The sequence below is a fragment of the Syzygium oleosum genome, unplaced genomic scaffold, assembly GCF_021117445.2.
Source record: "Syzygium oleosum isolate NSW1041296 unplaced genomic scaffold, Sole_v2.1 Sole_v2.05, whole genome shotgun sequence".
Taxonomy (NCBI): domain Eukaryota; kingdom Viridiplantae; phylum Streptophyta; class Magnoliopsida; order Myrtales; family Myrtaceae; genus Syzygium; species Syzygium oleosum.
Window position 1 is genome coordinate 7,463,195 of NW_026607489.1, and position 121,895 is coordinate 7,585,089.

The window sequence follows — 121,895 nt, forward strand, 5'->3', positions numbered from 1 at the left end:
AAAAACCAGACGCAAGATGATGAAATTGGGATTACTTTTCAAGGAAACTTTTTTGTCTGCTTTCATTCTAATAGCCTAATTACCATAGCTTTCTTTGGTAAGACGAGAGTATTGAAGAGGAAGCTAAGAGTTTGTTGAGGCCATGATCACAAACCGTATGCTCTGATACCAATTAGATGGGAAAATTTGAAGGTGAAACACTCACGACTTACACAAATCAAGAAAGTAAAGGAGATGAATAGGCTTTTTATTTATTTCGCCTTATTTCACCCTATCAGAAACTATCACAAATCTTGCCTTTAAATAAGCTTGTTACATGACTCTTTAATGACTCATAAATATATCTATCATTCTAAGGAGATAGAATCTTGGGAATTTACAAAACATTAATTAGACATAGAAACATGAATAGTCACATAGAAATACAATAGACTCTCTAAAACAATACTACAATAAAAAAAACTCTTTTCAATGCGTGCACCAATCTTGAGGGCCGAACATACATCAATATCAAACTTGTAAATCGACAATCAAGTAGCCGATTGACAACCATTACAATCAACAACTTGTTTAGAGTATCGATAACATCTACGCATAATCAGCAACTTCCTCCAAAATGAATTTGATTTAATTACTAATAGAATATAAAACAGTTGGACCACAAGATAACATTATAACTAAGAATAAGATTCTTCTATTTTTGTCCAAAATACATGTGTTTACAGAATGTGTTAGGTAGATCTAGCTCGACAATTTATGCCATTGCATTGCTAGCTTCAGGACAAAGCTCCACAATCACAGGAACCTATGCAGGCCAATACATCATGCAGGTTGGTAGTTAAGAAATTTCAAGTAATTTGCTGTTTAAAGTGAATAGGTTCCTGTGATTGTGGAGCTTTGTCCTGAAGCTAGCAATGTAATGGCATAAATCGTCGAGCTAGGTCTACCCAACACATTCTGTAAACACATGTATTTAGGACTAATACAAGAATCTTATTCTTAGTTATAATGCTATCTTGTGGTCCAACTGTTTTATATTCAATGTTAGAAATTGAAACTTTAAGGAGGAACGAAGAAGAATTGAGAGTTAAGTCGTTGCATCGATTTGCACTCTCTCTCGAAATATGGTCGCTTGAGCATATAGTGCCAGACACGGACACAATGACAACGTTGATCAAGAATGCCATGAATAATGCGAAACCACTTTCTATGAGGAAAGATTGGCGGCCGTCCTGCATAGATCGATGAGATAAAATAAAAGTGCACATTTTTTTTTGGATAAGTGAAAAAAAAGTGCATGTTTTAAAGCTTTGACAAGAAATGTTTTCCTAAAAACATGAATGTATCACGTAAAGGAGGGATATTTTCATGTTGCTTAATTAACAAAAAGCATGTCTGGAGAAATTCAACGCGTGAAATTGCTATATTGTATGTTTTACCGAACATAATTAGTGAAAACACAAATTACGATAATCCAATGCACATTCTGCCGTCTAAACAATGGCCTTGCTTTTTCAACAAGCTTTTTGAACGTGGAATAAGATTTTCACCAAAGAAAACTTCAGACAGACAAAGAAAATCGAAGACGAAGTTAGGATTTTCGTACGTTGATGCCTCGGACCGATCTGGGAACTTTCCTGGACAAGACCAAAGCAGAATGGAGGAACTGGTGGAGCCTGTTGACAAGCAATATGACTCTTTAATCTAAAAATGGCACAAGTGATTTCATGTATATCTAATGAAATAGACAGGTCAGATTTCGTATAAAGTGATATCATACGACTTCACGAGTGCGCCGAACAAGGCGATGGCGTCGCCGGTGGCGCCATTCTCAGAGAGCATGGGGATGAACATCCCCTTCAGGACCTCTAAAGCAGAAGGCTTCACATAGCTCAGTATGAGGTCGCAGCCTCAAACTGGAGGTCCCAAACTTTAGACGACCTCCAATCTAATAACGCTTGGCGTTGTGTCTACACTCTGCCTCTACATTGAGAGAGAGAGAGAGAGAGAGAGAGAGAGAGAGAGAGAGAGAGAGAGAGAGAGAGAGAGAGAGAGAGAGAGAGAGAGAGAGAGAGAGAGAGAGAGAGAGAGAGAGAGAGGGGACAAACGCGAGGAAGGTGGTGATAGGGACTCATTGATGGATCGATTGTGCGAGGAAGCGATGCATAGTGCCTAGGTGCGGCAAAGAGGCGAGGGACTGTAAATGCATAGAGAGAGTAGACAAATGTTTGGAGAATAGGTTTTGTGTGTGATCTTCATCAATGTGGAGTATTTTGGTAAATTTGGGGGGGTGAAAGGTTGACCGGAGAGGATCCTAATCATCTATGTATTTTCGGGGTCTTGGATCTATACACAAGGCATGCATGGGGACATGCAGGAATAATTTACGAGTAAATCAGAAATGAAAAAGTTTGATATGTCTTTGCCATCACAGGTTTTGTGTTGTATCTACTCGACAAGACATCCTTTGTCACCATTTTTTTTTAAATCTCCGTTTGGTGTTTCATTTACTTAATCCATTCAAATAAGGGTAGTTGTGAAATGACTAAATGAGACAGTGTAGGTAGAGGGTCATTGTCCCTTACCCATATTCTGTTGATGTGTTTTGTTTTGTAAAAGCCAGTCTAAATGGATTTGGGGAGTGATTGTGCTTATTAGATTTGTGTAACGTGACGCCTATGTTTTTCCATTTTTTTTATTGAATTACACACAAGACGAACGTTTAACAGAATTTCATAACACCAAGTGCTTTATTTATTTATTTCACCTATTAAAGCAAACAGTTTTGCTTTAATAGTTTCAACTTTCATTTCCTATCTTAACCCTATCCTCGATATTAGTAGAAAGAGGAGCATAAAGAGTGCGAACTCAATATGTTTAGATGAAAAAGACGAGCGAATGATCACCTACAAGAAAATGCAAGAAACGAGAAGAAGAGAGAGTGTTCATGAACAAAAAAAAGTGGGTCATAATTCCTCCCTAATTTCTCTAACGAAATGACTATCGATGCTCACTTTGAGATCACCAGCTAGTTATTGGATGCTGAGAGAAAATATCAAGCCGATGAGTATGACCCACGGACGTTGACTATATGATCTAATAAATTATAAAGAATTAGCATAAGATTTAATTATACATTATTTATTTGTATAAGTACGAACGTATATATGATGGGTATTGTTTTTCTCGTATACATGATTCGCTATGGCTTGCAGATCAATTTCTATTGCAACATTGATTGTAGAACTATGAATTCAACATGAACTCATTCAAACGCTCCATGCATGCATGTACGCGAACCCACATACTCAAAGCGGGAAATTTTATGATTGCCGGGGGTCAAGATATGTGAGAGAAAGGAGGAAACCTGGTCCAAAAAATGATATGGACTCTCTCCATCCATGTTTTTGAATAACCACAAGGACAAATGCAATCACATCAAAAATTCACATTGCAATTAGATCAAATGATTTTCTCAAATAGATATGCAAAATGTTTAGATTAGGAAACCTCCACTTAGAAACAAGCTAGTCCCGTAAGATTGTGATTGGTTTGGCCCATTAAAAATTGGAGATCGAGGGACTTATCGAAGGTTATATTCCACAAATGCAAGAAAAAAAGAAGAGAGAGAACCTGATCGTGTGAGTCATGTTAATCAGTTTCCCCGAAGGGTGGGGGGTGTCCTCCACATTAATGTCCATTATCGTTGGGGCTCCTTCACACTTGCCATCCATACTCTCCTGCATACTCTCTCTCTCTCCCGATACACCCTTTGCTTTTTAAGAAGCACCTAGTATGCTTGATTTATACCTGCTTCGCTTCGTGTTGCCCTCCAAAACGTCCTTTTTGCTTTCTATTCAAATATCCGCACCTGACTTCAAGGGGGCGGCCAGCTCCATTTCGACCCTTGCTTTCCCCAAAATGAGGGACCCATTTCCTGTCGCATCCAGTCTAACTTCCTGCACTGTTCCAACTGCACCGGTGCTCACTTTGAGTATGACTGTTCGCCCTCTTTGTTTTATTTCGAGAAGCCTTAGATATGTTAAGACAGGTCTTTAAATTAAATAATTTAATTCTCGTGACGTGCCTTGTAGATTCGTGAGGAGCCATATTTAACACCCAAATTAATGCCAGTCTGTCGTGTCATTATGTATGCCAAGCTTTGTAAATCAGATCTTAATTTGCTGTAATTAGCTCTAATTTGAATGATTTGCTCACTTCATGCCCATTTGGCATTAACTATTGGACTCCGATCGATAACTTGAAATTATCTTCTAGTCGCTTAATCACAAGACTCTTCATTCGTCTTATCTCTACTTAATTTCCCCAAATTTAATTGCAACTTATCGAATTCTAATTGCCAGTTGATTTCAATTAAAAGGAGCCTTCGGATGTTGAAAGAAGTAAGAATTGAGTATAAATCCTCGGAGATAGATATGCAACCCATATTATATGATTTCATAGCTTATGTCATACTCCTACACTTTTGTGACTACCTTAGAGGTGGGTCTTGCACATATATGTCTTATTCGTATGTTTTTACCATTAAGGTAACTTTGCATGATATTAATGGAATCAACCTAAGCCCCCAACTTATCTCCAGAGATATTTTGGAAGCCATTCCGTTCTCTATATTTGATCGATCACGTAATGGATCGTCCATGTCTCTTATCAGAATATATAGCAGTCCATTCTAACAACCTTACATGCAAGTGACGATTCCATTCCATGCTTTACTAATATAAGCCTGGCTAATTATTTTGGTGACCGACTAAACTTTGTTTGTCGACTATAGACTATAGTCTATTTCTCATCTTCACCAATCCACATGGATCGTCATCAACCAAAGATAATGAAGTAGATGCACTTAATTAGGCCATCATTAGTTGTTTTTCAAGTATGGAATGACGGATAAATGTGTGTGATTAGATTGAACGATTCAACGGAGTTGGCATTGCTATTAGTAGTCCTCTTGGAATAACATCTTGTAGGTAAAAGCCAGATGCAAGACGATGAAATTGGGATTACTTTTCACAATACAGCTGTGAAAGCATATAATTGAAGCCTATGTCTGCCTGGTTTTGTGAACATTCAAAGCCAAAGTGAAATGCACATTGGATTGTCTCACCATATGGGGAACCACGACTAGTCATGCTCCAACACCCTTCTCTTTATCTGCTCCATCGAACCAAAGCAGAGCTTCAATGGAATATGTCCTTTCGCTTTCTATCTTGATATCTGCACCAAAATTCTGGGAGATGCATCTAACGTTCGCCCTCTTTGTTTTCTTTCGAGGAACGTTAGATCTGTTAAGACGGGTCTCTAAATTTCACAATCCAATTCTTGCAACAGGCTGTAACATGCCTTGTAGATAAGTAAAAAGCCATATTTAGCACCCAATTAATGACGGTCTATTATTTCATTAAGCATGCCAAGCTTCGTAAATTGACACATGGTATACTAAAGCAAACCTACGTTCTGTATAGCAATTGATTGCATTTAGCAACAACTATCAATCCACCTACTGAGTTTCCTCATTATATAGTCCTCTTGTGAGATTTTTATTCTTGTATTTGGAAAAAAGTTAGTGTCCCGGCAATATGAATCGAACGCGGGAGATAAGGGCATGGTTAGAAATTAGAATGACAGTGAAAGTGGCAATAATCACTGAGCTTAGATTTAAGATAGAGATGACCATTAAGTGAATTTTATAGAAGTAAGGTGATGCGGAATCTATTAGTGGTGCGTTTCTGGATCGATTGGACAGGTAGAAGTCCAAACGGAAGGCGAAACAGTGATGTGACTAGAACCGGTGGACCCGATTGACGACATCGGATATTTTTTATGAGTTAATTTAAAAAGGCAGTTTTCTAATTTTGATGTTTTACGCTTTCCAATTTAGATTAGGTAACTTTCCTATTATGATTAGGTTTCCAATTCAGATTAGGTAACTTTCCTATTATGATTAGGTTTCCTATTGTAATTAGGTTTAACCCCTATAAAAGGGTGTTTAGGGTTATTTTGAAGATAGAACATTCTTATCATCAATATTGAATTTCGAGATTTTTCTCTCTAAGCAAGGTTTTGCTTGAATTATTTGCGGAACGCTGCGTCAGGTGGTATCAGAGCCTATGGCGACTGGCGGCGGTCTTCGTGACGATGCTCAGGAGACTAGAGCCCCAACCCTTGGGGACGACGCGCTGCAACGTTTGGAGCAGCGTTTAATGGAACGCTTGGATCAACGATTCGATCAAAGTCTTCGTCGTTTCGAAGAACGATTTGACGAGTTAACAGAACGATTCGAAGGTCTCGACGTTGATGTGAACCGGAATCGGCGGAACGACAGAAGGCCGGATGCAGATCTTGCTCGCGGTGATCCTGTTGATAGGCCTGTTCCTGTCCGTAGGCAGAATAACTCTCTGTTTTCAGAGAGTTCGGAAGAAGAAGAAACTGAAAATTTTGATGAGGAACGTGCTGATTATGGCGGCAGACGTCGTCATGGAGGATTTCAAAGAGGATATGATTGGAGAGATGGAAGACGACGCTATGACGATCGTGAAGGTAACGACTTTAAATTGAAAGTCGATATCCCTTATTTTAATGGTAGTCTGGGCATAGAAGAATTTCTGGATTGGCTTGCTGATATAGATAGATTTTTCGACTATATGGAGACCCCTGGTGAGAAAAGGGTGCGGTTAGTAGCCTGTAGATTAAAGGGCGGTGCATCTGCATGGTGGGAGAGATTACAGAATAGGAGATAACAAGAAGGGAAAGAGAGAGTTCGAACTTGGACTAGGATGATGAGGCTGCTGAAGCAAGAATTCCTTCCACCCAACTATGAGCAGATTATGTTCCAGCAATACCAACGTTGCCAGCAGGGCAATCGGACTGTGCATGAGTATACGGCCGATGAGATTGGCGGAGCGGAATAATTTATCAGAGACGAAGGGACAGCAGGTGGCCAGTTATCTTGATGGTTTGAAACCCTTCATTCGAGATAAAATTAGAGTGCAGTTTCTGCGAAATTTAACTGAAGCCAAGAATATGGCGATGAAGGCAGAATTGATGCAGCAAGATAAGGGAAGAAGAGGCTACGAAAATTATCGAGGTAGCAGTTCGAGCAATTCGGTAGAAAAGAGCAGTTTCAATAATATCTTTAACGCAGGGCGAAATCAGGAAGATAAGGCGGTAGAAAAACGCCTTATGAACGAGTCGAGGGATAAGGGAACGCAAGCACAGAAAACTGCGAACCCTAACCCTTATACTAAACCAGCCGCGATAAAGTGTTACAGGTGTAATCAGCCTGGGCACCGTTCTAATGAATGCCCTCAGAGAAAGACCGTAAACGTAGCAGCGAGAGAAGAGGAGGAAGATGGATATTGCTGTGCCCCGGATGGTGAGGACGATGATTTTGAAGATGAAGAAGAGGAGCAAGTAAACTGTGTAGTGTGTAGAATGATGTTGGCCCCAAAATAAGAAGATGATTCGCAGCGCCATCAGTTATTCTGAACCAGGTGCACCATTCTGGAAAAGATCTTTGCTGTGGTTATTGATAGTGGAAGTATGAAGAATATCATTGGGAAGGAGGCAGTGAAGAAGCTGGGGATACCCGTGGAGAAGCATCCTAATCCCTATACGTTAAGATGGATTAAATCTGGAGCGGAAAGCATTTAGGTAACTGAGCGATGTAAAATTCCATTCTCCATCGGTAAATATCATGATGAGCTGTATTGTGATGTAGTAGACATGGATGTATGTCATGTATTATTTGGGAGACCGTGGCAATTTGATGTAGATGCTCAGCATTCAGGAAGAAGCAATCAGTATAACCTCGTGAATGATGGAGTGAAGTATACGTTGCTGCCACTAAAGAACAAAGGAAAACAAGCTGCTGAAAATAATTTCCTTACCCTTACGAGGAAATTTGAAGCTAAGGTTAAGGAGACCCGACCGATTCACGTGCTGGTCGTGAAACAAGCAATTGAGACTGAGGCTGAATTACAAGTGCAGGAGCAGCCCGAATCAGTTAAACCTTTATTGAAGGAATTTAGCGAACTGATGCCTGAAGAGATTCCAGATGGGTTGCCGCTTATGCGCGATATTCAGCACCATATAGACTTAATTCCTAGTGCTAGTCTGCCTAATTTACCGCACTATAGGATGAGTCCAAAAGAGAGCGAGATTCTAAAAGAGAAGGTGGAGGAGTTGTTGCGAAAGGGACACATTCAGAATAGCATGAGCCCATGTGCTGTTCCGGCCTTATTGACTCCTAAGAAAGATGGGAGTTGGCGGATGTGTGTAGATAGCAGGGCTATTAATAAAATAACCGTGGGTTACAAGTTTCCAATTCCAAGATTGGATGACATGCTGGATAGGTTGCACGGTGCTAAGTGGTTTTCGAAGCTGGATTTGAAGAATGGATACCATCGATTCGGACTCGCCCGGAGATGAGTGGAAGACAACTTTCAAAACAAAGGAGGGGTTGTACGAATGGTTGGTGATGCCTTTCGGACTTTCCAATGCTCCAAGCACTTTCATGAGGCTTATGAATCAGGTTCTGAAATCTTTTATTGGCAAATTTGTTGTAGTTTATTTTGATGATATCCTGATTTATAGTAAGACCGAGGAGGATCATCTCGATGCATTTAAGGGAGGTGTTGATGCGGCCTTACGTATTAATAAGTTTGTATATTAATCTTAAGAAGTGCAGCTTTTTAACTAATAAGCTATTATTCTTGGGGTTTATTATTACTGCTGAAGGAATAGAGGTAGATGAGGCAAATGTAAGAGCAATCAGAGAGTGGCCGACTCCTAAAACAGTTTCTGACGTTAGGAGTTTTCATAGGTTAGCTACTTTCTATCGGCGATTTATTAAGAATTTCAGTACTATCGCAGCCCCAATTACTGAATGTATGAAGAAAGGCAAATTTCTATGGGGAGAGGAAGCTGAGAATAGTTTTGCTATTTTGAAGGAGAAGTTATGTACTGCACCTGTTCTCGCTTTACTTGATTTTGATAACTGTTTGAAGTGGACTGTGATGCTAGTGGAGTGGGTATAGGAGCTGTTTTATCTCAAGAGCGCAGACCAGTTTGCTATTTTAGTGAGAAGCTTAGTGACGCAAGGCAGAAGTGGAGCACTTATGATAAAGAATTCTATTCTGTCGTAAGGGCTTTGAAGACCTGGGAGCATTATCTGATTGGGAAAGAATTCGTCCTTTATTCTGATCATGAAGCTTTGAAGTATTTGAATAGTCAGAAGAGGATTAGCAAAGATATGCATGCGCGATGGTGTCAATTCTTGCAAAAATTTCCTTTCAGACATAAAGACAAGTCGGGTGTGCATAATGTCGTTAGCAGATGCATTGAGTAGGAGAGCTGGCTTGTTGATTACATTAAGCCAAGACATCTTGGAGTTTGAGCAGTTGAAAGACTGTTATGCAGATGATGATGACTTTGGAAAAATTTGGGAGTCATGTGCTGCTGGTCAACCTGTACAAGAATTTTATGTGCAGGATGGCTATTTGATGCGTAGCAACCAGCTTTGCCTTCCTCGAACATCATTACGAGAGAAGGTAATTCGCGATTTACATGATGGTGGATTAGCTGCACATCTAGGTCGTGATAAAACTATTGCTGCAGTCCGGGAGCGATTTTACTGGCCCCAGTTGCGTAGAGATGTCAGTAGGTACGTACAAAAGTGTTATGTTTGCCAGACTGCTAAAGGTCAATCTAAGAATACAGGTTTGTATAAGCCTTTACCTGTTCCTAACAATATATGAGAAGATCTGTCCATGGATTTTGTGCTTGGTTTACCACGGACACAAAGAGGCGTGGATTCTGTTTTCGTTGTGGTTGATAGATTTTCCAAGATGGCGCACTTCATTCTTTGTAGGAAAACTTCTGATGCAGTAAGTGTGGCCAGATTATTCTTTAAGGAAGTGGTTCGTTTGCATGGTGTGCCCAAATCTATTACCTCAGATAGGGATAATAAATTTCTAGGGCATTTTTGGCGGACTTTATGGAAGCTGTTTGATTCATCTTTGAATTTCAGTAGCACAGCTCACCCGCAAACTGATGGGCAAATAGAGGTGGTTAATAGAACTCTGGGATACTTGATTCGAAGCATTTGTGGAGATAAGCCGAAGCAATGGGATGTTGCTTTATCACAAGCAGAGTTTGCTTATAATAATGCAGTTCATAGTTCTATTGGCAGGTCGCCTTTTTCTGTTGTTTATACAAAGGCGCCTCAGCATACTCTGGATTTGGTACAGTTGCCTAAGCAAGCGGATAAAAGTGTAACAGCGGATCATATGGCTAAACAGATTGTGGAGGTGCATCGTGAAGTCAAACAGAAGCTGGAGGAAGCTAATCAGAAGTATAAAGCTGCAGCAGATAAGCACCGGCGGAAGCAGGTGTTTGCGGTAGGTGATCAAGTCATGGTTTTTCTTCGTAAAGAGCGATTACCAGCTGGATCTTACAGTAAATTACAGCCAAAGAAGTATGGACCTTACGCTGTCAGCAAGAAAATCAACGATAATGCTTATGTTATAGACCTTTCACATAGCATGGGCATATCCAACACTTTTAACGTTGCTGATTTGTCACCGTTTCATGAGTCCACAGAGCCGTTATATCCAGATCCTGATTTTAACTCGAGAACGAGTTCTTTTCAAGTGGAGGAGAATGATGCGGAATCTATTAGTGGTGCGTTTCTGGACCGATTGGACAGGCAGAAGTCCAAACGGAAGGCGAAACAGTGATGTGACTAGAACTGGTGGACCCGATCGACGATATCGGATATTTTTTATGAGTTAATTTAAAAAGGCAGTTTTCTAATTTTGATGTTTTACGCTTTCCAATTTAGATTAGGTAAATTTCCTATTATGATTATGTTTCCAATTCAGATTAGGTAACTTTCCTATTATGATTAGGTTTCCAATTTAGATTAGGTAACTTTCCTATTATGATTAGGTTTCCTATTGTAATTAGGTTTAACCCCTATAAAAGGGTGTTTAGGGTTGTTTTGAAGACAAAACATTCTTATCATCAATATTGAATTTCGAGATTTTTCTCTCTAAGCAAGGTTTTGCTTGAATTATTCGCAGAACGCTGCGTCATAAGGCATGCATCAGCTAAATCTTTCATCAACTAAACAATGAAGTGCCCAAAGGTCATGTTGGGGAGTTGAGCGTAGGTGGGGCTCCTGCTATTTTATGTTGAATTTAAATTTAAAAAAAAGAGAGAGAAACTAAGAAGTTGAATAATGATTATAATTAATTTGTTTAGCAAGGCTTATTCTCATGCGGGATCCCATGTTTTAGGAGTTTAAATGGGGATAATCAATGCCACAAACTAGTCTGATTTAGAGATAACAAGGGACGAGAAAGAAGTACAAGCCAAGTATCTGAAATCCTCAGAAGCTCAGAGAAGATCATGCGGACATCTTTAATTTGATGAGGAGTATCAAGAGAAGCTCTCCATTCTGCAATGTCTATATAACCAATGTTCATTCTTTCCATCTCATCCTTTCATTTGGCTGGTGTGAGCGTGATTGGGGAAGTCAATGCAACTGCAGATCCATTATTTTATCAACAATGCTTTTGAAAATAAACAAATATCTACAATACCACATGCCAATGTCATCTGATCATGTAACTGCATCACTTTTTTCTCTCCCCCATTTCCCATAACACTTCCCAGCATAGTTAGAGGAAGAACTACAGCCATTTGCATACTCTCGTTTAAACTCCCGGTCCTCGTAACTATAGAGACGCGAAACCGTTAAACTAATTAAGATCCAAATGGACACCCAAGCAGAATAGATATTCGAAGAAGAATGGTAACTTTATCTGGGTCATCCAAGTGAGGTTACAATCCAGCTGTGAAAGCATATAATTGAAGCCTATGTCTACCTGGTTTTGTGAACATTCAAAGCCAAAGTGAAAGGCATATTGGATTGTCTCACCATATGGGGAAACCACGACTAGTGACTCTCCAATACCCTTATCTTTATCTGCTCCATCGAACCAAAGCAGAGCTTCAAGGGAATATGTCCTTTTGCTTGCTATCTTGATATCCGCACCAAAATTATGGGAGATGTATCCGACGTTCGCCCTCTTTGTTCTCTTTCGAGGAAAGTTAGATATATTAAGACGGGTCTCTAAATTTGACAATCCAATTCTCGCGATGGGTGGCTGGTCTACCATGACATTAAGCATGACAGGCTTTGTAAATCAATCTAGATATTTACCCGATTTCATTCCTTTTCTAGTGGTTGACTTAATCCATACCTAAGGCAAAAAAAAAAAAAGTCTTAATCCAAACCTAACCACTGTGCCAAATTTTCCAGATATGACCAAGAAAAAACGAGCCCGATTTCAGGGCTCGACGCCTCATTGATTGCGATTAGTTTTGCCCCTTTCTTTTGTCAAACAACTACCATCATGACTTTGTTTATTTCTTTGCTGGAGTTTGTCTCTTAATCTATTCTGCTATCCATGTGTGCTTCTATCAGAATTCAGCGGGTGAAGAACACTAGACGTGCCAAAACTTGTGTACGGCGCTCACTTAGTGCCAAAAGTTTGTTTCGGATCACTTAAGTGCCATTTTTTTGAAAAAACGATCACTTAAGTGCCAACTCCGATTTGGGTCGCCGGAAATCTGACGTGGCCATATTTTATTAATTTCTCAGTCCTACGTGGCACGTCGGCGCTGACGAGGACAATATTTAATAATATTTTAAAATTTTAAAATTTTTTTCTAATTTTTTTTTTTCTGTTTTTTCCTTTTTTCTTTTTTTCTTTTCTTTCTTCTTCTTCTTCGTTTGGCCGGTGACCGGACATGGCCGGCCGCCTGGACGAGGCCGCCGTCGCCCACCGCTGGCGCGGCGAGGCCGGCCCTCGCCCGAGCCACGGCGTCCTCGGCCGGGCGTCGCCCAGGGGAAGGCGACCCCGGCGAGGCCGTCGTGGCTCGGGCGAGGGCCGGCCCGCTTGGATCTCGGCGAGGGCCGGCCTCGCCTTGCCCGGGCAAGGGCGTGCCTAGGCGAGGCGAGGCGAGGCCGGCCCTTACCCAGGCCACGGCGGCCTCGGCCGGGCGTCGCCGGGAAGGCGACCTGGCGAGGCCGCCGTGGCCCGGGCGAGGGCCGGCCTCGCCTCGCCTAGGCAAGGGCGTGCTCGGGAGAGGCGAGGCCGGCCTCGCCAGATCCAGCAAGGCCAGCCCTCGCCCAGCCACGGCGGCCTCGTCCGGGGTCACTTTCCCCCGAGCGACGCCCCGGCGAGGCCGCCGTGGCTCCGGGCGAGGGTCGGCCTTGCTGGATCTCGGCGAGGGCCGACCTCGCCTCCCCCGGGGCTTGCCCTTGCCCAGTCGAGCCGAGGCCGGCCCTCGCCCAGGCCACGGTGGCCTCGCCGGGGGTCGCCTTTCGCCTAGGCGAAGGTTGGCCAGGCCTCACCCGTGGCGGGTGACGCGCCCTCGTCAAGGCGAGCGGGGCATGGCCGCATGGCCGGTGTCCGGTCACCGGCCAAACGAAGAAGAAGAAAAAAAAAAAGAAAAAAGAAAAGAAGGAAAAAACAGAAAAAAATCAAAAAATAATTAAAAATTGGAAATATACACGTGGAAATGCCACGTAGGACGAGAAATTCGAAATATACACGTGGAAATTCCACGTAGATTAAAATTTTAATTAAAAAAGCCACGTATTAATTTGGCCGAATTTCTTGCGTTGGCACTTCGGTGATCGTTTTCTCCGATTTTGGCACTTAAGTGATCCGAAACAAATTTTTGGCACTTAAGTGATCCGAAACAAACTTTTGGCACTAAAGTGAGCGCCGTACACAAGTTTTGGTACTTCTAGTATTCTTCACCCGAATTCAGCCGGCTCTGTATGACGGTTTACTCGGAGCAAAACCTTGCACTATGAGTCCAAACACTCGAAATCGAAATGAAGGTGTTCTTTTTTCTTTTTGCAAATAAACAATCCAAAATATCTATAATTTGAGGGGGGGGGTTGAACCTTATAAGCTATAATTAGCTCTAATTCGAACATTTTCTCACTTCATGAGCATTTGGGATTGAACTATTGGACTCCGATCGATAACTTGGAATTATATTTCTAGTCGCTTAATCATAAGACTCTCCATCCATCTTATCTCTACTTATTTTTCCCTAATCTAATTGCAACTTGCCGAATTGTATTGCCAGTTGACTTCAATTAAAAGGAGCGTACGGATGCTGAAAGAAGTAAGAATTCACTATAAATCCTCAGAGATAGATATACAACCCATGTTATATGATTTCATAGCACACGTCATACTCATACACTGTCGCGACTCTAATAATTAAACCTTAGAGGTGGGTCTTGCACATATATGTCTTATCCATCTGTTTTTATCTTTAAGTTTACATTGCATGATATTAATGAATCAACCTAATACCCTAACTTTTCTCCAGAGATAGTTTCGAAGCCATTTGGTTCTTCATATTTGGTCGATCACGTAATGGACCGTTCATGTCTCTTATCAAAATATATAGCACTCTATGCTAACAATAACAACCTTAGCTACATGCAAGTGACGATTCCGTACCATGATTTTCCTAATATAAGCCTGGCTAATTATTTTGGCGACCAACTAAACTTTGTCCGTCGACTATAGTTTACTTCTCATCTTCACCAATCCACATGAATCGTCATCAACAAAAGATAATGAGGTAGATGCACTTAATTAGGCCATCATTAGTTGTTTTTCAAGTATGGAGTGACGGACGGACGTCTGTGATTAGATTGCATGATTCAATGGTGTCGGCATTGCTATTACTTAGGTTATCTTTTACTTTTCCTTTGAAATCGTGAGTTATCTTTCATTGTTATTATGTTTACCTTGTCATCTAATCAAGAAGAAGAAATTAATTTAAGAAGCATTTTACTTGATTGAGTCTTCGTGTCTAGAACATCAGCCAAACGTACGTAAACACCGTAGCTTCTGCTATACATTGAGATTTTCTTAGCCAGACGTACAGCAATTTATGCTGAATTTGATCAAAACTGTCTTTGACGTGACATAAGCTTGTTCCCTCATATCCTCTTAAGAAATATAAAGTCATATGCTCCTATGAAAACGACAGAATTGCGAGGATGGTAACAAGTGTGTACCGACTCAGCATTTCACATTATTCTAGTACAGAGTTTATTATACCCTTTCGGTGACGGAGTGTATATCAATTATGCGCCCTCGAATGTTAGTATATCCTAGGTATCCCATTTTTTCGGACTACTTATGTTCGCATCATCATGTCGACTTTCCTCGAGGTCAACTCATAATCTATTTTTGCGAACTGCTATTGGACATCGCATATGTTGACATTCCTCGAGTTCAACTCATTGTCTAATTATTTCCAGCTAGTATTCAATCAATACATGTTATACGAAAGCAAAAGTATTTTCTGCATTGCAATTGATTGCATTTAGCGACTTTTATTACATAGCCTCTCACGAGTTTTTTTATCGGATAATTCTTTTTTGGTTTTATGATACTGCCCTAAACAGGGCTAATTCTCATGCTAGATTCCATGTTTTAAGGGTTAAAATGGGGATGATCATCGGCACAAACTAGTCTGGGATAGAGACAACAAGGCATAGGAGAGAAGTAAAAGCCAAGTATCTGAACATCCTCAGAAGCTCAGAAAAGATCATCCTGACATCTTTAATTTGAGGAGAAGTATCTAAGAGAAGCTCTGCATTCTGCAATGTCTATAGAACAAGTTCTCATTCTTTCCCTTTAATCCTTTCATTTGGGTGGTGTGAGCGTGATTGGGGAAGTCAATGAAATGCCATTACTTTATCTACAATGCTTTTGAAAATAAACAAACGTCTACAATACCAAATGTCAATGCCATATGATCATGTAGCTGCGTGACTTTTTTCTCTTCCGCATTACTCATAAAACTTCACAGCATACTTAAAGGAAGAACTACAACCATATGGATACACTCGTTTAAATTCCTGCGCCTCATAAACGCATGACCTTTAAACTAATTAAGATCCGGATGGAAATCAAAGCGCAATAGATATTCGAAGAAGAATCATAATCTCAACGGGGTCGATCAAGTGAGTTTACAATACAGCTACTAAAGCATATGATTTTTTTTTTAGGACGTAAACTAAAGCATATGATTGAAGCCTCCTATGTCTGCCTGGTTTTGAGAACATTCAAAGCCAAAGTGAAAAGCATATTGGATTGTCTCACCTTTGGGTGAAACCAGGACTAGTCATGCTTTAATCCCCTTCTCTTGATCTGCTCCAACGAACCGAACCAGAGCTTCGAGGGGACATTGTGTACCTGAGGACCCCCTGGATCTTCTGCCAAGAATTGGCTTAAGGCTTGTCACTTCACATCTTTCTTTGTTTGTTGCCTCTGCCTAATCTTAGAGTTCATGTCCTATTTCATGTTGTAACCGTTACGTGTTAATGGCTCAACATTAGTGCAAGTGTAACCGTTATGTGTTGATGGTTCAACATTAGTGCACGTGTAACCGTTATTTTCCTTCATCTATAAATCGACGTGTTTTATGAGTTCAAAGCAAACATAGAGAAAGAATTCCTCGAAGTACTTCTAGAGCGTCTCTTGAGTTTTCTCATCAATAATATTCCTCAAGTGTGCCGGTTTCAAGAAGTATTCGATAGAGTCTTGTTCATATAGTGCTGATACAAACAGGTTTGAAGTGTTGTATCATGGGAGGCATAGTTCGTGAAGTTGCTTAGCACCATTAGCAAAAGCTAATCGCCTTAAAGAGATTTGGCTAGCCGTACCTCACCTCCTGTTTTACTTTTATTATCACTTTCTCAAATTTATTCTGGTTACAACAAGCAGTGTTACGTAATTTGGTCTTCTATTTTTTCCAACATTTCATAGGTTACTTGTACTGTCATGCAGTGGCGGTGTAAATAAAGCACTGATCCGAAGTAGGCTTATATGCATTGAAGATAAAATTTGAAAGGAGTCGATTAACAATTTGAAGTTACAAAGGTGTTAAATATGTCTTGAATTTTATGTTTTTGGTCCGGTTCAACACTCGACCCGACATATTTTTGTGCAACCAGAAAATTGAGATTTAGTTCGCTACGCGGAGAGTTGGGCCGATAGGCCCAACTCGTAGCAAGGGAACAAATCTCTATGGTGGTCCGCCTGAGCTGGAGCAAGCGAACCAATGTCTTGGGGGGTTCGGGGGTTACGCCCCCGAGGAAAAATTTCGGGAGCACTATTTATACTGCGGCTAGGTTTTCTCATTGATGTAGAGAGAGAGAATTTTATTTTCAGAGAGTTTTGTAAGCCGTGAGCTTTTGTCGTTGTTTCGACTTCTGAAAACTGTACTCTCTTTGATTATAGTGGAATCCTGTCTTGCCTCGCCCGTGGACGTAGATCACGTTGTGATCGAACCACGTAAATCCTCGTGTTCTGTGTTTGCTTTTCCGCGTTTGCTACAACAAAAGGCATATTTACTAAATGATTTGACCAGTAGCTCTGATAAAAATAGCAGCAGCAAGAGATTTCCTTCCACTGATCTTGACTCTAGCTATGATTTTACTGATAGTTTATTTGATCACAACTCTAGTAAATAGTTCAACTTTATCATCTCTCTCTGTATGCATTTGGGGATACCTTCTTGAGGGTTAAGCGGTGTGATGCAAACTATTCCGGAAGACGAATGTCCGCCAGGTCCTCTCGATAAGGAAGTCGGTCCGGCGACTTGCCAGAATTGCCATAGCCATGTTCGACAGCCGTTGATGTTGCGTGCTTAACGGGGTCATCGGTAAACGTCACGACAGTGTCTTTTCGGAAAGTTAAGTAGATCACTGCAATGATGTAGGCGGCCATGATTGGGAACACTAGGATTCCGATGAAAACGTTGCCAACTTTGGGAAGACTGTTGTGGATTAGCCAGTCGACAAAGCCCGTGCTGAGGTAGTAGATGTTGATACCGATGAGTCCCACTCCTAGTGACCACGAGATCACAGTAATCTGCATCGACAGTCGCAAAAGATGCCGAAATAAAGTATTGTCATCTAGCTCATAATTCACTTGTTTTTCTGCATTACTTTCAGTTCTTCCATCTTTTTTAACAATTTACATATCACTTTAGGACTTCTGAAATAAAGAACCGAGTTTAAAGTTCCATTGGGTAAAGATCAGAAGACAAACTTACGTAGATTGAGTTTATGTGGGGTCCCATCTTTGTTGCACTGCTACTGAACTTAAGGAGTGGAATAAGAGCAAACGGAAGCTCAAATGATAGAATCATCTGAGAAACAGCATCAATTACATCATATAACAAATGGAATCAGAATAAAATGCACGCATATGGTCACCAGGAGACAGAGGAATCTGCATACCGAGGCGATGATGATGAGCCTTCCGGCTCCTGAAGATCCGCCGATGATAGAGACAATAAGACTCGGTGTAATGGCAATGCATCGAGTGACTAGGTTCCGTTTCCATTGCTTCATTTTGAGTTCCAAGAATCCCTAAGCAATTAATCAACACAAGCAAAAAAAAAATCACAGTTGTTCTAGTGTTCACTTTAACAGCTAATTACATGAAATTTCTTAATTGCCAACCTGCATGATGTATTGGCCTGCATATGTTCCAGTGATTGTGGAGCTTTGTCCTGAAGCTAGCAATGCAATGGCATAAACCGTCGAGCTAGATCTACCCAGCACATTCTGTAAAAGCGTGCATTTAAGACGATAATAAGAGTCTCATACTTAGTTGTAATGTAATATTGTGGTCCAAGTGGTTCATAGTCCATATTAGGAATTAGAACCTTAAGGAGAAATGCAGCGGAATTGAGAGTTAAATCGCCACATCGACTAGCATTCTCGCTCGAAAGATTGTCGCTCGAGCAGACAGTGCCAGACACAGACACAACGGCGACATTGATCAAGAATGCCACGAATAATGCAAACCCACTTTCTATGAGGAAGTACCGACAGGCGTCCTGCAAAGATTGATGAGACAAAATCAGAAGTGCGTGTTTTCTTTAGATAATTGCAAAAATACAGCGCATGTTTGAAAGCGTTGACCAGAAATTTTTCCTAGAAACATGAATTTATAACGAAAGAAAGGGAATTTTTTCATGTTTCTGTATTAACAGAAAGCCTGTCCGCAAAAATTGAATGTATGAAATTGCTATATTGTATGTTTTACCACACATAATTAGCGAAAACACAACTGATGATAATCGAACGCACATCACGCTGTCTAAAGATTGGCCTTGCTTTTTGAACAAGGAATAAGATCTTCATTTAAGAAAACTTCAGACAGTAAAAGAAAATTGAAGACGAAGTTAGGAATTTCGTACGTTAATGCCTCGGACCGATCTCGGAACTTTCCTGGACAAGACCAAAGCAGAATGGAGGAACAGGTTGTGCCTGTTGACACGCAATAGAACTCTCGAATCCAAAAATGGCACAAGCAATTTCATGTATATCTAATGAAGTAGACGGTGTGAGATTTAGTGTAAAGTGATATCATACGGCATCACGAGTGCGCCAAACAAGGCGATGGCGTCGCCAATGGCGCCCTTCCCAGAGAGCTTGGGGATGAGCATCCCTGTCAGGACCTTCGAAGCAGGAGGCTTCACGTAGCTCAGTTCACCGAAAAAACACGCCGCCATTACGAATACCAATGTAGCTATCAGCATTTCCAGCTTTCGAACCTAACAAATGAACATGGAAAATGACTTTTTTTAGTGGATCGAAACTATCGGTACCAGTGAACAACATTGAATTAAATGATGGCGAAACAAATTCGGTCGTCGTCAAGTTAGTGTGACTATACTATAACTTGCATAGGTAATTGAAAGGAAGTTAATATACATGTTCTCATTCTATTACTGGGATTTCAAGTAAGTATACCCCAAATCTCTGCAGGCCAAGAAGCAATAGCGTGCTACAACCAGTGAACAAAACTCCAGCCCACACTGGGATGTGGAACAGTATGTTAAGTGCGAAGGCTGTCCCAATCACTGCAAGCATTAATTTGGTTGGTTAATAGATCTAATTAACATAAGCTCACTGGACAAATGCGATGGTACGTAACTACGTATGACTATCATACAACACATCCGATGAATTACTGAAGAGAGAGATTTAGAACCATGTGAATGCGAAATCATTGGTAACTACGTATAACTATCATAATTCTTATGCTCAATGCGTGCCATCACTGCTGCCCACTAGGACTGCGGTCATTAGTCGACCACCACCATTGCCACCTCCATATTCATCATTGAATCTCTACCGTAATCACGATATGAGGTCGCGTCCTCCATTTGGAGGCCCCGAACTTTAGACGAACTCCAATCTACTAAAGCCTAGAATCGTGACTACAATCTACTAAAGCCTTTTCATTGTGAGAGAGACCGGGAGATGTGGCCGATGGTGCGAGGTATGCTTAGTGCCTAGGCGCTGCAGAGAGGTTAGTGACTGTAAAATCACGGAAAGAGGAGCAAATGATCAACCGTTGAGATTTGTTAAGACTTCGAAATGAGATATTTTCTAGGTAGAGGATCGTTGTCCGAAAAAACCCATTTTCTGTTTGTCATGCGTTTTGCCTTGTAAACGTCGGTCGATATGGATTTGGGGAGTGATTGTAATTAACAGATTTGTGTAATGTGACACCTATGTTTTTTTTTTCTTTTTTTTTCATTGAAGCACAAAAAAGACGAACATTTAACGAAATTGCAAGACACAAAATTCTTTATTTTTCTACTTATTAAAGTTAAACCATTTATTTTAGGGATAGCTGCACTCAAAGTCCTAAAATTTGTCATGCAAGTGCAATTAAGTACTAAAAATTTCAGATAGTGCAATCAAATCCCTCTATTAATTACGCTCAATTTGATTAATGGAAAATACTAGCATGACTTTCTTTTTATTACTTGCAGTGCCCACCAAGCGCTTCATCAGAAAAAAAAAACTTGAAAATTTCAAATGAAAAAAGATAAAAAGGACAAAACATTTTTTTTTAAAAAGAAAATTGAATAAAAGAAAAAGGGATAAGAATTAAAACATAAAAAGCTAAAAAATATTTTAAAAAATAATACCGTCTAGTTGTTCTGCTTCACCGACAAGGACCATCAAGCTTCACCTAGCGACTGGTGATCGTGGGTGAGGCGAGGACTTGGTAGCACTTCGCACGTCGCGCAGTGGCAGCGATGGTGCACTTGGTATTGATTATGAATTTACTTATTTTCATAGTGGGGATTTGGTGATTGATGCTGTCGCGCGGGTCTCTCATTTATTTATTTATTTTTTTTTGGGTCTATCGTATCTTTAACAGTCTCTCATCTTGGCTCGCAGCTTGACAAAGAGGGGCACAGATTTTGGCCAACAAGGACCGCTTTAAGCATATCAATTTCAGAAAATTCCATTGACACTTGCGAGATGCGGATCCAAACTGCAACTACTCCATCCTTAAAACTCTCCTCATCATCCAAACTTTACAAACGAACCCCAAAGAAGAAAGGTCATGGTAAACACATCTAAACTTACCCATCTCAAAATATATTCATCTCCCACCATTTCAGGACTTTTGTTGCACTTATCTCTTTATTAAAATAAGTTCTTGATAGATATTACATATATATGGGCCGCCCATGTTGGGCTAACCCGGCCCATGTTGGGAGTTCAAATAGAAGATAAGATGGAAATTATCTTTTAAGAACGTGATTATGAAAAGACTTAGTACTCTTCTTCTTCACGTTATGGCTCTAGAGAACGATGCTTTACAGAAAAACTCCCAAAATTGGAACACTCTCTCAAGGCGGCAAATTGGTAGACATTTAATATGTGGCAAAGAGGTATGTTCGTTTACGTGATATCCCTTGCTCGATCGGTGATTCAAATATACAATGGACACGTTTTTCCGCGTTTTGTGAATTATTTTTGAGAATGTGTTTCCGACAGTTCCGAATATCATATGATATCTTAACCCTATCCTAAGATGTGGTCAAGCAAAACCCTATCCTAAGATTAGTAGAAAGAGAAAAGCATAAAGAGTGCGAACTCAATATGTGTAGATGAAAAAGTTGATGGAGATCCATGACAACTAAAGAATGGTTGAGAAAGGAAATGTAAGATATTGAACACGAATTCTACAACCCGGTATAATATAGGGCATGACCATTGGTTCCATAAAGAATGGCACTAAGGGTGTGTTTGTTTGAGTAAAACAATTTTTCGCGAATTAGTTTTCTAAACTTTCACGCATTTGATTTGCTGAAATGATCAGTACAGTTAAAGAAAATATGCATGCTTAAAGTTAAAAAAATGAATTCCTTAACCCTAAAAGAAGAAAAAAATTTCCTAAAAAATGATTTCCCAGAAATATGCATCAAGGATATGTTTGTTTCGTGAAATATTACATGATAAAAAAAAAATACTTTTCGGGGAATTCATAAATGATTAATGTTTATTTGTTTGGTGGTGTGCTGAAAATGATTTCCCCTACTCAAAACAAGGAATTCATTTTTCTAATTTTTAGTATGGGTCTTTTCGTTAACTTAAAATGTTTTTTTGTTGATTGGCCATTTTCAACTAACCAAACACATAAAAGTTTAGAAAACTAATTCGTGGAGAACTCAATGAAACAAACACTATGAAATCAATCAAGATGAGAGAGAGAGAGAGAGAGAGAGAGAGAGAGAGAGAGAGAGAGAGAGAGATATGCCTTCCGGTATATCGGCAGCTATGACGGCTGCTTCAGCCAGAAGCCATAAACAGTACTTCACCAATGGTGGGTACTCGACTTTACATAGCTCAGACAAGTGTTTCCCTATAATTCCACAATATTTAAAAAAGACAAGTCAATGATCACATTCAAGAAAATGCAAGATTGTTCATGAGTAGGAAAAATAGAGTATTAATTCCTTCTTCATCTCTTTAACCAAATAATTACCGGTGCTCACTCCGAGATTAGCAGCCAGTGACTGGATGATGAGAGCAAATACCAACCCGATGAGTATTATCCACAAAAGCTGACCGTGTGATCCAATAAATTGTAAAAAGTTAGCATAAAGATTAATGGATACATTATACACTTGTACAAGTGTGAACATATATATTGTTTATCATTGCTCGCTTGTGTTACCTCATATCCATGATTTGCACCAGCTTGCAGATCAGTTTCCACTGCAATATTGATTGTAGAACCATGAAGTCAACATGAACTCATTCAAACACCACGCACAAGCATGCACACGAACTCAGACATTCAGTGAGAGAGAGAGATTTTACGGTTTCCAGGGTCAAGATATGCGAGGGAAACGAGGAAACCAGGGCCCACAAATGATAATAAGTTTCTCCATCCAGTTTTCTGAATAACCAAAAGGGCAAATGCAATCAGATCAGAAACTTATATTGCAAGGTCAGTGGTCTTGCATATACTCTTAACTTTTTACACGCACTTCCTGCAAGAACAGTGATTTATTTGTCACTAGGGACATGGGACACTGAGAAAGGTGACCTGGCATGAAGTCCCGTAGCAAGTGATTCAATACATAGTGTCTTACTTCCTTCCTCTCTTTCTCTCTTATCTTTTTCGTAACAGACAACATCAGAGACCAGCAAACAAGCTAGTCCCGTCAAATTGTGGTTGGTTTTGGCTATTTAAGGTTGGAGATTGAGGGACTTATATGATAGTTATATTCCATGGATTTCTGAAAAAAGAAGAGAGAGAGAGAGAACCTGAATCTGTGAGTCTTCTTGATCAGATTGATCATGCGTGGAATTAGGGAGATCAGAGGGAGGGGCCATGCCTTTCACATTAATGGCCATCATCCTGTTGCTTTCTCCCATTGCTGTTGGGGCTACTACACTTGCCATCTCATGCTCCTCCTGCATACTCTCTCTCTCTCTCTCTCTCTCTCTACGCTCTGGCTTTTTTGGGAAGCAACTGATGAGCTTTGCGTTCCAAACACAGCTCATGACTTATGGCGATAGGCGATAACTGCTTAAATAATCTTATTTTGCAGCCAATTGGCAATATTCTTTTAAACACATTTCACCATCTTTGGACTCTCAATAAACGTTTAAAAAAGACTACAATAAAAAAAGAAGTCGGACGACTGTAGAGTAGAGAAGGATACCACGAAGGGCATGCAGACAAGATGCCCCCGTAAAGATGCCCTTTTGCTTTCTATTTTGATATGTGGACCAAACATTCTATGAGATCCACGCCTCACGTTGGCCCTCTTTGTTTTCTTTCAAGCAACGTTAGATATATTAAGACTGATCTTTGAATTCAATATTTTAATTATTATGAATAACAGTGCTTTTTTTAGATGAGTGAGGAGACATACATAACACTCAATTAACGAAAATCAGTCATGTCATTCAGTATGCCAATTTTGTAAACTAATCTTGATATATATCAAATTTTTTTCTCTTTTCTTTAGGATGACTTAATATATACCTAATCACTCATTATGCGCAAAATTTTCTAGATATATGACCAAGAAAGAATTTAGCCCCATCAGGGGCTCGTTTTCTCGAGTCAAATTGCTCCGATCATGACTTATTTCATTTGTTTGATAGTGCTTATTTCCGCTTTCTGGAATAAAAATGTAGACCATGACATGTGTGCTCTCGTCAGAATAGGCGGCTGGCTCTGTATGGTAGCTTTCTGGAAGTGCAATGATGCGCTACGAGTCCAAACATCTGAAAACGAAACAAAGGAAAAAAAAACAGGAGAAATGATTCTGATTCTGTGCATAGACGCTGGAGAAAAATTTCACTCACGGGTTCATGTACGAAAATTTATCTCGCGTCTCTTATCAGAAAAGTGCTTTTCCAGAATATATATATGGCAGTCTTTGCTAACAAACTTAGCTGCATGCAAGTGGCGATTCCAATGCATACATTAACTAAAGTAATGATATCAAATGTACGAATTATGTCCAATCGTTTTGCTAATCTAAGCCAGGCTAATTTTGTTGGCAACCGAATGAATTATCTCCGCCTACTATAATCTAAAATATAGCTTCACCAATACACTAGGACCGTTATCAACCAAAGACAAAGTACATGCGCTTCAATAGGTTGTCATTGTTTCTTCTTTGGTTTTGGAATGATGGACGAACGTGTTGGATTAAATCGCATGATTACATGGTGTCAGCGTTGCTATGAAGAGTCCTCTTGAACAACATCTTGTAAGTAAAAACTAGATGCAAGATGATGAAATTGCGTTTACTTATTGGGTAATTGTTTTGTCTTCATGTTGGAAAGAATGTGGTGGAAAAGCACATGAAGGGCGAGAGGGAATGGAACAAAGACAAGTACATTGGGAGATATTAACCATTATTCTCCATTATTAGTTAAAACAATTCATAATAAGAACACCGAAAATATTGACCATTATTCTCAATTATTAGGTTAACATCCTTGAATTCAAGTGGGCAGTGATTGGGTAGGGAAGTCATTTGTAAGCTGAGCAAAAGAGCGAAATTGAGTCATAAACATATTATTGTTGCTACAATGGTTTCACAACAATGGTATGAGGGTGGTGGAGGTGGTGGTGGTGGTGATCAGTTGGAGTTAATGGTAACCGTCTTACGACAGATGACAACGGTCGATGGTGGGACTGAGGCTGGTCACCACCTCAAACAACACCTTGATCCCTGATGAGACTCCGGTTGTAAAAATGGCATTTCCAAAAAAAAATGATTCACTCCTCACATATTCAGCACAGTTTAACTATTGTGAAAGCATAATGGCAGAGATGGAACAATATGAGGCTGTTTGCACCCTAAAAAAGCCAACTTTGGTGTCAAAAAGTCGAAGTTAATAAGAATTGCTGTCACCGGTTGTCGATCAATCGTGGCTTTGAATATGATATCAACTCAGGCCAATGTCGATGAGGAAGCGCTAAGACTATTCAGACCAAGAGGAATCTCTTAAGTGGGGACCTAGGAGAACTTGTGGAAAGTTTATAAGGGCGGACGCACGCACGCGATCTTGTGGAAAGATAACACGCGTCTTCGCCGGGACTGAGTCAATGATAGGTAACGGGCTTAATTATTTTTATTTTTTTGTGGGTGGTCGAAAAGTAACGGACCTAATTGAAAACGTAGATATTCCTTTGTCGGACACTGAAGGCATAGATGTTACCAAGTTGAAACTAGGTTACTTTGTCGGGACATGGGAAGGGTCGGCATTAGGGGACCAATTTTTTATTTTTTGGTCAAATTAGGGGACCAATTAACCCCGCGCTATTTCAAAACCCCAACGCAAGAGACGACCGTAAGAGCAGTGGGTCTCGCCATTTATTTCTGATTGTGAAATGACAGCAAAAGACGAGAACGACGTTACTGGCGGAGGAAAGAACGTCTTTACGTCGCTAAAGGACTTGCCTTACCCAATTCTCTACCTCATAGAGCATCGAGGATTACCTTCTCGAATCATATCACGTTATGGTAAAGGCTCATTCTTATTCCTAAAGGGCTTCAAGTATAAGCACAGACTTTCCAACTCTAAATCAGGATGAGATAATCAGATGCGTAAATCTGTATGAAAGATTATAACTGAGACTGGCTAACTTGAACAAAAGTTTCGTTTTCTGCACTCTGAGCAAAATACATGACATAGCCTAGATGGATGCGAAACGGAGTAATCATACTTCAGCTTTGTCCCCTATGTTTAGTATGTTCAATCCCTACAAGTAAAGGTTCACCTGTCAATTCCAATTACACTCCCTCTAGGTAGTAATTCAAAACGATTCGATTTATATCTTGTAATAAAAATATAGCGCATTCATTTAGAGTGACACTTTGCTAGTGTGCCTTTATTTATGATTCTAGCATTCCAATTAGCTTTTTTCGACTTTCCACCAATAAAGATGTGTTATAAGTTACTTACCAAAAAAAAAAATGTGTTATAAGTTGATTGAACAGAAAAGTACCGACATGTCGTAAATTATCATTCCAGGTGATATAATTTCCATGTAGCATCATTATTCGGAAGAATAAGTATAAGTAGTTTCTTTCCCGTTTGACCGAAGATATGTTGAACTAGTTGAGCAGGTTTAGTTAGCCCTGGATATGTCCTGAATTTTGTTAAAACTATCATTGACGTGACATAAGCTTGTTCGCAATTATTCTCTTGAGAAGTGTAAAATCATATGCTTCAAGGAAAATGACAGGACTGCGAGGATGATAACAAGCGTGTTATGGAAATTGCAAATACAGTCCCTTTCAGGGCCTTCTTAAGTTGACTCTACAATTCATATATTATGATGGATTCATTGTTCGAAGTTTATATCGAGCATGCATCGTTGAATGTTAATATATCCTTGGTATCCCATTTCATTGAACTACTTATGTTCGCGTCATCGTGTCGACACTCCTTGGGTTCAACTAATAATCTATTATTCCAATGGCTACTAGATCATTGCTTATGTCGACATTCCTCGAGTTCAACTCGTGATCTATTTTTTTCCAACATTCCTCGACTTCAACTTCTAATCTAATTATGTCCAACTAGTATTAAATAGTCACATAACGTACAAAGTTAAACGTACTTACTTTAGTACAAAGGTTCATTTTGGCAACTATCAATCCACCTAAAAAATTCTTTTGATTAATAGTCCTCTCGAGAGATTTTTATTGTTCTTTGTTTAAAAATCAGTGAATCGAGTGCAAGGTTAAGGGCAAGAATCATTGAGTTTAGATTTCAGATATAGTTTACCATTACATGAAGTTTTTCAGAAGTCAACCATCCATCAGCTACACCATTCATAAGATAAACGAAAATATCAAATGGACAACCTCTCACATGTTGTTTATATGATACAGCACGAAACAGGGCTAATTCTCATGCTAGATCCTATGTTTTTAATAATTAAAATGGAGATAATCATCAGCACATACAAGTCTGATATAGAGAAAATAAGGCATAGGAGAGAAATGAAAACCAAGTACATGAACATCCACAGAAGCTCAGAAAAGATCATCATGACATCTTTAATTTGATGAGTAAGTATCACAGTGAAGCTCTGCATTCTGCAATGTCTGTATAAAAATTCTCATCTTTTCCCTCTCATACTTTCATTCGGGCGGTGTGGCTGTGATTGGGGAAGTCAATGGAACTACAAATCCAATTCTTAATCTACAATACTTTTGCAGATAAACGAATATCCACAATACCGCATGTCAATGACATCTGATGATGTAGCTGCATTGACTCTTTTCTTTCTCCCATTTCTCATACAACTTAATAAACTTCACAACATAGTTAAAGGAGAACTGCAATCATATACGTACACTCTTATGAACTCCTGCTCCATGTACATATAGAGACACAATAACGCTATAATTGAAACCCCAATGGAAATTCAACTACAACAAATTCTCCAAGACGATTCGTAATCTCGTTGGAGTCAATCAAGTGAGTTTCCGATTCAGCTCTCAAAGCAAATAACTGAAGCCTTCCTATGTCTGCCTGGTTTTAGGAACATTCAAAGCCAAAGTGAAATGCATATTGGGTTGTCTCACTTTTTGGCAAAACCAGGACTAGTCATGCTCCAATCCCCTTTATCTGCTCTATGAACCGAACCAGAGCATTAAGGGGACATAATGTACTTGAGGACCCCTGGTTCTTCTACCAAGAATTGGCTTGAGGCTTGTCACTTCACATCTTTCTCTGTATGTTGCCTCTGCCTCATCTTAAAGTACATGTCCTATTTCATAAGTTACTTGTACTGTTACGCAGTGACGATGTAGATAAAGCAATGATCCTGAGTAGGCTTATATTAATGAAGATAAAATTTAAAGGAGTTGATTAAAAATTTTAAGTTACAAAGGCATTTTTACTCGGTGTTCTGCACCGTAGCTCTGATAAAAATAGCAGCAGCAAGAGATTACAAGTGATCTTGACTCTAGCTAAGATTCTACTTATAGTGTTTTTTTACCAAAACTCTACTTGATAGTCCAACTTTAGCATTTCTCTCTATGTTGTTGAGGAAAATCCCTAATTAATTTTGAAAAAAAGGCAAAACAATCCTTTTCTGACCTCAATTACACTTAAGTTATTTGATGCAGGTAAATACTGAGTCATCAGACTTAGTTGATGAAATGACTTTGTTACCAGACTCAAAATTCCTCGTCAGATTCAATAAGTGTTATTTTTTGCAAGTTTATGCAGGACAATCAAATTAATATCCTAATTGGCAATCACAAGATTGTTCCTTAAACACGAAGAATTACACTTATGGAAACCTCGATTTGATTGTATGGGCGATCAAATCACCTGGAGATAATGGTTCTTCTTCTAACGGCTATGCATATTCTTTTGGGAAGATTCTCCAACGGGTTGATTTGGATATCAATCCTCTAAAGATTGTCTAACGGATAGATTGGAAATAGAGCAGTATAAAAGGAATGCAAACGTCGTACAAGAAGAATAACCAGAATCGAGAATTCCAAAGTCTGAATAGAGCTTCGATCTTACACACTTGTGATTACTATATTCCACGTTGTTACTTTAGAAAAAAAATTACTTGAGTGAAGAATATATGTGATAGTGCAATCTATCATCTAAGAAGCACTGCTATTGTAATCTCTTGGTGATTCAATAGTGAAACACAGCCAACAGGCCGCCAGCATAGAGAGTAGACGTAGGCTTGATAAAGCCGAACCACTATAAAGATCTGTGTGTAGTATTCTCTTTCCCTAAACTTTCATTTATTATTGTTGATATTATACTGCATACATATCTGTCAGACGAGTTCGTTAAATTATCATCATAGTCATCAGACGCAATCATTTGATGACAACTTATATACAAGTTTGTCATACGCATCCATATGATATTGATCATATGAGTTGTTGACCTCGACTACATTCATTCTGCACGTTTAAATCATTCAAATTGGTAAAATCACATATTCACCCCCCTCTAGGTGATAGCACTAGCCGTAACAATTGGTATCAGAGCCTAGTGCTCATTTTTTTTTTGAAGTATTATTTTACTTCTGAGCTAACGATTCTTGATAGCTAGTGATGCTGAGTCAGGTCACAACAACAGACCGCCTTATTTCAATGGAACTGAGTACAGTGTCTGGGAAAACAAGATGAAGACATTCATCTTGGGAATAGATCAGGATATATGGGACATCATTGAACATGGAATCATTACAAACATCTCAATCGAAATAAAATCTCCAAAAACTTCAAAAGGGCAAAATGAGACACCTTCTGACGAAGGAATTAGAGGGCAAATCATATCTCAAGCTTTACCTCTCTCGGCCAAGGAAATTTCCAAAAGGATCCATCTGGATGCAAAGATCAGAACGACCATATACAATGGTCTTGCAAGTGTTGAATATAAACGAATTGCAAATCTCAAAACTGCAAAGAAATTTGGGATCGTCTCAAGCTTGTTCATGAAGGAACAGAGAGAGTCAAGGAGACAAATCTCAACATTCTCCTTGGGCAGTACGAGTCCTTCACTCAGAAACCAAATGAAATAATTTCTAAGATGCAAAGCAGATTCACTGAGACCATAAATGGGATTGAATTCCAAAACAATCGCATTTCAAAACCTATAAAGATGAACAAGTTGCTGAAAGCTCTCTCAAAAGAGTGGAACAACATCAAAGTTTCTATTCGAGAAACTCAGGGGATCAGACTACTCACAGTGGACAAACTTATCGGAACTCTTCAATCCTATGAAACTGAAAAGTTCTTAGAAACTGAAAAACCCAAAGGTAAAAAATCCATAGCTTTAAAAACTAACATTGATTCTGATGACACAGATTCAGATGAAGATGAGGATGAAGATGAAGAGTTGGCTCTAATGGTCAAGAAACTGAGAAAGATGGCAAAGAAGGTGAAGATGAATAAGTCAAAGAAGCAATTCAAGGATTCTAAGCCATCAAAAGCCAATAAGCTAAACCTTAAGAAATTATCGAGTGCCGAAGATGAAGAAAACAAGGACGTGATATGTTTCCACTGCAAAAAGAACGGACACATAAAGCCTAAATGTCATCTTCTCAAAAAGAACAAACGAAAGTATGAACGATATAAAAAGGCTTTCAAAGCTGAAACATGAAGTGACTCAGATGATGATGAAAGCGAACAAGAGTATGCTAATATCTGCTTGATGGAAAATTCAGACTCAGAATTAAGTTCAAATGAAAAAGACGAAGTAAGTAATTCCAAAATTCCTGAAGCAGTTGCAAATTATATTGATGAGTTAGTTTCTGTAAATAAAACTCCTTTCAAAAAGATTTCTGTATTGAAGAAGGAGATTTTGACCTTAAAAAGTGCGACTCAAAATAAGGAAATTGATGAGTCAATTGCATATAAAAATGAATGTTTAAAAAGGGAAAACAATCTTTTAAAATAGCAAGATATTTCGCAAAAGGATAATATTGACTTTTTGCAAAAAGAATTTAATCTTATCAAGGAGAATAAAGATTTTCTTGAAAAGAAAAATGATTTATTGAAAAAGGAAATTTCTGATCTGAAAAATATTTCTAAGGAAAGTTTTGATCGCATCTCTAAAGAAAAAGAACTTCTGAAAAATGAAATTTCAAATATAATCAAGAAATTCTCAATGGGTTCAAAAAATCTTCAACATATTTTGTCAATTCAAGTTCCTTATTATAATAAATCAGGTTTGGGTTTTGAGAAAAATACTGAATTGAAAAATGCTTTTCCCAATGTCAAAGAAAGACTAAAGAAAAGACCCCCCAGAATTGTGTATCAAAATCACTTTCAAAAGCAGTTTATGAAATTCAATGGTCAAACTCCCCTTAAGTGCTCAAATTGCGTTGATTTAAATCACTTTAAGAGTGACTGTCCTAAAGTTCGGAAACCTGTTTAGAGAGACATTCTGAGAATGATTGATCCTAACCAAAATGGATCCAAGAAAATATGGGTACCAAAGAAAAAGTGAGTTACTTATCTCTTGCAGGTACCAAAGAAAAGAAAGAACAAGTGGTACCTTGAGAGTGGTTGCTCAAGACACATGACCGGAGATCCTCTGAAATTCATCCAATTAGAAAGAATTAAAGGAGGAAGCGTATCCTTTGGAGGCAACAACAAAAGAAAAATAATTGGCAAGAAAACTGTCAGAATCGAAAATCTTTTCATCAACAATGTCTCACTAGTTGAAGATTTGAACTTCAACCTAATTAGTAGTAGTCAATTATGTGGTATTGGTTACAGAATTACTTTCCAAGCAAACAAATGTTCCGGAATAAGTAAAGACAACAAGCAATCATTTACAGATCGAAGACATGAGAACATTTACCTACTAGACACGAAGTCTAACGACTTGCAATGTCTCGTTTCCATAAAAGAAGAATCTGATCAATGGCACAAGAAGCTCGGACACATAAGTGTCAAGTTGATTTCCAAAGTAACTTCAAAGAAACTCGTCAAAGGACTGCCAGAACGAAAATTCAAGAGCACTGAATTATGTTCAGCTTGCTCTAAAGGTAAACAGGTAAGAAGTTCATTTAAATCAATAAACTATGTGAGCACTAACCGAGTGTTGCGCAGTTGCTTCATATGGATATTTTCGGACCTACTCAAACTCTAAGTCTTTGAGGTAAGAAATACTGTTTAGTTATTGTAGACGATTATTCAAGATTCACTTTGGTATTCTTTTTGGCTCATAAAGGTGAAACTTTTGATTATTTTTCAAAATTTGCCAAAAAGGTACAAAATGAAAAGGGTTATACTATTTCGAGTATTAAATATGATCATGGTAGAGAATTTGAAAATCAAAATTTTTTTAGTTTCTGTGATGAAAATGGTATTCAACATACTTTTTCCTCACCCATACTCCTGAACAAAATGGAATAGTTGAAAGAAAGAATAGAACTTTGCAAGAAATGGCTAGAACTCTTCTATTTGAAAACAAAACTCCAACACATTTTTGGGCTGAAGCTGTTTCAACAGCCTATTATATTTCAAATAGAATTTTTCTAAAACAAATTCTTGAAAAGACCCCTTATGAATTGTTTAAAGGTAAAATTCCTAATATCTCTTACTTCTTGATATTTGGATGTAAATGTTTTATTTTCAAAAATTCTAATGATCGTATTGGTAAGTTTGATGAAAAGTCAGATGAAGGAATTTTCCTTGGATATTCAACTACAAGCAAAGCTTACAGAATATACAACAAAAATACTCAAACAGTGGAAGAATCATTGAATGTCAAGTTTGAAAATTCAATTCAGACTCAACAAGATGACTCTGACACTGAAAATCCAGTATTCGAAGAATCTGACAAAGCATCTGATGAATTGACGGCAAGTGAAAGTGATTAAAATCAAAGATCTGTGAAGCTCAGGAATCTTCAAACCAACAGGATAATGAAGAATCATCAAATTCCAATGATGAAAACGATGAAAGATTCAACAAAAATCAGAAGCATAAATCCAGTCATCCCAAAGACCTCATCAGTGGAAATTTAGATGAAGGAATCAAAACCAGAGTAAAGGCAAAAGAAGTCATAAATACGTTAGCTCTCATAGCTGAAGTCGAATCAAAGAATGTTGAAGAAGACTTGAAAGATGAAAGCTGGATTGAAGCCATGCAAGAGGAACTATTACAATTTAAGATCAATCAAGTATGGGAACTCGTTCCTAGACTCAAGAATCACTCGGTTATTGGAGCAAAATGGGTATTTCAAAATAAACTGGATGATCAAGGAAAAATCGTCAGGAATAAAGCGAGACTTGTGGCCAAAGGATATTCACAAGAGGAAAGAATAGATTACGATGAAACATATGCTCCGGTGGCCAGGTTAGAAGCAATAAGAATTTTACTAACTTATGCTTGCTTCTGTGATTTTAAACAGTTTCAGATGGACTTCAAAAGCGCATTCTTGAATGGTTACATCAAAGAGGAAGTATATGTAGAACAACCTCCAGGTTTTGAGATCCTCACAAGCCTGATCAGATATATACTCTCAAGAAAGTATTATACGGTCTCAAACAAGCACCATGTGCTTGGTACGAAAGACTGAGCAGCTTTCTGGAACAAAATGAATTCACAAAAAGTAACGTAGATATTACCCTATTCATCAAAAGAAAAGGTTAAACAAATCGAAAATGGCACCTTTCTTTGTTAAGAAAAGTATGCCAGGGAAATTGCGAAAAAGTTTGGTATGACGGAAACTCCAATGTCATATTCCATTAAACTAGATAGGGATGAAAAAGGAAAATCAGTAGACAAAAAATTATATGGAAGCATGATTGACTCACTTTTATATTTAACTACTTCAAGACCAAATATTCTGTTCAGTGTTTGTTTGTGTGCAAGATTTTAGTCAGAACCAAAGGAATCTCACCTTACTGCAGTCAAACGAATTATCAAATATGTGGTATTCAAAAGGATCAAATTTTACTCTCATTGGATATTCTGATACTGATTATACTAGTTGTAAGATAAACAAGAAAAGTACTTTTGGAACGTGTCAATTGATAGGACACATGCTTGTTTCATGGTATTCAAAGAAGTAGCAAACCGTAGCTCTTTCTACAGCAGAAGTAGAATACGTCTCATTTGGAAGTTGTTGTGCTCAAATCCTTTGGATGAAGCAACAATTGAGAGACTTCAACGTCAAAGACTCAACTGTGGAGATCAAGTGTGACAATACCAGCGCCATTAATCTGACAAAGAATCCTATTTTGCATTCAAGAGCTAAGCATATCGATATTAAGCATCATTTTATCCGAGATCATGTTCTAAAAGGAGATATTAATGTTCAATTCATAGACACTAAATAGCAATTAGCTGACATTTTTACTAAACCCCTAGAAAAGAAAAGTTTCGAGTTTATTAGAGATAAACTAAACATTATTAACCCGCTTTATTGAGCTAACTCATATTGCATCTGATCACGTATTTGATCAAGCACATATTTGAAGCGTCTGATTTTGGCGCACAACTCATCTTATAAAAGATACGTATCTCTCATATATTTTGAATGATATGATTGTTTGAAATAAGTTGTCTGGAATGATACCATTTGGGAATTAAAATTCCAAAATTTTCAGAATACAATTTCCGAAATTTCCATTAACTGTCAATTGACAGTTTCCAAAAATGGTTTTATAAGAACCGAAATGTTGTATTTCTCGGTTTAAACCCTTCTTCTTCTCTCTCGTTTTCACTTTCTCACAAACACAATTTCCTCACTGAAATCCTAAAAATCCCATCTTTCTCTTCCGAAACTTCAAATATCTTCAATGGCGCCTAAGTCGACCTCTAAATTGTAGAAAGGAACCAAGGGCTCTAGAAGATCAAATCGTCTCGCTAGAATGTTCACTACGGCAAAACACGATGGAGAACCAGAGAAGATTGACATCTCCGACACGGGTTCTAACAATGAGTCGTCTGAAGGTAAGAAATCTCCGAGAATCCCTGTCTATGAGCGTGATCGTTTTGGTAGAGTAAGGCAACTGATAAAGGCCATCAAAATACTTCGAGAAAATTGAAGTGATCATAGCACTGTCAATGTGGTATATAAGACACTAGGTTTTTTGTCTGAATGAGAGGTTGTGGAAGAATATGAAAAATGTCTAAGGTTTAGAAAAACACCTGTTGCTGAAAAGGGCATTATACTTAAAGAGATATCTAGTGTTAAGGAAACCCCTACAATAGGAAAAAAAGGGATCTCTAGAAAAGGAAAAGAAAAAATAAGGTAATAGTCGAATGTTGGTGCAGATGAATTTGTTGGTGAGGAGGACCTTTAGACTGAAGAGAAAAGCAAGAACATTGACTCCAGAAAGGAGGACAATGACGAGAAATTATATACTGAATTTGTGCCTATATCTGGCATTCCCCCTGATGATAAGAAAAGAGATAGCTTGTTCAGAAACAAGACACATCAGATTACTTATAACTCTCTCTTAGCCAGAGGAGTCATGAATAATAGGGTAGTAGACTTCAATTTCTTCGAAAACTTCAATATCAAGATTCAGAAGCTGATTGAGAATTTTAATTTTTAGAGAATGTGTTCTCTCTCCCACAAGGTTTACTCTGAACTTACTGCTTACTTCTATTCCAATTTATCCTTCAATTCTCTACTGAGATCGAATTCTCTGTTTTTCTGCCATCCTAGGAGTAACGCATACTGAATTTTCTTTCATTCCTACTAATTCTGATTCGGCATACCGATCTTTGTCTGGTAACTCATCTTTTATCAGAGGTTTAACATCTCACGTATGTCATATTCTTTTTCCTCTCAACTCCATTGTATTGCACAAAATAATCATAAACTGTCTCAGATCCAAAGGATCCTCTAAAACTGATGTATCTAGATATGAGGCAAAGCTGATATGAGCAATTTAGAACACCTTTCCTATTTCTTTGTCCCATTTGATCCTTCTACAAATGTACAGATCTATCAAGAAGAGTAAAGGTCAACTTCCTTATGGAGCTCTGATTACTGCTATTTTTGAGTACTTAAAAATTTCTATTCCTACAAAACTCAAAGGCAAACTTCTTCAAAGCATGACTGTAGGGGAACTTATGATAACCAAAATAGGATATATATTTGATGGAGAAAGTTGGAAGAATAAAAAGGGTGAAATTGTTCCAGTGAAGCCGATGAGTGAACGAGAACCTCTAGTGAGAAAGAGGAAAGTGACGAAGATCGCCTCAAGATCAAACAGACTAGCAAAAAGGAGACAAGTTGTGGCCAGTGATTCTGATGAAATGGAGATATCGGATGAAAAATCTGATGTGCAATCTCAGGCTGATGCTCGAAGCCTTGAGGAAATAAGGTTTGTACAATGGCTACTTAATGAAGAAGCCAAACATAAAGCTCATGCAGACAGACATGCTGCAACTCAGCTAGAAATTCAAAGGCTGAGAGATGAGGATGAAAGCTTGATGCAATCATTAAGTGACCCTATCAACAAAATTGTGATGGAGAATCAGCAAGAGCAAATGATCAATGCACAAAAAGAAACTGAAAATATTCAGTTTTTTGAAGAAGGAACCTCTAGGAGACAGGGGGAGCTTGAGCATTAAACTATTATAGAGGCTGAAATGCAGGATGAGTATGAGCAAGATAATGCTCAAAATGTTGAGGAAACTAACTTTGAACTGGCTGACATTCAGGAGGAGCAAATTCAGAATGAGCAAGAGGCAGACCCTTCAGAAGCAACATCTGAAGATTTCCCTTTTGAAGGAGTTGAACATGAAAATGTTCCATCTGAATCTCAATAGAAAAGAAAAGAGAAGCAAGTAGAATTTGCTGACATTCAGACTACCAACACTCCCTCTGGATATGATATCTCATCATCTATGTCAGATCATGCAGCCATTACAGATCTGAGGTGGAGGCAAGCAACTGTTCAGAATGAAGTCAGGGAACTCAGAAATGAACTTAAAGAAGGAATCCAGGAGTTGAAGGACTTGATGGAAGCAAGAATAAACAATCTGAAGATACAAGTCAAAACTGACGTACAAATTGCAGCAATCCACACTGCAAACATTGAAGGAAAGTTAATCAACTCTCATCAAGTATTGAGCAACAATTGAACCAATTTTCCTGCTTCAGTCTAGTACAAGTGCCTTTCCCACTTGCATCTTTTGGACCTTCATCATCTAAACCCTCTGGACCATCAGTCCATCCAGCAAATCAGCCAAACTGACCAAATACTTCCCCATCGACTAGTCTTTCTGAGCTATTTGTTTCCGCATTTGATATTTGTTTTTGATGTGCTGTGATTTGGATGTTGGCATTTGGATGTTGAACTATTATCCGAAACTGGTTATTGAACTCTTATATTGAACTCTTATTGATTATGCTATTATCTGATACTAATCCTTTCTACTTATGTCATTAAGGGGAAGAAGTATTATACAGATTATGAATGCAAATGTTGGTGTGAGCGGCAGAATGAATTGTTATACTTTAATATTATGCTGGTTTTAGAAATTAACACTGCTCAACAGAGTACTTTGTTCACATAAATATTTTTGTTGAGCATATGGATAGTTTTGTCATCATAAAAAAGGAGGAGAATGTTGAGGAAAATCTCTAATTAATTTTGAAGAAAGACAAATAATCCTTTTCTGACCTCAATTACACTTAAGTTATTTGATGCAGGTAAATACTGAGTCATCAGACTTAGTCGATGAAAGGACTTTATTATCAGACTCAAAATTTCTCGTCAGATTCAATAAGTGTTATTTTTTGCAAGTTTATGCAGGACAATCAAATTGATATCTCAAGATATCCTAATTGGCAATCACAAGATCATTCCTTAAACACGAAGAACTACACTTATGAAAATCTTGATTTGATTGTATGGACAATCAAATCACCTGGAGATAATGGTTCTTCTTCTAATAGTTATGTATCTTCTTTTGGGAAGATTCTCCAACGGGTTGATTTGGAGATCAATCCTCTATAGACTGTCCAATGGATAGATTAGAAATAGAGGAGTATAAAAGGAGTGCAAACGTCGTACAAGAAGAATAACCAGAATTGAGAATTCCAAAATCTGAATAGAGCTTCGATCTTACACACTTGTGATTACTGTCTTCCACGTTGTTACTTTAGAAATAAAATTACTTGAGTGAAGAGTGTACGTGATAATGCAATCTATCATCTGAGAAGCACTGCTCTTGTAATCTCTTGATGATTCAATAGTGAAACATAGCCAATAGGCTGCCAGCGTGGAGAGTGAACGTAGGCTTGATAAAGTCGAACCACTATAAAGATCTGTGTGCAGTATTCTCTTTCCCTAAACTTTCATTTATTACTGTTGACATTATACTGCATACATATCTGTCAGACGAGTTCGTTAAATCATCATCATAGTCATTAGACACAATTATCTGACGACAACTTATATACAAGTTTGTCATACATATCCATCTAATATTGATCATATAAGTTGTTGACCTCGACTACATTCATTATGCACGTTTAAATCATTCAAATTGGTAAAATCACATATTCACCCTCCTCTAGGTGATAGCACTAGCCGTAACATATGTACATTGGGGGATACCTTCTTGAGGGTTAAGCGGTCTGATGCAAACTATTCTGGAAGAGGAATATTTGCTAGGTCCTCCCGATAAGGAAGTTGGTCCTGCGACTTGCCAGAATCGCCACATCCATGTTCGATAGCCATTGATGTCGCGTGCTTAACAGGGTCATCAATAAACGTCACGATAGAGTCCTTTCGGAAAGTTAAGTAGATCACTGCAATGATGTAGATGGCCATGAGTGGGAACACTAGGATTCCGACGAAAACATTGGCAACTTTGGGAAGACTGTTGTGGATTAGCCAGTCAACAAAGCCCGTACTGAGGTAGTAGATGTTGATACCGATGAGTCCCACTCCTAGGAACCACGAGATCACAATAATCTGCATCGACAGTCGCAAAAGATGCGGAAATAAAGGATTGTCATTTAGCTCATAATTCACATGTTCTTCTGCATTGCTCCGAGTTCTTCCATCTTTTTTAACTATTGGTATCTCTTTAGGACTTCTGAAATAAAGAATCGAGATCAAATCGTGTAAAGATCAGAAGACAAACTTACGTAGATTGAGTTTTTGTGGGGTCCCATCTTTGTTGCACTGCTACTGAACTTAAGGAGTGGGATAAGAGCAAACGGAAGCTCAAATGATAGTATCATCTGAGAAACAGCATTAATTGCATCATATAACATATGGAATCAGAATAAATTGCACACATATGGTCACCAAATGATGACAGAGAGAATTCAAATGTAGAAGTGGCAGGAGACTTTGGAATTTGCATACCGACGCGATGATGATGAGCCTACCGGCACCCGAAGATCCGCCGATGATAGAGACAATGAGACTCGGTGTAATGGCTATGCATCGAGTCAGTAGGTTTCTTTTCCATTGCTTCATTTTGAGTTCCAAGAATCCCTAAGCAATTATACAACACACAAACAAATTAGACTTGTTCGAGTGTTCACTTTAAACAGCTAATTGCATGAAATTTCTTAATTAACAACCTGCATGATGTATTGGCCTGCATAGGTTCCTGTGATTGTGGAGCTTTGTCCTGAAGCTAGCAATGCAATGGCATAAACCGTCGAGCTAGATCTACCCAACACATTCTGTAAAAACATGTATATAGGACAATAATAAGAGTCTTATTCTTAGCTATAAGGTTATGTTGTGGTCCAACTGGTTTATAGTCTCTGTTAGGAATTGGAACCTTGAGGAGGAATGCAGCGGAATTGAGAGTTAGATCGCCGCATCGACTTGCAATCTCGCTCGAAAGATTGTCGCTCGAGCAGATGGTGCCAGACACAGACACAACGGCGACGTTGATCAAGAATGCCATGAATAATGCGAACCCACTTTCTATGAGGAAAAACCGACAGGCATCCTGCAAAGATTGACGAGACAAAATCAAGAGTGCAGGTATTCTTTAGATAATTGCAAAAAAGGTGCATGTTAGAAAGCGTTGTCAAAAAAATTTCCCTAGAAACATGAATGTATAAAAAACGAATGGCAAAATTTTCATGTTGCTGTATTAACAAAAAGCCTGTCTGCAGAAATTGAGCGTACGCAATTGATAAATTGTATATTTTACTAACATAATTAGCAGAAACACAAGTTACAATAATCGAACGCACATCACACCGTCTAAAGAGTGGCCTTGCTTTTTTAACATGGAATAAGACCTTCACCTAAGAAAACTTTAAACAGTATTAAAGATGAAGTTAGGAATTTTGTACATTGATGCCTCGAACCGATCTCGGGACTTTCCTGGACAAAACCAAAGCAGAATGGAGGAACAAGTTGTGCCTGTTGACAAGCAATGGAAGTCTCAAATCTAAAAATGGCACAAGCAATTTCATGTATAAAATAGACAGTGTGAGATTTACTATAAAGTGATAGCATACGGCATCACGAGTGCGCCGAGCAAAGCGATGGCATCGCCGGTGGCGCTGTTCCCAGAGAGCTTGGGGATGAACATTCCCTCCAAGACCTTCGAAGCGGGAGGCTTCACGTAGCTCAGTTCGCCGAAGAAACAAGCCGCCATTAAGAATACTAATGTAGTTATCAGCAATTCCAGCTTCCGAATCTACCAACCGAACATTGAGAACGACTTTCTTAGTGGATCGAAACAATCATGGTACCGAAATTGAGAGCAACATCGAATTACATGACGGCAAAACAAATTCGGCCGTCGTCAAATTAGCGTGACTATAATATAATTGGCATTGGTAAGTCAAAGAAAATTAATACACACGTTCTTGATTAATTATATGGAATTCCAAGTAAAGTATACCCCATATCTCTGCAGGCCCAGAAGCACGAGCGTGCTGCAACCAGTAACCAAAACTCCAGCCCACACTGGGATGTGAAACAATATGTTAAGTGCAAAGGCTGTCCCAATCACTGCGTACATTAAATTGGTTGGTTAGTAAATTTAGTTATACTGGCAAATGCGATGGTAAGTAACTACGCACGACTATCATACGACGCATTCGATGAATCATCGAACAGAGAGGTTTAGAACTAGGGGACTGCGACGCGATTTTTTGATCCAGTGTTTCAAGATGTATTTGTGATATGCATGAATCAAAACTCTACTATGTCAGCTTGCGGATGCAGCTGTCTTTGAGTAAGGTTGAATAATTTAGAGATGAAAAGGTTGGATATGTTCTTGCAATCACATGTTTTGTGTTGATCTGCTCGAGATGACATTTTTCTATCTCCATCTTTGTCTCTATCTAGTGTTTGGTGAATGTAATCTATCTAAATAAGGGTAGCTGTGAAATTTCTCGCTAAATAATCAACAGTTGAGATATGTTAAGACATGAAAATGAGACATTGTGTATGTTCTGTTGTTACCCAAAAAAAAAAAAAAAGTCTGTCTACTTTTTTTTCTATTTTTGTGTAATAGAAAAAATAATCCAGTGATTGTACTGAACAGATTTGTGTAATATGGTACCTATGGTTTTTACTTTTTATTTTTGTATTGAAGCACACAAAAGATCAACATTTTGTTGAATTACATGACAACAAATGCTTTATTTTTCACTTATTAAAGTCATGTCGTTTATTTAGGGATAAATCTATTCTAAATCCTAACATTTATTGCGAAAGTGCAACCAAGTCCTAAAATTTTCAGATTGTGTAATCATGTCCTAAAATTGTCAAATTGATACAATCAAGTCTCTACTTTTGTTCAACTTGGTTAATGGACAATGCTAATATGCCTTTTTTCTATTACTTTCTTAAGAGATGTGCCACCCAAATGGGGCCCCCCAAGTGCTACGTCATAAAAAAAACTTAAAAAGAAAAAAAGAAAAAAAGGAAAATACATCCAAAAACCCTAAATTATGCCCATTGTAACACATTTACCCTAAATTTTTTTTGTTGTGACACCAAAAATCCTAACATATGCACATTGTGACACATTTACCGCAAACTTTTCTTGTGACATCAAAAATCCCAAACTATGCATATTATGACACATTTACCCTCGGTTAGGGTTATGTTAAAAATTTCCGTTAAAAACTTTGCCGTAGCGCGAGTTACTATTCATCGTCTCGAAGTTACTGTTCATCCTCTTCGACCTCGCGTTCGCTCGGCCAGAGCTCTTTTGAAGCTCGTCTGTCGCAGCCCACTGCCACCTGGACCTCTGAGAGCTTCGTCATAACTGCCGACCATGGCGGCCGTGAGCTTCGAGATCGGATTTGGCTTCGAAGCTCGCGGCCGCCATGGCCGCTCGAGCTCGAAGCTTGGCCATGGTGGCCGCTTGAGCTTGAAGCTTGGCCGAGAGCCTCTCTCCCTTTATTCAGATGATGACGAAGAAGAAGAAGATGATGACAAAGTTGAAGATGAAGATCCACTTCGGCCAAGCTTTGCCCTTAGGCCAAGCTTCGAGCTCGAGCGGACGCCATGGCCAAGCTTCGACCTCTCGCGGCCATGGCGGCTGCGAGCTTCGAAGCCAAATCCAATCTCGAAGCTCGCGGCCACCATGGTCGGCAGTTGTGACGAAGCTCCTGGAGGTCCAGACGGCGGTGGGCAACAACGAACGACCTCCAGAAGAGCTTTGGCCGAGCGAACCCGAGGTTGAAGACGATGAACAGTAACTCGCGATGAATAATAATTTTTTTGAATTTTTTTTGAAAAAATTTTCTAAGCGCCACGTTAGAGTTTTTAACGGAGATTTTTAACGTAACCCTAACGGAGGGTAAATGTGTCACAATGTGCATAGTTTGGGGTTTTTTGTTCCACAAAAAAAGTTCGGGATAAATGTGTCACAATGGACATAGTTTTGGGTTTTTGATGGTATTTAATAGGACAAAAAATTAAAAAGAAAAAAGAAAAAGAGGATAAAAAAGGATAAATATTAAAATATAAAAAGCTAAAAAAAATTTAAAGAATAAAGATAATACTGTCGATTATTTTACTTCGCCATGAGGCCGGCGGCCCTCGCATGGGTCAAGGCAAGGGCTTGCAAGCACTCCTCATGTCGCGCCGTGGCGGCAATGGTGTCGCCATGAAGTGGGAAATTTCACTAAATTGGAAATTGTTAAACTTCGTGCACTTGGTGTTGATTATAATTTTTTTATTTTCATTGTGGAGATTTGGTGATTGATGATATCATGTGGGGGCACAGATTTTGGCCAACAAGGCTACCGACTGTTTTAAGCATGTCAACGTCATAAAAGTCCATTGACACTTCGAGATGCAGATCCAAACTGCAACTGCTCCATTAATAAACCATGGACCAACCTTCAAACCTCTCTTCTGATCATCCTTACTACCCCAAAGAAGAAAGGCCCTTGTAAAGACATCTTAACTCACCCATCTCAGGAGTATGTTCATCTCCCTCCCTTGCAGGACTTTTGGTACACTTCCAATTATAAGTTAATATCTTAACCCTATCCTCAGATGTTGTAAAGAAACACCCCATCCTTAGGCCAGTAGAAGGAGAAAAGCATAAAGAGTGCGAACTCGATATGTGTGGATGGAAAAAGTTGATGCAGATATATGACAACTAAAGAATGGTTCATAAAAGGAAATATAAGATACCGAACACGAGTTTCATGACCTGATATGATAAAAGGCGGGATCATTCGTTCTATAAAGAGTGCACTAAATGTCTATTAAATCGAGAGAGAGAGAGATACCTTCAGGTATATCGGCGGCTATAACTGCCACTTCAGCCAAAAGCCATAAACAATACTTCACCATCAGTGGGTACTCGACCTTACATAGCTCAGCCAGGTGTTTGCCTGAAATTCCGAAATATTTAGAAAAGATAAGTCAATGATCTCAGTCAAGAAAATGCAAGAGTGTTCATGAGCAGGAAAAATAGTCATAAATTTTTCCTTATATTTCTTAAACAAATGATTACCTGTGGTCACTCCGAGATTAGCAGCTAGCGATTGGATGATGAGAGCAAATATCAATCCAATGAGTATAACCCACAGAAGCTGACCATATGATCCAACAAATTATAAAAAAAATTGGCACAAAAAATTTATGGATACATTATATAATTGTATAAGTATGAACATATATACTTTGTGTATTGGTGTTCTTTTGTGTTACCTCGTATTCATGATTCGCTCCAGCTTGTAGATCAGTTTCCACTGCAACATCGATTGTAGAACCATGAATTCAACACGAACTCATCCAAACGCCGCATGCATGCATGCACGCAAACACACACACACTCTGAGAGAGAGAGAGAGAGAGAGAGAGAGAGAGAGAGAGAGAGAGAGAGAGAGAGAGAGAGAGAGTTTACAGTTTCCTGGGTCAAGATATGCAAGGGAAACGAGAAAACCAGGACCAACAAATGATAAGAAGCGTCTCAGTCCAGGTTTCTGAATAACCACAAGGACAAATGCAATTAGATCAGAAACTTATATAGCAAAGTCAGTGGTCCTGCATGTATTTTTTAACTTTTTACACGCGCTCCCTGCTAAGAACTCCTGGGACATGGGACACAGTGAAAGGCGACCTGACATGATTCCCATAGCAAGTGATTCAACATATTAGTGTTTCTTGCTTTCTTCCTCTCTCTCTTTTTCTTTTTCGTAATGGACAACATTAGAGTCTAGCAAACAAGCTAGTCCCGTAGAATTGTAATTGTTTTGGCCCATTTAAGGTTGGAAATCTGGGGACTCGTTGCAGGTTATATTCCGTGAATTTCTGAGAAAGACGAGAGAGAGAACCTGATTTTGTGAGTCCTCTTGATGCGTGGAATTAGGGGGATCAAAGGGTGGGGTCGTGCCCTCCACGTTAATGTCCACTATACTTTTGCTCCCTTCCAATGTTGTTGGGGCTCCTGCACTTGCCACCTGATGCTCCTCCTGCATATTCTCTCTCCTATTTCTCTCTATCTCTCTCTCAATACACCCTCTGCTTTTCGTGAAGCAACTGATGAGCTTGATTTATACCTGCTTCATTTCAAGTTGCGTGTTGCGTTGCAAACACAGTGGCTTTTGACTTATATGGACAACTACTGTAATTATATTATCTTGCAGGCAACTGGCTATGTCCTTGATGGTTTTATAAACAAAAGTCACCATCTTTGGTCGCTCAGTAGACAAAAAAAAAAAAGTCAGACAACTATAGGGAAGGAATTAACTAAGAGCATGCAGACACGAATCCTGCTTAAAAATGTCAGTTTCGCTTTCTAATTTGATATTTGGACTGAAATTCCGTGAGATGCACCTCACATATTCCCTCTTTGTATTCTTTCAAGTTTTGTCGGATACATTAAGAAGGATCTCCAAAAATCCAATACTATTATTACAGTGACGGATTATAACCGTGCCTTTTGAATAAGTGCCGAGTCATAGTTAACACGCGATTAACTACAGTCGGCCACGTCATTTGGTATGCTAATTTTGTAAACCAATCTCGATACGTCCCCAACTTTACTCTTTTTCTTTAGGATGACTTAATACATACATATATACGTACCTAAACCCCTCATCATGCGCCACATATTCTACGTGTGACCATGGAAAAATTGAGCCCTTACGATATAATTTATTTGTTTGTTGGTGTTTGTCTCTCAATATATTCCCACTTTATAAAGAAAAATATAGACGATGACGTGTGTGCTTTGATCAGAATAGGCGGCTGCCTCTGTAGGGTAGCTTTCTGGAAGTTAGACCATGCACGATGAGTCCAAACTCTTGAAAACCGAAACGAAAGGAAGACCCACAGAAGATTCTAATTGTATGCACGGACAATGTAGAAACATCAACGGGTTCGAACGTTTTATAACTCGTATGTCCGGCCTGCCGCACAAGAGATGCCCCATGTCCGAATCAGCCCGACCCCATCAGAATATGAAAAGTAAATAATCTAAAGCATCAAAGTGAGCTATTCATCATTGTTTGACCCCAATACAGCAATGAAAAGATGTGAAATTGATGATTCCAACATCAAATCGGCAGGAAACGTTGTGTTAGGGATCAAAATCAAAGGATGGCCTGAAACTGATTCGCAGGAATTTGTCTCTGTTAAATTATATCTCGAGTTTGAGCTGTTTATGAATCCCGATCCGATTGAATAAATATTAAAGTTTGGCTGTATTTGTGTTACGATTAAAATATAAAAAAAATTCTTATGAACTAAAAGACAAAAGAAGGGCCTCCCATATATTAGCTTATGCGGTGGGTCCAAATCAAAAAAGGGCAAAGTTGTTGACTCCTGTAGAAGAAGAGTACGGGCATGGGTTCCAAAGCACAGTAAAGGTTTAAGTGGGTTCCTTCATGTGGCCCAATTCCCTAAAAAATCCCCAACTTTAGCCTTTATCTCAAATATATCCAAAACTTTTTTTTGTCTAATAAAAAACCTCAAACTTTTACTTTTGTCCCAAATCTACCCCGTTTACTATTTATCTAATTTTTTAATATTATTTTTTATTTTTTCGAATTTTTTTATTTTCTTTTTTTCTTTTTTTTTCACCTTCAACCTCCGGCCGGTCGCCGATCCGGCGACCGGCCAGAGGTGAGGGCCGGCGAGGTCGGCCCCCGCCGGCGCCGGCGAGGCCTCGGCCTCGCGCTTGGCGAGGCCGAGGCCGGCGGCCGGGGCCGAGCCTCGCCGATCGCCGGCCTCGAGTTGCGGGCGAGGCCGACCGAGGCCGAACCTCGCCGTTCCGGGCGAGGCCGACCTCGCCGGCGGCCGGCGGGGCCGATGGCGAGGTCGGCCTCGCCGTTGTCGGGCGAGGCCGAGCCTCGCCCAGCCGGCGGGGCCGAGCCTCGCCCGGTGCCGGCGGGCCGACCCTCGCCGGATCCGGCGAGGCTCGGCCCCGCCGGCCGCCGGCGAGGTCGGCCTCGCCCAAAGAACGGCGAGGTCGGCCTCGCAGACGCGAGGTCGGCTCGCACGCCGGCGGGCCGACCTCACCGGTCCTCGCCTCTTGCCGGTCGCCGGACCGGCGACCGGCCGGAGGTTGAAGGTAAAACAAAAAAATAAAAAATTCGAAAAAATAAAAAATAAAATTAAAAAATTGGATGAATAGTAAACGGGGTAGATTTGGGACAAAAGTAAAAGTTTAGGGTTTTTTATTAGACAAAAAAAGTTTGGGATATAATTGGGACAAAGGCTAAAGTTGGGGTTTTCTTAGGGAATTCGGCCCCTTCACGTAGACTTGGAGCCGCACAGCAGAAGTGCGGGATTGAAGGGCCGCACAATGACTTCCTAGTGAGCTGTCGCACGAAGAACAAAAAGAAAAATAAGAAAAATCAAAGAGTGCGGAGCTCTGCACTTGGCCGTGAGCGGAGCTGGAACACACCTGAATTTGTGTTGTGAGTTTTATATTCAAATTGAGCTTTTTATTTATTTGTAAACAATTTGGGTTCGGGTCTTAATTTAGGTGTGAGATTGTGACTATGATTCTCTGATTATAGTGGATTATTAGCTGATGGCTCTTCCCATAGATGTAGGTACCGACACTCGGACTGAACCACGTAAATCTTTTGTGTCATTTATCATTCCTCGTTTATTTCTTTGACTCTCTCACATTGATTTAATTACAAGATCCTAGTTAACTTCCGCGTTAAAATTACAACAGTCTTGGCAATGAAATATCTTTCATCGAAAGTCGTTTTTCGGTTTATTAAGAAAATATAGGTTCTATGGCGATTCCGGGCAGAATATATCACGAGAGCACAAGAAATCGATAGATATACTTTAACGGAATTGAATCAACATCAAAGTACAAAACACTTTGCCGAAATTTATTCGACGACAAAGTGAAATGATAGAGAGATACAATGACGAAAATTTAAAAGCTAAACCAAGATACATGTCAGAATTCAATCGATGACAAGATATCTTGAAACTACAGCTACGATACAAGAATTGAAAGTTAACAGGTTTTGTTTTTTTTTGTTCAAGGGAGGGATTTCAATGATGCACAAAAACTAGTATTTATAGTAGTTACAACGTAACTACCCATAAGATTCTTTAGCAGTTTCAACCATGCCTTTACATTTCCAAGACTTCCGGCTCCATATATCCATGTTGGCATGATATCTTATCTCCAGACAGTTAATCCTTCGAAGTCACATCTTCATATTCCACCTTGTTCGTCGTTGTCTTTGATCTAAGTTGTTAATCTTTCAAATTCGCCTTCTAATCATATGATCTGTTGTGCTTCATTGTCTTATTCACAAGCAGTTTCAATTTCAAAAGCCACTATGTCTGAACTTCGCGCCCCACTTTTACTCACAAAAAACAGTTAGTTTTCAAATGACTTCTTATTCAGTTGTGAATTGATATATTTTCCCTTACCAACATTTAGTCAATTTCACTATGACAATCGTCAACCAGCCACTATCACATACCGATAACTGATCCAGCTGGTCATTGAACCAGCCGCTATCATGTATCAACAACTTATCATGATTATCAACATGTATGATCATCGGCAATAACGTATATAATCAGTACGGCCATTGACAAAGATTCCTATACCGATAGCCACTTCACTTGACCTCAGGTCGTGTGCTTACTCACGTTGATATCATGCCGATTGTAATGGCTTGGCTAATTTTTTGTGTAAATAGGAACATGTCCAAAAAAACAAGCAGACTTTCAAGGCGGAAAACGATCTCAAACACCTCTAGAAGTTGGCACCGTGGCACCGGGCTTTACTGGTTGTATTTACGGGCTTCGTAACTCTACCAAGGTTGAAAATTATGCCCCGTTAAAGCCAAGGTGCGCGGATTTTTTTTCTTTATATTTGAGATTTGTAAATTGTTAAGTAATTCCATTTTCAATCATCTGACTGTATGTTAGAGTTTTTAGACCAAATTTTATTTCTGTTAAATTTAGGCCAGTTATTTTTCCCCCTATTTCCAGCAAGGTCGACCAACGGTCAAGCAATGTCTGTTCAAGCTGAGCCAATATGGCCAAAAAAGAAAAAGTATAGGCATTGTAAGCTTCAATGGACATCTTGCATTCCCTTGCACTCCAACAAAAGAAAACAGGGTTTGATCTTCTTAGTGGAAATAAAGGTTTTCATTTTTTGCAAATAAAGGCTTTTCTAATTGCCAGCTTATGGGGAAATTACACAATCAATCCTAAAACTATAGTACAAATATTAATTCAATCTTAAACTTTTCAATTTTGTCAATTTAGTCCTAAATCTTTGTGCGAAATGCCAATTTAGTCCTTTTGGTCAATTTTCCCCGGAAGTCACTAACGTAGTGCACCAGTTGTCGTCGACTGTCCCACGTGACACATTTCTATGTCAGTGATTTCTGGCAAAAGTTGGCCGGAATGACTACATTAAAATTTCGCACAAAGGATGAGGACTAAATTGGCAAAATTGAAAAGTTTAAGACGAAATTAATTTATTCACCAGTTTATTGGCCAGCAATTCTAATAGCCAAATGACTTCACTTAAAAATGATCATCCGATGTCGAAGAAGTAAGAATTAATTATGAATTCTTGGAAAAGAATAACTAATAAATATGCAATCCACATTATATGATTACATAGCTTATGTCATCCTCATAAACTAGAAGAAATTGCGACTCTAGTAACAAAACCTAGGATGTGGGTCTTGCATATTTATGTTTTATCCATCTGCTTTCACCTTTAAAGTAACTTTGCATGACATTAATTGAATCAAACTAATCCTAGAACTCTTCTCCAGCGATATTTCAGAAGCCATTTTTGGTCGATAACCAAATGGACCATTCAAATGGATGTACAAAAATATATGTCGTGGCTCTAATCAGAATCCCATTGCATATATTAACTCCACTGCTCCAACATATTAAAGATCTAAACTATGTAAAATGATTTTGCTAAGGTAAGCCTGGCTAATTTTGTTGGCGACCGACTAAACTTTCTCCACGTTTGATAATCTACTTTGTTTTTTCATCTTAACGAATCCACTTGGATGGTCATCCACAAAAGACAATAGAGTAGATGCGCTTAATTAGGCCATCAAGCATTTGTTCTTCAATTATAAGATGACGGACGGAGGTGTTGGATTAAATTGCATCATGAAATAGTGTCGGCATTGCTATTGGCAGTCCTCGTGGATAACTTCTTGTAGGCAAAAACTAGATGCAAGATGATGATGAAACGGGGTTTCCTTACTAAGTAAACGTCCTGTCTTCTCGTTGGAAAGAGTGTGGTGGAAAAGCACATGAAGGGCGAGATGGAATGGTGGAACAAAGAGACAAGTATACATTGAGAGATTTTTGTTTAATCTTTCTTCTCACGACACACTTTGCTCTTAGTTACGAGAATTCATAATAATACCTCTTAGGATGATGACCATTATTCTCCAATAACTAGGTAAACATAAACTAAAAGAGGTTAACGTCCTTGAACTAAAGGAGGCAGTGATTGGGTAGGGAAGCCATTTGTAAGTTGAGTAAGAGAACAAAATTGAGTCAATAAACACACTATTGTTGCTATAATGGCTTCTTAACAATGGTACAGGGGTGGTGGCGGTGGTGGTGGTGGTTAGTTGTAGGCAATGGTAACCGTCTTACAACCGACGACAACGGTCGATGGTGGGACGGAGTTTGTTCGGCACCTCAATAACACCTTGATCCACAAACATGTTGATCAGAACATGTGATCTGATATTGGCTGCGAATACAGCCGCCGGTAAAAGACCAACATTATCTAAATTCTCTTTACAGTTTCGACCAAAAAAAAAAATCTCTCTACAGATCTTGACTTTAAGCCGCGACTGTTCATTCATTTTAGCTCCACTGACGCACGTGGTCTTGTGAAAAGATAGTACATGTTTTCGCCCAGATTAAGTATATGATAGGTATCGAGCATAACTGAAACCGTAACTATTCCTTGGTCGGACAGTGAAAGCATAGATACTCCCAAGTTGCAATTAGGTTGTCTTGTAGGTACATGGGAAGGACCGGCATTAGGGGATCAATTAACCCTACGCAGCTTCAAAACCCTAAAAGTAAGAGACAGCAAAAGAGTAGCGGTCTTGCCATTTATATCTGATAATGAAATGACAGCAAAAGACGAGCCCGACGTCAATGGCGGAGAAAAGAGTGTCTTCACGTTGCCAAAGGATTCGCCTTCGCAATTTCTCTACGTATTTCCATCAACAGATCCTCAAAGAGCATCTAGGATAGCCTTTTGACTTTTGAGAACACCGCACGCACGCACCCACCCACGACAGTTCTAGAATCCTATCACGTTACGGCGAAGAAGGCTTATTCGTATCCCTGAAGGGGCTCAAGACTGTCCAAGTCAAATCTAGGATGAGGTAATCAGATGCGTAACTCCGTGTGAAAGATTATAACTGAGACAGGCTAACTTGAACGAAAGTTTCGTTTTTTGCCGGGTTTTCGGGTTAATGCGATTGGAGGACATGTTGTCACGAGTTGGCAAAAGGGTTTAACCTCTGACAAGAGAGGAAGGTAATCTGAGATTCAAATGCGTAATCCCTTTTCTCAAGTTGACAATCAATCGAGTAATTCACCAAAGTCCAAGGGTTAAATGCATTTCAAACGTGAGCAAAGTGACTCATTTATTCTGCTCTTGCCATAATTGCTCCAGTATCATCTATCTTAAGAAGTCATTGAAAATCTTGAGAGCGACTTATTCTATCCGAAAGTATATGACGTAACCTAGATGGATGCAAAGCCGGGTAATCATACATGAGCTTTGTCCATTGTGTTTAGCATGTTCGGTCCCTACGAGTAACAACATTAGGTTCACCGGTTGATTTTACGGAAATTTTACAGTCGCTCTGGTTAGTAATTCAAAATGATTCGATATACATATCTTGTCTTAAAAAGATAGAGCATTCATTTAGAATGATAATTTGCTAGTGTGCCTTTATTTATGATTCTGGTGTTCCAAGTTAGGTTTTGTTCGAATTTCCACAGATAAAAATGCGTTATAAATTGACTTAATAGAAAAATAATTACGTGTCGCATATTATAATCCGGGATGATAGCATCATTAGTCGGAATAATAATTCTGAATTTGAGTAAAACTATTTATTGACGTGACATTAGCTTGCTCACAATTATCATCCCAAGAAGTGTAAAATTATACGCTTTCGAGGAAAATGAAAGCATTGCGAGGAAGAAAATAGACGTGTATTCATGACGCCCATGATTTTGCAAATTGCAAATACGACTCCTTTCAAGGCCGCCTTAAGTTGACTCAACACAGATTTCGGGTACATAGTTTATTTTCAGCATCCAGCGTCGAATGTTAGCGTATCCTAGGTATCTCATTCTATTGGACTACTTATGTTCTCGTCATCATGTCGACTTTCCGTGAGTTCGACACATAATCTATCGTTTCAAACTGATATTAGCTCATCGCATACGTCGACATTACTCCAACTAGCATTGGATCAGGAAAAAGTATCAAAAAAGTTTTAAAACCTATTGCATTGATACCGATTCAGTCATAAACCTTTCAATTTGACGGATTTAGTCATAGATCTTTTCACGTTTTGTCAACTGAGTTCATCCGGCCAATTTAGGCTATAAATTGCTGAAGTGGATGTCAACTGTCCTACATAGCACAGCTGGTGCCGGCCAGCCAAAATTGATCGGATAGACTGAATTGGCACAAACGCAAAAGGTTTAGGACTGAATTGGCACAATTACAATAGATTTAAAACTATTTTGGCAATTTTCCCCATAGTTAAAGGAAGAACTACACCATACATATACCCTCTTTTAAACTCCTGCGCCCTGCACCTATAGAGATGCGAGACCGCTGAACTAATTAAAATCCCAATGGACATCGAAGCACAATAGACACTCGAAGAAGAACCATAATCTTATCGTAGTCAATCAAGCGAGTTTACGATCCAGTTCAAAGCATAATGAAAGCCTCCTACGTCTGCATGGTTTTGAGAACATTCAAAGCCAAAGTGAAATGCATATTGGATTGTCTCGCCCTTTGGTGAAGCAAGGACTAGTCATGCTCCAATCCCCAAGGGGACATAATGTACTTGAGGCGCCCTGGATCTTCTGCCAAGAACTGGCTTAAGATCTGTTACTTCACGTCTTTCTTTAGGACATATTTCAAACAGTATTCAATTAATGCAATCGGCCAAGACAGGCCTAGTGAGCAGAAGCATAACTAAATCAGCTTGATGGGGCAATCAAGCATCAGCATTGTGTACCAAACGAGTATAACAAAGATGAGAATGCTACATTGTGTGAATACTCGAGAAAAAAATTGTGATGAGAGAAGCTCATTCATACACATGCCATGGCGACCTTAGAATGTTCGAGTGAGAAATTGCAACTTTACAGTGGACGTGCAGATCAAAAGGAGTAAGGAAGATCTTAAAATGCATGGAATGAGAATAAAAGAAAAGATTTTAGCATTTAGATCTTTTGAGATAGAGCACAATGATGTAAGAGGGTTCATGTAGCCAACTCCACTTCATAGTATAAGCATTGGTGGGGATAGTTGTTTTGTTGTACATTTGAACAGGAATACTTGCTGGATTTATGGAGCGAAAAGGATATGCTTCTACTAATACAGCCAGTGGTATCATGGTAAAAGTGATTCAAGAGCAGACCTCACTACGGCGGGAAAAGGCATAGCCCAAAATGTGGATATATTATCAAGCAGAGTGAGACAATTGAATAGCCTCCAACACATCCTTTGGATTGCAGTGGTATGAAAACCAGTACACAATTCGGAAACTCAAGAGCCAACAAGATCTTTTTTTCCTTGATTCATAGTATGGACATAGCCCAGCATTCCCAATATTTAACGTTATCATGCTATTATTCAGAGAATCTAAAGTTGTCGCCATTCCAATGCGGACCACGACTGAGTCCCTTCAAGTGAATGGTTAAGACATGAATAGGGAAATGCGTCTGTTCAGAAAACAGCTCTTTCCTTTTTTTCCTCTCCATAGGATAGTGAAAACTCATAGCAACTGAGGAATGAGCAGAAACTTTGGCTTTTCTCTAAGCCACGGTGCAAAAATATAGATAGAGGAGTTCGTCCTTGAACTTGACACTCCTGCCAGCATTGACCTTGCAGTTACCATACAAAATATTTTTCCCTCCTTATGCTCCTTCATCTTGGGTAAAACTTGTGGCTGATAGATCCATAGAACCTAAAAAGCAAATCAGAAAACTCCACTACTCATATGAATGAGGTAGATGGAATGGGAAAGTAAAATGAATCAGAATCACAAATTTCATGTCATTAACAAATTTAATACAGACATGGACATGGAACAGAATCTTTTGCATGATTTGCCACTGAGTGAATTAATAGTAGCTATTTGCTCTAAGATCATAATACGAAAACACTTGAAGATTGATGAATATTCATCAACCATTCAAAATGGAAACACTTAAAGCATCTGCCAAATTACTCCTTTTTTTCTAGTTGGAAACGATGCTTTCCACGTAACTCACGGATTTATTAATTGAAAAGCGATTATAAGATGACAATCCTGGAAAACATTATAGAAGAAATAATTGGAAGAGGGAAAAACATATGGTGAGACGAACATCCTTGAATGATAATACAATGATTGCTTTGCTGGAATTTTGATTTCCATCAATAACTGTCTGCCCAGCAACAAAGCATAATCATGGAGACAGGTTTACTGCAGGTGAATGTAGATTAATTTCTATTCCTGTCATTGCATGTAACCAAGCATCTTTATGAAAGGAAATGAAGAACCAGTTCCTATTCCAATATATTTAGAACTGGCACAAAACCATGCCAAAGTACACGAAATAAATCAAACAATTTAGATATGCCAACGACCTTGGATTTGCATCTAACTAGAGAAGAGCAAACCAACATTCTGGCTAAAATCAAAACTCCACAGTGGCATGGGCATGCTTAAGGTAGAACCTTTGACTTGTTGAAGAACTCAACTGTGTCTGATAGATCAAGAAGGAGAACACAAAGGTAATTGACAAAAGTGTTTTCATTCACCTTACAAAAACAGACGGCAGTTTTGTATTTTAATAAACCAGTACTGACATCTCAACTAAGTTAAAAGATCATAAAGCATCTACATTAGTTTACTCATGTCGCAAGAAATTATGAGAATGCGACACACACTCCACTTCCTCCCCTCATCTTCATCAGTTTCAGAAGCTTGGGAATTTATTTTTATTCTCTGCAGGAAAGATGATTGTAAATGTGGAATTCCTTGGCTGGAGTAAAAATACCAGAACTTCCTATCTCGTGCAGAGGGCAAGCCAGTGGAAGCATGGATAAAAATATCTAGGCATACAAGAAAACTACAGACAGAACTTTGCAATACAAAACATGCTTCCAGGCAATTTACGCTAGCAATATAGGCTATAGGCTGACATCATATGATAATGAGGAGTAGTAGGGAATCCATGTTACCTGAACAGAGAGAGAACACCAGTCAAATGATGGGTGACTGGTGACAGAGCTTGTATGCTTGAGCAGATTCGATTCCCGAATTTTCAATAGAAATATAACTCTCTCGCAATGCGGCAGCATTTAGCAAGATACGGTCATGTTCAACTTCATTCCTTGTTTTTATCTGTTCTCCTTGCGAAGTGATATAGCTTGCTCAGACAAAAGATTTAACCTCGAGGACTGATCCATATGTTTGGAACCTCCAATTCCACTTACATGGTGAATCTTGCTGAGCTGTAAGAACAATTAGCGAGTGACCATTGGTTTCACCTTCATCACCTGCCTAAGCCTTTTCCCTATATCATCTTGAATCTTTCTATGCAGTTCACCATCTAGCAGACCACTTGCTCCTGAAGAGTTGAGCGAATCACGAACTAATTTATATGTATACTCTCTTGGAACTGAACCTCCATCAACCAACTCAACAAGGAAATTGCATGCATCAATCACTCTTCCTACTTCGCATAAAGCATGAATAATAGGAGTATAGGAGCTCGAAGTGGGTATGCCATGATTCATGCTTCGGATCTTCCTCAACATGTCGATAGCTTTATCGATCTCATTAACAGCACTATAGTATCTAATGAAAGAATTATATGTGACTCGGTTTGGGACACAACCTCTTTTATTCATGTCATCGAAAAGTTCCAATGCCCTCCCAATCCGATTCGTTTTGCAGCACCCGTCGATCAGACAGTTATACGTGACCACATCCGGAACAAAACCTTTGAAAAGCATATGACGAAACAGGTGGTTCGCCTCCCACAGCCTCCTCCGAATGGCCTTCCTGCATCCAGTTTGCATACTATACTTACAGTACGAACCAATCATTATCGTATATGTATATGTATCCGGGGAGCACCTGAACCCCGGCAATTCCATCTTGTCCAACAAGAACCTCGCCTTCTTGAAATTCCCTACTCTACAAAGCGCAAGGAGAATGGTATTATACGCATAGACATCCGGCGTGCAACGAAACTGCTTCATCCTATAAAATGCGGCCAACGCCTCCTTGACGAAGCCCTCTTCTCCTAGGACTTTTATCAAACAGGTGATGGTGGGAGCAGTGACGAGCTCATCACCTCTCTTATCCATCGTCCTAAGAAACTCCCACAGACCCTTCAACCCATTTCCTCTAGCCAAGACAATAGCCATCTCTCTACAAGTCATCTCGTTGTGCACGAAGCCGAAGTAGGACTCGACCCAGTAGTAGAACTCGAGCGCTTTGCCCAGCCCAAGCTCGACCCTTTGGGGGTCTCTGCGAGCAGCGGGACCAAGAACGAGCTTACCCTCGCGGAGCTTCTCGGACTCGCGCTTCACATTGCGCTGTCTCAGAGGCGCTCGGTGACGGAAGGTCTTCTGGCGACCGATGGAGCGAGGGGACTGGAAGAAGCATCTGGGTATCGACCGCAGCACTTGGGAGACCGATTCGGTGTCCCAGGGAGGCGCGTTGGGCGCGGCCGAAGCGGCCAGCTTCGCATCGAACTCGCGGTTTTGGACGATGACGGCGAGGACCTGGTTCACGACGGAGACGTAGCTACTACGGTTCAGGGGTCTCGGGGAGATCATGCTCTGGAAAAGACACAGCTTCGTGCTCTGCTCGATCAAAATCTCAACATAACGTTTACAATGTCGGAGACTGCAATACCGGTGAGGAAGAGGGGAGATGCAGTTGGCACAAAGAACACGGAGAAGAACACGTGTCGCATGAATCCTGCTGTGCAGACCAGAGACTTGTTTATGTCGGGTCGAGGATTTCTTGAGAGAATTTCAGAGATTGTGTGATTTGTGAACCTCGAGCAATCAGATCGTACATTTGATTCTCAATCGGTCTCATCGGTTTCAATGTAATCGGCATTGTTCAATCGAAAATATTTCGAATTCACTTTCTTTAGGAGTCTGCCTTATTATCTTGGAAAAATCCGAGGCCGACTTCCGCAACATAAAAATGTCGACTTTAATGACAGAGAGCGATAATTTGAATAAGCATGTCAAGATATAGTCTCGACCGAATACGATGCCCTCGCAAAATTTGATTAAAATGTAACGAATCTTGGCCGTTCGAATATTATAATAGTTACGTGTGAACAAAGGAAAATTATTTATTGTAGAAACTCGAGAGTTGCTTAAAACATCAATTTATCTGAATAAGAATATGGTAACTATATATAACATGATATGCGAATCGGAAGGTGAATTCGATGTAGCTCGATGCATGGGGCTTTGTAAGAAAGTCAAGATGGATGGGCATTGGTCGACCGTTGAAGAAAGATAGTTCATGGGGGTGGTTTCGGTAGTGTCGACTTTGGAAAGCCGATCGGAGTTTGATCGAACAACAGTTATCGCGACGACAGTGAAGTTCCGATCAGAGCTTTAAAATGTGGAAATTCACATTACACTTTAATCTGTTTTATTACAACAACACATACAAAGATCATAAGACCAATCTCGTGCAGGTTGTCTCCTCTGCTACTCTAACCCAACGTGTACATTCTTCGCTACTACATCAAAACAAAGCCACAGCAATTCCCTTTGCCACGTTGTTGTATGTGTAACTTGGGTGCGTTTCTGTGTCGATTTGGTGAACATTGCGGATCGATCTCTACTTCAAAAGAGCCCAAACCCTGCCCACTCTGGATCGCCCATGCATCGTGGTGATGACTGGCGAGACCTCATGTACGAAGAAAACGACAGCCTCGGTGACGACCCGACAGACCAATAGGACGACGAGCATGGCGACTCACAGAACGGCGAGGGCGACCTCCGGCTCGAGACGGAAAAGCGGGACAGCGTTTCAAGATCGGAAGTGCGGTCAGGGTCAGGCTCGGGTTCGGGCCTGGTCCTTCGGGTCCTCCTTTTGCTCTCCTTCCGTTTCAAGAGGGGCGCCGCCGCGGGGAAGCATCCTGGCCCGGCGGAGACGCATTCGGGCTGGCCCAGCATGGGCGGGCCGAGCCGCCACCGCTCGGAGCGGGTGCGCGGGACCGACCGGAAGGACCCGGCCCGCGGCTCCAGCGGCGAGGCGAACCGGAGCCCCGGCCCGGCAGGCGGCGGCTTGAGCTTCGGCGGGGACAGACAACCGTGCCGGGGAGGGCCCTCTGGTGGGGGCAGCGGGGGCGGCTGCTGGTGGCGGTGGTGCTGGCTCTTGGGGACGCCGGGCCGGATCTCCCACTTGAACGGGATGGTCCCTGGTTTCTTGAAGGACTCATCGATGGCCATCTTCCTTAACGGCAATTTGAACCGCTATCAACTGTACAGGCGCAACTATGAACTAGCACAACGAAACGCAAACCAACACTCACTATGAATGAAAGAATTGATGGGCGTCGTGTATATATGGAGGTGAAGGCGGCGGAGAATGAAGAGTTGAGTGAGGCGAGATCAAAGGCGTTGAGTGTGGGATTGGTGGGCCATTTTGGTTCTCGACTTAGCGAGGGAGATCTCAAGATGCCAACATTTTCCCCATGTGAAGCCAAAGTGGAGCTTGAATTTTTGTCAACAGACGTGATTTTTCAAGCTCCTGACACAAATTCGAGAAATCCGGTACCAACCCACTACAAAATTTGCCTCCATCGCTATTGTAATTGCTGAATGTTCCGAATTCAAATGATGGGTCAGGGTCAACCAATCAATCTACATTTGCGCTCCTGATTGATCGCGGAGCATTACGAGAAGACCCTACTTGTTCCCCGCAGCGTGCGAATCTACAAACCTATCAGGAGTTTTAACTGTCCGTGCGATCCGCTTTATCGGTATACTTTTCTTCGAAAGAAGAAAATCTGCATAAAGGATTATACATGTGACTATGTTGCACAGCCTTGAATAAACAGGAAAAGAATTGACATTTTGTATTGATTACATAGTTTCTTTCCCCTTTTATCAAACTTAATTGGTTATGAGATTCGAAAGTAAAACCCCTCCAAGCAACTGGATTAAGCATGCCCATTATTTCAAGTTCGAGCTCACAGCTCGATTGAATTCTCGAGCTACTCTGGTTGAAATTGAACTCGGCAAACACTCTTCAACGAAATCAGTAGCAATTACGCGGTTCTTTCAAATTCAAACGCGACCATGATGAAGCTGGTGGTGGTGGGTTGCACACACTAGCATGTGACATATCATGATGATTAAGATGACATGACCGCAACACTATGATGAAATGCAATAGATCATTTCAGAGGAAGTGGTGAACAGAAGAAGGTATTTTGCTTGCTCCATTTCACAACTCAGGAATGACAGATCTGATTATAGCTCCATCATGCCCATAGCCTAGCTTTGTTTTCCAAATCTATCAAAAGCGACCATATATCTGCATGTCCCCTTTTGTCTCGCTGTACACTAGTCTAAGCTACTCAAGATCTCGCACATAAATTACTCGACTACTATTAAAGCAGTACATAATAACTGCAAGCAAACAAGATTGCTCATCCTAGATAACATTGATCCTGTTGTCTCTGTCTATCTCGTGCCTCCGAAGTAGAAATTAGGAAAAAAATAAGCTTCATTTAGCCCAAAAATAAAATTAAAACAAGCCCTAAATACTCTCAGGAACATTTAACCAATACTTAAACCACAAATTTATCAATAATTAGACCTTTGTATCAGCTAAGGAGGCAACTTCTGGCAGGCTAACTGTGATAACGGAGGATGTGTTGCAAAAGATAACATAGAGGCAACCCGAAACTCCCTCATCAGCAATGCATCAGACCTTTGCATCAGCATTGGATCTAATAATTACAATCTCTTTACAGACTTAGTTTCGAATTTTTCCGTAGATTATTATCACAAGCTTTCTCTAGATCCGAAGCTTTCCGGTCCCTCAAGTCTCGTAAGAGAATTCTTGGGGCATGTTACACAGAGCTCGCATGGTGTTGCTAGCCACATCCAAAAGCTGCAAGTACTCATCCGCACCGTCAACAAGACACTGAACAAGAAAAGAGCCAACACTTACTTATAAATACCTAAATTGTCTAACAGCATAATTTCTTTGATTATGATCAACCCTCCATGTACTTTGGCATGCAGCATCCAACCAAAATGTTTTTGTTAGGGCTCAACATATGTGTAGTCATTATGCTTTTATGAAACATAAAGTTAACATGCGTTTGTGTACATTTAGATGGACACATTCTGAACACATTCTGCAGGGCCCGTATATGAAAAAATTATTCCTTAAAAGTGCTATACATCTTATATGATGTGACTCCTCAAATAAAAAATCGGTGTTGGGATTGCAACAAACAAGTATGATCAAAATAAATGCATTGTTTCCGGGGTTCAATAGCTCACTGTAGTGCAAAGCATTTAAATGAAATGATTCGATAAAAACATGAGGACACAAGTCACTAGCCTCGAATGTTATCCCATAATATCTTGAAAGTTGCTATAACTATAAGAATCTTTCAGAATTAGTTCAAAGCATCAAAATGAGGTCAGAAGCAACAAGTGGACATAAGTGGAGATAGAAAAAAGGAAGCTATAAGTACTTAATATCCTTACCAGCTGGAAAGACCACGTGATTATTGTTTGTGTCATGGTCAATGATCAATCATTACTTAGGAGTTGCACCAATTTTAATTTGAAAATATAAAACAGTTCACATAAGTTCATCATAGGCAGCTAACCTTATCAGCTTCACCCAATCTCTTGCATATCCTAGCCTTCTGTTCATCTGAAATATCGTCCGCTTCTACAACCACTTCAAATAACTAGAATAGGACAGAGTTTTAGCTTAATGTATATCCATAAGTTGACAGCAGAAAGGACGCATACCTAGATGTAGCATATTATACCTGAGATAGCATCTGGGAGACTGGATATCCCTCTGCAATGGCGTTATTGACCTCCTTGTTTGCCAAGTCAAAGTTGCCACTCTTGCATGCTGCAAGAAGTGCCCCAACAACCTCCTGCGGGATCACCTGATGAATTAAGATGTAGGAATCATATACAAGTGATTCTGAGATGGAAAAATGAAAAAGAAAGGAAAAGAGATAATAAATCTCAAAAGAATAAAAACAAAAGGGTAACATTTAGAAAGTGGTCTCCTTCAGCTAAACTAATCTGTCTAGCATCTAGCGGTTATAAATTCTAATACTCGAATACTTAAGGAAAAGGCTATTATCACCTCAAAAAGGAAAACGACAACTTCCTATCAAAAGATCACTGCTATATTGTCCCAGATTTAAAGTTCCCATTTGGAAAAGAAAAAAAAAACCTTTTGCGTCAAGATCCAGATTATAGGACAATACGGTCCTAAGATGCAGCTAGCATAGAAATATCCTGCATGCTACAGAATTGGTCAGAAGTTGGATTGAGGAGGGACCAAAAGTAGGATGATACCACCGATGATGCGCGGGCTCATCCCCCACGAAGGGTAGGAGTTCGAATCCGCGCCGCGTTAGGATTCTTAAGCGTGACGTCGTGGTGGTGGGTCCTGCGCTAGCGTCACCCGGGTTTACCTCCTGGCTGTCGGCCGTGCGGGAGTTCCGGTTACAAAAAAAAAAAAGTAGGATGATGCTATCATGCAGGATTCTGCTCAACAAGCTAAAGATCCTTTGCCTTGAACTCAGGCCTCTTCCAACCACAGCATAAAATCAGACCAAATACTCATACTCCAAAATCCATTGTATTCTTCAAACAATATTTAAAGTCCATTTAACCAATAAGGATGAAGAAAGTGCAGCTACCACGGATACTTTGTGGAACAAAACTATATGGGAGCATGGTTCGTAATAATTCCAACAAACATAACTACATGGCTTACTCATTTAAAGAACATATATCTTAGTTTTCATATTACAATCAACAGCAAACTATGATCATTACACCAGAATAAAGGCAAAGGAGTCCAGGATCGATTTGGAAAAAAAGAATCAAAATTAATTTACTGAAGAAAAAACACTTCCCTTCCCTTTTCATGTTTAAAGACATCACATTATCGTTATGCAATTATTCAGTCTCATATAACCTTAGTTTGTGATAGTAGCACGCTATTGGGTTACATATATGAAAGGATAATGAATGACCAGGAATTTAGAAAGTAAAGTATGAAAAAACTACCCCAGAAACACTTATTAGATCCTTCGAAGTAATTGATGATCCAAATAATCGAGCAGCTCCCTGCAAAGCTCAAAAAGAGTAGTCGAAAATACTCAGGGGGAGGGGAGGAATTCTACACACCACACAAAATATTACTATTTTAACAGTAAGACTAGATTCAACATTTCAAAGTAACACCATAAAATACAATTAAAAACAAGACAAGTTTGATGGATAGCACCGCATGAAATGCTTGATCCTATTTCTTTTATCCTATCAAGTTACTAGCTGATTATCTTCATAATAATTTCTTCCATAGTAAAAGTCTTATGGCATCCATGTTAAGTGTCTAAGCAATTCGTGATTAACCTTGCTGTATCGATTCCTTGGTTGTTGGCAACATTGAGATGCCCTCAACTCAACAAAACAAAGGATCAATCCATACAAGGTTTTTATGTCTAAAAACTGAACCACCACAAAACATATCAACCATCAACTGAAATAATCAAATTGACAAAAAGCAAATTCAATGATCCATAATCTGTTTCTTGCCAGCCTAAGATATACTCGTAAAGGAAGAAAGTCCAAATAATTATCCCTTCTCGTGTTTTATCCCCTTGACATGGAAAAGCATTTCAAACATCTATCCTCTTGAGTTCAAAAGAGAGTGTTCCCATAAGATGACATCTGCAGAAAGTTTCTTCACATGCCACAGCTCTCAACAAAATATAGGCTTCTATGCCTTGCAAGAGAAGGTGTGCCCGAGTCAGATACATCAATGTCCCTTTCAATGATCAATTCAAGTCGTAATCAGCATCCAGCCAGGTAACTATTACCAAATTTGAAAACAAGGACACCCACTGGTAGAAGAATGTCGAACTTGGCTAATGTTGTAAAATCCTCTGCTGTTATTTATGTAGCACTGATCAACTAAATATTTAGTGGATTAGATGAAACAAGAGCAGGAGGGAGAGTTGGAAAGCATCAGGCTACATTAACCTTACCCCAACTACTAAGAAAAGCTCATCAGCACCTCTCATCACCCCCCGGGAACCCCAAAAAAAATCAAATTTAGAGCTCTGAGCACCCAAAACAGAAACACCAATTCAGGCCAAAATCAGGCTCATCAGCCAGCCCCCCCCCCAAACCCAAAAAAAAAAAAAAAAAAAAACAAAAAAAAAAAAATTCTAAAGGTTTACAATATTCAAAAGCTCCATTTCGCAAAAGAGCATGATCTATAACTGCTGCAAAAGTATCTTATCATGACAAGAAAACCACATCCTCAAAGACTGGAGCTCATGTACCATGTAACTGTCTTGTACCTGCAAGTATGTGATAGCCCGGCGCAAATCACCTTGAGAGATTGTACTTAAGGTTGACAAAGCCTGCCATAACGGGAACCATTCAACAATGTCAAAAAGAAAATTTGCAAAATGGTGCGAAAACCATCTTTAGAGCCAGATGAAAACAATTAGAGCCAAACCTCTGCATCCAGATTGAGACCTTCTTCCTTGCATATGTGCAATATACGGCTGCCCATTATATCTTCTGAAAGAGGCTTGAACCTAAACTTTGCACATCTGGAAGCAAGCGGCTCTATGATCCTATAAAATTGCAAATACACATATCAATTAAGGTCAAAAAAAAAAAAAATTGAGGCTTACCTCCGAGCATTATATTCTCTAAGCAAGCAAAAAGCAAGAAGTCACTTTGTCACTCCAGTTCGATAGCTATTCTAGAAAGCCTTCTCCTTATAGTAAGTAAAAATTATCAAGCAAAGTGGAATGCACTCCTGTTTCAACTGAAAATGTGACACTACAATGAATAGAACCTAAACATGTGTTAACTACACGTCAAAAGAAAAGCTAAGAAAGAAGTTGTACCTGCTGATGTAATTGCATATAAAAAAGAATCTCGTGACTTTAGAGTATGTCTCCATTGTACGCCTCAGAGCATTCTGTACAAGCTGTCTGCCATAAGCATAATGAAAACTAATAATGTACCTATTGGCAAAAAGAAGAGTGGACAAACACATGCCTGAGCATCCTCTGTCATTGAATCTGCCTCGTCCAGGATGATTATTTTGTATGGTGGACACGGATAGACCCTACACAGAATCAAAGGGGAAGACCTATTATGAAGGAATGAAATTCACATACGGAAGAGGGTAAAATATGTGGAAGTAGAGCATATACCCTTGACGTTGACCAGATCCCACAGCCACAGCTGCAAAATCTTTTATTTTAGTTCTAACCACATTTATTCCACGATCATCACTCGCATTGAGCTCCAGCACTCTAGATTTGTAGAGCTCAGGCCTGCAGAAAGATACTAATGAACAGACAAAAAACAACAATGTACAAACCGACGAAAATCACGCTTCATATAACACTAAAGAAACTCCTGCATTGCATATGATGGCCACAGATCATAAGATTTACTCAAAATTGGGACAAGAAATTCATTGAATTGATGACAAAAACTGTATCTCAACCATTGTTTGTGCTTTCTAATCCTAACAGCTAACAATTTGAACCAGACAATAACGCAAGCACATGAAAGACACTGAAATGGAAGGCGTAATCTGCAGCCTCTAATCTCTCTAATCTCTACATCAACAAACCAGCACCATCACTTGTACAAAAGCCAAAAAATTCCTGCTTGACACGCCCACGAAAAGGGTTCAAAAGAATCGCCAATCAAGAACCTGCAGTCCAGCGTCTTACCCGAAAAGCTGGTGAGCGATGGCGAGCGCGGTCGTCGTCTTCCCGGTGCCCGGCGGGCCATAAAAGAGCATGTGCGGGCACTGTACCCAAAAAAAAAAGAACACCCCGCTACTCGATTATGCACGCACATATAAAGGGCGCCAATAGAAAGAACAAAGAGAAGGCGATGAACATCGCCGTCAGGACAAACGGCTCACGTTAGCGGTTTCGAGGGTGTTGGTGAGGACCCGGACCACCTCGTCCTGGTGAGCCACGTCCTTCACTTGCTTCGGTCGGCTGGCGATTGCAAGAGACAGAAACAGAGACAAAGATGAAATTTTGATCAGGCCAACGGAACTGAAACGAAGAGGAAAAATGAAACCCACGAAAGGGGAGGAGGAAAAGGAAGGGAATTTCCTACTATTTCTCGACCCAAGGTTGCGAGCTCTGCAGAATCGGCGCCATTCTCGAACTCCTGAGGAAGAAACCCTCTCCTTCCTCCTCTCTCTCTCTCTCTCTCTCTCTCTCCGTCTTTCTCTCTCTTCTGCGAGAAATTTTCCCGCTCTAAGTGAGAGCGGAGAGCGAGGGTAGGGGAAGGGCGCGAGCTGGTGGTCGACCCGTGACGGGTCTAACCCGGTTCGGTTCAAGGTAGAACCGGTTCTTTCTTTTCTCTTTTTATAATATCAAAACGAAATAAATGCATTGGAAATTTTAAAACTTGTCACGAAAATGCAATAGAATCCTAAAACTTGTCACAAAAGTGCAATTGAGTTCTAAAAATTTAAAAAAGTGTAATCGACAGAAGGACTGGATTGGACCAGTTTGATAAGTTTTAGGACTCGATCGCACTTTTTGAAAGTTTTAGGACTACATTACATTTTCGTGATAAGTTTTAGGACTTAATTGCACTTTCATGACAAGTTTTAAGACTTCCAATACGTTTATCCCATATCAAAACAGTTTTAGTTGATTAATAAGGTTGAAGCTATAATCCTTAAGACAACATGCCCTTATAATTTTTCAACTCCATTCGGGCTAAGATATGTTGGACATTGAGGATATATTGCGTTCAATCTAATGGTGAAAGATTATAAAGGTATGGTACCTCGCGAGGGCTATAAACTCGCCCTGATTAATATTGTATCTATCCATATCTATGTCGGAAAATATTCGTACCAGTTTTCGCGCACCTTGACTTAATCTTGGAGGCACACTCTCTGTCATCTTGTTGGAATACTCCCAACAAGACTAGAACTGAAAATCACAATGGGAGAAACAAAACTCCATCTAAGCCATCTATATCAAAACTTCAAGCTATACTTCTATACCTATACTATCCATATCTATATCCATCTAAATACCTATTAAGAAAAAGATTTGAGGAATGATCTCTCACAAAATTGATCATTTTACTCTTCAAAATAACTTGTGTTAGTTTCACTTACTTCTTAATTTCCATTTTAGTGTCTTTGGGAAAGATTGGACCATTGATCACACTTTCTTCTTGGGGGGAAGACTAAGTCTTCCCCCTAAACCAAGACAGCGCCCTACTAAAGAGGTGGACTGCCAAGTGGTCTGAACAGGCTAGGCAGGAAGTTGCAGACTTGTAACGATAGCAAAGATAATTTGAAGAAGCAACGAAGATGTTGGAAAGGCAACCATGGGGGGAACAAGAATTCAGCATGACAGAGACGGAACACTTGCTTGATGAGCAGCAGGGTATCAGAAGTGAGACTTGAGGGAAGTACTCTCTTTTGGGTTTCGTTGCAAACAGAACACTAATGAGTCTGTGTACCATCGAAGTCAGAAGCTGGTCGTTTGGAATCTGTCTCCAATGTGCTGTCTTCTGTCTTCAATATCAAGAGTTTCGAGTCCCATAAGTTGCTTCCCCCAAGTGATAAGAAGCATAATGTTGACAGCTTGTTTCTCATTCCCATAGAAATTTAGGCAGCTTACCAGGAACGAATCTAGCAAGCTTAAATATACTTTGAAAGCTCTCAGGCTAAGAGTGGTTTACTGCAATTATAACGTAGATGGGAGCTCATCGAGAGTCCTGATAAGCTGTTTAAGTGAAAGCTTTCTTATGCTCTGGATTAGAGTGTATTTCACTCGTCCATTTTCCGGGTTGCGATTAGATAAAGATAACTTTGGTGATTATTGGAAAGTCTGTTCATGTTGGTTTGTTTTAGGCATGCTTCTGTTGCTCATTCGAAAGTCCAGGGCATGTCGTTAACTGATTCGAAATACTGTTATTTTTGGTGATCTAGTTCCAGATTTAAGACCTACTAATGCCCTGTTAAATGCTGCAATGCTGTTATATCGAATCTAAGTGTAACATTTGCTAGGGCATGTTGTCTCTCTTTTTTACTCTCGCCCCTTCTTTACTTCAAAAGCCACTTCCTTTGCTTTCTTCACCATAGTGATAACGCAGGCAACTCCTAGTCAGGTAAGAAGTGGAAAGTTTACGAGTCTAAGATATGTCAAGGAGGAAACACGTTCTAGTTGACGCGCTGGAAGAGAGCAGTTATCGGATACCGCTCAAGTGTAGGGTTTCTGGCCTTCTTGTGAGGCTTCGGATGAATGCAGAAGGAATAGCGTGCGTCAAAATGAAACTGCTATGCGGTGGCTAGCAAATGCAGGGATCGAGATTATCTGTGCAGCATCATATTGTGGACTGGCCAAACTAACAAACGACTGGAAATCACAATTTCTCTTACATATGCAATCAAACTCAACATTGCAGAGACAAATGTAAATTGCAACATAGATATAATCTGAAGAAACCTCGTAATTGATTTAACTTCCAAAAGATCACGTAGCTACAGCATTAAAAAATACAGGAAAGGAATGAAAAGGTACATCAGATTACTGGTATCCCCTTCTTTCCCATCCACTTCTTCCTATTATTATCTACTATCTCTTCTTCCCTAAGGGACAACAGATCGAAAGAACACTTATAGATCTGTGAGTTCACGGTTGCGAACGGCTGAGGCACTTGTTCTTGAGGCTGGTCGCAGACACGAGCTTTCCAACTGGGCACCATCTTCAGTATCAACCGGTCCATCAACCCAGCCACAACATCAGCATCTTCTTTTGACAAATCAAGCTGCTCCATCATCTCCTGAGCAACTGAGAGAACTGTGTCGGAATCCAGATAGAATGCAAACTGTATTTTGTTGACCTTGCCCGCAGGACCCACGATGTGCAATGTAAGTGAAATCGATGCCTCATCACTCCTTTCCCCTGCTAGTCGGAATTCATTACACCCAGTGGAAATCCGCAACTCAAAACCCATGCTTGGAGCGGTTCCTCTTCCACCCTCCTTGGATGGACACAAGCTTTTAGGCACCGTTTCTGGCTTCGAAGCTTTCGAGTCTACAATTGCAAGGAAGGGATCTCTCAAAAGCTCTGCCGCAGATGGCCGCGAAGAGGCGGGCAGAAGACACTTCTCAATGAACTGCTTGGCATCGGGGTCCTTCACCTTCCCAAGGGAGACGGGCTTAATGCCGGAGAGGACCTTCTTGTAAATCTGCGCAGAATTCTTGCATTCTCCATAAGGGCATTCCAGAGTAATCATCTCCAGCATACACATCCCGAAAGAGTATATGTCGACGAGCTCGTTGTAGTCCTCCTCGTAAAGCTCGGGAGCCATGAACTCCGGGGTCCCGATCACGCTGTGCGCGGTCGGCTGTTGCATCACGATGGCCAATCCCAGATCACCAATCTTGACATGCCCATCATACCCATTCACGAAAATATTCTCGCACTTGAGATCCCTGTGGATGATGGGCGGCTCGTGACCGTGCAGATAGTGTATCCCCTGCAGGATCTGCCTTCCCCAATTCTTGATCGCCTTCATGTCGACGTGCTTGTGCTTCTTCCGGTACTGCCTCAGATTCCCAGAAGTGAAAAGCTCGGTGATGATGTTGATGGTCCTCTTCTCCTCATCGACCCAGGAATTGCAGAACCTGATGATGTTCCCGTGCTTGACCGACCTGAGCACGTTGACCTCCTCGTAGAGCCTCCGGAGTAGGGCCGGCGACTCCGCGAAGTGCTCCACGTCGACCCGGTTCCAAGCGACTTCGATCCCCTGAATTTCGTCGAACGCCTTGTAGACGGTCTTGAAGGCGCCCTCGCCCAGGACCTCGTCGTACCTGCCGTACCTCCCGGACGGGTCTTTCTCCACAAATTCACCGTCCTCGGCCTCCATCAAATCGACCAAGAACCCAAGAACCAACCGCGCGCGCGCCACCAAACGGAAGAGAGAGAGAGAGAGAGAGAGAGCAAAAGGGGCAAGGGAGGGAGAACGAGAGATCAAGAAACCTCGAGGTGGGATGTGCGGGGGATCTTGGGGGGCGGGATGGAGGGGAGCTGCTCGGAGAAGGCCTCGCAGGCGATGGTGAAGGAGTCGAGCGCCGATCGGGGGCGGTGGCGGCAGCGGACGTCACAGAGATTCATCGTCGACGGCCAGAACTCCCGGTTTCTCCGCTGGGTCCCTCCCTCTCTCTCTCTCTCTCTGCAGATTCTTGTCGATGTGGTGGGCGGGATCGGAAGCGGAAGCGGAAGCGGGAAGCGGGAAGCAGGAACAGTGCGTGTGGATATTTGTGTGGATTTTCTTAGGGTTTCGAGGAAGCTATTGACCAGAGGCAGAGGAGGAAGAGGAAGGGGAAGGGTAGATGTATATATATGAGCGTGTGTAGCGCGTTTGGATGGTAAGGCTTATCGGTTGGCTTCGACAGGTGTTGGAAACTCCGAGGTTCATCCGATCCCCGAGTGCAATTCTGAAAAGTCAACGCCCCCGAGCTACACAAGGGCAAATCTCGATTTAATTTGATTTAATTTCGCATTTTTTAAATATTTTTTTTATCCGCTTTATCTTTATTAAGACGTCGGATAAACTCGACCTCGTGTAAAATTGAATTATCAAATCTCGTGAGCTATTTATTGCTCGTTTAAACTGGATTGACATGAGCGGAATATATTTAATAAGTTTTCCTATATCGTGCGCTGCTGATAACCATACAATTACATGCGATAGGTGAAACGTGTGCTTTCTGCGTTTCTTGCACTTTTAAAATGTTTTATCCTTTTTTTCCCTATTTCTTTTGTTCGTTATTAAAAGGAATTCTTTATAATAGTCTTCCGTTTTTTATTTATATTTTATGTTTCCTTTGCATAAAAGTCTGTTTACTCGAATGCTCTTTTCTCTTCTTGTACTAAAGAGCATTCTTTCCATTAAAGTTAATTTGTTTACGCATAAACCGAGCACACGTCAAAAAGTGCCATAAGTTTAGATTTCGAGTGTTGTAAGCTTTCTCTCTCTATATATATATAAAGATAATTAGCCTATTGGCGAGTTGGAGTCACTTTAATCACGTTGCTACTAAAGTTCCTGTATGTTTGGAGTTAAATATAATAAAAAATTTATTTCTTCCTTTTTCGTTAAAATCTTAAAATATTAATAAAAAAAATTATATGCGCTTTTCCGCAGTCAATGATGCCATCAGTCAGGACTCAGTAGGGATAACTGCAAACAGTCAAGAGTCTCATCATGCACGCGACGGATTCTTGCCTTTTCAGGTGACTGTTTTTCGCTCCGGCATAAGGCTTCCGGTGCTTCTTGCTCGAAAAACCCATCTCGCCATCCCCTTTCTGTGTGCCCGACCTCCGTGCATCCCCATCGTCGTCATCGGCGGAGTCGCCGGCACTGACCGAGCCTACCATATCTGGCTGAACGACGTCCAGATCTGGCCTTGCCTATCTCAGTCTCCAGATGCCGACCAGATCTGGCCGGATGATGATGACGACAGCCATGGATGAGTGACGACATCGCTTGTGAGCGTGGCTCATGTATGGCCGGCGACGCTACTGTCGATGTCCGCCACCATTGTCGTCAATGGCCCTAAAGCAAAAAGAAAGCCGAAGAAAAGAACAAGAGAAGAGATAGTAAATGCGAGAAAGAAGAAATGAAAAGTGGTTCCCATTGGGAGTTAAAGACTTCAAAAACCAGAGCCAAATGACCATTCTAGTTAAACTCGGCAAATCACAAACACAAACATGCCTCGATTGTCCTTAGTTCAGAAATTTCAAGACCTATAGGCCAAGCCCATGAAAGTTGCCTGAAATATATAATTCACTGCAACATGTCGATTCTGGTTAATGTTGAGAGATAATGCATGATATCAGAAACAGGTACCTCTGGCTTACTACGGTTTTAGATCACTTGCTTGTTTACACCCTCACGATCTTATTAGTTTCTTAACAATCAGGCTGGCCGTTCTCCAGTTTTTAAGGCAATGCTCACGAGCCAGATTGGAGAGTGCCACACTAGCACGATCCTTATAAAGGAGGTGTCACACGGGGCACTTAAAGCATTCGTCGAGTACCTCTATTATGTTGAGGTATGTATGGATGAACAACTGGCTCGGAAACTATTCGTGATGGGGGAGAAATACGACACAACGCACCTCAAGGTTTATTGCGACAAATTCCTAGTGTCGAAGCTGACATAGGAGAGCTCTGTGTCGGATTATGCCTTTGCGCGCATGCACGAAACCCAGCTTCTCCTTGAGGCCACCGAGTCCTTATATATTATCAGAGAACTATCATAGTGTCATAATTCATCCAGACTATTCAGGATGTTGTTCTCTTGTACAGCCGGCACCCTAGGATGTTCAAGACCCTGTCTCTCTCTCTCGCGCCCGATTCTAGAGCAATTAATCTAGGCTGACGTCCTTTTGGTTATGCACAAAATTTTCATTCACCGGATTACTCGGCTTTTAATCTTTTGCACTCATATTGGCAGCTATGTACATGACTCTCTAGACAAGAATACAGTTTCGTGCTTTAAACTAGCTTTACGAGAATCTTATGTGAATGTTCAGTTTATGATGATTTGTTTGATTGTTGTAGTATGAATCTCTGAATTGGCATCCACTATGTTTGGCTAGATTGAGAGAATTTCTGGAGGTTTTCTTGATTAGCTTCACTCTAGAAAAGTATGGGCATTCTTTATTCTATCACGACTTCAAAGATTAAACCTGAGCTTTTGCTCTCCAGCGTTCGAGCTTCTGGCTCTCCGGCGTGCTTCACCTTAGCTGTTAATCATGGGTAAATGAGTTTAGTCGAGTGGAGTCGATCTTGAGTATGGCATTGAGCCGAGTTCAGACACATAGTGCAAGCAAGACTCAATCGAGCTCAAGTTGTTTGAACCGTGAGAATCAGCTTGATGCTAACTGTTCTAGTCATTGGGTTCCATTCGGAGTACGGTGAGTGAACTTATGCATAGCTGACACAACGATTGTATGTAATATTTTCTCGATGATAAGACTTAAAAACCCAGAGCCAAATGACCATTCAAGTCAAACTCAGCAAATCACAAACATAGGAAGGGCACACGAACATGCCTCCGACTGTCCTTAGTTCAGAAATTTCAAGACCTAAAGGCCAAGCCCATGAAAGTTGCCTAAAATATATAATTCACTGCAACTTGTCATCGCTGGATTCTAGTAAATGTTGAGAGAGAAAGCATGATATCATATCCCCTACACAAGTGCTGAATCATTCTCAGTCAAAAGCAGAGGATGAGTATCCAATCACTAGAAACAGTTAGCATCCAATGACTAGAAACAGTTAGTTATTAGTATTATCTTTTCAATCAATTAAAGCAACGAGAGGAAAAAAGTGCGGAAAATGATGCTGCAAGCGTGTCATGTTAGCTCCCTCTTCGCTTCATCGAGGTAGGCCATTAGAGTAGAAAGCATGGCCGAACGATTCTGCTCTTAACTCCTTAAGTGACCAGTCCTTCTGGACTAGAGAAAAAACATCCATGAACAGCCGCTTCTGGTTTAAACTAGGGTACTGGTTTCATGGGGGGATTGGCATTCCAGGGGAGGGTCTAACTTAGCTGATACAAATAGTAAATTCAAACTTGATCCAGCCCATATATAAACTCGATGGAAAGCAACTTGAGCTTGATTGACTCTCGCACTATGTGCCTGAACTTGGCTCAATGCCATACTCAAGATCGACTCCACTCGACTAAACTCATTTACCCATGATTAACAGCTAAAGTGAAGCTCGCACGCTGGAGAGCCAGAAGCTTGAACGCTGGAGAGCCAAAAGCTCAGGTTTAATCTTTGAAGTCATGATAGAATAAAGAATGCCCATACTTTTTCTAGAGTGAAGCTAATCAAGAAAACCTCGAGAACTTCTCTCAATCTAGCCAAACATAGTGGATGCTGATTCACATATTCATACTACAACGATCAAATAAATCAATTACTGATCACGAACTGAACATTCACATAAGATTCTCGTAAAGCTAGTTTAAAGCACAAAACTGTATTCTTGTCCAGAGAGACGACAGCATTGAAGGGCAATGACACAGCGAAAAAGAGCAAAAACTGATGAAAAAATAGCAAGATCATTCAGGATGTTCTAAGCATATACAATATTTAGTGAAAGACTTAACACTAATCTATACTTACCTCCGATATAATTTTACCAATGTAAGATTGATAACACACCCATGCAGAGGCCAGAGAAGATACAAGCACATGATTATGCTAATTTCTCGTATTTCCTGAATATCTTATGTCTCGATTATCCACAATAGACATACAAATAGCAATAAGATAGGGCTGTTATATTGGTTCATATCAACAAGTTATACTAGTATAAACAGACTACTGCATGACAAGTCACAAGCATTATTTATCTGGGCAGAGTCCTGCTACCATCTTAGAGAGAGAGAGAGAGAGAGAGAGGGGGGGGGAGAGAGATAGAGAGAGTTCAAGCGCCACACTGAGCCTTGGCTGAGTAATTCGGTACACCTCCAAAGCTATTATTCGGCATACGGCTAAGCCAGTGACAGTCTTCAAATGAGCAACTGGACCCATAACTTGGCCACGTCACATCAGCTGGCTTGATGAAAGTGGGTCCCCACGCAGGGGTCCCATCTTCATAGGAGTTATGGGTCAACCGCCTCAAATCAGAGCCGTCCAATTTTATCGTGAAGATCTCACCATAAGGTTGATAGTGATGAGAGCTTGAGATCGGCTCAGCTGATACTGCTCCATAGTCCGATGTAAACACTATGCTCTTCCCATCCGGGCTGAAGTACGGATGGTTAGCCCGCCCACCGGAGATGCTCGGAATCAATTTCCTCAGCCCAGTACCATTCGGGTGGATGAGATACAAATTGAAGCTCCCGCTGCCAGGGCTTTCCCGGTCGGATGCGAACGCAATCCACTCACCATCAGGGGACCAATTACACATTGTATCCGACCATGGCCCCTCTGTCAGTCTGTAGAGCCCGCCTTTCTCTCCCTTGACCGCATCCATTATGTACAAGTTTTTATGGCCTGATCGGCCAGAACGGAACACGATCCACTTCCCATCAGGCGAAGGCGCAGGGAAAGCATTGTTCTTGCCATCGGTGGTCAACCTCTTCACCCCCAACTTGCCAACATCATCGACGTTGATGGATATGACATCAACTTCAGTGCCCTCTGTAGCGAAAGTAGGACCCGTACTAGTGTAGACCACCCCGCTTCGAACCGGGTCCCATGAGGAGGAGAAGGCCATACCAGAGTATACCTCGCGTCGATTTGAACCATCTCGGTCGACTACGTAGACACCCGGCATATTGACATAGGCAATTCGATCACCCGCAGGTGAGAAGGATGGGAAAGACCCGTCGATTCGGAAGAGAGAGAGGCCTGCCACCGGGCTTTGAAGATTTTCAAGTAACAAATGAGGACTTTGAGTCTCTCTCCCATTGTCATCACCTCTACACCTATGGTACCCAACTCGGCCCAAGTCAGGGGAGATAAACGGGTTGAAGTGGTGAGTGTTAGGTGACACAAGCCGAGTTAACTCCCTGAATTCATTTTTGACAAGGTCAAAGAGCTCTATGTGACGATAACTTGAATTGGGTCGTCTTGTAGCAACAGCTATGAACTCCTTGTTACCTGAGAAGGGAAAAAACACGAAGGATATCGTATTGGAGACTTGACAAAAAACGAAAGATCATGGTAGAACTTTAGTAGTCTTCTGTCACGATAAAAAGAACAGAGAAAAGAATCTTGCCAAGATACTGTCGAATGAGTCGATGAGAAAATCTTATTGCATGATCAACTCTCAAGTCACACAGTAAATGGGGCTTACTTAAATAATTTTAAACTTATCGAACCTAGCTTTGTTCAAGTAACACTAACAAATACAAAATTTGCCAGCTTCATATCCATCCTCGTCAAAATCTATGTATATCATCAACATTCTTACTGTATCAAACCAAATCTTATGCACTGTAATTTGATACATAATCTATGTATACCTTTTCTCCTAATTTAGTTACTGAAGTCTAAACACTGGATTTTTTTAAGCCCCAACACACAAAAGGAACCCTTAAGAACTTGAAACGAACGTTAGATACTTCCGAAGCGTAACGTATCGCTTTACATGGTCCATCTAACCAATCATCGTGCGTCAAGTGTCCTCAACGGCTTTACTTTCATCTCGAAAAGAATCTCATATCACTTGACATCAGATAATCAACACGGATAAACCACACAAAGCAACGACGAAATGCTCCCGAATCACTCGAAAATTTCTCCAAAAGGAGATAAAGGACAGACACAACACCAACAAAACAAGTCTAACCTCAACTGCACTCTTTTGAGTTCAAAATTCACTTGCATCTCTACATTTAATCTCCTAGGTTTCAGCAGTCACTTGCATTTCTAGTCTGGATTTGTGTTGTCAATGAAACTTCAACTTTCAAGTCCCTTTATCTCATGGACAAGCTCGTTCAGTTCTCAGTTATTGTACTAATTGCATTTACAGTACACTGTTATTTAAATAACAAGTTTTAAGTACAGCAAACAGTTTTGTCAACACAAATTGTCGTCACCTGGAGAAGTTGCCGGAGTGAACGCGTGCACGCCCGGCGGCGTCACCCGCTGAGTCACCACCGACTCGGTCGAAATCGGTCCCCGGCTCGGCAACGTCGCCTTGTACACGCTCCACCAACCATCGTCCCCTCTCCGGTGGAAGAACAGCGTCGAGTCGTCGGCCCAGCACGGCCAGCCGCCGTGCTCCACCACCTTGACTCGCCGGCTCCCGTCCCGGGTCAAGAACACGTACACGTCCGTCCCGAGCTCCTCCACCTCGCCGCCCCACGCGGCCCCCTCCCCGTACGACACCACGGCGGTCCAGGCCCCCGACGGCGACACCGCGGGGCTGTAGTCGGCGGCCCCGCGAGGGGTCAGCCTCCGGGTCGACCCGGTCCGCAAGTCGGTCGAGTAGACCGCGGCCCAGCTCGTCCTCGGCACGCCCGTGTCCTCGTGAGTCGACACGTAGATCAGATTCTCTCCGCTCAGGCTGGGCCTGTCCTTCATCGAAATCACGCTCTTGCCACTCCCCACCAGGGGCACCTGAACTCTCGGCGGAGGAGCCTCGAGCGCCGATCTCCGGCCGAGGCTCCGGCCGGCATCGCCGCCGCCTTCCCCGTCGTACACGGCGTCGTAGTAGATGCTCGACGACCCGTTCCGCTCGGTGACGTAGATCACGTGCAGAGGAGCTGGGGTTTCGTCGGGGGAGAGGGAGAGGAGAGAGGAGGAAGCGAGGGGCGAGAGCGAAGGGAAGTGGCCGTTGAAATTGACGGAAGTGCCATCGGTGAGCTTGAGCTCGTCGGAGGGCTTCGGGGACAGGTCCGGTCGAGCCGGGAGGGCAAATATGTCAAAGGCGTAGTGGGAGCGGCCGAGCGTGGCGAAGATTATGCTGCTCCTGCTCCCGCCGCCGCCGCCGCCGCCGCCGTTAGGACCGTCGCGCTCCGCCGCGGCCTGGCATCGGGCGAAGAGGGCGTGGACAGAGAGGAAGAAGCAGAGCGCGAGGGGTGGCATAGTTGTAATTTTAGTTTTTGCCGGGAGAGAGTGACGATGCCTTCGGGCACAACCATAGTTCCTTTTTTTATAATTTTGAGGTGAGGAAAACAGACAAATTGGCAAAAGTGGGCCCCCCTATTTTTGGACATTTTGCGTAAAATGTCTCTGTCTACAAAACCTTTTCTTTTGGGGGTGTTAATTTATCACCTCAAATTTTTGCGAGGTGTTGATCCACTCTAATTTCTCATCTTGATGGGAATATAGTCGAAAGAAGAAAATGAGAGACAATAATCATTTTTATAGCAAGTCCATTTTTTAAGAGTCGGTTAATTTAGGTTATTTTTATTAAAGGGATAAATAGCATATTTTTGAAGATGTCAGTAAAAACATGTCGCGAAAAGTGACGTGTCCTCTTTATAATTTCATCTTAACTAATTCGATAAAGATCTCGTTAATAATTGCTAATGAATATTTATTATACATATTTTTTTATTTTAAATTATACAATTTCCAAGACACTGAAGAACGATCGACACATTACCAACCGTTAAATTTTTATGACCAGTTTTTGGGCACTTGGTAGCCACTTTACAAAAATCATTTGATAATGGACAGATATTCTTCCCGATAGGTGGTGGCGTAAGGGATGACGTAGCGAGAGGGCGAGTGGTGGGGCCAATCTCTGTCGCCGTCGAACACGTGTACGATCAAGATTCGTGGGATTCCGAGGGTGATCTCCTCGGTGGGGAGGGGGGGGGGGGGCCACTCAGTGCCGAGATTATCTTTGTTCCGATTGATTTGGACGGGCGGGTCAATTCTTATCCGGACGGTTTGGAAGCATTGCCGCTTTGTTGTGTGTCGCTTAATTTTTCTAGGACTCGTCCTATTTATTGTCGATCGTCGCTATCCTTCGACTTTCGTTCGTCCTACGTTTTCCATTTGAGTTGTTCCATAGTAATTTCACTTATAATGACGTCATGCATTCCTCCTCGCTTGGATTTAATGACCATAAAATGTGTCCAAAGGCTCCAAACTTCCTTGTGGGGGTGAGGTGGGGGTCACATAGCTCTAAATCGAATCACAAACCGTTGACTTAGCTCGACTCTCGTCTAATGCGACCCTTCTACTTTAGTTCATGTTTTGGCTAAATTAGATATCGGATCAAATTTAAGAAAGGATTTATTTTTATCTATTTCTCTGATTCCTAGTAGAATGTCATGGCTCATGACGAGGCTTTCGTTTCCGTGGACATGGCAATAAGATCTATTTTCTCAAATTCGGTTAACCGAACCGATAAAATCCGAATTGACAGGAAGATATGTGATTTTTTTATTATTATTTGAACCAAACCGAAACCATTCGAAATTTTGATTCGGTTTCTGTTCTGGTTCAATTCTAATACACCCCCTTGGTTTCAACCCTCAAAAGTCCCATTTGATTCTTCACTCATTACCGTGGAGTCTATTGGGCCTGTGGCCAACTGGCCTGGGCTTCCATTTCGTGCTTACTCCTTTTGTCAAGACGGAGGCCATGTTTACTATTGACAAGTTTAAAGAAGATTGCCATATAGTAGGCTTCAGTCATACCTCCGGCCCACCAAAATGTCTCGGCTTCTACTACGCATCGACAAGTTTAAGGAGGGTTCCAACCAAGCTTCATCAACGGGCGGAACCAAGCCAGACATTGGACCTACAAATCCTTGCCCAAGCCGGCCCATGGCTCGGAAAAATATCAAATCTTATTTCACGAAAAAGACCGGGCTTGAGCGGGCCCAAATGAGCTTATTTGAGCAGGTCCTGCCCGACAAGGAAGTTACTTGTCCATGCTCGCCCTAACATATGCTTCGAGCCTTATTAGCTGGGACAAGCTTGTCAAGCCTATATGATCAAGTCAAGTTCGAACGAGCAATGAGACCAAGCGTTAAGAGAATTTCCGTGGTCGCTAGTTTAAACCGACTCATGGTTGAACTGGACGAGTCTCATATGAAACCCAGTTGACAAATGTCGATAGCTGCATACACTTAGGGCATGTGATGATTTATCGCAAAATTTTGGGGGGTCCTTATTTTGCGTAATCAATGGGTCCAACGATAAATATAAAGAGGTATCGTGGCATGCACATGATGTACGCTTTCCTAGTCCATCCAGACTGCTGAATTTTTGGCACAACACACTAAATATGACAAGTTCCAGGTGATGCCTAGTTGATTCCAAGGTATCGTTCTGTTTGGATAATAATCTCCACGTTTCGAACAGTAGCTACTAAGGCGGAAGAGTTAATAGCCCTATGAAGATATAACTCGTTGCGATTTTCTTGATCACTGGCCATTGCCTCGGATCGACGGAACAACCGCTCTCCTTTTGGTAGCTCTTTGAAATTGGGCCTGGTTTTGGATGACTTCCTCACGACTAAAAACCGGTTGCCAACCATAACATAAATATACCCCGACGTGCAATCAAACAAATCAGCCGAAATTCAAGTACTTCTAGCAGAAGATTCGAGCCGCTGACTTGTTTAATCGTATGATGTAGAAATTGGAAGCTTATGCTCTACCTGCTCATTGACTAAAACGTACAAGAAATCGCCACATACAATTTTTTTACTTGAAATTCAAGGACTAATCTTATCTTATCCACACCTTTGTCCGGAAATGTCATAATCGGCAACCATTGAATAAGAACATTAATTCTATTCTAGTGGCCTTTTTGCTGGTAGGGATCACTTTCTGAAATCATGTGTGTTTTTTCAGACCTTGACTTCGAGGCCCGCGCAAACGCACCCTTTGGTCAGACCGAATTATTCAGATGCGACTATCATATTCACATCTTTATCGATTTCCCTACATTTAATTCTCCCGTACAGATATAATATATATATACCCAAGATTATCTTGGGGTTGCTGACCAAAAAAAAATAATCTTGGGGTACTCTTTTCAAGGCTGTTGTCATATATAATAAATAGCCGCAATCCTCTTTACATAAAAGTGCATTTTGATTATCTATTTTGTCATATGAATTCACATAAATAAATGCAAGATTGTACGTCGCACCGTGTACTTTTTTGATAAATTAGTCGCCTCGTGCGATGGGTATTCAAAGGTTATTCTTTTTGTGTATTTTAAGAAGGCGTGGCCAGCGCGGACCTTAAGAATGCTAGCGACGGTTTTGCTCCTTGGCTACATTGAGAATATGTCTTGAATTTGAGCCCAAAAATAAAGCTGGAGCCGTGTAGGTTTCTTAACTGGAATTTGATTCCTAGTTTGGGTAGGATCTTATTTAGGATCCAATTATTTTCTATACAAGGAGTGAGTCCAGTACGTGAAGTGCATCCAAGATGAGCTTTCGGATGCAACAATCAATTGTGCAGCGTGCTCACGAATTAGTTCCCGAGCATTTGAAGCTGTGAAAATCTTGTATTATGATTTTGTTTAATTCCTTTGTGAGATTTAGAGATTATTGCTTAAGAAATTGTGATAGCTAAATACCGTGTGACTTATTAAGTGCAATTGGGGACCGAGAATTTATCTCACCTTGTTGAACTATATTTCTGCATTCCCCATCCAACATGACTAAAAGTTTCAGCATCTCTTGTAGAGAGAATTTTCATTTTTTAATTCGTGACTAACATTTTATAAATATTTCACCAAATTAGTGTATAGTGATAGTGAAAAATTGACGTAAAACCTCCGCTGGTGCAACCCAATTTCGATAAAGGCCGGTCAAACAAATCCCATGCCTCTCCAGACGATGGTAATCAAACGTGATTAATTACCATTAGTCATAATGCAAAAATCATTCAGTAGGGTCTAAGGCCGCGGGTCACGTGTTTCCAACATCATAGTTGAACGCGCTTCCCATATTGGCCGAGAAAAGGAAACCCGTACGTAAGATTTGACGAGGTGGTCACCTCCGGCGGCCACAATTCGACCAATCCGCCGCACGAAACGTTGAGTCAACACCGAGTCTTCCACCACCACCACCACCATCGCCACCGCATGCAGAAGACTATTGCTCGATGGAGGGGGCCGGCGGCGAAGTCAGGCAAATAGTCAACGACGAAGACGTATACAGTTCGTCAAAAAGTCCATTCAACGTCTTCAATGACTGAATGCGCATAACCCTACACGAAACAAGCTGAGGGGCATTCATGTCGGCAAGATCCAATATGAATCCAAGTGGTCACGCACGACACGGTCTGCGTCTTCAGGTTCCATGAAATTTTTGCCATAAGAACATGTTTTTGTAATGTAATACCGACTTACATATAATTAATTTAGTTGCTTGGCCTCTAGCCTTGTTATCGTACCCCTCGACCCGACTCTTATCTCTATTTTTGCCGACAAAATTAAGCAACTTATGTTCAAAAAAATCATTAATGCGAACGCCATGGATATATATAGCTTGTCCATAACTATAGGTCAGACAGAACAACGATTATGCGAAGCTTTGAATATGAACTGCGAATGAAATTTGAGTGTGTGCCTATTTTGTTGTCCTTCTACCCCCTTCAATCCAGGCTCTTATCTTTATTTATTTCCTACATCCTAATCATATTTTTTAAAATCGCCATTTTTCAAAACTTATGAATTTCCTAAAAAACATAGTTCAGAATTGATTAAAGCTATTGAAAATAAGAACAACTCTCTATCTTCATAAGTCATAGACAAATCTCCTACTTCTAAATTTTAAAAAAATATATTGTTATATCATATACACCAGATCAAATAAATACTTTGATAAATCAATTTCTGAACTCCCTTTTCTATGATTCAGTGCTTATATTATTGTATTTTATTTTCGGCCAACAATACTCGTTTATAAAGCACTTCCTTTCTCACTTACCGTGGGAAGATTGATTTTGCATTCTATTGCTTATGTGCCAACTGCCAACGAACACAATGTTTAATGGAGTTATAAAGCCACAAAGACGCGTCGAAATCATTTGCACAAATGTCACTATAGGCTGCAAAGTGTCCTAGGCATGCCCATGTAAATATTAAGGAGTATTTCTCTTAAATTTCGAGAGATTAGTCAAGTTAGGTTGCGTTTGATTGTCGGGATATAATGTTGAACATGATAAAATAAGATTAGATAAGAAATCTTTTGAGAATGATCATAGCTTATCTTTATTTTGAAAAGTACACGATATAATGTTAAATACTATAATATCCAATCTTGTAAAGTGTTCGATAAACCTTATTTAAAAATGGACAAAATGTAAAAAACTATTTATCACATAAAAAAGAAAACGAAACACGGTTACTATAGCAACCACCTCCGTGATGCGGTGATCGCCATTGATGACGGTGGCCACCACCGCAATGGTCACCTCTCCATGGCAAACACTACTTTGGTGGTAGCTTTATAACCATACAATATTTTGAGAGAGAGAGAGAAAGAAACCACTCAATAGTGGTCATTTGAGCTGTGACCACCCCATGGTATGGTGGTCCAAAAGCGCCACATTATTCGGCATCACTCTCTAGATTTAGACAAGTGAATTTCTTCTTTACTTTATCAGATTTATGCCCAATTAGAATAACCTCTATCTTATCCGGACTTTTTATCCCAGATACCAAAGATGGCCATCGCTAAGTCTCAACACCAAATCGTGCCGAAGAAAGCGTCATCGTGGATTCGAGTCTCAATGGAGCTTTGTTTTTGGGTCTCCTAGACTACTAATTATCAAGTCCGGTGGGATGAGAGGATTGCCGTGACCAACACGACTAATCTGACTTTAAGAAGCTTGGATGTGCCCGAAATGCCATGGATAAGAATGGTGTCTTACCAATATAGCTAAAATAATTTTCGACAGTATAAGCAAATTCATTTGCTCTTTCTTTACTCATTTACCCTCTCTACGTTACACACCCTTTTGCGATATGCTCTGCCTATTTCTCTCCTTCACAGCTGCTTTCAAGTCCCCATAACATTGTTCTCTTTCACAGGACAACTCTTAGTAATATTAGAAGAAAAAAAGGCGATCGTGGAGCTTCATGGCCAAACTAATGGAAATAGTGAAGACCTAGTCTCACGAAATATAGTGTAGTTCTTCAATGTTGGGGGAAGCAAAGTGACACTATGCATACCAATTGATACAAGTTCCAAATAGCCGGCTCTCCACGCCTAAAACCTCAGGACTATAAAAGAAAAAACACCTATTACTTTTTCCTACATTTCTAGAACAAAATATAATGGTTACATGATCTCCCAAGTTCAAATATATTTTCGAATTTCGACTAAGGAAAGCTGATTTTCTCACTTGACATACATAAGTTACGTTCAAATGTAATTGGCTTTCATCAAGCCCACAACAAGAATCTAACCCTTACAAAAGTTAAAGGCCTGACATCATCAGATAGATCGATGAATCTTACATTTCTTCAGTTTATGAAGCCGCAAGAGTTAGCATGTGTGAACTTATTGATAGAACCCAGATTTAATAATCAATGAATCTGTGCAAAATTCAGTTGGCCCAATAGCTTATACTTGGCTTTGTCACGCTTGTTGTCGGCAAGAATAAATCTATCAGCATCTTTGGGCATGACCCAATTGACAAAACCACAAGTGAAAAAGGCTTTCCAAACCAATTTTGCAATAATACAAATATAACTTTTTTCGTGCAATTTATATATTCATCTTCTGTCTTCTACCAGCAAGCAAGCTCTGGTTCTTTGTTAGCAGTTCAAACTCGCTGCTGTATCCTCTACCAACAAGCAAGCTTTGGTTCTTTTTGAGCAGTTCAAACTCACTGCTGCATCCTCAACGAACAAGCAAGCTTTGGGAGGATAATAATTACTCGAGTTCTAATCAATCTTCTGCCTACATTCCTTGGCCACGAAATTCAATAACACGTGCCGACCCTTTTTGAATGTGAGCGCATCCTTTCTGCCTAGATGGTGGGTGTCGCTTTTAGAATTCATTGCAGGTCTTCGCGGGGTTGTGTTTTTCCAAGTGTTTGACTTCGAGGCTCGAATGTTGACCGGACCTTTCGATTGCCGGTGCTTGTTCACACCTGCGGCTGCGAGGTTTCTTGTTTTTTCCTTAACCACGACGAAACACCGCGTACAGAGAACAAAGAAACAAAAGCGAAGGGGCAGTTTTTGGAGGGTCATGCAGGCGAGTCACGGGTCGATCTGAAAGATTTTTTGGAGCTTGACCCCCCCCCCCAACAATCACTGCCTCGACTGGCTGAACCGAGTCGCCTCGCGAGAGCGGGTGAGTCAACACCGATTCTCTCCTCCACCACCTGATGACGCGACGCCCGCAGGTTGATGACGGTGGGGGCGGCAGTGGCGGGACGAGGTGGAGGTTAGCCGCGTAAAACGCGGTCAACTTCGCAGTCCGATTTGTCAATCGTTCCAGTTGAATTATTCGTGCCGGGACACGAAACAAGTTGCGACCCTTTGGAGTTTTCCTCTCTGGGGTATTATTATTGGTCCGACATTGCCATGTACTTTGACTAGATTAAAAAGGACCTTTCGCATGTGTCGAGAGACTAACTTGACGTCACCTATCACGACATATGCCCTTCGACCGTATTCAAATCTACTCGGATTGAAAAACACGCACGCTATCGTCACCTAATCCAGCTTATCGATTTGACCGGTCAAACACATCATATTTGAAAATGAAGAGAGAACAAACTACATAACAACAATTTTATCCTAGCCTAATACCAATCATTTACAAAAAAAAATGTTTGTTACGTGGGCTTTATTAACATATCAATTTTTGGTCCGCTATGAAGGTACAAATTCTTGAATGAGTAGATCTCACAATGATTTATGATTTTTTTTTATTTGTCTTTTTGCGGTCCATAACACGTCACTTAACCATTTCTCATTACATAATACAATAGATTGTTAAGGTCGAATAGATGTTAATATTCTTGTAGGCTTTTTGTCATTTTTTCTTTTGGTATGATGAAGAGGACTCTCTGTTAACGGGCAAGTTGCGGGAAGAGGGGTTGCTATCGGAAAGTTGGGACGAAGGATCAAAGAATAAGAGACGGGACGCGGCAAAATGGCGCAATAATTAGAGCTTGCCATAGTTGACCGGCGTCGTGTGAAATGCCAATTTCTTCGCCCATCGGTCCCTTTGTGGGTGGCGGTCCCGCCTCCTTTATCCCGTTGACCGTCTCCCGACCGTCCGTCGTGGTGGAAAATCAAAGTTTCGGAGATATGGTTTAGGGCTTTGGTGTAGGAGAAGACAACACATTACGTCCATCAAGAGAGTCACTTGATGTTTATGAAGGATGCGTCCATGACTTGTACAGCATAGAGCCGTCAAACATGTGGATCAGGTCGGGTTTGAATCCGACTCAAATTGATCTATTTAACCCGTTTAACTAATTTCAATGCAATACAAACTTAGCAATCCGTATTCGACCCGACCTATATTGCAAAAATACTTCTATATTTAACTAAATAAAAAAAAACTCTTAGCTAAACTGAGGTGAGAGCACGTAGTGCGAGCGTGAGACTGAGTAAAGGCAAAAGAAAGTGAAGAGAGAGTCACAGAAGTGGTTGGGTTTAAGTAAGTTATAAACCCATTTAATATCCATATTATTTTGCCTTTTTTTCATTTTTAATTCCATTTACTGAATATAGCTGACCATATAACAATATTGACTATCAAATAGAGGTTAAGAAATGCTTTGACTGGTCTACAGTTGTGCAAGGAGAAGAAGTCCCAATTTCATCAAACATCTCCTTATACAGTTAATAGCTTAACATGTAACGGGATTGATATGATCTTTCAAAACCATGATTTGCACGCACAGTGATAATTCCGATCGTTACCATGAAAGCATCCTTTGGTATCAAGTTGAGTGTATGATTGTGGAAGAAACCCGCTGTTATTATAAGAAGTGTTTTGTATGTTCAATAGTGAAAAAATTTACTATCATTACCCATTTTGTTTACTTTTCTTCATCTTTAATAATTCAGGATTAATTGCTAAATTGTTTGTTGTATTTAAAGTATAACCGTCTCCAAAGTCTTAAATAATAACCACGTCTTTATTTTATTAGCATCATCAAAGTAAAGAACAAGTAATTCACCTATAAAAGGCCACTATACTTCTAGTTCTTAAGCCACATATTGCATGCATTGCACGACCTGAACGGCATGACAAGCCACTCAAATAGGCCCTCTCGCGTGACAATTCTTTTGATGTAACAATAACTAAACTATGTCGCACGTGATGTGTAACACGTCTACGAAGAATGGATAATTTCGAAATTAAGTGTCATATATAACAAGAAACATATATCGGGGACAATTTGATTGGTTGTTTACACTGTAGCAGCCACACAAAGCCAACACATGAAAGACCTTCCCAACTCGCTGCATGTCGGGGTAATCACCTCCTCTCCGTTTTCTATTAGCCAAGATATCATGAGACACATTTGAGTCTAAATATAGGCATCGATGCCGTAATTAGCATCACACGTTAATCTGTCACTCATGCTCGCAGAACTCAAACACCGGTGCGTAAGAAAATATTTCAATTGTTGTTTTTATCGTTAGTAGATGAGATAGTATGGTTAGTATATGTACTAGGTACAGAATTGTCAATGCACACATATCCACTGACGTATGTCTCGCACCTGGAATTAATAGATGTTCTTCTTCGTAAGATGAGCTTGGCCATCTTTTAAAATCAAACTCTAGCAAACATTGTCTCCATTGTCAAACTCCTGCACCAGCAAAACCTAGCAGCCCACAATCCAAAGGCTTCTAGTACTTCTTTGATTGCACGATTCTCGTTAACAAACTCTCGAATTCTCCACCCGACGCATTAAAAATCCTCAAACCCATGTTCCATCTCGCCCTATTACAAAGACTATGGGTCGATTCCGTGGCACTTTCCAAGAGTTAAATATTCATTCGGCTTTACTTAATTCAATCTTCGCGGGCGATTTGGTATGTTCCTGGGAGATGCATGTGAACGTTGTCCTGATCGAAGTATAACGACGACATCGATCGCTTAAAATAACTTTGGATTATTGTCGTCGGTCACTGGATAATTGCGGACAATCCAAGCACGAAATCAGAAAATTTGGTGCTCTCACTTTCTAAGCAGGTTAAGACGGACAGTCTTGGCCGTTCGCTGTATTTTATTCGCAGGAGCAAATTATTGCAGCTAGATGTTGTTTTCGTAGTTGGACAGTTTCAAATGTCTTAGCTGAGAATATGTCCGAGACTTGTACGAAAAGAATGAGATGATGTTGTCCACCTATGCCTACCAAAGTTGTCAACATTTATACAACTCCTGAGAGTTACAAGTCTCACCACCAATGCATAACTAGATTGATGTGACTTTATACTTATATGCGAGAGATTTTACCTCAATTATATCCACGGAGTGTAAAACGATAATTCTTATGCATATATTGTAATCAGGATGTCTAAAAGCATGAAAGGGCGCTCCTTCTATAGAAGGGAAATAACGTGTGGGATCTAAGTCTGGAAGGACCTTTGTAAAAGATGAACAAGTTGTTGAACGACAGTTTGTCAAACCTTGGACGGGCCGATAGAAGGTGAACAACTCGTAGAACATGTGGACATCAATATACTTGAAATGACTAGTTTGTAGAAGGCGAACAGACTACTAAGCGAGAACTCTTGAGAAGTCTGGAAGGACCACTTTGCAGAAGTAGCTCCTACTACAAACGATGTAGATGGTTGATATACGAGCTTCCACAATCCTGAAAAGAAGGCCCGGACTCTTTATTGGTTTGATGAAGATCGGCAGAATACAAGTACTCTCCTTTTCTCTGTCGCATCAAGTTTTCTAGTTTTCCTTTGAGCAAAATTGAGTGTTTTCCGATTATCATAAATCTCTATTGAGGTTGAATACCTATACTTTGGAAAGAGAGAGATATAGTACTGTGAGACATACTCAAGTCTGTAAAACATCAACTATAACTTCGTGTAGAAGCAGCATATAATCTTAATTACGCGTAACGCACAGACATCTTTTAGGTAGGTGCGGATATCTTTAGATACCTGTAAAAGGTGCTGCTAATATTATATTTATCATAATATTCTAATATATGTATATTTATATGTATGAGATAGCCAATTTTTTGCCTATTTCCCCCCTAAATTTGTGCCTAGAGTATCGACCAAAAAACGTCGCGCTTACTAACCAGAGAACACGGCCTAGTGTCATAATATTTATGGTTCTGATTGAGCTTATAAAAAGAATCTGTCACGTTTCATATCTCTTCTTTTGATCTGATCTGGGGTCCTCCAAAAGTAGGAAAAGGATCCCATGAAAAGCGACATGACTATCTCTCCCTTTGTTCTTCTGCGTCTATCTTTATGCGCTAGTCCTTTATTCTCTTCCCATCTTGAAAAACGACTGTTTGTTCACTTGTGGTCACCTCCGGTCCTTTTCTGCACTTGCTTTGTAAATTAAGTTGCACAGTTCTTTTCAATCATCTTCTGTTGACAATGAGCAACGATTTCCCGCTATTAATCTTATAATTGAATCCAAGTTTGAGATAAGTACATAATATTAAGTGTGGAATATTTGTCCAAGAAGTCTTAAACTTATTATACGGCCAATGGCTACGTTAATAATTTCAATTAAAGTTGGCCCGATGGTTTAGGATTATATTGGCCAAATTAAAAATTTAGGACTGAATTGGTGGTTGCATAATAGATTTAGAATTTTTTGGATAATTTTCCGTATTAAGTGTTATTTCCTCGGACAAAGAATTTGGATGGACTCCAATGCAACGAAATGAAGCACATGTATCTTGAATGAGCTCTTTTCACCAACCCCCAAATTAATTTGTGTAATTTGTGAATTGAAAGCATGTTAACAACGTTTGCCTTTGTGAGAATGATTATCCACGTGATGAATAAAAAAAGTAGGATTGTCATGTCCACTCATCATTAGCTTATCCTCTAGTGCAAGCATGTCATTCGACCTTGGAAAGTTTTATGAAGAGGGGATTTCCTCCGATATTTTGTCACGATAGTTAGTGCGAAATCCCATGAAGCCAAATGATTTATGCAATTTTTTAATTACTTTCTTCGAGATTACAGCACGGCCACAATTATCCAATCAAGGCAATCCGAGGCAAGTTGTACATATTCTTAATTATGATTAAAATCGAGTGATATAGATGTGGTTGATCGGAAAGGATATGCGGGGTTGGAGATTTATGGCTGCTAAAGGCAAAAATGTACCAAAAAGATTGGCAAAATATATTTTCTTTATGTCATGGTGGATCTAACAAGGAAGTCCATATATATATATATATATATATATATATATACATTACCTATGTTTTTTTCCCTCCTGATAAAAAAAAAAACTAGTTGCGAAAGTCAGATCGATGGCCTAGAGGGTAATAGGGCTAATAGAAGCGAAAAGCGATGACATTAGTTGCGAAAACACGGTGTATGCATAAATGAAAGAATGTGTCGAAATCCTTCTTTAGCAAAGCAAGAAAGAAATCTTAATTCAATTACATAATGAACAAATAGTAGAAAGCCACTTCCACTTAATTACAAGCTCAAATGAAAGTTCTAATGTTACAATTTGGAGAAACCACTAATGTATAAAATTAAACAGGGATATCTATAACTAGGTGAAATGCATATGATGCATGGTATATCAAACTTGAGAGCTGTATGTTCATTACGCCAAATGCCCTAACGTTTGTTCTAGAAAGTTAACAACAAATGATGCATATTGTATTCCTAATTACCATACTCAACTTTCTTTTCGGAATTTTATTCAAGCAATATCGGGAAGGAACTTTTCAAAGATTCTATATCTAGTGGGGCTATAATCCCTTTTCTGGAAGGGGTGGTGCACGCTCTTTTGGGGGTATAACTTTCTCTATTTTCGTCGCTCTATCTCCGTCAGTGTCTCGTTCAACCAAACTGTTCATTTGTGCGAGGAAGAGTAGTTTTGAAATGTATGATAAGATATCAACGGTTGGGATTTGTAGAGCAACCTAAGACACCGAGCAAGGAGATCCTTGTTCCTCTTGAGAGGCCCTTAGGATCGAAAGAATTCTTTTTTCATCTGTAGGTGATTTTGACAACCGATTTAGGAAGTTGGAAAAGTGCATAATCCACTTGTTGTGTGCTTTTTCAGTGAAAAAGTGGTGAAGATAAGAAGAGGTGTGGTCTTTCTCGAAACCATCCAAAAAGGAACTCCTGTTCAAACATTTCAGCTGTGCTTGGAGACTATTCGGATGATTGAGATCAGGCTGGTTTGATTCTCTCTTTTTCTTGCTAAAATATCCTAAGTTCCTTACGTGGGAAGCACTATTTCACGAAACAGTAGTTGAACCAGATTGAGACAGATTTTAGTAGTGATCACTGAATTTTGATGCACTTTTGCAGTCAGGTCAGTGAATTATTGTTCTAGTCATTGAATGCACTGAACTTTGATTTCTTCCCAGTTGACGTGCTTTAATTGAAACCTTCTTGGATTTCCGGGAAGATGCCAATGGGGTCATTTGCCGACAGGCCACTTTTGGCATCTTTATATGATTAGGGTGATTGGTTCTTAGGTAGGTTAAATGATTTTCGATCAAGAAATAGGAACGACATCGATCGGCTCATAAACCAACCAATTTACTGGTCTTAGCAAGAAACCAACTAAGCTCCTTTTTTGGGGGGTATCAAAACTAGAACAAGTTCATGTTGATAATAAGAAAGTTTCGATCATCTTTTAATCCAAAAACATCTCTTGACTGTGTGGTTTTTGGGTGGGTGTCTCCTGCCCGTGCTGAAGCCCGTGAGTCAAATCTTGGTACATGCATTTGCTTTAAGTAAGGTTAGAATTGGTTCGGAATCATCTCAACTTAGGTGAAAATCGGTTTGACCAGCATTGAAGCCGAGGCTAAACAGATCTCAGGCTAGTTAAACGGGGAATCAAACTCTCTCTTCCTAGAACTAGCTTCAAATCGAATCGACTAAGTTTCGACTAATTCTTGAAATGAACTACGCACGGTGCTCATCTTTGTATATGACATCATATAGGCTCGCCTTCAACAGTATTTTCAATTAATATATATTAATATGCCTTGTCTTGAGGTTCGTTACTTATGCCTTGTCCACTACATAGGAGACAGACGACCTGCTCTCATATCGAGAGACGATCTCAAGGGTAGAGGCTCAATAGTGGATTGGTGCTATTGGAGAGGAGAAAGACTCCCGTTAGCGGAATCAGATATGATGATTGGTAGTACCTCCAAAGGGGTAGAAGATAGTGGGAAACATACGGGTCTTCAAAGAGAAGCATGGCGATTCTAGCCGGAGGTGACCAAGTATAATGCACTCCTAATAGCGAAGGGGTTTACACAACGTGGGGGTATTAATTACAATGAGATATACTCACTTATAGTGAAACGCGACTCAATCAAAGTGCTCCTTGTTGTAGCTACCAATGCAACTTAGAGGGTGCTGAGTAGGTTGATTTATAAAATCTTAACATTTTTTGCGGAATAAGACAAGCTAAGTTTGATTTATGCAAAAATATCAAAGGCAATATGCTTCTATCAAAGGTAATATCGGATAAAGAAAGAGATAGAATATCATGAATGTAGAGCTCTTAGTGGTTTTGCTTAAAATCAAGTCGAGGTCTACTCTCCCAAACTAGCAGCCATCAACAGGCCAGAATCCACTAGTAATCCTTAAGTAGTTACAACTTAGCACTTGCTGTTTCTACCCGAAGTTGATAGATCAAACTATCAATAATTTAGCACTATTCACTCACTTGTGCACTTTTGAATATTAGATTAGAAACTCATTAGAGTAAATCACGAGTAAGACAAATGTCACTCATGGTATGAATGTGACTACATTAGTGTTTGTAGTTTTCTCGGTTTTCCGTTGTGGTGTCTCTTTCAATATGCGTCGATGCTCTTATATAGTATTTGATCTTCAAACTAGCTGTTGGGCAGTCTTCAAGAAGATTAGTATGTCATTGAAGAAGATGAACAAAATTATTGAAGATCCGGTTGCCCATACAATCAGATCTTCTTGGTAATGGTGAGATTTCCCTAAATAGAGTTAGCTATACACGGTTATAGTTTATTCTACCAAATATATTACAATTAATTTGATTTTGCTATTCCTTCTGGATTCTTGAAACTAGCTGTTAATTTCCTTTTGACCCGCAATATTTGTTAAAAGAATATCCGGGTCTTCTTATCCAGATTGCGTAAATCAGGTGAAGAATATCTTCCCACATCTAATATAGTAAGCTACTTCTGTCAATTTCTCATGTGTCCATCCAAGCTTCCTGCCAGTAGTTGACATACGAGCTTGTCGATCTGCTCTTTCTTAGTACATTACTGATGAGGACTTCATTCACCTGTTCACCTCTTCATAGTATCTCTAAGTCTTCACAAACTTCCCATTCTTTCTGACTTGTTCACCCTTTATGAAAGTTCATTCAGCTTCAATTAGTCTTCTCACTTTGCACTTTGGATTCCATCAAAGGCAATAGAGCATTCTTTATATTTTTTTGGTAAGTAAGCATTCTTTATATTAACATTGCCTTAAATAAGAAAAACCTGCATTTATGGAATAATAATGAGAAATATATCGTTTTATCAGTTTCAAAGTATCATAGGATGTTTTCCCAACACTATTGGCATTGGTCATGGTGGACAACTAGGAGTTGGACTAGTTGGATGTCAAGACAACTTTTCTACATGGAGAGTTAGAGAAGCATATATACATAAAACAACTGGAATGTTTTTGTAATTTCAGGCCGTGAAGACAAGGTACACTTGCTCAAACAATTCCTCTATGGCCTTAAGCAATTTCATAGTACAAACGATTTAACTCTTTTATATCTGGTTTGTAGTATAGTAGGAGTGCTCACGATAATGCATGTACTATAGGAGGTTAGAGGGCTGTACCTGAATTTTTGTTGTTGTTGTATGTTGATGATATATTGATTGTAGTTAGGAACATGTTTTACATTGATGAGCTGAAACGACAATTGACTAATGAGTTCAAGATAAAAAAACTTATATGCAATGAAAAAGATACTTGGTCTGGAGATCCAAAGGGATAGATTTGCAGGGATGCATCGGCTATCACTAAGTGATTACATACGTAAAATGTCGAGGCGGTTTGGTATGCAAAATGTCAAACCAGAGAGTACCCCGCTAGCTGCGCACTTTAAGCTTCAATTGACCTTTGACCATAGTCAGACGATAAGAGGAAATACATGTTCCATTTTCCCTATGCTAGTGATGTTAGTAGTATTATGTACGTTATGATTTGCATTAAGCCAGATATTTCACATGATGTTAGCAGGTGCATGAGTAATTTTGGAAAGAAACACTAGGAAGCTGTGAAATGGACTCTGAAGTTTCTAAGAGGCATATAGAAGTCGGTTTGACAGTTGGGAGGAGAGGTTCCAAGAGGTATAACATGTCATGTGGATTTAGATTTTGTTGGTGACTTGGTTGGACAGAGGTTATTGACTAGTTATGTGTTTTGTTTTGCAAGCCATGCCGTCAGTTGGGAAGCGCAATTACAATCGATAGTTGCTTTGTTGACAAATGAAGCAAAGTATATGCATCAAGAAAGTTATTTGGCTCAAATGTTTGCTAAGTGATCTAGAATCATAGCAGGATAAGATTTTTGTTTATTGAAACAATCAATGTGCAATATATTTGATGAAAAATCATATGTATTACGAGCAGACGAAACATATTGATGTTGGATACCATTGTATACATGATATTGTGTCACAAAGGACCCAATCCATTGAGAAAGTGCACATGGTAGATAATCCAACAAACATGTTAACGAAGCCTATCCCGTTGACCAGGTTCGGTATTGTTTAGACTTAGTTAGCATTTGCAGCGGTGAGGAGCCTAGAGGGGCTCGTGATAGACAAGGATCGACAAAGATGAAGTTGGACTTCTCGCCAACGTGGAGATTTATTGATTATAGCTCGAAATTGATCCGAATTGATTTGAAACCCGATGAATAATTAAATTTAAGTAAATGATGACCATATTGGGAAAGGACAAATTGAAATCTTGCTAATGGGATCCTGCGTGATGTAAAAAGAGAAATTAAGTTCCCGGAAGATTTCTTTTTCTTATTGAAGATGAAGTCCATGTTCACAGAGGACAAGTGCTAAAACATGTTTCTATATAAATATTTTGTTGCCGAGTTTGGTCCGGTGTGCATGGTGAATGTGCTTAATATGTGTGAACCCTTGCAAGAGACACAGAACACTGATAGCCGTCATTTTTACTGATTATAGTGAAAAAATCCTATTGGTCTCTCCTCGTGAAGTAGGCACACCACTGAACAACGTAAATCCAATGTAATCACATTTCATTTTTACAATTTATTTCTTACTCAAATAGTTTCATTTGTTGACGCTTCCACGTTAATCCCAGTAGTTAGAAATATATTTACTCAACCCTATCCCATCAAGGATTTAGAGAAAGGAGTTTTGGTATACTTATTAATCAATTGTTCTCTTCATGATTAAGCACACTAAGACACTTGATCAAGCAGTTGCTTGTTAGGCACACAAAGCACAATGCCCAAAAAATCAACTGACCAAGTGGGTCTTCGTATCTGATAAAAAAAAAAAAAAGTGAGTCTTCTTAAGCAATCCATCTACTTCGGGAATCCAACAATTCTTGAAATTTAGTAAGCATATACATACAAACATAATAATAGACACAGGTAGTTCCTTAGTTCTCTACTCCTTCATAATGCAGGCATCATCTGCTTTATACGTGTACAACTTTGATGCTCTCAAGCCCCCCAATCATTAAATCTTCAATTCAAGCAATTTGCTACTTGCATGTTACATGAGTTCATATTCTAAGATTAGAGAATATTTCAATTAAGTCGTTTTCAGGCAAAAGTTAGGAAGATATCTGCCTTAACTCCTTCGAGTTGGTTCAGATGTATACGTAGCCAAGATGCCTAATGAAAGAATAGCATTGATTATCGGTGGTCCAATACAGACACCTCACTATACTTGAGCTTTCACATTATTTAATTATCTATATATTATCATTCTCGAATATTTTCATATAGAATTCGGACCACTAAGTGGGCTGGTCAAAAAGCTTGAACCCTACTACTTCTTCTGATTTTATTATTGGTTTTCTTGGAGAATTTCTACAGTGAATGCACCGGAATCAAAAGTGCCCATTCGTTGTTCTTCAAGTACCTAATTGTCAATATCAACAGCTACACAACACAGCTGATCTTTTTGGAATACGTAAACCTAAAATAAAGCATGCTGAACTTTTCTATCTTAAGTTTTTTTGTATGAATAGATGGTTTTTGCATTAAAAAAGCTTAATGGCATCTTCAATCGTGAAAGCCAAATTGGAGGGATGCCAAGAAGGAAAGTGCAACATGTACGATCATGGTCGCACCACGTGTCATCTAGGCAAAGGGAAATTGATTGGGGGTACAGTTTTGGACCTATAATTAGTATGTTAGATTCAACTTTATCTCTTTTTATAAGGAAGAGTATGAGTGGAACAAGTTATTTCTAGAAATGTGGTTGGACATGTAAGTGAAATATCTGGACATCTGAAGAAGTTCTTTCTTTGCTTTATTGAACATTTTGAAGTTGTCCATATCTGACCAAAAACGAATTTCATAATTTTTTTTAAGGATGAAGAACCCCACATTAAGGAAATGTGAGAATGACTTAACAAAGAAATATTGAAGTTTGGCTGGCTAATCGAAATACTAATTGACGTGGCAGACTGTAAGCAAATGTGAGAATCGGCTCAGGATTGGTTGGCTCGAAGTGCAAAAATGGGCAGAATTGAGCATGGAGCTCTCTTCTTGGGCTCGACCAATCCCGGTTCAATCAATTTTATATAAGGAATTGATAAATTTTTTTTTATTGTGGGTGGCTTTGGCAAAGATTTTTTGGTTCGATCCCTGACATATCTAGCTAGTTCATCAAGTCTAATTATAGGTAGGCATCTATATAAACGAATCCCATTTTACAATCGCCAACGGTTTGCCATATCGCTAGATATAGTAGTCTCGTAAGTGGGTGTTATTCAGTATGTAAGTAGCATTGTTGACCTAAAACTATCATTTTACCACATCCAAAAAGATTATGACAACCTTGTGCGGTCGTTGGATTACAATAAGGTTTGAATGGACGAAAATTTAATCACTATATAATGAATGAATACCCTACCCCCTAAAGATCTACTAAGCACCTTCCTTTCCACAGCTCATTGGGGAGCAAAAGATGATTCTAAAGTACCACTTTGTTCAGCCATCAATGGCAATCGTTCTTCCAAAGAATCGTGCAATGCAAATTGTCAGGGCAACACCACTTACAACCTTGCAAATCGTTGTGCCTCCATGAAAAGAAAAAAAGGAGAAGCATTTGACTGGCTTCTGCTTTACTTATTCACAATGACTTAAACAAATAATATAACTGGGTATGAATAATGAAGGAACCTTATTCTTTTAACAAGCGATGGATGAGAAGCGACACACGTGAGAAGGATCCTGACGAAATTAAAGGTGGTGCTTATAAAGAGAGATGAAGTAGAATATGATCTCAGATGCTGCTGCTTCTTTCAGCTATAAAAAGCCCCTAAGTTCTTCCAAGTAAGCCACACTAATTGATCTCTACGAATCATATCTTTCGACGGTCCTCTTCTTGAGGAGAGTACTTCATTTGTTGGAGCGTTGGAAGAAGTCGGAGGCCTCCGCGAGATGACGGTAAGAGCATCGCCATTTCCGATTTATTTAATCTGCACAACATTTGAGTTCAGCATCTTGTTAATCATTGAATCTCGCTCGGAATCCTAACTGTCTTTAAGCGTATGTGATACATCAATGCATCTTATTTGAACGATCGATCACGAGAACTGAGCGACGGTGCTTTAAACTATCAGGTTCATAAACAAGACGACACGTTTCGGAAGAAAGAAAACTAACATGCCTTCCTTATTAAATGTTTGGAAGAGTTCTGAAATCTAGTTGAAATGGGTAAAATGGTACCAAGAATTCATATTTTACCAAAAGGGTTCACGAATTCCCAAATCAATCGAATATCTAGGTAAAGCAAAGGGAAGCTTTCGGAGTCAATATCTCAAAATCTTTTACCAAACTGCTAGTACAGATAGAGACAATCAACCATCAGATGAAAACAAAGCGCTTGATGTAATTTGTATAGTTAATTATTCCTTTCGATCGGACCATCCCAAGATATTTTCTGTTCAATTAAGTCCCGACACAAGTATAAGCATATGTATTAATAATCTATAAATAGGTGATGGATTGTTAGGGGAAAAGTTGGATTTCTAGTAGTTTCATACGGTAGTTACACGTCAATTTTAATGCAGATACCCACAAATATATATATTTCCCTTTTTCGGTTTCCTCAGTCTTTTGCCTTTTGTTATATAATATTATAATTATACACACACACACATATATATATATATATTGCCACTGAAAACGAGTGGACTGACGATCGAGGGAGGTGAGGTAAGGTAGGCCAGCTTGAGGGTGCTAAAAGGATGTGACAATCCGCGTGCGTGGACACTACAAATCTGCCGTCTAAACTTATGAAATCAAATAACTTACTAAAAAAAAAACAGGATGAGTCTTGTATTTTTATGTCCGAATCTTTGCACGACGGAAACAAGCCGCGCGAACACTTCACGGTGAAACAGCATCGTAGGCTTGTGTGTTAGTATATGTCCAAATTGATTGCCAACGCACACTCGCTTTCCTTTTCTTTTTTTTTCTCTTTCGGACATGCAATGTACACTTACTGAGCTAGTCAGTTATATGACCTCGTTGGTCGCATCATAGCATGATACGAAGATCTATCCCCTAATTGCTGTGTATTCCCTACTGATTATACGAAAACGTACTTATACAGGCATGCATAAACTGGGAAAGTAGATTTATACACCCAGAAAGCAGCTAGCGGTTATTACGTGCATCTACCACAAAAAAAATTGACTGCAAAAGGCAACACAAAACAAAATTTTTAAAAAAATAGAAAAAGGACAGAAGTGGGACTGTGGGAGTCCTCACCCCATGCGCGTAACTCCAGTGTCCCTTTCTATTTTGGCACGTGGCACTCGAACGCCACTTTCTCTCTCCTCGGCCCCTTCCCCTCTCTCTCTCCTCCTCTTTGCACCAGAGCTCAGCTATATATAGCGAGCTTCCATCCCCTTCCCATCCTCACTCCATATCTCCTCTCATTCTTCTTCTTCTTCCTCCTCTTCGTCTTCTTCTTCGAACGCTGTGACCAACCCAAGCCTCCCAGAGATTCGTGTTCTGAATCTCCATAACTCGATATTTTTTGGGGAGCCTACGTCTCTTGGTTGCCGTGCGTGCGTTCGTGTCTCTCTCTTATAGGCTGTGTTTTTGGTGCGACAATAAACTGCGCACGGACAAGAACTGTCCCGAGGAACACCGCCCACTTGTCTCTCCTCGCAGCTTCTGATACCCCCCTTCTTTTTTCCCTGAGTTTTTCGTGAGCTCATACTTTTCTGGGTTCATTTGATCTTGGTGATACGAAGATGGGTCAGAACGGAGCTGGCTTCGAGGTCTCGCTTGATCTGCATCAGCAAGGCGGTGGCTCCTCCAAGTGCTTCGACGACGACGGCCGCCTCAAAAGAACTGGTAAGCAAGAAAACAAGCACCTTGCAAATCGTTTATCTCTATTATCAAACTGTGATCTATTTCGCTTGGTCAGTTCGTGCGACAAAGCATCTGGTTCAGAAAGCTTTGCCCACTTCCTTTTTCTTTTTTCGTTTCTCCCCTTTCGTTCTTTTGACCGCAGAGAGAAAGTAGAGAGTGAGGTTTTAATGGGGTCTTTCTTGTACGGTTGCACAAGCTGTGAAGGCGAAAGCCACTTTTGCACAGGTTTAACTGGTGAAAGACGTTACACATTGTGTTCAGCTTGTGTTTCTCTCCCCCAAATAGATCCAAATGTCTCGCGGGAGCGAGTAGAGTCCAAAAATGTTCTAGCAAAAAAAAAGGGGTAGAGTCCAAAAATGTTTAGCTGGACGGGACTCAATTATTTGCATGCACTCGGTATCCCGACCCAACAAAAAATAATAGAAGAAGAAGAAGAAGGAATAAGCATTATTGGTGTGATGTGTGATTGACCAAAACCAGGTCGACAGTCAGCCCTGTGGTGATAGCTAGAGTTGGGTTCGATCCCTCTAGAAAGGCCCCCAAGAACATAAATTTTTACTGTTCACTAGCTCCAAAGAAACATTAGTTGATTTCCTGTGTACTTGAGAAGGGAGGTAACTTTTTCTGCAACTTTTACTGATACCGGAGCTGGGTTTTGTTGTTCTCGGTCGAAATCAGGGACTGTGTGGACGGCCAGTGCTCACATCATCACAGCTGTGATCGGGTCGGGAGTGCTATCGCTGGCATGGGCCACGGCACAGCTCGGGTGGATCGCCGGGCCGGCGGTGATGTTCCTGTTCTCCTTCGTCACTTACTACACCTCCGCTCTCTTGGCCGCTTGTTACCGCTCAGGCGACCCTGTCACCGGCAAGCGCAACTACACTTACATGGAGGCCGTCCATGCCAATCTCGGTAATAATTCATAAAAAAATAAATAATAAAAAAACGAAAAATCTTGGTCCACCCACAAATCTTTTCGCGTAAAGATGCTCCCTTTCATTTCATTTGATTGATGGAATTTTCTCATTTTTCTTCTCTTATTTGGAATATTGGCAGGTGGGGTAAAAGTGAAGTTATGTGGAGTAGTTCAGTACCTGAACCTTTTTGGGGTTGCCATTGGTTACACCATTGCATCCTCCATAAGCATGATGTGAGTGGTGAATTCAATTATACTCGAAGTCAAGTAAATACCAAAGAAAATGAAAAGAAAAATTGGATTGCTAGAGTTGTTAATTGGATGCGCGATTACCCGTGATAATTTTGGTTTTATTGAATGTTTAATCGAACAGGGCAATCGCCAGATCAAATTGCTTCCACAAGAAGGGTGACGATAGTCCCTGTCACACGAGTAGCAATCCGTACATGATCGCCTTCGGGGTCATCGAGATCTTTCTTTCCCAAATCCCGGACTTCGACCAGCTGTGGTGGCTCTCCATTGTGGCCGCCGTCATGTCGTTCACTTACTCAACCATCGGGCTTGGCCTCGGCATCGCAAAAGTTGCAGGTTGGTAGCACGTTTTTATGCTTATCCATTCTTTGTGTATGGACATGTCATGTGATGATTAAATCAAACTAGATAGATTGAGTAGAAGAAAGCCCGACACTAGTCCTCATATCTTGTCTTTCTCGAATCTCAACCAGAAAATGGCAAATTCGGAGGAAGTCTCACTGGGATAAGTATTAACGCTGTCACTGGTGTCACTGAGACCCAGAAGATATGGAGGAGCTTCCAGGCCCTTGGTGACATAGCTTTTGCCTATTCATACTCCATCATCCTCATTGAAATTCAGGTATAATTATGCGAAAAACTTCCCTGATTGATCTAATTGTTGGCTGTGGTAAATTACTGATCAGTGTGATGTGTTGAAAAACAGGACACGATTAAGTCCCCGCCATCAGAGTCCAAGACGATGAAGAAGGCCACGTTGGTCAGTGTGGCGGTCACGACTGTATTCTACATGCTCTGCGGCTCCATGGGCTATGCTGCATTCGGGGACATGGCGCCCGGGAACCTCCTCACGGGTTTCGGGTTCTTCAACCCTTATTGGCTCGTTGACATAGCGAATGCTGCCATCGTAATCCACCTCATTGGTGCCTACCAAGTCTACTGCCAACCTCTCTTCGCCTTCATCGAGAAATACTCTGCGAAAAGGTTTGCTGACAGCGAATTCATCACCAGGGAGATCGAGATCCCGGTCCTGGGCTTCCGGCCCTTAAAGCTAAATGTCTTCCGGTTGATTTGGCGAACCATTTTCGTGATTCTAACCACCGTGATCTCGATGCTGCTCCCATTCTTTAATGACGTGGTCGGATTGCTTGGCGCTCTAGGATTCTGGCCTTTGACGGTTTACTTCCCGGTCGAGATGTACATCGCCCAAATGAAGATCCCCAAGTGGAGCACCAAATGGCTGTGCCTCCAGATCCTCAGTGGAGCTTGCCTCATCATCACTATAGCCGCTGCCGCGGGCTCCATCGCCGGTGTCGTGCTCGATCTCAAGTCCTACAAGCCTTTCAGTACAAGCTACTAATTTGCCCCGACATCACCAATCGTCCCATTGCTGATGAGGAGTCGCGAGGCAGGGGAGGAGTTTAATTTTAGGATTTTCCTTCTTTTTGATGTTCATAGGATGCTCCAGGAAGAGAAATTACTCCATATGTTGATCAATAGTTGGGTATTGTTTTCCGGTGGATGTAACGCAAGGTTGAACCTTGTACTCTGCTTCTTCTTGCAAGATATGAAAAGGGTGACCAGCAATTACTATGATGTCGCCTCGCCTACTCTGTTTCGGTTTCCCGGAGAGAAAAAAAAACAGGAAAAGCACAAGTTGACAAAAAGTCCAAGACAACATCTGCCTTTTCAACGTTTGACTAAAATTTTTTTGACAAGTTAGGAGCCTATTGCTTGAGGTTGTCCACACTGCCATCATTCGCAAATGGACCCAACAATAGAAAAAATGGGGACTTGTAGCATAAAAGAGATGATGAGAAGATAATGAGAAGGCCTTATCGAATGCATCTAACTTATTGAATACGGTGAACCCGTATCAGATTTAACACGCAATCCGTTAAAAGTAACGGTTAAAATGAATTCGAGAGTCCAAACTATCTAAACAGCAAAAGGCTTATATTAAGAATCAAGGAACATACATGCACCGAGTCTAGACAAGAGAGTGGCTAAGGTATGTGAGCATCTTTTCACCCCCAAGATCACGTTGAAGTGAAAATGGAACATTGCCCAACTTCATGAACACCATCGAAAGTGCTTTGTTTCTTGTCACGCTTGATGTTTGGAGTCTGATTTGACAGGAACTTTGGCGGTTCTGAGATGATCTTTGACGTGTCATCGGGTGGTAGTATCATTCTCTCCGCAAGCATAACTTGGGTGGACTCTAGCTCTTTCTAATCAAAAAATAGAATCTCCAATCTCCGATCAGCCAAAGGAAAATTAGAGAGAGAGAGTGAAGTGATCTCTCGAGCACGATAACATATGAACCTGCCATGTTCATTATTTATTGCGTACGATTATCCAACAAGCAACTCCTAGGAATGAGTGCTTTATCACGCACCACGGATTATGCCCATATGAAGTTTTCAGGTTCGTATGATGTGGTCCCTTTTAACTTTCAACTGGGCAATTTCACTTTGCCTATTCCTTCTAATACTTCACCATTCAACACGGGAAGTCTGATCTTTTTGACAATTTAACTCTGTGAAAGTCTCAAAGCAGAAGAAACTTTCGGCCGACTTATGGATCGGAGGGCCGTCCAACGATGCCAACTCCACTTTTTCTTCTTCTTTTTCGGGTTATTTTTTGACAAATGCCACATTAAGCCTCTTGTTTTGTATTTGGACCGTGCAAATTTGCCTATGATTGCAATCAGACACTCAAGACTCCACAGCCCAAATAGTACGCACTCTCAAGTATCAACCACAACTTTGCAGATTTCACGTTGAAGTAATGGTGAGAAATGGCAAATGGGATTGGTTTGCTGGGAGTGGATGATTTTCCTGCACCAAGAAATCAACTGAATATCTTGACTTGTGCGATGGATTGAGGGAAAAACAGAGGATAGGACAGTCAATCCATATGGAAACAACGGGAGGAGGATGTAAGTCAAACAAAAGAAGCAGAACACTAAGACAATAGTTGAAGCCATTTAGAGGGATCCATTTATATAAAGTGCAATCGACCCGAGTAGAGTCAATCTACAGAGTTACTGGAACAATCTCAACCAAACTGGAACAGTCCTGGCCCGATGAATGATTCACTCGTGCTCAATTGAAGTTCATTGTGCTAGTTCTAGTGCATTTCAGCAAAATGATTCGTGAGCGCGAGCAAACTTGGACTGGAAAAACTTCTGTCAGCTTGAAACGGCCCAATATGAGGTTACCGTCTTGAATTTAGAAACTATAAAAGGAAAACCCGTTGCGATGTTCGCGATGGGGCCTGAAAAGGCATTTAAGCTACATTAGTATAATTCAAGCACGATAGTTGAGTGATTATTTTTGTGGATAGGCCTGATTCAAAGCGTGAAATTTCAAATCATTTGTTGGTTACTTGTTTTCACTGTCGTAGTTAAGCAGAACTGGGTGTTTGTTTCCATTAGAATTGGGTTCACTTTTGATTTAGTAACACTTCGTGTGTGTGTGTGTGTGTTCTTTTTTATCAGCAAAAGGAGGAGGAGCAATCAACACGGCTATTCCATCTGACATTACTATAAGGTTCCCACACCCATTATGTGATGTTCGATTTGAACCATAACTACTTAGTTCATCCATACATTTACAAACCTATCACCATAATCCTACCTCAACTTACTTCAAAGCAGGTGGACGAGCTGGTTGCTAGATGATATATGTAAGGGAAAACATGAGTCTTTATTTGGTTCAAACCTTTGCTCGTGTCAAAGAAGGATGGTTCTTCAGAGTATGTGTAGATAGCCGAGCCATCAATAATATAACCATTATGTAAAAGTACCCAATATCTAAACTTGATGACATGCTTGATTAATTGTCTTGCTCTACCATATTTTTGAGGATTGATCCGAGGAGCGACTATAGTCGGGAATTCTCTTCACATTGAAGCGTACGCTGAAGACACAAGTTGGTTAGAGACTCGCTTACCACATGGCTCGAACTTGTGACCTCATGAAACATATTATGACCACCTTACTACTCGACTACCACTCTCAGTGGTAACATTTTGAGTGTTTTCGTCCAAGTAAGGGTGTCAGTAAGTTGTGTAATAACTAATAGGGAAAATCAACTTTGCAATGGTTACACAAAGCGTAGGTACAAAGTAGCATAACTATTCATCCCCCTATGCGCAAAATTTACTAAATTGCCCCCAAATTTCTTGGGGGGTTTCATACGATCCTCCAGGTTATCAATTTGAACAATGTTACCCCCAACTTTTTATGATCAACTAAATGTTCCCCCCTCCTCCCCTCTCTCGACCCACAGCCCGATCAATTTTTGTCGGAAGTCGGAGCACGTGAGCTCACTTGAGACGCTGGATTAAACATATGGAGGGTAAAAGCGTCCAACAAAGGAGGGCTAAAGTCCCAAACTCAACTCCTTCACCAGATTGTATGTGGAAGGTTTCATTGTCACCGTAAAACTTGCTGAACTATTTTCCTCCGAGAGCACCACACGAAGTCTTCATTACAACCCTTCTTCCACAATTGCTGAGATTGTTCATTTCTCCATTCCCAATTTACTTGATCGCAATTGAAAGTTTGGGGTACTTGTTGAAAACCTAATCGGAGAGAGGAGGGGACGATTTTAGGAGTTCGGACGCTTTTTCTTGTTCAATCTCAATTATTGGGCTCTTTTTAAAGAGGATAAAAGAAACAAGCGGTGGACAGTTTGCCCTTGACACGTGGAATTTGGCGTGTCACGTGAAGTCCCGTGCTCCGACTTCCGGCGAAAATTGATCAGGATGTTCGTCGGAGGGGGTCATCGAGCTGATTATGAAAGGTCAAGGGCTACATTGAGTAGATTACAAAAAATTAGGGGGACGTTGTTTAGATTGTAAACCTGAGGGGTCATATAAAAATCCCCAAAAAACCTCAGGGGCCGCACATATGCATTTATGAATGAATTATAAAATAATGAATTCACCTATACCATGTGTATTTTGCATGACTTTGGTTCTATATAATTAGTGAAGTAAACAAAATGTCTCGAACCTACCTTATATGATGAACAGCAAGCAAAATCTTGGATGGGAAAATTCAACTGTTACTAATTAAATGTACGGATCTCTCTAAACTATTAATTCATCTATAGCGGAAAAAAATAAATGCGGAATCAATTTGGAAACTCTTCAGCCAGGGAACGAAGGTTCCAAAGAGGAACAAAACTCAGTGGAGATGATCATATACTCACTGATATTAATTGATTACGGAAATTATCAGCGGACTTGGTGCAATATAATTCTTGAAGAATTCATTTTTAGGACCACTAAACTATTCATGAGAGAAATGGTAACTGTCCTAGAAAGTTTGCTAGAGTAACCATTCCAAAAACTTGGTCCGAGGAGGCCAAGGGACAAGAAATGAAATACTACTCACACTTACCTAGCTTCGAATTAAGATGTCGGTTCAAATCCGAAGAAAATGATGTCCAAAGATTCATCGAATCATAACGACAATGCGCGAACAGAAATTGATCCCTATGATTGAAGCTATATATTCGCGGTACCATAGACTTCATCCACAAGCAGTGGAGAACATACATGGGAGACCCAGAAAGTAAACATGCATTTCTGGCATATAATTCACAAGGATGACAGTAAATATGTGGAGAGATACTACCAATTGGGGTTGTTTGGAGCATTAATATTGTCAAACATCAATAGCTCCTCATGATGAAATATCCTTGTAAAGGAGAATACTTGGGTGTTAGATTTAAGATTCTGAGGTGAAAAAAGCTAATCTTATGTTCCGTTTGTCCATTTTCTCAAAGCGGGCATACCAGAATTGACGATTACTACACGTTTTTGTGGGCTATGTGATTTCAATTGTAGAAGATCTGCATTCTTCCATCACAAAAACAATATTCGAGACCACGATCAAAAGCTCTAATGAATCAGAATGAATGCAGAGTTGATGACAGCCATCATCAAGTCGAGCAGATACCCAAGTTCAAATTTTTAAAAGCACGATATCAACATGACGGATCACAGTAAAAAGGGTCACTGATGAACCATTTCGAAGGCGAATCCCCACACGGGAAATCGAAAAGGGAAACCCTAATCTGACAGAGGAAAAAGAGACTGAATTCTCTCGGACTTCCTCGATTCTACCGCTAAACCAGACTGACTATTGTAGAAACACGACGGAGTTCTTGTGCTAAAACTGCCTAATTGGCGATCATCAATTCCATCATCGACAAACTTGATAATCACCACCGTATCAGTAGTATGTACCCAGAAAAGCGCGGGACTAACCAGGATCAGTCAACATTCTTCAACAGCTTCGTCCCCATCTTGCAAGCCAGGAAAGCGTCGATGCTCGCGTGCTTGATCAACTCGTCGGAGAGCCTGAGATCATAATCCCACTCGCCCGGGCCGTACTTATATTGATTCCGCCACTTCATCTTCCTCGGCCTCGCCACCTCCGCTTCCCCTCCCAGCACGACCCTCGCCAGCTGCTCCAGATTCTTCCTCCGGAAGTCCACGTAACCGGCCGAGACCTCCTCGGACCTCTCCGCCAGCTTCCGGAGCTCCACGGGCTTCCGCATCGTCAGCCCGAACTCCCTCTCGAGCTCCTTGGCCATCGCCTCCATCCCGACGCCGAAGATCCTCGAGTCGTGGACGAAGTCCTTGAGGACCTTGGGGATCGGGTGCGAAGGATGGAGCTCGTAGAGAAGGCACTGGTTCCCCACGCACAGCTGAAGCAAGTCGTAGGGATTGTCCTTCGAACCAGCTGATCACATCAACGAACTCGATCAAAGCGAACCGACGAGGGAATAAAATGTCGATCCTAGGGCCTAGGGTTTCGCGATCGGGGACAAAACATGCTTAATCGAAGGGGAAGAAACCACCTACGCGTCAACATGTAGGGTTTGTACGGGGCGTTCGCGTAGCTCCGGCTCCGCTCGGCGGAGACGCCGACGACGACGGCCTCCCCCTTCTTCCCCTTGCGGTGCGACTTCTGGACCTGCTGGACCCAGTCCTTGACGGCGGCGTCGCCGCCGCCGCCGCCATCGGGGCCGCCGGCGACGGTGGCGGCGAGGAAGAACTTGCCGCCGATGATGACGTCGAACACGTGCTTCCGGCTGGGGTCCTTCTCGATCTGTACCTCCATGGCCTTGATCTCCTCCTCCTCCTTCGGCGACGCCATGATCGTCTTCCTTCAGGATGGCTCGCGGCGTGGGAGACGTGAAGGAGCGAAGCAAGATGAAGGGAAAATCCCTATTTATAGAGATTTTGTGTTTTGGGCGGCAATTTTAATCGGATTTTATTTATTAAAAAATCATTTAAAATTGAAATTTTCCCTCGAGTGCGCGGGGGACTGGGCCTTTGTGGGCCTTTGCGACCGGTGTAGCCCAACGAATCTTCCAATGGGCCTGTCAATCTCTAGGCCCAACTGTATCCGACGAAAGTCTATTGTTTAAGATAAAATATCTAGAGAAAAATAAAAAAATAAAAGAAAATAACCTTTTGCATTTGATTAGTGAAAAGCAAACCGACACGTGGTACATTTAACTTTCATTTTGTGTTTGATGTAGGTGGGGATGCTTCTAGGACTAGTTCATGTACCTGGCAAAATCTCTAAGGTATTTGTCATTTTGTGGGAGTATTATGCTCTAAGTATATATTTATCGCAGGTGTACCAGTTTAAGAAATTTTATAATAAAAAATTATCTTTGAGTAAATTTACCATATGTGTTTCAGTTTGGGATTTTTCGTGATACCAACCCTTTTGCTTTTGTGGTGCTTTTCAAATCTTGTGTGTTTGAAGAACTGCTTTGTGCTGTGCAAATGAGAAAATCCTACATGGGCTTCAGCCATACCTCAAGCCCACAAAAAAAGACCGGGCTCGAGTGGGCCCAAATCAGCCCAGATAGGTAGGCTTCTGCTCGAGAACGAAATTACTTGTCTATACCCACCCTGATCGCGTGCTTCGTGCCTAATCGGCTCGGGCAAGCTGTCAAGCCCATGTTTAGATCCCGTTCGAATGAGAAATGAGATAAAGCATTAAGAGAATCCTCGCGGTCGCTCATTTAACCCAATTTATAGTTGAACTTGAAAAGTGAACTCAGATATAAGCGAGATGATAAGAGAAATCGAAAGTTCATCGACTCGTTTGAAGATAAGGACATCATTTTGCAAGCACCACCAATACACGCTCTTTTGACGTGGATGTGTGTATTCCAAATAAATTGGTCTCTAATTCGTGGAATGTCATGACTCACGATGCGAGTTTATTTTTCCATCGATATGGCAATAAGACTATATGTTGAAAATATGTCTCGAGTTTAAGCCCGAAGCGGAAATCTAAATATTCTGAATTGGATATTTTGCGGATCTCCGAAACCGAGCAAAAAGGAAATATTTGAAATTCACTTTCCTAATGCACGTTGGAGTCCTTGTTCTCAAACTGGAAAGTTCACATGAATTTTATGTTGAACTTTGACTCGGTCAATGTGTTAGAAGAAAGAAAGAATATTATTCTTTCCTAATGCTTGTGGAATTCACGGCCAAAGGGAAAGATAAAATAGGAAAGTCCAAAATTTGTTTTTGGTTGACCATGTATTACGTGGACTTTGTTTCCTATTTGACGTGGCAATCTTCACGATGGAATTTTGCACTTCCTCTGGCGGTGGGTTTAATATAAATACTTATCAAGATTCCTTTGGAGAAGTCAGAGAAGTATTGAAGCGCCGCGGTTGACGTCGAGTGCTTGGCGTGGGTTTATCTCCCTGGGATTTTGTTCGTAGAATTACACCAAGAGCTCAAGTGTTCGTAGCGATTAAATCTTGTGTTAAGATTTGTGTATAATTCTTTTGCGAGATTGAGAGATTATTTCGTGAGGAATTGTGGGGCTAAACACTGTGTGCGTTATTGGGTGTAATTAGGGCTTGGGAAACACTTAGAGTGTTTGAGTGACTCGAGTGTGGTTGTAATCTCCGTTGTATCGCTTGATCTATAGTAGAATTCCATGCTGCACTCCCCGTGGACGTAGGTCACTACGACCGAACCACGTAAATCTGGTGTCCGATTTATTTTCTTATTCTGTCAATTTTATTGCTCGATCGCTTGACTTCCGCAACAATTGGTATCAAAGCCTGGCTTGGCTGAGTTGAAGCGAATCGATGGCGATAGAAGAAGGAAAAGTGAGAATCGACAGATTTGATGGTAAGGATTTTGGTTTCTGGAAGATGCAGATTGAGGATAATCTATATCAGATGAAACTGCACTTGCCCTTGTCTGGGAAGAAGCCAGAGACGATGAAGCAAGCTGATTGGGAATTGCTGGATAGACGAGCTTTGGGTGTTATTCGGCTGACGTTGGCACGTAACGTCGCGTTTAACATCGTGAAAGAGACAACCACTCCGGGTTTGATGAAAGCCCTGTCGGACATGTACGAGAAGCCTTCTGCGATCAACAAGGTCTATTTGATGCGACGTCTGTTTAATTTGAAGATGAGCGAAGGTGCGTCAGTTGCTGATCATATTAATGAATTCAATGTGATCGTTAGTCAATTGAGTTCAGTTGAGATTGATTTTGAAGATGAGGTACGTGCTTTGATTCTATTATCCTCATTGCCTGATAGTTGGAATACTACTGTTACTGTTGTTAGTAATTCCTCTGGGTCAACAAGTTTGACGTTTGATGGTGTTTGAGATTTAATTCTGAGTGAAGACATCCGTAGAAGAGAATCTGGCGAACATGTATCTGCTGCTTTAGTAGGTGAAAATAGAGGAAGAACTGGTACACGTGTTAGCAGAAGTAGTATGAACTCGAATAGACGAAATCAGTCTAGGACTGGTGGTATTGTCTGTTGGAGTTGTGGCAAGAAGGGGCATCTTAGAAGGGATTGCCTTAAGCTGAAAAACGATAAGGGTAAGGGAATTAGAGTTGAGTCTGTGGATGATGTTGCAGCTATAGCTGATGGTAATTCGGATGATGCTGATTATGTCTTGTCTGTCACTGATAATTCGTCGTTTGGCGGATGGATTATGGATTCTGGTTGTTCTTTTCACGCTACACCTAACAGGAATTGGTTTACTACTTATCAGTGCACGGATAGTAGTAAAGTGCAGTTGGGGAACAATTCTGAATGCGATGTTATTGGTGTTGGTGATGTTAGAATTAGAATGCATGATGATATCGTGTGGACATTGACTAGAGTGAGGCATGTTCCAGAGTTGAAGAAAAATCTGATTTCCTTGAGTGCCCTGGATTCAGCTGGGTGTCGATATTATTCAGAAGGTGGAGTTCTAAAAGTTCTTCGAGGTGCCATGGTGATAACGAAAGGAATCAAGCATAGTGGCCTGTATAAGCTTCAAGGTGAGACAGTGACGGAATTCGCTGCGGAGACGTCGAAAGCATCGGTTCGAGAGTCTAAATTATGGCATATGCGTTTGGGGCACATTAGCGAGAGAAGCCTGAAGGTTCTAAGTGAAAGAAATTTGTTATGTGGTTATGTGGCTAACGAACTGAATGTATGCAAGTGCTGTGATTTAGATCAACGGCGGAAAGTGCAGTTTAGTACGGTTGTCAGAGAAACCACGGAAATTGCAGAATTGATTCACTTAGATGTTCGCAGTTGTCGCGATTTCCTTCGAGGAAGAGTGCCGATTTATGCTAACGTTGTTGATGACTACTCGAGGAAGACTTGGGTGTTTGTGCTTAGGCACAAGTTTGATCTTGTTGTCGGGATCGGCAGGTTGAAAGCTTTGATCAAAAAGGAGACTCGGTAAAACGATCAAGGGTGCGATCGACAGAGTGCATGGAGTTTTGCTCAAGCTGTTAAATGAATTCTGCATGAAGGAAGGCATAGTGAAACACCGCACTAGTGCCATTGAACCACAACAGGTTGCAGAGTTGATGAGCAGAACATTACTAGAGACGGCCCATAAAATGCTCTCTAGTGCTGGTATGGCTAGAAGGTTTCTAGTGGATGCGCTTAGTACGGCGAGCTACCTGAAGAATAGATCCCCATCGACTGCAATTGAATGTCGGACTCCCGAAGAAGTGTGGTCAGGTAGCGTTGCTGATTATTCTGTTCTTAGAATATTTGGTTGTCCATGTTATGTTCGAGTTTGTGATGGTAAGCTCGATGGAAGGACAAGAAAGTGCATGTTCCTAGGTTATGCACAAGGTGAGCGGGGCTATAAGTTGTGGTGCCCGAATTAAATTCACCTGTTATCGCAGAGAAGTTACATTTGACGAGTCTCCGCATTTCCGGCTAGGAGTGTTAATAGCAGTGTTTATACGGATCTGAACGGTGTTCAGGTTGAGGTGGAGTTGCAACCAGAAACTCCTGAGATAGCGGGTACTAACGAAATAATCGACACAGATGGTGCTTATAGCGAGGTGGAGCCTATTGAGCCAACGGTTGCTGTAACTGCTGAAATTGACAAGGTGCGTATTCGATCTCCGAATAGATATGGATGCAATGATGGTTTTGCTTTATCTGCAATTGAGGAGGTTGTGTCGGAAAATCCTTGTAAAGCGGTTAAAGGTGCATGTGGAGTTGGTATTCTGATGAGGTCCACGGCTATGGCGAAGTTCAAGCGAGGCTTGGACTTGAAAGACGTCTGTGGCGGTTGAGCCCATTGGGGCTGTGGGAGAGTAGTAGCGGAATTCGGATTCTATTGAAGCGATTGTTACTTGGCTCAAACGTCGAGCCAAGGTGGAGATTGTTGAAAATATGTCTCGAGTTTAAGCCCGAAGCGGAAATCTAAATATTCTGAATATGATATTTTGCGGATCTCCGAAACCGAGCAAAAAGGAAATATTTGAAATTCACTTTCCTAATGCACGTTGGAGTCCTTGTTCTCAAACTGAAAAGTTCACATGAATTTTATGTTGAACTTTAACTCGGTCAATGTGTTAGAAGAAAGAAAGAATATTATTCTTTCCTAATGCTTGTGGAATTCACGGCCAAAGGGAAAGATAAAATAGGAAAGTCCAAAATTTGTTTTTGGTTGACCATGTATTACGTGGACTTTGTTTCCTATTTGACGTGGCAATCTTCACGATGGAATTTTGCACTTCCTCTGGCGGTGGGTTTAATATAAATACTTATCAAGATTCCTTTGGAGAAGTCAGAGAAGTATTGAAGCGCCGCGGTTGACGTCGAGTGCTTGGCGTGGGTTTATCTCCCTGGGATTTTGTTCGTAGAATTACACCAAGAGCTCAAGTGTTCGTAGCGATTAAATCTTGTGTTAAGATTTGTGTATAATTCTTTTGCGAGATTGAGAGATTATTTCGTGAGAAATTGTGGGGCTAAACACTGTGTGCGTTATTGGGTGTAATTAGGGCTTGGGAAACACTTAGAGTGTTTGAGTGACTCGAGTGTGGTTGTAATCTCCGTTGTATCGGCTTGATCTATAGTAGAATTCCATGCTGCTCTCCCCGTGGACGTAGGTCACTACGACCGAACCACGTAAATCTGGTGTCCGATTTATTTTCTTATTCTGTCAATTTTATTGCTCAATCGTTTGACTTCCGCAACACTATACGAATAGAAAATTTTCTCTTCTCTTTCTCTCCTTTTTGCTAGGACTCGATGACACCAACCCTCAAGTCCCATTTGAATCTTTCCTCTATACCACGGAGACTATTGGGCCCGTGGCCAACAGGCCTGCCTTTCTTGAATTTCATGCTATGTTTAGATGGAGGCCATTTTCACTATCAAGGACTGGATTTTTTACCCAAAAAAAAAGAAAATAAAAAAAAGAATGTGCGTTGCTAAACTTGTAAAAAAATAATCAATTCAAGTTTAAATAAGTCACGATTAACTTGACTCACTTAGGGCCTGTTTGGCAACTTGTCAAATAGTAAAAATTTCTATTCGTTTGTTCCCAGAATCAGTTTAGGAGCAGAAATCCGTTTGTTAAATTTTTTGTGCCCGGGCACAATTTAGCAAAAAATTGTTCCCATAATCAGTTTTGGAACAGAATCAATAAGTAAAAAAAAGTAGCTTCTTTATTCTGGAACAATTTTTCCATTTTTCTGATTCTTCTTGATTTTCTTCTTTTTTTTAGTTTGTTGTTGTTCTTCGGCCTGCCGCCCGCCACCTGCCGGCCGCCGACGACCGGCCACAGGCCACCAGTGACCGACCACAGGCCAGGGTCGACGAGGGCGGCTCACAACCGCGACGACTCGGCCTCGCCTAGCCAAGGCAAGGCCGACCTCGCTGTCGCGACCGGTGAGGACGGCGGCGAGGGCTGCAACGCCCTCGCCGGCCCTGGCTTGTGGCCGGTCGCCGGCGCCGGCGACCAGCCATGGCCAAGGAAGGGAAGGGAAAGAAAAAAAAAAGAAAGAAATATTAAAAAATTCAAAAAAAATTATTAAAATATTATTAATAAAATGAAATTCTGTGTAGTTACCAAACACATTTTCTTTTTCTATTCTAAGAATAGAAATTTTAGGCAGTTACCAAACGCTTTCAAATGCTTAGAAATTGTTTCCCAGCACGTAATTAAAAAAATCATTTCGAAAGCAAAACTGCTCCTGGACACGTAACGATGCACATGCGTCGCCTGAGAGCCCTGTCTTATTGCATCTTTTCTTTTTCTCTCCCTTTTCTTTTCCTTTGTCTTTGTTCTTCTACATGGGTAATATGATTGCGCACCAGTTTCCCGGGCCTAGCTCATGCTCGATGCACGACTAGCTCTGCTTTTTCTAGTCGCCATCACCTCCGACCCATCTCCGGCGACAACTTCCCGAGATATTCAACCTCCAGGGACTCCGGAATCGTGGTCAACGCGCCGGACCTGTCGTACCCAACGTAAAACCCGTCGTCCTCGCCGACGACGCGTGAGTACAGACCGCCGACGCCGAATGCCGGGGTAGAGCTCGTCTTCGGCTTGAAGACTGAACGCAGCAGCTTCTGGATCGACCGCGAGATTCGGGGAGTGCTTCTTCGCCGTTATCGAGGTCGCCGGTCGCGGCTGCGGAGGAAGAGCGAGGGGGAAGGCGCGGCGGTCGGGGAGGTGAGGCATGGATAGGGTGCGGGCGGAGATGGCGGAGTCAAGCTTGAACGACTTGAGTTCGAAGGAGAGATGAATTGAAGAAGGCTTGTCAGAACACGAGCAAAAGGCTTTAGACAGAGAGAGAGAGGAGAGAGACTAGTTTTTTCCCTGATATGTGAGCCCCGATTGTCATGTGTCAATTTTCTCCACGTGACACGTACTCCTCGTCTCCCCTCAGTGGCGAGAGCTCTGTTTTGTCCCCATCCATGCATCGTGCATGGGCACCAACTTCTCTATTTAACGAGAATGGCCTCTGGCATTCTCCTCCTCGCTCCATCTCTTCTTCGCTCTCGCACTCTGCCAATATAGGCAGAGTAAATCGTCTTCGGAGTCACCATTGCAAAGATATTTTGGGACTCTTGAGTCTCTTGTAACGCGCGTGCGTTCGTCTCTCTCCCTCTCTTATAGTCAGTACTGGTGTGAAAATAACACCACCACCCACTTGACTCTCTTCCCAGCTTCTGATACCTTTTTTCCCTGAGCGATTTACTTATTTGGGTTCATTTGGATCTTGGTGACAGGAAGATGGGTCCGGGCAGAACCGATGCAGCGATCGGGCCTGCTCCGCCTCTGCGAGTTGGTGGCACCGACGGCTTGAACGATGATGGCCGTCGGAAGATGCATCGGGGCGAAACTGATCTCCAGATTTCGCTTGATCTGCCTCAGCCAGATGGCGGCCCCGACGGCTTGGACGATCACGGCTGTCTCAAACGAACTCGTAAGCAAGAAACTAGTACTTGCGATCTTTTTATTTATTATCAAACTCTCTTCTATTATTTTATTTTTTTGGGTCCAAAAACTCTCTTCTATTTCCCCTGGCGCAAAATAAAGCATCGTTCGTGTTAACTATTCGGTTCAGGTCGGGTATCTTTTTTTTTGACTCCCCCTTCTCTCTCTCCATGCTCGCTCTTTTGGAATGAACAAAAGGAGGAAATGACCTCCTTCCTCTTCTTCATCTCGTGTTTTTCTCCTCAAATCAATCCAAGTGTCTCTCAGAAATGTTTAGCTGGATGGGACTCCTCAATTATTTGCATGCACTCGGTCCCCAAAAAAAAAACGAAAAACAAGAACGGAAAAAGCAATAGGCAGAGTTGGGTTCGATCCCTCGAGAAAGCCTCCCAAAACAAAAACTAACTGCTCACTAGCTTAAAAGAAACATTAATTAATTTCGTGTGTACTTGAGAACAGGAGGTATGTGTTTTCCTGCAATATTTTACTGATTCCAGAGTTGGTGGGTTCTCTGTTCTGGGTTCAAACCAAGGGGCTGCGTGGCTGGCCACTGCTTGCACGATCAAACATGCGATCGGGCTGGAAGTTCTGTTTCTGCCATGGGCGTTGGCGCAGCTCGGGTGGAGCCTTGGGCCGACGGTGATGTTCTTGTTCTCCTTCGTTGCGTGCTACACCTCTAACCTCTGGGCCCATTGTCACCACTCCAATCTTGGTAATAAATAATACATTATTATTATTTTTTTATAAAAAAAAATTGGTGTCCCACCAAATCTTTTCGCACAAAGGTGCTCCCTTTCATTTAATTCATTGAATTCGCTCTTTTGTCTTCTTTTCTTTTGAATGCTTGCAGGTGGGACAAAAGCGAAGTTATATGCACTAGTTCTGTCCCTGAACCTTTTTGGGGTTGCCATTGGGTGCGCCATTGCATCCTCCAAAAGCACGATGATGTGAGTGGTGAATTTTGGTTATGCCCGAAACCAAGTAAAATACCAAAGTAAAATGAAAAGAAAATCTGGATTCCTAAGTTGTGAATTGGATGTGCGGGATTTTTGTTTGATTTTGCTAAATGTTTGATTGAACAGGGTAATCGGCGGATCAAACTGTTTTCCTGAGAAGGATGACAGTGGTCCATGCCAAAAGAGTAGCATTCTCTACATGATTGCGTTCGGGATCATCGAGATCGTCCTATGCCAAATCCCAAAGTTGGACCAGCAGAGGTGGTTCCTCAGCATGGACGCCGTGACGCCATTCGCTTACTTAACCATTGGACTTGCCTTTAGCATTGCAAAAGTTTCAGGTTGCTAGCACATTTTCATGCCATCAATTCTTTGTGTATGAACATATTATGTGATGATTAGATTAAAGCTAGAAAGATTTGAGTAGACGAAAGCCTGAGAGTAGCCCTCATATCTTGTCTTTCTCAAATCTCAACCAGAAAATGGCAATTTCAGGGGAAGTCTCACTGGGATAAGCATTGGCGATGTCACTCAGACCCAAAAGATATGGAGGGTCTTCCAAGCTCTTGGCGACATAGCCTTTGCCTATTCAAACTCCATGGAAATTCAGGTAAAATTACGCAGCGCCCCCCTAACAGTTGTATCACAAAAAACACCCCTAGACTTACGGAAAACTACCCTAATCGCCCTACTTATTGGTCGTGGTAATTAACTGATCAGTGTTACACGTGTTGAAAACAGTACCCGAGTATATCCCTACCATCGGATGCCAGGACGACAAAGAAGGCCGCGCTGGTCAGGGTGGCTGTCAAGAGTCTAATCTGCATGCTCTGCGGCTGCATGGGCTATGCAGCGTTCGGGGATGAGGCGCCCAGGAACCTCCTAGTGGGTTTCGGATTCTTTAACCCTTATTGGCCCATCAAAATCGCGAATGCTGCCGCGACGATTCACCTCATCTGTGGCTACCAGGTCTGCTCCCGACGCCTCTTCGGCTTCATCGAGAAAAGGTTTGAACACAGCCAATTCATCACCAACAAGATCCCAGTCCCGGGTTTTCGAGCCTACAAGCTAAATGTCTTCCAGTTGTTTTGCCCAACCTTTTTCGTGTTTCTAGCCACCGTGATCTCGGTGCTGCTCCCATTCTTCAACGACGTGGTCGGGTTTTTCGGCGCTCTGGGATTCTAGACTTTGACGGTTTATTTCCCGGTCGAGATGTACGTCGCCCAAATGAATATCCCCAATTGGAGCACCAAATGGCTATGCCTCCAGATCCTCAACGTAGCTTGCCTCCTCATCACTATAGCCGCTGCCGCGGGCTCGATTGCTGGGGTCGTGCTCGATCTCAAGTCCTAAAAGTATTTCAGGATTATCTATAGATTTGCCCCAATATCTATTCGCGTTGCTGATGAGGAGTTGTGTGCCAGGGGAGTAGTTTAATTTTAGGATTTTGTTTCTTTTACGTATTGGAATAAGGTGGATGTAACGCAAGGTTGAACTTTGCACTTCGCTTCCTTTTTCAAGATATGAAAACAGTGATGTCGCCTCGCCTACCGGAGGAAAAAGGAAAAAGTCAAATCCAAATACAGAAACCGGATCTTTGATGGTTTTAAGGTGATCTTTGACATGTCATTGAGCGACCGGTCTCGTTCTCCCCGGAAGCATAACTTGGGTGGACTCTAGCTTGAAAAAGGAAAAGGTCAAATCCAAATACAGAAACCGGATCTTTGCTGGTTTTAAGGTGATCTTTGACATGTCATTGAGCGAACGGTCTCGTTCTCTCCGGAAGCATAACTTGGGTGGACTCTAGCTTTACTAATCAAATCGGAATCTCCATTCTCCAATTAGCCAATAGGAAAAACAGAGAGTAGAATCTCTGAGAAGAAACCGAGTGAAGTGATCTCTCAAGAACGATATCATGATGAAACCTTCCATGCTCAAGTGAGAAAATCAGCTTTCCTTAGTCGAAATTCGAAGATATATTTGAACTCGGGAGATAATGTAACCATTATATTTTGTTCTAGAAATGTAGGAAAAAGTAATAGGTGTTTTCTCTTTTATAGTCCTGAGGTCTTAGGCGTGGAGAGCCCGCTACTTGGAACTTGTATCAATTAGTATGCATAGTCTCACTTTGCTTCCCTGTTTATTAAAGAACTACACTTTATTTTATGAGACTAGGTCTTCCCTATTTCCATTAGTTTGACCATGAAACTACACGATCACTTTTTTTTTTCTAATGTTACTAGGAGTTGTCCCGTGAAAGAGAGCCATGTTATGGGGGCTTGAAAGTAGCTGTGAAGGAGATATATAGACAGAGAATGTCGCAAAAGGGTGTGTAATGTAGAGAATGTAAATGAGTAAGGAAAGAGCAACTGAATTTGCTTATACTGTCGTAAATTATGAAAGCTATATTGGTAAGACACCATTCTTATTTATGGCATTTCGGCATGTCCAAGCTTCTTAAAGTCAGATTAGTCGTGTCGGTCGCGGCAATCCTCTCGTCGCACTGGACTCGATAATTAGTGGTCTGGAAGACCCAAAAACAAAGCTCCATTGAGACTCGAATCCATGACGACGCTTTCTTGGGCACGATTTGGTGTTGAGACTTAGCAAAGGCCGTCTTTGGTATCTGGGAATAAAAGGCCGGATAAGATAGAAGTTATCCTAATTGGATTTTTGGAAACCAATTTTGAATGGCATAATTCCATTAAAGTCAAGAAGAAATTCACTTATCTAAATCTAGAGATTGATGCCGGATCGAATACCAAAATTCAAAAAGGAAATTCACTCCTCTTGGATTTCAGCGTTACCACCATTAAAGTGATGGTAGCATGGCTAGCAACCCTTATAATGCACGGCTTCTGGACCACCGTACCACGGGGTGGTCACAGCTCAAGTGACCTCTGTTAAGTGGTTTCTTTCTCTCTCTCTCTCTCAAAATATTGTGTGGTGGTAAGGCTACCACCAAAGTAGTGTTTGCCATGGAGAGATGACCATTGCGGTGGTGGCCATCGTCATCAATGGCGATCACCGCATCACAGAGGTGGTTGCTCTAGTAACCATGTTTCGTTTTCTTTTTATGTGATTTATTTGAGATTTTAGATTTTGTTTGATTTTAATCAAGGTTTACAGAACACTTTATAAGATTGAATATGATAGTACTTAACATTATATCATGTTCTTTTCAAAATAAAGATGAGATACGCCCATAATCAAAAAATTTCTTATCTCATCTTATCATATCCTATCATATCCGACATTATATCCCGGAGATCGAACGCAACCCTACTTGACTAACCTCTTGAAATTTAAGAGCAATACTCCTTAATGTTTATATGGGCATGCTTAGGACACTTTGCAGCCGATAGTGACATTAGTGCAAAAGATTCCGGTGTGTCTTCATGACTTTATAACACCATTGAGCGTTGAGTTCGTTGGCAGTTGGCATGGATTGTGCCCATGAAGTTTTCACTTCTACAAAATGTGTCCCTTTTAACTTTCAATTAGGCAATTAGTATACACTGTCAAGTATCGATTGCCACTTTGCAGATCCCATTGAAGTAATAGTGAGTTGGACCGTCCATAGATACAGAACGGAGCACCATATATGGCAAATCAATTCTGGTGAAGAGCGGCAATTAATGTCTTGAAAGCCTTTCTAGCTATTTTCAGAATTTGTACGAGGAATTAACATATATAAAATTACGTTGGCAGAGAGGGCTTGTCTGCTGGGAGTAGATGATCTTCCTGTCCGAAAAGTCACCTGAATACCTTGCCTTGTATAATGGATCTGGGGGGGAAAAAGAGGGCAAAATTACTCTTTAATGAACACTTTGCTTTTAAGTATTGTGGGATAAGATAATAATTATGCAAACAACAGGAGGATGGAAGTCAAATAAAAGAAGCAGAATGCAAAGACAATACTTAAAGTCATTTAGAGGGATTGGTCTATATAAAGCGTAATCAAGCCGAGTTGAGTCGATCTACACGGTTTACTACCGGAACAAACTCAACCAAACCGGCATATTCGCGGCTTAATGCATAATACACTCGAGCTGAATTGAACTTCCTCGTTCAAGTTTGAGCGCGTTGCGGTAAAATGATTTGTGGGCTCGAGCACAATTCGACTGGAAATATTTCCGCTAGCTTGATAAGGCCCAGGATGAGTTTAACTTTTAGAATTTAGAAACTATAAAATGAAAATCGATTGCAATATTCAAGAAGAGCCTGAAAAGGCACTTAAGCTCCATTAATATGATTTAAGCACGATAGTTGGGTGATTATTTTTGTTGTATAATCGGGTGACACAGTGGAAGCGGATCATAACTTTGCAATTAAGTCGGGAGCTATAGAAATTCGACAGAGAAATAAAACGAGAAATAAAAAAAGGATATGAAAAATTTACGTGGTTCGATCTAAATATCGGAATCTACGTCCACGGAGAGAACCGGCAAATAATTCACTAATAAATAGGAGAATTACAGGATTACGATCACAAATATTTCTCAGCCCTAATGAATACCCAAGACCCACGGTATTTAATAACTCAGCTGGATGAACTTGACTCCACGCAAATCTCTCCGAGCTCCCGCCTCTCTTCGTCTCTTGAGCATTCTCTTCTCTCGGCTTAACTCCGGCCCATTACCATCCCCCTTTTATAGATGGGAGAACGGAGAAACAAGACAAACGGCGCCCATCTTCGGAAGCCACGCGTCTTTGTGCAGTTAACGATGGCATGTGCGCATGACCTTCACGCCACAAGAAAAATGAACATAGCTTCTACCTTCCCTCTTTCTTCATTTAATAACAAAAGGACCACGAAAGCCCACAAAAGTTGACCAAAAATAGAGAGAGAGACGACAGCGGCGCTCACTTCTTCCTCTATGGTCATGCATTCACATCACGTGCGTGCATTTATGAGGAAGAAGAAAAATGGACGTGAAGGCATGCGCATAAACCCATGTGCAGAAGATTTGTCCATCTCCGCGATTGGCGCTGCTGTTCTCGTTGGAGCATTTCTCGTTGAATGCTCCACGATTGGCGCTGCTGTTCTCATTGAATGCTCCACGGATGTGCCTCTCCTTTTCAGAGTATTAATAAACGATGAGCGTGCGGATCAGGTATCGTGTACGAGCTTAAATTTGAGACATAATTTAACAATCTTGGATAGACCTGAATTGAAAGGCAAATTTATATGATCAACTTTCAGGTTGTTAGTTGAAGAGGCAAATTAAGTCGATTTTGAAAAATTAGGGGAAAACGTCGTTCAAATTGAAAACCTGAGGGGTCATGTGAGAATTCCCCCAAAAAACATGGGGGCCGAGTAGTAAATTTCCCCGGACGTATGCATTTGGAATGCAAAATAAAATAATGAACTTACATATACAATGTGTATTTTGCATGACTTTAGTTCAATAAATTAGTGAAGCAAATAGAGTACTTCGAACCTACCTTATATGTGAACAGCAAGCAAATGAAGTAAGTTAACTAATTCTGAACATGCACGCTTCATTCTTCTGCATCAAGTCCACGAACACCACACAAAATGAAAGTGAGCACAGAAAGCAATTCAATAGACCGACCCTCGCTGGCCTCTAGCGAGGGAGACCCTTGCCAGTTGTCGCAGACCATCGCAGAGGCTCGTCGATGTGATATCGCAGTGACTTACAATATGAAGAAAATGATGTGAAAGCTTTATCGAATTATAATGACACGTAGACATCAATCACCATTATTGAAGCTATATACTTTTACCATAGGATTTGTTCGCGTTTGTAGCTCTTG

At 40.8% G+C, this 121,895-nt stretch overlaps 8 protein-coding genes and 1 pseudogene across 14 annotated transcripts; 2 read left to right on the forward strand and 7 right to left on the reverse strand.

The window, feature by feature from the left end:
* Positions 1–17,512: 17,512 nt before the first annotated feature.
* On the reverse strand, positions 17,513–46,175 carry LOC115676458 (metal transporter Nramp7.2-like). Of its 4 annotated transcripts, none has more exons than XM_056311966.1 (13): positions 45,212–46,175; positions 23,288–23,366; positions 23,142–23,182; positions 22,950–23,028; positions 22,722–22,826; positions 19,907–20,016; positions 19,526–19,707; positions 19,351–19,420; positions 18,814–18,987; positions 18,608–18,712; positions 18,383–18,514; positions 18,196–18,291; positions 17,513–18,011 (listed from the first exon to the last, which is right to left on the reverse strand). In XM_056311966.1, the coding sequence occupies exons 1-13, from the start codon at positions 45,353–45,355 to the stop codon at positions 17,682–17,684; spliced, it is 1,647 nt and encodes a 548-aa protein (XP_056167941.1). In that variant the 5' UTR covers positions 45,356–46,175; the 3' UTR covers positions 17,513–17,681. The 4 variants fall into 4 exon arrangements, with proteins under 4 accessions (XP_056167941.1, XP_030455245.2, XP_056167942.1 ...); XM_030599385.2 differs by lacking the exon at positions 45,212–46,175 and adding an exon at positions 23,738–24,154 and having other exon boundaries at positions 17,520–18,011; XM_056311967.1 differs by lacking the exon at positions 45,212–46,175 and adding an exon at positions 23,738–24,152 and having other exon boundaries at positions 17,520–18,011; positions 22,950–23,041.
* Positions 46,176–54,057: 7,882 nt separating this feature from the next.
* LOC115676506 (pentatricopeptide repeat-containing protein At1g77405) lies at positions 54,058–57,547 on the reverse strand. 2 transcript variants are annotated; one of them, XM_030599454.2, is made up of 2 exons: positions 55,864–57,547; positions 54,058–54,601 (listed from the first exon to the last, which is right to left on the reverse strand). In XM_030599454.2, exon 1 carries the CDS (start codon positions 57,469–57,471, stop codon positions 56,149–56,151), a length of 1,323 nt encoding a protein of 440 aa, XP_030455314.1. In that variant the 5' UTR covers positions 57,472–57,547; the 3' UTR covers positions 54,058–54,601; positions 55,864–56,148. The 2 variants fall into 2 exon arrangements, with proteins under 2 accessions (XP_030455314.1, XP_030455315.1); XM_030599455.2 differs by having other exon boundaries at positions 54,058–54,626.
* A 724-nt stretch (positions 57,548–58,271) lies between these two features.
* Positions 58,272–59,251, reverse strand: LOC115676462 (uncharacterized). Its single transcript, XM_030599394.2, has one exon. It carries the CDS (start codon positions 59,116–59,118, stop codon positions 58,510–58,512), a length of 609 nt encoding a protein of 202 aa, XP_030455254.1. The 5' UTR covers positions 59,119–59,251; the 3' UTR covers positions 58,272–58,509.
* Positions 59,252–60,438: 1,187 nt separating this feature from the next.
* Positions 60,439–66,224, reverse strand: LOC115676390 (replication factor C subunit 2). Of its 3 annotated transcripts, none has more exons than XM_056312034.1 (12): positions 66,064–66,224; positions 65,861–65,939; positions 65,664–65,743; positions 65,133–65,255; positions 64,975–65,044; positions 64,821–64,894; positions 64,421–64,541; positions 64,260–64,322; positions 62,959–63,018; positions 61,692–61,805; positions 61,524–61,607; positions 60,439–60,823 (listed from the first exon to the last, which is right to left on the reverse strand). In XM_056312034.1, exons 1-12 carry the CDS (start codon positions 66,105–66,107, stop codon positions 60,719–60,721), a joined length of 1,017 nt encoding a protein of 338 aa, XP_056168009.1. In that variant the 5' UTR covers positions 66,108–66,224; the 3' UTR covers positions 60,439–60,718. The 3 variants fall into 3 exon arrangements, with proteins under 3 accessions (XP_056168009.1, XP_030455148.1, XP_056168010.1); XM_030599288.2 differs by having other exon boundaries at positions 61,692–61,817; XM_056312035.1 differs by lacking the exon at positions 62,959–63,018.
* Positions 66,225–68,412: 2,188 nt separating this feature from the next.
* LOC115676389 (probable serine/threonine-protein kinase WNK11) lies at positions 68,413–69,883 on the reverse strand. The gene has a single exon (XM_030599286.2). The coding sequence runs from the start codon at positions 69,850–69,852 to the stop codon at positions 68,503–68,505; it is 1,350 nt and encodes a 449-aa protein (XP_030455146.1). The 5' UTR covers positions 69,853–69,883; the 3' UTR covers positions 68,413–68,502.
* A 4,168-nt stretch (positions 69,884–74,051) lies between these two features.
* On the reverse strand, positions 74,052–79,062 carry LOC115676394 (uncharacterized). The gene is made up of 3 exons (XM_030599293.2): positions 79,039–79,062; positions 76,558–77,665; positions 74,052–75,616 (listed from the first exon to the last, which is right to left on the reverse strand). The coding sequence occupies exons 1-3, from the start codon at positions 79,060–79,062 to the stop codon at positions 74,436–74,438; spliced, it is 2,313 nt and encodes a 770-aa protein (XP_030455153.2). The 3' UTR covers positions 74,052–74,435.
* An 18,058-nt stretch (positions 79,063–97,120) lies between these two features.
* LOC115676431 (amino acid permease 3-like) lies at positions 97,121–101,977 on the forward strand. Its single transcript, XM_030599349.2, has 7 exons — positions 97,121–97,272; positions 99,093–99,195; positions 99,892–100,125; positions 100,270–100,363; positions 100,503–100,717; positions 100,855–101,003; positions 101,088–101,977. The coding sequence occupies exons 1-7, from the start codon at positions 97,267–97,269 to the stop codon at positions 101,739–101,741; spliced, it is 1,455 nt and encodes a 484-aa protein (XP_030455209.1). The 5' UTR covers positions 97,121–97,266; the 3' UTR covers positions 101,742–101,977.
* A 4,298-nt stretch (positions 101,978–106,275) lies between these two features.
* Positions 106,276–107,602, reverse strand: LOC115676299 (uncharacterized). Its single transcript, XM_056311813.1, has 2 exons — positions 107,267–107,602; positions 106,276–107,144 (listed from the first exon to the last, which is right to left on the reverse strand). The coding sequence occupies exons 1-2, from the start codon at positions 107,559–107,561 to the stop codon at positions 106,672–106,674; spliced, it is 768 nt and encodes a 255-aa protein (XP_056167788.1). The 5' UTR covers positions 107,562–107,602; the 3' UTR covers positions 106,276–106,671.
* Positions 107,603–114,954: 7,352 nt separating this feature from the next.
* On the forward strand, positions 114,955–117,467 carry LOC115676298 (amino acid permease 3-like; annotated as a pseudogene).
* Positions 117,468–121,895: the final 4,428 nt, after the last annotated feature.

What these genes read in the sequence shown, in the direction of transcription:
- LOC115676462 (XM_030599394.2), bottom strand. Translation starts at nt 59,118, where the DNA reads ATGGCCATCGATGAGTCCTTCAAGAAACCAGGGACCATCCCGTTCAAG.
- LOC115676431 (XM_030599349.2), top strand. An exon ending in CGGCCGCCTCAAAAGAACTG is followed by an intron (nt 99,196 to 99,891) that starts GTAAGCAAGAAA and finishes GGTCGAAATCAG; the next exon opens with GGACTGTGTGGACGGCCAGT. An exon ending in GGCCGTCCATGCCAATCTCG is followed by an intron (nt 100,126 to 100,269) that starts GTAATAATTCAT and finishes GAATATTGGCAG; the next exon opens with GTGGGGTAAAAGTGAAGTTA.
- LOC115676394 (XM_030599293.2), bottom strand. Translation starts at nt 79,062, where the DNA reads ATGGCCTCCGTCTTGACAAAAGGA. An exon ending in CCTCCGTCTTGACAAAAGGA is followed by an intron (nt 77,666 to 79,038) that starts GTAAGCACGAAA and finishes GTCCAAAAATAG; the next exon opens with GGGGGCCCACTTTTGCCAAT. An exon ending in CACTCCGGCAACTTCTCCAG is followed by an intron (nt 75,617 to 76,557) that starts GTGACGACAATT and finishes TTCCCTTCTCAG; the next exon opens with GTAACAAGGAGTTCATAGCT.
- LOC115676299 (XM_056311813.1), bottom strand. Translation starts at nt 107,561, where the DNA reads ATGGCGTCGCCGAAGGAGGAGGAGGAGATCAAGGCCATGGAGGTACAG. An exon ending in CAAACCCTACATGTTGACGC is followed by an intron (nt 107,145 to 107,266) that starts GTAGGTGGTTTC and finishes TGATGTGATCAG; the next exon opens with CTGGTTCGAAGGACAATCCC.
- LOC115676506 (XM_030599454.2), bottom strand. Translation starts at nt 57,471, where the DNA reads ATGATCTCCCCGAGACCCCTGAACCGTAGTAGCTACGTCTCCGTCGTG.
- LOC115676389 (XM_030599286.2), bottom strand. Translation starts at nt 69,852, where the DNA reads ATGGAGGCCGAGGACGGTGAATTTGTGGAGAAAGACCCGTCCGGGAGG.
- LOC115676390 (XM_030599288.2), bottom strand. Translation starts at nt 66,107, where the DNA reads ATGGCGCCGATTCTGCAGAGCTCGCAACCTTGGGTCGAGAAATA. An exon ending in CAATGACAGAGGATGCTCAG is followed by an intron (nt 64,895 to 64,974) that starts GCATGTGTTTGT and finishes CAGCTTGTACAG; the next exon opens with AATGCTCTGAGGCGTACAAT. An exon ending in ATATGCAATTACATCAGCAG is followed by an intron (nt 64,542 to 64,820) that starts GTACAACTTCTT and finishes GCAATTTTATAG; the next exon opens with GATCATAGAGCCGCTTGCTT.
- LOC115676458 (XM_030599385.2), bottom strand. Translation starts at nt 23,977, where the DNA reads ATGAGCTGTGTTTGGAACGCAAAGCTCATCAGTTGCTTCCCAAAAAAG. An exon ending in ATATCTTGACCCTGGAAACC is followed by an intron (nt 23,183 to 23,287) that starts GTAAAATCTCTC and finishes TCAATATTGCAG; the next exon opens with TGGAAACTGATCTGCAAGCT. An exon ending in CCCACATAAACTCAATCTAC is followed by an intron (nt 18,012 to 18,195) that starts GTAAGTTTGTCT and finishes CTGTCGATGCAG; the next exon opens with ATTACTGTGATCTCGTGGTC.